The sequence below is a fragment of the Bufo bufo genome, chromosome 10 (genome assembly GCF_905171765.1).
Source record: "Bufo bufo chromosome 10, aBufBuf1.1, whole genome shotgun sequence".
Lineage (NCBI taxonomy): Eukaryota > Metazoa > Chordata > Amphibia > Anura > Bufonidae > Bufo > Bufo bufo.
In genome coordinates, this window is record NC_053398.1 from 47,783,102 (window position 1) to 47,927,280 (window position 144,179).

The window sequence follows — 144,179 nt, forward strand, 5'->3', positions numbered from 1 at the left end:
AATTGCATAAAATTGCAGATTTCACTGTTGATTCCAATGCTAAATTCCCATGTAATATATATAGGCTTGAGGAAGGCTCATGTTTGGAGCCGAAACGTTGCACCACCTGGGTGAATAAAGGGTGCACTTGCTTTTACTTACCGGAGTGCCGCTCTTTTTTCTGGATACATTTATTGGGGTTACAAGTCCATTCCCCTTGAAACGTGCACCCGTACCTCTCCTCTGGAGCCAGTGCCGCCATTTTTATATATATATATATATATATATATATATATCTCTATCTATCTATCTATCTGGAGCGTCCACTACTCAATACCCTTTTGCAAACCTGAACCCACTTCACGCTTGCCAATACGCCTCTTTCTGTAGCAGAGTAGTAGAACGGGAAGAGGGGTATTAAGTAGTGGACTGTAGCAACCAATCAATTATTTCTTAACCACCTCCGGACCGCCTAACGCAGGATCGCGTTCCGGAGGTGGCAGCCCTGCGCAGAGTCACGCATATATGCGTCATCTCGCGATGGGCGAGATTTCCTGTGAACGCGCGCACACAGGCGCGCGCGCTCACAGGAACGGAAGGTAAGAGAGTTGATCTCCAGCCTGCCAGCGGCGATCGTTCGCTGGCAGGCTGGAGATGTGTTTTTTTTAACCCCTAACAGGTATATTAGACGCTGTTTTGATAACAGCGTCTAATATACCTGCTACCTGGTCCTCTGGTGGTCCCCTTTGTTTGGATCGACCACCAGAGGACACAGGTAGCTCAGTAAAGTCCCACCAAGCACCACTACACTACACTACACCCCCCCCCCGTCACTTATTAACCCCTTATTAGCCCCTGATCACCCCTGATCACCCCATATAGACTCCCTGATCACCCCCCTGTCATTGATCACCCCCCTGTCATTGATTACCCCCCTGTAAAGCTCCATTCAGATGTCCGCATGATTTTTACGGATCCACTGATAGATGGATCAGATCCGCAAAACGCATCCGGACGTCTGAATGAAGCCTTACAGGGGCGTGATCAATGACTGTGGTTATCACCCCATATAGACTCCCTGATCACCCCCCCTGTCATTGATTACACCCCTGTCATTGATCAACCCCCTGTAAAGCTCCATTCAGACGTCCGCATGATTTTTACGGATGCACTGATAGATGGATCCGATCCTCAAAACGCATCCGGACGTCTGAATGAAGCCTTACAGGGGCATGATCAATGACTGTGGTGATCACCCCATATAGACTCCCTGATCACCCCCCTGTAAAGCTCCATTCAGATGTCCGCATGATTTTTACGGATGCACTGATAGATGGATCCGATCCGCAAAACGCATCCGGACGTCTGAATGAAGCCTTACAGGGGCATGATCAATGACTGTGGTGATCACCCCATATAGACTCCCTGATCACCCCCCTGTAAAGCTCCATTCAGATGTCCGCATGATTTTTACGGATGCACTGATAGATGGATCCGATCCTCAAAACGCATCCGGACGTCTGAATGAAGCCTTACAGGGGCATGATCAATGACTGTGGTGATCACCCCATATAGACTCCCTGATCACCCCCCTGTAAAGCTCCATTCAGATGTCCGCATGATTTTTACGGATGCACTGATAGATGGATCCGATCCGCAAAACGCATCCGGACGTCTGAATGAAGCCTTACAGGGGCATGATCAATGACTGTGGTGATCACCCCATATAGACTCCCTGATCACCCCCCTGTCATTGATCACCCCGCTGTAAAGCTCCATTCAGATGTCCGCATGATTTTTACGGATGCACTGATAGATGGATCCGCAAAACGCATCCGGACGTCTGAATGAAGCCTTACAGGGGCATGATCAATGACTGTGGTGATCACCCCATATAGACTCCCTGATCACCCCCCTGTAAAGCTCCATTCAGATGTCCGCATGATTTTTACGGATGCACTGATAGATGGATCCGATCCTCAAAACGCATCCGGACGTCTGAATGAAGCCTTACAGGGGCATGATCAATGACTGTGGTGATCACCCCATATAGACTCCCTGATCACCCCCCTGTAAAGCTCCATTCAGATGTCCGCATGATTTTTACGGATGCACTGATAGATGGATCCGATCCGCAAAACGCATCCGGACGTCTGAATGAAGCCTTACAGGGGCATGATCAATGACTGTGGTGATCACCCCATATAGACTCCCTGATCACCCCCCTGTCATTGATCACCCCCCTGTAAAGCTCCATTCAGATGTCCGCATGATTTTTACGGATGCACTGATAGATGGATCGGATCCGCAAAACGCATCCGGACGTCTGAATGAAGCCTTACAGGGGCATGATCAATGACTGTGGTGATCACCCCATATAGACTCCCTGATCACCCCCCTGTCATTGATCAACCCCCCTGTCATTGATCAACCCCCCTGTCATTGATCACCCCCCCTGTCATTGATCACCCCCCCTGTCATTGATCCCCCCCTCTGTAAGGCTCCATTCAGATATTTTTTTGGCCCAAGTTAGCAGAATTTTTTTTTTTTTTTCTTACAAAGTCTCATATTCCACTAACTTGTGTCAAAAAATAAAATCTCACATGAACTCACCATACCCCTCACGGAATCCAAATGCGTAAAATTTTTTAGACATTTATATTTCAGACTTCTTCTCACGCTTTAGGGCCCCTAGAATGCCAGGGCAGTATAAATACCCCACATGTGACCCCATTTCGGAAAGAAGACACCCCCAGGTATTCCGTGAGGGGCATATTGAGTCCATGAAAGATTGAATTTTTTGTCCCAAGTTAGCGGAACGGGAGACTTTGTGAGAAAAAAATTAAAAATATCAATTTCCGCTAACTTGTGCCAAAAAAAAAAAATTTCTATGAACTCGCCATGCCCCTCATTGAATACCTTGGGGTGTCTTCTTTCCAAAATGGGGTCACATGTGGGGTATTTATACTGCTCTGGCATTCTAGGGGCCCCAAAGCGTGAGAAGAAGTCTGGTATCCAAATGTCTAAAAATGCCCTCCTAAAAGGAATTTGGGCACCTTTGCGCATCTAGGCTGCAAAAAAGTGTCACACATCTGGTATCGCCGTACTCAGGAGAAGTTGGGGAATGTGTTTTGGGGTGTCATTTTACATATACCCATGCTGGGTGAGAGAAATATCTTGGTCAAATGCCAACTTTGTATAAAAAAATGGGAAAAGTTGTCTTTTGCCAAGATATTTCTCTCACCCAGCATGGGTATATGTAAAATGACACCCCAAAACACATTCCCCAACTTCTCCTGAATACGGCGATACCACATGTGTGACACTTTTTTGCAGCCTAGGTGGGCAAAGGGGCCCATATTCCAAAGAGCACCTTTAGGATTTCACAGGTCATTTACCTACTTACCACACATTAGGGCCCCTGGAAAATGCCAGGGCAGTATAACTACCCCACAAGTGACCCCATTTTGGAAAGAAGACACCCCAAGGTATTCCGTGAGGGGCATGGCGAGTTCCTAGAATTTTTTATTTTTTGTCACAAGTTAGTGGAAAATGCTTATTTTTTTATTTATTTTTTTTTTCATACAAAGTCTCATATTCCACTAACTTGTGACAAAAAATAAAAAGTTCCATGAACTCACTATGCCCATCAGCGAATACCTTGGGGTCTCTTCTTTCCAAAATGGGGTCACTTGTGGGGTAGTTATACTGCCCTGGCATTCTAGGGGCCCAAATGTGTGGTAAGGAGTTTGAAATCAAATTCTGTAAAAAATGACCTGTGAAATCCGAAAGGTGCTCTTTTGAATATGGGCCCCTTTGCCCACCTAGGCTGCAAAAAAGTGTCACACATCTGGTATCTCCGTAATCGGGAGAAGTTGGGGAATGTGTTTTGGGGTGTCATTTTACATATACCCATGCTGGGTGAGAGAAATATCTTGGCAAAAGACAACTTTTCCCATTTTTTTTATACAAAGTTGGCATTTGACCAAGATATTTATCTCACCCAGCATGGGTATATGTAAAAAGACACCCCAAAACACATTCCTCAACTTCTCCTGAATACAGAGATACCAGATGTGTGACACTTTTTTGCAGCCTAGGTGGGCAAAGGGGCCCACATTCCAAAGAGCACCTTTCGGATTTCACAGGTCATTTACCTACTTACCACACATTTGGGCCCCTAGAATGCCAGGGCAGTATAACTACCCCACAAGTGACCCCATTTTGGAAAGAAGAGACCCCAAGGTATTCGCTGATGGGCATAGTGAGTTCATGGAAGTTTTTATTTTTTGTCACAAGTTTGTGGAATATGAGACTTTGTATGAAAAAAAAAATTAAAAAACAAATCATCATTTTCCACTAACTTGTGACAAAAAATAAAAAATTCTAGGAACTCGCCATGCCCCTCACGGAATACCTTGGGGTGTCTTCTTTCCAAAATGGGGTCACTTGTGGGGTAGTTATACTGCCCTGGTATTCTAGGGGCCCAAATGTGTGGTAAGGAGTTTGAAATCAAATTCAGGAAAAAATGAGGAGTGAAATCCGAAAGGTGCTCTTTGGAATATGGGCCCCTTTGCCCACCTAGGCTGCAAAAAAGTGTCACACATCTGGTATCCCCGTACTCAGGAGAAGTTGAGGAATGTGTTTTGGGGTGTCTTTTTACATATACCCATGCTGGGTGAGATAAATATCTTGGTCAAATGACAACTTTGTATAAAAAAATGGGAAAAGTTGTCTTTTGCCAAGATATTTCTCTCACCCAGCATGGGTATATATAAAATGACACCCCAAAACACATTCCCCACCTTCTCCTGAGTACGGAGATACCAGATGTGTGACACTTTTTTGCAGCCTAGGTGGGCAAAGGGGCCCATATTCCAAAGAGCACCTTTCGGATTTCACAGGTCATTTTTTACAGAATTTGATTTCAAACTCCTTACCACACATTTGGGCCCCTAGAATGCCAGGGCAGTATAACTACCCCACAAGTGACCCCATTTTGGAAAGAAGAGACCCCAAGGTATTCGCTGATGGGCATAGTGAGTTCATAAAACTTTTTATTTTTTGTCACAAGTTAGTGGAATATGAGACTTTGTAAGAAAAAAAAAAAAAAAAAAAAAAATCATAATTTTCCGCTAACTTGTGACAAAAAATAAAAAGTTCTATGAACTCACTATGCCCATCAGCGAATACCTTAGGGTGTGTACTTTCAGAAATGGGGTCATTTGTGGGGTGTTTGTACTGTCTGGGCATTGTAGAACCTCAGGAAACATGACAGGTGCTCAGAAAGTCAGAGCTGCTTCAAAAAGCGGAAATTCACATTTTTGTACCATAGTTTGTAAACGCTATAACTTTTACCCAAACCATTTTTTTTTTACCCAAACATTTTTTTTTTATCAAAGACATGTAGAACTATAAATTTAGAGCAAAATTTCTATATGGATGTCGTTTTTTTTGCAAAATTTTACTACTGAAAGTGAAAAATGTCATTTTTTTGCAAAAAAATCGTTAAATTTCGATTAATAACAAAAAAAGTAAAAATGTCAGCAGCAATGAAATACCACCAAATGAAAGCTCTATTAGTGAGAAGAAAAGGAGGTAAAATTCATTTGGGTGGTAAGTTGCATGACCGAGCAATAAACGGTGAAAGTAGTGTAGGTCAGAAGTGTAAAAAGTGGCCTGGTCTTTCAGGGTGTTTAAGCACTGGGGGCTGAGGTGGTTAAACTGCTCTGGTGAAATTAAAGCCACTGCTCTCAACATTTCAACATCTAGGTTTGACACAAGTCATGTGACCGCTGCAGCAGTGACGTGTCCTCCATGTGACACATGATCCAAGGACATGATGCGCAGAGGACATGTCACCACGTGGGGCCTAGTCATTGCCTGCAGTAGTTCCATGACCTGTGTCAAACCAGATGTTGATATGGGGAACAGGAGGCAGCGGAGGGGGAGTAGGCAAGTATGCTTCTGTCTGCAGGTCTGGCCATATACGCAGATCTGCCCGAAAGGCCCTCGGGGGTGAATAATTCCTTTAAGGGCACAATCTCATTTGGGCCTCAGGGACTTTTTCATCACTGCATCTAAAATGCCATAACTTTTCTATAGATGAAAGTGAAATACACCTCTTCCACACACTTCTGGAGGCAGCTGTTCTCCCCTAGGACTAATTTCAGTCATGAAATTTCGACCATGCTCTGTGCAGCGGCACGATTTCCTGTAGAAAACTCTGCTCCTGTTACAGGACCGCATGGCATTAAAATGATTTATGACGGCATTATGTCAGTACAATTCATTGCAGCTGATGTCAGGCAGAAACAAAATGCCATTATAATGCCGTGTGGTCTTGTCGTAGGAGCAGTGTTCACCACGGGAAATCATGCTCCCACACGGAGCGCGTTTCCTGCAGTGGACACACTCATCTGAAACTGCTCTTAAGGACAAAGAATCGAGCATCTAATACACATAAGATGTTTGTTTGTTCCTGATGAGATTTGCAAGTACAACCAATATTAGTCTCATGTGTTTGGTCACCTTTAGAGAATATTTAGTCTAAGGCTAGTTTCACACTAGCGTTTACAGATCCGGCAAGTTGTTCCATTGGGGAACAGCCTGCTGGATCCGTCACTGCCGGCATGCCGTCTGGCCCCATTAAAGGGGTTATCCAAATTCTAAAATGCCCCCCCATATGCCCGGGCCCCTCACAGAGGTTGTACTTCGCTCACTCCCCGGCGCCCACGTCACCGGGGGGCAGGCACAAACAGGCCACGACGGGAACGATCCTCTCTAGCATCACCCACGATGCTAGGGAGGCTCATCCCTGTTGCAGCGTGCTACTGGCTGCTGTCCCCCCGACACTGGATATATTTTATCCGCGCGACGGGGAGTTACAGCGGCGGCCTGCTGCTATGAGAAGTGATGCAGGTGCCGGGGAGAGAGGCAAGTACAACCTCTGTGAGGGGCCAGGGCGTATGGGGGGGGGGGGGGGGGGGAATATAGAACTTGGATAACCCCTTTAACTATAATGGGGTCTGGTGGAGATACGGTAAATATGGTGAGAATTGGTCGGGCAAATACCGCTGCGGGCAATGGTTTTTGTCCAGCTGATTCCTGGCAGAAGAGCTCAAATCAAATTGACTTTACTACTTGGATTAGATAAAATTATGATGAACTTTATGTACAATAATAAAATAGAAAAAAGGAAAGTAACAGTTATTGGAAATCATTTTTATTACTTATAGATATCATGGGGGGGGGATCACTTGTATTTCACAGCAGCTGAGCCCCTTTTCAAGCACCAACTAACATGTCATACACAAGACACTGAATACTTAAATTGTGATTTTACTTTTTCTGAATAGTTCAAATGTCATCAGAATTTTTTTTTTTTCTTTTACCACTTGAAATTGTAATACACATTAATCATGAAGTTTGAAAGCAGAAGTGTCATAGTAAAATGCTTTACTCTGGGGCATGACATATGGATTCTCGTAGTCAATGACATGACATCTTAGTATAAGGTTCCTTCTGCAACATATGTAGGACTAGGTTGCTCATCCAAAGATCCATTTTACCTTGAAATATTGATACTGATGATGGTACCATAATGACCAAAGAAAATTAAATCCACCGAGATGCCAACAACAGTCGTGTCATTAACCCTTTTGTTGGCATTAATGCTACCTGTGGTATACACTCAGCACATCCAGAAGACAATACATTCCTGGATATGGAAATATAATACCCAGGTTAATCATATTCAAGTCTTTACAAACGTCTCTACAGAAGGCTTGGTGTCTTCTAATCTCTTCTAATACTTATCCAACTGGGAATCTGGCACTTGGCCGGAGTAGCAGAACAGGGGAACACCTTCAGGTCAGGCCATGACCTGCGATCCTAGCAAGAGAGAAAAAAATTTAGGGGTAATCATCTTCAAACAAGCAAAAATAAAACAACAATCGTACACTAGGACTCAAACGCACATTTAAATGTGGTACAAGAGTTAAAATACTTTTTTTTAAGCCTAATAGTCCCCACAGAAGGTCCACATTTACTACTTATTTTTATTATCTGGGCACACTTTGGTCCTTACAAAAAAACTGGTACACTATTGATATTCACGGGATCGTGAAAAGTCCTTGTGGCAGAGGAAAAGAGATTCAGATGTCATAATAGGAAAGGGTTCATTACAAATACAGCAGGTAAGCTGTAAAATGCAGCACTGTGCAGTGCCCCAGAGGACCACTGCAAATGGTTAAAGGGGTTGTCTAGATTCAGCTCGGAACCCAGACATATCCCCTTCTTCACCCAGGAACCCCTCTGAGTGGAGCATCGGAGCATGTCATGCTCCGATGCTCTGCCTTGCCCTGTGCTGCATCGTGCAGGGCAAGGACTTGTTTGTTTATATTTGTACACTGCTAGGCGGAGGCTTACGCCTAGCAGTATTCCCGGTGAAAACAGCACTGCCCTAGCTTGCGCTTCCGGGTTTTTCACACTTTAACCTCTTTAGGACGCAGGGCTTACAGGTACGCCCTGATGTCCTGGTACTTAAGGACACAGGGCGTACCTGTACTCCCTGTGAATTTCCGATCACCGCCGCGCGGAACCCGGTGCCTGCTCAAATCATTGAGCAGGCACCCAGGGCAAATGCGCCGGGGGAAGGTCCTGTGACCCCCCTGTGTAGGCGATCGCAGCAAACCGCAGGTCAATTCAGACCTGCGGTTTGCTGCGTTTCCGGGCTATTCGGGTCTCTGAGGACCCGATAACCCGGAACAGGATGGTAATCGGTGGTGTGATAATACACCACCAATCACCATCCTGCAATCCTGAGAGCTGATGGTGACATCACCTCTCAGGATCGCCTCTGATTGGTAGGTGGGCGGGTGGCGGGGGGTTCAAATCATAGCAGTGCTCCTCTCCTCCTCCTTTTGTGTCCGGGGAGCAGAGGAGAGAGGAGCGCTGCCGCTGCAAGTCGTCGCATCTCAGCACCCCCCATCTGTCCAGGCATCACCCCATCTGTGCCCAGCACCCGATCTATGCCCCAGCACCCCCAATCTGTTCAATCAGGTACATAGGGAAAGGCTAGGGAAAGGTTGGGTTAGGCAGGGATAATAAAGGGAAAGTTAGCGGAAGTCAAAAAAAATAATAATTTGTGATTGCATCACCCTAAATCGGGTGTCTGGGGTCCACAGAACAGCTGTGTGACCCTAGACCCCCCAGGGGTGCTGCAGCTTGCCCCCACAACTTTTTTGGGGAGCAGGCTTTTTTTTATTTTTTTTTGTGCGTACGCTGACTGTGGCTAGCACTCTTAGCGTCCGGCCACAGCGGTTGATCAGCGTTTTTTTTTTTCCACATTTTTTGCCCTGTTTTAGTTAGTCTTTTTTTTTTTTTTTGTCTGTTAGGTTTAGGGTGAGTTCGCGAACACCCGTGCCCCCACACACACGCACACAGAATAAAGATTTACACGCACGCACACACACACGCAGACCCACACTACCCTAAGGCCCGCCGGATGTTCTCGGCCGAGGAGGCATACGCCCAGCTTGCCTCCGAGTCAGAGAGTCCTAGTGAGGACGAGGATGATCCCACTTTCCTGCTGTCATCCGCGTCCTCCTCATCATCTAGCGATGATGATGAGCCCCCAAGGCGGCGGAGCAAGGGGACCGCCATGCTAGGGACCCTGTGGCCCACCCTAGTACGAGCAGCTCTGGGGCTCGTACTAGTTTTCCGTCCCACCAGTTAAATCCACCGGAGCCCCCTGCCGGTGAACTTGTCTGGTGTACCCCAGAGCGTTTGGAGCCCGTGATTCCTGATATTGTAGGCCAACCAGGAATCCAGATTTCCACAGTGGGCTTCACTGAATAGGACTATTTTAGTCTTTTTTTCAGTGACCACTTTGTAAATCTAATGGTGGAACAAACAAACCTGTACGCCCAACAGTTTGTTACTCAACACCCAGGCTCCTTTTTGGCTAGGCCCGGTGGCTGGACCCCGGTCAGTGCAGCCGAGATGAGGACATTTTGGGGCCTCGTGCTGCACATGGGCCTAGTCAAGAAACCTAATGTCAGGCATTACTGGAGTGTGGACATCCTCTACCAGACCCCACTTTACAGTACGGCCACGACACGTACCCGGTTTGAGGCCATCCGGAAATGCCTGCATTATTCAGATAATGCAGCATGTCTCCCCCAAGGTTATCCTGCCTATGACCGCCTGTACAAAATCAGGCCAGTCATCGATCACTTTGGGGACAAATTTGTACAGGCCTATGTACCTGGAAGGGAGGTCGCGGTTGATGAGTCTCTCATTGCGTTCAAGGGGAGACTCATTTTCCGCCAGTATGTTCCCTCAAAGCGGGCGAGGTATGGCGTGAAGCTGTACAAACTTTGTGAGAATACCTCAGGCTACACTTACAAGTTTCGTGTGTACGAGGGGCGAGATTCCCGTATTCAACCCCCAGAATGTCTCCTCACTCTGGGTGTTAGCGGAAAACTTGTGTGGGACCTTATGCACCCACTGCTAGATAAAGGTTATCAATTGTACATGGATAACTTTTATACTAGTATCCCCTTGTTCCAGTCCCTTGCCGCCAGATCCACGTCCGCTTGTGGGACCGTGCGGAAAAATCAACGCGGCCTCCCTGCCCACCCCCTCCAGGTACCTATCCCCAGGGGTGAGACCCGTGCCCTTACCTGTGAAAACCTGTTGCTGGTAATATATAAGGACAAGATGGATGTCCTTGTACTGTCCACAATTATCCTTGTACTGTCCACAATTATATGTACGGCGCTGATAGCGAAAGGGATAAATAATAATTAATTTGCATTTTATTTCATCAAATAAGTATTTGATCACCTACCAACCAGCAAGAATTCTGGCTCTCACAGACCTGTTAGTTTTCTTTAAGAAGTCCTCCTACTCTGCACTCATTACCTGTATTAATTGCAACTGTTTTAGCTTGTTACCTGTATAAAAAGACACCAGCCCACACACACACACACAATCAATCACACTCCAACCTCTCCACCATGGCCAAAACCAAAGAGCTGACTAAGGACACAAGGGACAAAATTGTAGAACTGCACAAGGCTGGGATGGGCTACAGGACACTAGGGAAACAGCTTGGTGAGAAGGCAATAACTGTTGGTGCAATTATTAGAAAATGGAAGAAACACAAGATGACTGTCTTACTCGTTCTGGGGTTCCATACACGATCTCGCCTTGTGGGGTAAGGATGATCCTGAGAAAGGTCAGAAATCTGCCCAGAACTACACAGGAGGACTTGGTCAATGACCTGAAGAAAGCTGGGACAACAGTCTCAAAGATTACCGTTAGTAACACACTATGCAGTCATGGATTAAAATCCTGCAGGGCATGCAAGGTTCCCCTGCTCACGCTAGTGTAACATCCCAGAGTTATGTTACAAAACTCTTTTACCCCGCTACAATCTCTTAAGTGTATTCACATTGTCATATTGTGTAATCTCATGTAATTTCCTCACAAATGTGCATTCTAAGCCTTGTAAATGTATATTGCTGTAATTTCTATGTTCACCAGCAGGTGGCAGCAATGTGTTTAGCAGGGACTTAGTTCAGTTTAGCATGTCTGAACTGGAATAGTACATTCCAGTTTAGCTCCCCCCTCTGTGAGGAGGTGTGGAATGTTCCCATATTCTGCCTCATGTGTGGGGAAGGAAGTTAGGTTAGTGTGCCAGCCACCCCGGCTAGGGGAAGGCTGTGTGTGTAGGAGCTCCCAGATATAGGGATCCAAAGCCAGGATCTTGTCTCGGCTGAGACAATTGATCATCATCCACAGCCTGAGCCTTGTAGCCTCAGCTGGTAGAAGCAAGCAGACACCTCCACTATTCCAGGAAGAAGCATACCCTGAGAGAATAATGATGAGTATCGTCCAGAGACCACAGGAGAAGCCAAATTCCTGCCACATTACAGAGCTACAAGCAGACCACTTATCCTTCAAAGAGCTCCAGGCACATGATAGAGCAGAAGATATATATTCCTGCCACACATTGCCAATACCTGCTGGGACCCGAGACTAATGCTGTATCTCGCATGGATGAAAGCTGCATCTAGTAAAGACAAGTTTGAACTCTACTCAAAGGTCTGGATCTCAATTACTGCTGCAAATTCCTCTATTACTCCTACTAGCAACACACTTATTTTATTGCAAGTGAGCCAGGATCCAGGAGTCCAGCCATACCCAGGTAGGAGACACCGTTGACACCATTGCTATTACCATACAGAGACATTACACCACTCTGGCATTCCTAACCTAGTACGCGAGTTACAAGTTACAACACCCTTAAAGGGCCCTGTACTCGGTCTGGGGTTCCATACACGATCTCGCCTTGTGGGGTAAGGATGATCCTGAGATCATTTCCTGTGCACGCTGCAATTGGCGTCACAAACAAAACTATTAACTATCATTTACACCTGACCCAGCCATTGCATATTATTGGCGTCAGAGTGCATACCCCGGTCCAGCTCACCACATTTTTGGCATAACGAACAGGATCGAGCTGTGTGCCAACAGGCTACGAATTGAATTGTGTGCCAACAGAACCGGATCCAACTGTGTGCTTAACTGGATCAAGTTACATGTTTCACAGTACTGCAAGATCTGAGGATTGTGCCAAAATTATTGCAAATAATTACAAAGACATTGTAAAGACAGCTGGCCCCTGCACGTTCGGAGCGTCCCCAGCGCATGCTGCCACCAGAGAAGAGGACATCGCGTCTATCGTCCGGACCTCGGAGGCAGTGGATCCCTCCGCCACTGTCGACTCAGCAAACCAAACTACTGCCAGCGCCGATGACCAGACATCCTCCAAGATGGCCGCCGACACTAAGCCTGCTCCTGCGGAAGATGCTGCTGACACAGACGCCCAGGCCTTGGACCAGTCTGCACCGCAGACGGCACCTGAACCCCACAATGATCACCAGGAGGCACCGGAATCGGCCGCGACATCAGGTAGGAGCAGACGCGCTCCCTGAGGCCCAGGCCCAGTCCGTAGCTGCCCCTGCACCACTTCCTGTGGGTCCCGATACCCCAAACAGGTCTAGGCCTGCTCCGCTAAGGACACCTACAGGTGCGGCGGAGGCGGCCGGAACTTCCACTCCGCTGCCCAGTGCTACTACTGCCAAAGCGGGATGCCTTAACCCCAAAGTCCCCTGGGAGATCACTGCTTATGCCCAGACGGCCTGGGAATACAAATAAGCCGTTGAAGAGTGGGTGAAGCAAGTGGTAGATGACCCCCAGCCAGGAGACCCCAAATTGACCAGACGCACTGGGACTGTGCTCTGGTTCTCTGTGGAAAGAGGAGTGAGATTCCTCCAGGACAGCCATTGTGGGTCAGAAGTATTTGTGGGCCGCCGCTTTGCCAAACGTCATTATCTACCACAGGCCCGTCACAACCTGTACGCAGGGGATCAAGTGGAGTACACTCCTATGCGCTCCATCCAAGGCCCCTTTGCTGCCGGTGTGACCCTGCTGGCCAAACTGTTAATCCCTGCAGTTACCCCAGAGACCTGGCAGGAGGACCCAGGCTCTGCAAGGAGAGTCCGTTGTCTACAGGAGACCCCAGACGACAGGTTGAGGTTCAGAGAACAGCCCCAGCCAGAACCTGAGCCACTAATCCCTGACCTGGCCGCACTACCAACACTGCGGGTGGGCCAGATAAACAACTCAGTGCTGACATTCAACCCCAAGGTGCAGACATATGTGTTTCCTTGGAAACAGCCCCAGGCACCCTCAAGTTTCCTTCCAGAACCCCTTCAGCCGGAGGTATTAACCGCCTCTGCACCGGCTAGGAATCCCGGCTTGCAGCATGTCACTACTGCTTTCAACAGGCTGTCTGCTCAGCCAGTACCTACAGCCACCACTAGAGGGCAGTGGCGCACTAAAACAGCTGCGACTATGAGCTACCAGAGAAAAGAGTGCCCCCTGATGCGCTTTAGCAGCTCTAGCAGCGAGGAGGACATGGATGTCCTTCTCTAAAAATGCATCCTCTTAAAAAATAAGGACTAATGGGAGCCACGTCATGGACTGTTCCTGGCGGGTGAGGACCTGTTGGCATTGTTTTTAATGTTTTCTCTTTCCAGGTTGCCCTATTTTGTCCTCACCCTGATGGTCATGTATTGTAAGGACTCCTCCATCATCATTTAACCCCTTGCATCCATTCGCATTGTTTTACCCCCTTTCTCAGGTTACTTGATAACCTCATGGAGCTACGGTTTCTAAAATATGCTGCTTTTATATGACATTTAATATTTCCCTTGGATTACAATTAACTTTTATTCCTGTGGATTACAATTGACTTTTGCCCTGTTTCCAGAGGATTCAACATTAAGCACTTCAAGCAAAAGGACTCAAGCTATATTTGAGCACATTATTGCATCAATAAAATTGCACTATTTTAGTAAAATTGGTTTATTGCAACGTAAAAAGCTGCACCCAAAGAAAAGACTCAAACGTATACCTGAGCTCTTTGTGATTTCTATGTGATAATTTTGCACTAATTGTACCAGTTTACAAGTTATGTACCGTTCAAAAATAACATGCCCATTGTGTGTATTCTCTTCTAGGTGCCGCAATCTGACCTTCCTGCACTATTTGTGACAATTGCACTTAACATTGCACTTAACCAGAAATGTAGCACCTTACTCCAGTATGGATTATTTTACAGCTCATGTTCTCTCATCCCTTTATACGGACTGCCTTTATGCGGATGCTTAATACTAATGGCCTACATCTGGAGTCATATATCCCGGGTACCCAGGGTAGGACCAAGTGGTAAGTCCCTGTCAGGTCCAGTAACTACAGGGGTAACACCGCTGCATCGGGAATGGTTAGAAGTCATAGACCCCCTCCTTCCCATTTGTTATATGTTCAGGATTGCTCCCATCCTGAGGTGTTACTTCCAGGAGTTCCATGGGATTATACTACCCTCCTCCTGTGACATTGCCAGAAGTGCATGGAGACGCTAAATACCTCCCCTTCTGAGCCTTTGCCTAAGGTATGGGCCCTCAAACCTTAGAGACACATTTAGCTACCCATAGTCACCATAGTGATTCGTGCTATAAGCCATATTTTTCAGACTTTGGTGCAGGGAAGGGAATACAGGATAAAGCCACCCTTTCATTTGCGGACATTCCATTACATAATTGTGGGATTACGGAGTAAAGACAGCCCCATGCTTTCTTTGGTGTCTAGAGGCCAGGACACTACAAAGTCAGTCAGTAATGTTTGCTTAGTGTAGTACTTGGTTCACTGGTTATACCGAGAGAGGGAAACTGTTAGGACACCCTACTTATGCGGGCAGGAACCTTGGGATAGCCGTTAAATGTTTTGTCTTTGTATGTCATTATGTGTAATTCATGCAGCACTTTGTACTTATTTGGGTACCCCAGAGCTGGTTCTTCTCCCTCCTAAACATAAGCCAAGGGCAGCTTAACTCGAAGTAAGGGGGAATGTAACATCCCAGAGTTATGTTACGAAACTCTTTTACCCCGCTACAATCTCTTAAGTGTATTCACATTGTCATCTTGTGTAATCTCATGTAATTTCCTCACAAATGTGCATTCTAAGCCTTGTAAATGTATATTGCTGTAATTTCTATGTTCACCAGCAGGTGGCAGCAATCTGTTTAGCAGGGACTTAATTCAGTTTAGTATGTCTGAACTGGAATAGTACATTTCAGTTTAGCTCCCCCCTCTGTGAGGAGGTGTGGAATGTTCCCATATTCTGCCTCATGGGTGGGGAAGGAAGTTAGGTTAGTGTGCCAGCCACCCCGGCTAGGGGAAGGCTGTGTGTGTAGGAACTCCCAGATGTAGGGATCCAAAGCCAGGATATTGTCTCGGCTGAGACAATTGATCATCATCTCCAGCCTGAGCCTTGCAGCCTCAGCTGGTAAAAGCAAGCAGACACCTCCAGTATTCCAGGAAGAAGCATACCCTGAGACAATAACTGTGAGTACCGTCCAGAGACCCCAGGAGAAGCCAAATTCCTCCTCAGCTAGTCAGTCCCCAAGACAGCAGAAGATAGTCAGTGCAGAAGATAAATTCCTGCCACATTACAGAGCCACAAGCAGACTACTTATCCTGCAAAGAGCTCCAGGCACATGATAGAGCAGAAGATATATATTCCTGCCACACATTGCCAATACCTGCTGGGACCCGAGACTAATGCTGTATCTCGCATAGATGAAAGCTGCATCTAGTAAAGACAAATTTGAACTCTACTCAAAGGTCTGGATCTCAATTACTGCTGAAAATTCCTCTATTACTCCTACTAGCAACACACTCATTTTATTGCAAGTGAGCCAGGATCCAGGAGTCCAGCCTTACCAAGGTAAGAGACACCGTTGACACTATTGCTATTACCATACAGAGACATTACACCACTCTGGCATTCCTAACCTGGTACGTGAGTTACAACACCCTTTAAGGGCCCTGTATTAGTACCCTGCGCACGCTGCAATTGGCGTCACAAACAAACAATAGACTATTAAACCCATATCCTGACCCACTGCATAATTTGGCATCCGTGTAACCGTAACACGGTCCTGCACATGTCCAGGCCCGTTTGAAGTTCGCCAATGACCATTTGGATGATCCAGAGGAGGCATGGGAGAAGGTCATGTGGTCAAATGAGACCAAGGTAGAACTTTTTGGTATCAACTTCACTCGTCGTGTTTGAAGGAAGAAAGATGAGTACAACCCCAAGAACACCGTCCCAACAATGAAGCATGGGGGTGGAAAGATCATACTTTGGGGGTGCTTTTCTGCAAAGGGGACAGGACGACTGCACCGTATTGAAAGGAGGATGGATGGGGCCATGTATTACGAGATTTGGGCCAACAACCTCCTACCCTCAGTAAGAGCATTGAAGATGGGTCGTGGCTGGGTCTTCCAGCATAACAATGACCCGAAACACACAGCCAGGGCAACTAAGGAGTGGCTTCGTAAGAAGCATTTCAAGGTCCTGGAGTGGCCTAGCCAGTCTCCAGACCTGAACCCAATTGAAAATCTTTGGAATAGGGTTGTTTCGATACCAAAATTTTGATTCAGTTTCAATACCACAAAAAAGTATTGCGATTCTCGATACCATTCGAAAAAAATAAAACACCAAAAAAAGCTGCGTGCATTCCGCATTTTATGGAACATCCGGCCGATAATAGAAAAGTCCGATCCTATTTTTTTGGGGGACAAGGTGACTAAAAAAAAATGGCGAATCGCGCATTTTTTTTTCTTTTACGGCGTTCACCACAATGGACATTTTTTTTATATTTTAATAGTTTGTACTTTTTGGGCGTGGCAATATGTCATATGCTTATTTATTTATTGCTTATATATTTTATATGTAAAATTGGGAAAGGGGGTGATTTATACTAAATATTTTGGTGTTTTCTTTTATATACTATTTCCCCCTTAGTAGCTAGAACCTAGGATCTTTTAATCCCTTGTCCTATTCACCCTAATAGAGCTCTATTAGGGTGAATATGACTTCACACTCTCCCTGTTGCCCTGTGCATAGTACACACAACAGCAGGGAGATTACCATGGCAGCCAGGGCTTCAGTAGCGTCCTGGCTGCCATGGTAACTGATCGGAGCCCCAGGATTACACTGATGGGTCTCTGATCAGAAGCTGCCACTGCACCACCAATGAGGAGGAGGGGAGGGAACCTGTGTCCACTGCCACCAATTATTTCAATACTGGGGGGTGGGGGGCGCACTGCGCCACCAATGATTTTAATACTGGGGGGTTGAAGGGAGGGGGTGCACTGTGCCACCAATGATTTTAATACTGGGGAGGATGCGGGGAGGGCGCACTGCGCTACCAATGATAATTGACATTTAATACAGGAGGCGGGTGCGGCTCCTGGATTTGTATTAAACGTTTACTTTCATTGGTGGCGCAATGCGCCCGCCCCTCTCTCCTCCTTGGTGACAGTGGCAGCAGCGGGAAGGGAGAGAGTGCTTCCTTCTCCCCTGTGCTGCTGAGGAGAACACGGAGCGCGCTGAGAGCAGCGCGCTCCTTGTTCTTTGATACTACACTGAGCAGCGGCGAAGCCTAGTATCGAAAAAAGGCAAATCCCGGTATCGAGGTCGATACCAGACAAAAGTATTGATTGGGTATCGAAAATTCGATACCCGAAACAACCCTACTTCGGAGGGAGCTGAAACTGGTGCAAAGAACAGATAGCAAGTGCAATCTATCTTTAATGGCAACAGGCCTTACTGCTAGAGGAAAGGGTATATGGCTTGCGTGCCCACCACGCTTCTACCACAGATTAGCTACCCATTGGAGGATCTACACTCATCTATAGGAACTGTATTACGTATTGTGAATGTGCACTCCTTTGGTTGGAGTTAATAGAGAGACTCAGAATCAGCCATTTTGCAGCTTGCTACTCCATATTAAGCCTTGGAAAGATTTTGTACTGAATGATACTGGTGTTTTTGTTTATGACCCACCTAAACTAGTTCAGTAACGAACACTGGATTTGTTACCCCCTACACTAGCCTGCTTATTGCCCACCACCATTGTACCGCTGCTATTATCAGGCCCTGCACCTACCTTCCTGCCTTGCATCCCGCCAACTGTTTACCACCAAGGTGTGCCGTAAGAGAAGAAAGGGTGTGCCCTCCATTCACCAGGGAGTGCCAAAGTTAAGGCATCCATCATGAACCATTGCTACTCCTATCAGTGTGATCACTTAACTGGAGTTGTAACCAGTCAAACCAATAGTAATATATATGGCACCCATAAATATTGAAAATGTAATTGATAAGTGGGGTTGCCTTAAAAAATAACTTTTAATAGTCAATGGTTAAAATAGTAGGCCCAATAGTTTGATTCGAGACTACATGCATTAGTAGTCATGCACCACCAAATGAAAAAAGGTAGAGAAGAGAGGCAAGTGCGAGGTGTAAACACTTGCTGAGAGGGTGAGTTTACGAAACATAGGGATACAGATAAAGAGGGAGACAGAGGCTGGATCTCTTCCCCTAATATATCCCTAGGTTCTAACTCAAGATGAAACCCTCACTATATGTCCCTTAGTGTCCCTTGCAGGCAATGACAGTGACTGCCCAGCTTCGTCGGAATACAAAGGTATCACTCATCCAAGGACATACAGATCATATAGTACTAAAAACAGTCCCAACGCGTTTCACTGGCAGTCAGCCAGGTCATCAGGGGACCCATATATATAACAAGACAAAGTACACGCATGTGCACAATAGAGAAGTATCCAGTCCACGGCGCTTCCAAATGTGTTGGGGCCAGCCAGGAAAGAAACAGTATTGTAAAAAAACTGATATTTAGCTCCTCTATGTGCAGCAGTTCATGGTCCGCTCCTCCTGCATATGGCAGTGATGGCAGTGAGTGCCCATGCTGGCGTTCTTTTAAGCCAGCGCGGGCCTAGGTAGATCCGCCCCCAAGATCACATGCTCCAATCACGCGGGCTGTGACATCACTGGTCACGAGTGCGCCGCGTCACGGAGTGGAGTCACATGATCGGGACACACACTGAAGGTGTGTCAGTGTGGCCCAATGTCCGTCCCCTACACTTAGGGGGCGGTGAATCGGACAGCATTAAGGGGCGGGGATATGGAGATTAGGGGTATGAAAGATGGGCTAGCTCAGCCACCCCCAATCAACCATACATAGTGGCATAGATGGCCAAACAAAGTGCGTCGCTCCTATAGAATCATAGAAGGCGCTACCAAGGTACTTAAATAGCAGGTTCACTGGACAGGTTAGATTTGAAGAAATAAACAGGTTATATTTCCCAATGGTATCTGGTGCGGCAGAATAAACTTATTAGCAGAAAATTAATTAAGGGGGACCTAATATAGCCCCATTACAGGAAGTAAGACAGACAGATGGGTTCCTATATGTAGTATGAACATATAGTACAGATTGGGCATCCAACCCAAAAATGGAGGGTGGATTGCCTCACTCCATATATGAACACCCGATGAGGGTTATTGTGAGTATCAAAGATACCCCAATTGATGATCAAAGATGTATGTTTGTTTAATCTGATTTAATGGACTCATCTTTCTCGTTCCTCTTGGAGGAGGCAACTGGGCAGCTGCCACTAGTCAACGAGATGACCTGGTCTCCTCGATGTAACACCCAAAGGAAAGTTGCTCATTTATGCCATTTGGTTGTGAGGTCCTCAATTCAAATATCCACCAGGTCTCCCTTTGCAGTATTTTCCTCTTTTCAACGGAGAAACGAGTTTAATGGCCATGAATGTCATGCCCTTGGCGTTGCCATTATGGCTAGCTTCTACATGTTTGGCCAGGGGGGTGTCCCTACCGTTTCTGATGTCACCTAGATGTTCTCCCACCCGTCTTCGAAATTCCTGGGTGGTTTTGCCTATATATTCTAGGCCGCAGTGACATGTTACCTTGTAGATGACTCCCCTTGATCTACAATTGAGAAAGCACTTGATTGAATACATTTTGCCTGTTACATTACTGCAGAAATCCCTGCCCATCATGATAAAGGGGCAGGCAACGCAGTCACTGCAGCGAAAGCAGCCACATAGTGGTTTTAGCCATGTAGCCACATTTACACCGGTTTGCTAAAATGACTGTGCACTAAGCAATCCCGGAGACTGCGACCCTTACGATACTTAATTTGCGCATTTGGTGCAACAATTTGTTTGATGTCGAGATCCAGGAGAAGGATACCCCAATGTTTTGAAATAACACTTCTCACTTTCCCTGCGGCACCATCATATCCCTAGTGTCGGCTGCTTGATAATGAAATGTTTTCAAGTGGGGATGAAAAGAATTTCCGAGCTGTCCCCCCCCCCCCCTCCCCCAGGCCCCATAGTGGTCGCAATGTCTGCCCACATTGCAGGTACACTCATGGTATATATGTCCTCCGTTTTATGGCTGCTGTACATTACCGGTATGTTGATACTTCTGGCTAAAGGTTTTTCAACAGTAAGAAAAGTTCTCCACATAGAATAGTTATATAGCTCCCTCATGTGGCCAAATGAAAGTAATACATCAAAGTGTACTTTTTGGTTAACTTTTTAAAGCAAAATTAAAGAGACCCTCCAGGCTCCCCTTACTAAGGCTTATTTGCATAAGGACATCACAACGCAGGAGGCAGTTGAAACTGAGCATGTGCAACCATCTCAGTGAGCCGGACAAAGAAATAAACAGATACACCTTTATACTTATAGGGACTAGTAAATAGTTTAAAAAAAAAAAGTTTTAAAAAATCCAAGTTAATAAATACACATTTTTTCTATTGAATAAAAAAAAAAGGAAAAAATTGCTAAAATAAAATCTCCACATATTTGATATGTAATGACCCACACTACACAATTATCATGCAACTTATTCCGTACGATGACCCCGCTGTAAAAAAAAAAAATGGAGATCAAAAAGTGTTATGTGGCCCAATACTAATGAAAACTACAAGTCATCTCACACAAAAAAATCAAGCTTTCTGACAACTCCATAGAAAGTAAATGTAAAAAGATATGGCAATAAAAAGGCATATATTGTGCAAAAGTAGTAAAACATAAAAAAAAAAAAAATCATGTAATTGTTATCACTGTAATCATACTGATCCAGAGAATAAAAATGGTATTTATGGCAGAAAATGAACGACGCAAAAAGTATAATGTGGCAGTACTGCTGTCCCCCCCCCCGCCCACACACCCACACACACCAGAAACAGTTAATAAAAGTTATTCAGTAAGTTATGCGTATTCCAAAATGGTCCCATACATACTACAACTTATCCTGCAAAAAACAAGACCTCATACAGCTACATTGACAAAAAATAAAAAAGTTATTAGACTACTGGAATGCGAAGATGAAAAAAAAAATATATATTTTGCTTGGTCACTAAGGCCCCAAAACAGGCTGATCACTAAGCGGTAAAAGATGGTACGTTATTACCATTTTTGTCGTCCTATAAGACATGGGGGAAAAATGGCATGCATCTTATAGGGCGAACTTTTTTTTTTTTTATCTGGTCTAATTACGGTAACATTAAGGGTCTGATCTGAGGTCTGATAAACATTGGGGGTAGAGATGAGCTAAAAGATTCTACAGAATCATTTTGTCCAATCAGCAGGACTGTTTGAATCATTTTGTCCAATCAGCTGGACTTCTTCATCTGCATAAGCCTGCTGATTGGACAAAATTATTCTAACAGTCCTGTTGATTGGATAAAATTATTCTAACAGTCCTGCTGATTGGACAAAATAATTCTGTAGAATCTTTTAGTCAATCTTTTAATCGTCTCTAATTGGGGGTCTGATCTTGGGATTTGATAAACATTGGGGGTCTGAGCTGAGATCTGATGAAAAAATATTTTTCTTATTTTCTTACTCTAAAATCTAGGTGCATCTTATAGGGTGAAAAATATGCCAAGTATCATTTTCGAGCTCCTGACTGGACAATCTCTTCTAATGTGACGCTAGTAGCTATCACTTTTGTTTATGTATTAATGAAGGACGGTGAATAGTTATGAACATTTTGTTAGAAAACATAAATGAGTTCCTTACCATGGTCAGGACACAACGCACTTGCAGTTCAGACATCCTTTCTCACTCTCATCAGGAGGATTGAGCTTCCGTAACTTATGCTGCCGGATCTCTCTCACTAACGTGTAAAAGGCATCTTCTACTCCCTGTGAGACACAAGGTTACGGTATATGACTGCTTACTATCTAGTGCGCCAGGTAGAAGGCGATATACACAATCCTCAGCAATGACCACTATTAAGCATGGTAACTGATCATTAATAGCTTCCTGCTACAAACGAGGGGAAATCCAAAGGCAGTGTAATTTTACTCCAAGGCAATGACTGCAGTCCTACTGTGCATGGGCCGCTACTGCAAGCAATGAACAATGAACAAATAGAGCAAAGTAGGAACGAATCCCCAGCTGTGATATAACATTTGCTAAAGGCTCTACTCTGTGCGATACAATGACAATTGGACAAAATACTGGAAATTAATGTCTTTCAAACATTTCCCCAAGCTGAGGCATATTGTATTTCATCTAAATGATAAAATCATACAGTTCTTACCTATAACAACATCTGATGCAACAATCATTGCTATAAACAGCATTTATTGCATGGGTCCTGACTGGAAGCAAATTTAAAGGGTGTCTGTTAGGGGCTGGGGAGAACAGGAAAAACATGGAGCTTTTATTATCAGGAGTAGCGTGAATATTAACTTTTATTCTGCTGGGCACTGCTCCTGTATTGAGTGCTTTACAGCCCCTCCCCTCTGCTGTGAATGACAGCTGGCGTGGGGTCCTACAGCATCACTCAGAGTAGAGGAGTTGTGCAGTAGCTCACTACAGGGAGCACTTCACAGTAAATCACCGCCTCCTATCCACTTGCAGAAGCAGAGCCTGGCAGAATAAAAGTTCATATTCCTACTACTTATAATAAAAGCTCCATAATATGCATGTTTGTCCTGGTATCTCTAGCACCTACATACTGACAGACTCTCTTTAAAGGCCATGCACAAAGAAGGGCGTTATGCATTGTGCCTATACGGCAGCGCACAGAGTATGAAGTCTCCTTGTGCTGGCATACAGGACCTGTCAGGCAAAAAATATATATATAAAATATTGAGGCCCCTATTATTAAATGGGAACCCTATTACGGGTCTGTACAAAACAGACCGTTTCCGTTTTTTTTGCAGACCGTATACGGAACCATTCATTTCAATGGGTCCACAAAAAAAAATACGAAAGATACTGCATGTGCATTCTGTTTCGATATGTCCATTCCACAAAAGAATAGAACAGCAAAATACATATGGTCGTGTGCATGAGACCTAACTCTGTGTTCCTTTACACTACTCCCTGCTTTACAATATTTCTTCCCGCTGAATCCAGAGAAAGGCCTCATGCACACGGCCGTGTTCCGCGGCCGAGAGCGGTCCGTGGTAACAGCACCGGCGGCATGAAGCGCACAGCGTCATAGCAACCAATGACGCCATGCGCTCCTGCTGTCAGAAGGAATCCCGGCCGGGTTACCACGGACCGCTCTCGGCCGCGGAACACGGCTGTGTGCATGAGGCCAAAGCAGCATAAAATTGAGTAGACTTGATGCTATAAAGTTAATCTCATACAAGCGTGCCCTGTGCGTAAATCAGGCTCTGTGTGTAAGCATGATTTCCTGTTATGGAGCACACAGCATTATAATAGTTTATAATGCTGTGTGTCTCTACTTGACCTTACTACTACAGATTTATACCGATATAATGCTAGTTAGCATAATTCTGCAGAAGTAAGGTCCCGCAGAGACACACAGCATTATAAATCAGTATAATGCCATGTGCTCCTGAGAAACGAGCAGTGTCCATAACGGGAAATCACGTTCACACATGGAGCGCGATTTCCGCACAGGACATGCTCTTCTGAAAGACGCCCAAGTAAGCTCTACTTGATTTCATTTTAGATGAAATAAATATGCTGCATGCATTTATCTTGGCCAAGTCCCAAGAATCCCTCCAATCCTAGATCAGAAATGTCATACCAGCTGCAAATAACTACAAAATTTGAAATCTGCTTTCGGTTCAAAGTCTGTGTTTTGTCATCTGTTATTTGTTCACTGGTACATGATGGTGTCAGCCAATTGTGACCTATGAAAAGCAGAAGTACACTGCAGGGATCTCAAGTCTCCCTGACACCCGCATGTGAGACAATATATCCTGGAAAGGTTTACTGATAGCAGAACAGAGAGATAAGAGAAGTGGGACAGAGTTTACATTAAAGGTTGAATTAACCCTTTAGGGTCAAATTGGCTTCTCAAGGAGATATATATGTTAAAGGCATCCCTCCTTCTGTCTCATTCAGTAGCTATATAACTATTGAGAGAGATGTATTTTTTTTAAATACATTTACCCATTTAACCCTCCATTTTAATTATATTATTTACCCCAGTGTTAAATACCCCCCCCCCCCCCCCGATGCTTGTTTTTTTCCTACAGTGGGGTAGATAATTACACACAGGGTTCACTTGCTTCTTGTCAGCTCAGCAAATGAACCGATTCATGTAAAAGATCCGAACTTCCCATCTCTAGTTTACTCGCAATAAAGCTTTCCGACAAACTGTAGCAGTGTCCCCTTCTCGGCGCGTGCGCACAGTGCAAGAAGAAGCCGATGCCAGCAGTCCGCAACGGCGCATCAGGCTGAGCCTGTGCGCACGCGCGGGATCTCAAAGCGGGAGGAGGGGAGGGAGAGGCGGCACTGAGGAGTAGAAGGCGGCGCTGGGCACGAACGGTGATGCGTGCGGCCGGGCACCATGCATCCACAGACCTCCCCTGCTTGGGCACCCTAATTCAATGATTGACAGGTTAGTAAAAGCTGTTTTTCCACAGAATAAAGCCACAAATAGCTTTTATAAGGCCACCTTAGAAATCAGAATGCTACCCTGGACATGAGCAGATGTTTAGCTCACAGGACTTATAGGTGGTGACAGAATCCCTTTAATCATATACATAAATATGATAAATTTGGGGCAGGGTAATGAGCCCAGTCCTCCACACCATAGAGCAAAGTGTGCAGATACTGCATATGTTTGGAAAATGTAATAAAAAGTTCGTGGAAAAAAAAATAAAAAAAACTCCCTGAAATGAGTTTTTGCAGGTTCGGATGTCTGACACTGTAAAGCCAAATGCATTGTTGGGGTTAATTTATCGAACTGGTGTAAAGCAGACCTGGCTTAGTTGCGCATAGCAACCAATCAGATTCCACCTTTCATTTTCCAAAGGAGCCATCAAAAATGAAAGGTGGAATCTGATTGGTTGCTATGCGCAACTAAGCCAGGTCTGCTTTACACCAGTTCGATAAATGACCCCATGTGTACTTACCTGCCTGGTTTTAGCAGATGTTTCAATGTAAGGAATGCCGTAACTTCTAGCCAGGTCCTGAGCTTGTCGGGTCTCCACAGTTCTGGCTGGGAGGTCACACTTGTTCCCCACCAAAACCATTGGAACGTCATCAGAGTCCTTGACCCTTTTTATTTGTTCCCTATGTAAAATATTGCAAAGGATGTATAAAAACTATAAATCACTGATTTTGTTTAGCTATAACATAAAAAACAAACCCAACAAAGAAACTACATATATAAAGATACAATAGCATCAACTAAACATTTACTAGCCCATACCATTTTATGGCAAAGAAAGGTATTCCCAAAACTTTGCGCGAATATATTTCATTAATGGTGATGAGCGAAGCGAGCTTCAGATGTTACACCCAACGTTGCTTCGTTCAAAACTTCGGATTAATGCTGTACAGAGATCCGTCTCCGTACAGTATTAGAACGTATGGGCTCCGATGAGCCGAAGTTAGGTATTCGCGAAGTCGCACGTGACTTCGTTAAATAACTTAGGTAATTAATTTTTTAAAGTGGAAAACCATGTTGAAACTTGAAACTGAACTCTGCTTCGGTTCTGAGGTACCAGTCAATCACGACTTCGCGAATTCACGGATCTCCGTACAGTATTAATCCGAAGTTTTGAACCAAGCGACTTCGGATGTAACATTCGAAACTCGCTTTGCTCAGCACTAATTAGTACAATGAAAGCTTCTACAGAATGATAGAACAAGATTGCTGCGAGTACTGTACGTTAGACACGGTCAGACAGGAAGTCACAGAATCATCAATTAATATTATGCCGTGTGTTCCATCCGAGTAGCAGTGTTCAGTCAGCAAAAATGTGACCCTTACATGGATTTTCTAAAGTGAGGGAACCCCTTTAAGGAGTTTTTAGCCGGGATGATTGTACAAATTGCTCATTCAATTGCTTCTCCAATCATTGCCCACTAGAATAGTGATCGGCCTACAAGTGTGCAAATGCTGCTTTGTTAGCTGATAGCATCTTCTATTGCAGACCGCTTGTCAGCAGCGGTGCCAACATGCTGTACTGTGTATGAGCCATTGCATTAACACATTTAGGGCTCATGCACACCAATGTATTTCCTTTCCGTGTCCGTTTCTTTTCTTTTTTTTTTGCGGGACCATTCATTTCAATGGGTCCGCAAAAAAACGGAAGTTACTTTGTGTGCATTTTGTTTCCGTATGTCCGTAATTCCATTCCGCCAAAAAATTGAAAATGTCCTATTATTGTCCGCATTACAGACAAGGATAGGACTGTTCTATTAGAGGCCAGCTGTTTTGTTCCGCAAAATACGGAATGCACACGGACGTCATCCGTATTTTTTGCAGACATAAAAAGACATATGGTCGTGTGCATGAGCCCTAAAGTGAAGGTAATAACGTGCACTAAATGACTTGCATATTGTTGACTGTGCGGAAAAACTGAAACACTGAGCGCAATGACAGACAAGGCGTCTTAAATGTGCATGCAAAGCCCAGATTCATTCCATATCGTACGTGTGAAATAAGCCTTAGCGGCATTCACATGACCGTATTTTTTTTTTTTCGCTGTCCGGAACTGCAAGATATGGATGACGTCTGTGTTTCATGTGTTTTTTTGCAGACTTATTGACTTCAATAGATCTGTGGTTTGCATTTGCGTCCAAGAATAGGACATGTTCTATATTTTGCGTAACGGACATACAGATAAGGAAAGCAAACAGAAGACATCCATGTGCGCAGACCAATACAAGTGAATGGGTCTAAATGCAATCCGCAAAAAAAAATGCAGATCGGACACGGACCAAAAATACAGTAGTGTGCATGAGGCCTTACTGTGTTGTAAATGCATGATAACTCCAATATAACCGCATCACAGCGGCACCGTGTGCCCGCACCCTCAGCGTGCGGCTGGCTGGGAGCAGGCGAGTTACGGCCACCTACAGCAACCAATGTCTGCATGAGTTTGCCACAATTATTTGCTGCACTGGGGCTTGCCCGCCAGCATCCGCACTATGAGATGGCATCCTTAGTGCAAGAAATGGAAAAGATACTATTTTAGGTTTGAGCTCAGCAGTTCTTTGCCCGATGTGAACACATCGAAACCCTGAGAATGCCACCTACTCAGGCAGTGGTGTTCAGTACCAAAGCTCAAAGATCCGTGCAAAGACTTTTTGATATTTTTGTGTGCCTTGATGTACCCATGTGGTCCTACGCTTTGTGTACAATAGTGGCCCCTGAAAAACTATGGGGCACATTTACTAAGACCAGCGTCTTAAGACCAGCTGGTGGTGGTTTGCCGAAGTTTCGTAGAGGTGCCGGTCTCTTCATAACTTCGGCACATCCAGCACCGATTCTAAATGTGAGACAGCTCCCTTGCTGGCTTACATTTAGACCATTTTCTATGTCTAAACCAGGCGTAGAAGATGATGAATGAGATGGGCCTGCTGGCCCGTCCCCTTCTTCACCCACACTATGCACTCTTTTTTAGACATGGCGTGAGCGCGGGAAGGAGTTGCAGATTCTGCCACAACATGGCATGCGCCAGAATCTGCGCCAGATATACGACACAAAACTGGCGTATATCTGGTCATAAATGACCCCCTATGTTCCTCTGCAAATGTTCAATGATATTAATGTCACACACCTGTATTGGTGAATATCCTCAAAAGACTTGGTGTTGTTAATGGCAAAAACACATAAAAACCCTTCTCCTGTTCTCATGTACTGGTCCCTCATCGCACTGTATTCCTCTTGACCTGCTGTGTCCAAGATGTCCAGCAAGCAAGTTTCTCCATCTATGACGACCTGTTTTCTGTAGGAATCCTGAAAAATGAAATGGACAAAGCACAGGTAAGTTAGAAAGTAAACATGCACTTAGGTGGGGTTCACATCACGTTTTTTTCCCCAGCAGTTTAACGTATACAAAAAAACATATACGTTAAACGGATGCCTCCGACTGATGCCATACAGTGACATCCGTTCACCATATCGTTGCATTGTAAAAAAATAAAATAAAGAATACTTTTTTTTTTTTAAGTATATGTTGTTGTTTTTTTTTTTACTAGACTGTGCAGGATACAAGAACGTGGCGTGCTGCGTTTTTGTATATATATATTTTTTAACGTAAATGTCAAACTGAAGCATGAAACGTGATGTGAACCCCCCCTTATATATATGTTCCTCATACGACCACATATAGGATTTCATGACCAACCCACCAGGACTGGCAAGTATATACAAAGTGCCCCACGTTGATATCTAGAGTGTATCTATGTATGGACTCAATAGTTGCGTTCAGAGACATATACTCTAATTATTACTTCTGCCATCTTGAAGGCACTACACCCCAAGAAAAATAATTTATTGGGGATAATATTCAGTAACTTTAACACCTAACCGTTGTGGTAAAGTACTACAAGTGGGAAGAATGGAACGAAGCTGGCCCTAAAAAACATCACCAGAGAACAGATAGTATTTTTGTGGTACACAGAGACATCATGTGGTCATTTGTGGCATTGCAGTAATGTGGCAATGAAGCACACTTACTAAAGAAACACTCACCATGGTGCATCACTAACTCAAAAACAGTCCTTGAAAGAGGTTTTCTGACTTTATGCAGCTAAAACTTATTTGTTGTATCATTTTAATATCACATCATTTCTATAGATTTTTATTTAACTCTCTTATAGATGGTACTTTGTGCATTAAAATGCATAATATTGTAAAACTTTGCTTGGACATAAAGAATGGAAAAAAATACTGCATACATTTAGACAATTGTCCTAATCTGAAAATGTCTGCTAAGGCTAAGTTCACACTTACACCTGAGGCTCCATTCAGGGACCCGTCTCGGATTTTGCCAAAATATCAAACAAAAAAGTCCTGCATGCAGGAATACTTTGTCTGGTAACATAACACTCCCTAATGTTAACCCGACGGACCACAGTATAGTCAATGCAGTCCGTCTGGCACTATTACTTTCAAGTTATGTGCCGGATATATGGCACGTCCGCTATTTTCACTGTTCTGCTCCAATAACAGAGCAGAAGCGCTCATGTGAGAGCAATCTTAGGCCGTGTTCACATTTCTGTCGGGAGAATCAGTTACATTTGGCAGAACAAATTGCACTGCATTCAGTAAAATATTGTACGGAATAACAGAACCCCGAAGGACCCCATTATAGGTCAGTGGGAACCTTTGGCTGCTGATGGGGTCTGTTATATGCCAAATTTGGCATTCAGTTATTTTCGTATAATTGAAATCTTGACAGAGGTGTCAAGATACAGATACATGCCATGTTACAATGTGTCAGCGCTCTGCCTTCTAAAAAGCAATGCATCTGTATGAACAGGTCAGCAGAAAAAACGGAAGGGGGGCTCATTTACTAAAGATTGGCGTTTCTCACACCATGCAGTAAATTTAATATGCGGTGCATGCCTTTTAATAAATTTGTCAAGTCTTCTGCTGTCTGCTAGGAACTTGTGTAGATTTAATTTATCATTTTTAACTGATTGTTTATTAAAGTGTTGGGCTACGGTGACCCCGACTCCTTCCTCTAAGCTCTACCCACTTTTAAAAAGGGAGGCCCAAATTTTTCAGTGACTGCTAGGGATATTGAAAATTTGAGTAATTGACACTCAGATTATAAAAAAATAAAGTTTAATTATTCCTCTTTGTTTACATAAAACTCCATCAGACATTTAATGCATTCATAATCAGAAACGTTTGTAATGGTTAAAATACTAACCTGGTTGATTTCAGAGGCCGCAAATTGCTGCAGATTCCGCACCAAAAATCTGCTGCATTTACAGTACAAAACATGTGAATGAGGTTTTGAAAAACCCATCCACATATAAAATTAGAAATTCAGCTGAAAGGATGAAACACTGCTGTGACCCCCAAGTCAGACTCACATACAGGGACCAGGAGATTGATCACAATGTATATATGCCAGGGATAGTGGTGTGCAGCATGAAAGACTGTTGGCACTGCTCACGTGCAGGGACAGTGGTGCATGACATACCGAATAAAAGGTGGATTTACACAGGCGCGATTGTCGTGAATGAACGTTCCTGCAAACACTCATTCCCGACAATCTGCCCCTCTAGTTGGGCAGCCGATCACCCGATGAACGAGCGCAATGCTCGTTCATTGGGTGAAATGATTGTTAGTTCAGCACATAAATTATAATTTCTGCGCAGCGGATTGTGCTGTCTAAACTGCAATCTGCTGCCCAGAAACAAGGCAGCTGTATGAGGACAAGTGATAGCAATAGCATGCAAATGCAGCACTTCACCCCCACTGAATGAGCAGGTGACTGCCAGGAAGAAACCTCTTGATCAAGTTGAGCTTCCTTCTAGACTATCTGCTCGTCATCTGCCAGTGTAAATCCACTTTACAGTGCAGTAAGGATTCTAATCTGCACCATATTCGGGTCAAAGGGAGCCCTCTTTCTTTAACTGCTATCAATCACAGGATCTAGGGGATACAATGGGCAGAATAGGAATTATTTTTTATACCAGCTGTTACAGCGGGCTCCCCCGGTAATTGTGCTGGTATAACGGAGTCGATCAGCAGGACTGACCATGCTAAACTGTGGAGGGGATCTGGGCACTTCTACATCAGAATCCCTCACCATAGCTGCCGACTAACATTATCACACTTCTAGGATGTGTAAGGGATCGCCTCTTATTCGGGGGTCATTCTCACAATGCTATTCATCGACCACGGGGTTATGGGCCAAACATTGCTTTTATTTGGCACCTCAGCAAAATCAAAACAAACAATACAAATAAAACACCTGCCCGGCTGGGCTCTAACTAAACATGAGGACTCCCTATCTCACTGAAAGCCCCGTTCACACACGGGAAGAACATGCGGCTTTTCCAAGCCTAACAATCCAGCACTTCCAGGCTGTAACAAAGTCCAGTACCTTTTGGGGGATTATGGCCCAGAAGTCCTCCTGACTCTGGCCTAGAGACCGTCGATTCCAAGACCTCGCGGAGTCCCCCAAAGTTCAGGCTAACACCTAGCCCCGTGGCCCCTCAGCCAGTTTGGCTGATCCCACTTGTACAGAGCCTTCCCAGGCCTCTGCTGCACACAGACTCTTCCCCCTCCTAACAGTCTGGACTGGGCTCTTATAACAGACTGATTGTTCCACCTGGTGCGGCCTCTGACCTGCTGATTGACAGCGAAGAAATGGAAACTCCTGCCATATCTCTCCCCTAGCAGCCGTGAGGCCTGTCACTGCCTCACATATCCCCCCCCCCCTTTGTTCAAGCCCGTAGGGGTGAACACTAGCACCAAACCCAGATGCTTGTGAGAGGGCATCTACCTGGCCTACAGTCTTCCCTTTATTCTGCCAGACCCAGGACAACAGCGCTTGGTTTGTCACAAACACGAGTTTATTATGGAGTAGATCATATCTATGGGACTTTCTTCCCCATCTCCTGAGCAGGTACTCTCTTTCACGAGCGAGGATGTTACGCCTTCGCACCCATGGCCTCTCTCTTTTTTGATTCTCCGTCTTCTGTACATGCTCCTCATGTCCTTTCTTGAACTGCTGCAACTCTTGACTGAACGGTTCCAGTTCATGGTTGTGTCTCGACCCTTTCTCCTTCAGCAGAGCAGGCTTGTCCCTGCACTCTTTTTTAAAGTGCCTCCGGTGCAGATCTTCCATCTTCCCAGCTGTGGTTTCCCCCACTTTGGCAGCAGTTTCAGAGACCTCTGCTTCTTTAGTGGCTTTTTCCACATCAGTAGCCACTCCTTCGGTCTCTGCAGCACCTGAGGACTTCACGTCCCCCAACATCTCGGCCTTAACTTCTTCAGCCTTTGTTTCCTTGGACCCGGCATCATATGCTTGCCCTTTTAAGTCCTTCTCCTCTTTCTCCAGAGGCTCATCCAGGACACTGTTCTCCTTTTGGGAGGAATTCAGGAGAGCCAGCCCACAGCAGTAGACAGGATCTGCATACTGGTCGTCCATCTCCTCATATTTCTTCCCCAGCAGGCTGCTGGCTACTTGGAAGACCTTGTAGGGGGAGGGGACGTTTTTTGCGACCTGGTCCTGGTTACACACTGTCATGAGACTCTTGGCCTCTGCATCCACATCAGCCCCATCAACGGGTTCAGCAGAAAGACCTTCCATCTTCTCTGCCTCGGGCGGTACTACAGCGCCATCATCTCCAGACCGCCTCCAAACAGGCTCTGTGACTTAGACCTCTTGACATCCTTCAGAGGACTCTCCTCTTCAGGTTTCTCATTTTCCACCTGCTGCTCGAGAGCACGCTTAGACTTCTCCAACTCATAGACGTTCTTCCCGACGTCATCTTTTGAGCTCATGAGATCTTCCATCTCTGCTCTGAGTTGCCTGTTCAGCCTCTCAAATTCATCTCGCTCCTCAAGTACTTCTTCAAGAGCTCTGGCCAAGGAGAGGGCCTTGGTCGCCTTCTCTCGAGCATCAGTCTCCGCTTGGTCACGTTCTTCGGCATATCTGGTGGTTTTCTCTTCAGCCAGGAGCTTGTCCAACATCTTCTGTTTCTTCTCCAATTTAAACACAATTAGTTTCTGGTGGTCCAGGTCTACCATCCGATCACGCAACTCTTGATCAAGTTGAGCCATCCTGGCTTCCATATGTCTTTTCTCCTCCAAGAGGGCAGATTTTTCTGAGGCGCTGTTTAGAACCTCATCAGCCAGCTCATCTCTTTCCTGCTCTGCATGAAGTCTGTATCGCTCAGAAGCTGCAAGTCCCTTTTGAAGTTGGAGAATTTCCGCTTCTATTAGTGACTCTAGTTCCTTCAGTTCATTCATCTCTTTCTGTGACTCCTCTGGAGATTCCTGCAGTTGCTCTGCGAGAACCGCTAGCCCAATCTCTAGTGTATCTAGGGACTGTGCAGAGCGAGCGAAAACATCTTCAAGTTTGTAGCTGTACTGTCCTGTCAGGTCATCTACAACTGTCTGGATATGAGCTTCAGACACTAGGCTGTCATCCGACTGAACTCTCGTCTCGTCAGATATAACTGTCATCTGGTCGCTACTAGTAATCACTTTAGGTTTGCTGGGTCTTGACATGGTAGCCTCACTCTCGGAGTTGCTAACTGTCACGGCACATACGCCACTTATACTGCTCCTGTCATTATTAACCCTGACCTCTAGGGGCACCCATGAGTCAATCCCCACCTGGGACATTTTATTAATCATAGAAACCTGTGGAGACTGCACATCCACCTCTGGTACGTGTGGTACACCCTCTAGCCCCGCCACATTGTCTACAATGGGGTCTCCTAGTGGTGTTTCTTCAACATTTATCAACACTTTTATATCAGACAGATGTTTACCAACAGGGGGAGCTTTTTCCCCAATCACAGCCTGCAAAGAAAAAGGCCTGTCATTATTATCACATATTTCACATGACCTCACATTTCCATCATGCATTTCGGCAAACATGGTACCATTACTTTGCACCTTATCTGCACCCTTGTTCTCAATGTACAGCTCCTTCACATTATCATTTAAAGGGACAGGTACAGGTTCTGCGGGAGTTTTGTCACTCTGCAGAAGTGTCTCCATTACTTAAAACCTCCAAGCATAAGGGGAAATTACGGCCCACCATTCCCTCAGGTATGAGCGTATTTGTAACATCAGGTTCACAAGTCCCAGTTCTCACCGGAGACTCTCCCTCAGTGAGAACCACCTGAGAGTCCGTATTATCCACATAATTGTCCCGAACATGTAACACTCTATCAGTCTCTGGGGCGGCCATCATGCTACCTCTTACCTGGGCTAGCATGGGATCTCTGACTTTCACCACCTCAAATCTAGCTTTGATCACAGGCTCTTTGGGCGACCCAGAAACCTTCTCCCCTGTAGGTTCCTGTGAGGCAGTAACCGCAACAGGCTTACCCGCCTGTTCAGACACTGTTTTTCCCAATGTCATACACTTCCGAGACGGTTTTTCGCCTCAGTGATTTTTTCGTCACTGACCCAGCCGGTTTCCACTGCGGCCGGCTCACGGTCACTGGATCTGCCACACAACTATTAACAGGAACAGTCTTACCGCCTGACGTCGTGGATTCGGGAGACGACGATATTCCCAGGACATCTCTACCAAGATCACCAGCCTTCTCTTGGTTCCTGGTATTCGCAGACTCCTTACTGCAAACGTTGCCACCGGAAACAGCATGGCCTGGAGTCCTGACTTTTCCTGGACGGTAACTCCAGCCGCACTCTTTAGGACTTTGCGCACACGTGCAGGAAACATAGGATCTCCTGAGAATCGCACCGCTCTCCACCTCCTTTTCTTCCCGACGGTTGCCCTTGGCAACGGCACACATCTTTTCCACTGGAACTCCAGCCGCACAACTCGAAGCCTTTTTTCCGCGCCATAGCTGCCAGAAGAACGGAAAGTCTTTGCCAAGCACAAACTCCACTTCCAGGGTCTCACATTTTAAGAGCTCCCATTGCACAGGGCCATAGTCCGTGATAAAGGTCAGAGACACGGTGACATCTGTCTCTGGCCCCCTCTTTAGAAAGTCCAGTACCTCGGGCTTAACCCAGGACACGCGTTGGCGGAAATCTAAAGTGACCCACAGCGGGATTCCCCCAATCACCAACTCGCAGGATCTTTCTGTATCAGATCTTCTGACCTCGCAATCATCCATTGCATAGTCCTGCTGCAGGTGGGTCTGCACAGACCTCATAGTGACAACAACAAAAAAAAAATATTATTATTATTTTTTTTTTCCAGTCAGTCTCTTATCTGGGCTTCTGGCCCTTTAAATCTCTGTACCACAGCAAAAATAGTCCACAATAGCACGAGCAGCACATGCTCCAACGAACAAATAGGCTTCCGGCCCTTTAACTCCACACACTGCAAAACAGCTTTCAACAGCACCTGCTGTCTCGTCGTTGCCCCTAGCAACCGACCATTGCCCTTCTCTCATGGACAACTTGCCCGCATCCTCCACCAATTGTAAGGGATCGCCTCCTATTCGGGGGTCATTCTCACAATGATCTTCATCGACCACAGGGTTAGGGGCCAAACATTGCTTTTATTTGGCACCTCAGCAAAACCAAAACAAACAATACAAATAAAACACCTGCCCGGCTGGGCTCTAACTAGACATGAGGACTCCCTACCTCACTGAAAGCCCCGTTCACACACGGGAAGAACATGCGGCTTTTCCCAGCCTAACAATCCAGCACTTCCAGGCTGTAACAAAGTCCAGTACCTTTTGGGGGATTGTGGCCCAGAAGTCCTCCTGACTCTGGCCAAGCGACCGTCGATTCCAAGACGTCGCGGAGTCCCCCAAAGTTCAGGCTAACACCTAGCCCCGTGGCCCCTCAGCCAGCTCGGCTGAGCCCACTTGTACAGAGCCTTCCCAGGCATCTGCTGCACACAGACTTTTCCCCCTCCTAAGGGTCAGTTCACACATCCGTGTGTGTTTTGCGGATCCACAAAACACGGACAGCGGCAATGTGCGTTCCGCATTTTGTGGACCGCACATTGCTGGCACTAAGAGAATATGCCTATTCTTGTCCGCTATTGCGGACAAGAATAGGACATGTTCTATTTTTTTCAGGATCGGAATTGCGGACCCGGAAATGTATGGGTCCGCAATTCCGTTCTGCAAAATGCGGAATGGAATTGCGGATGTGTGAATGGAGCCTTACAGTCTGGACTGGGCTCTTCTAACATACTGATTGTTCCACCTGGTGCGGCCTCTGACCTGCTGATTGACAGCGAAGAAATGGAAACTCCTGCCATATCTCTCCCCTAGCAGCCGTGAGGCCTGTCACTGCCTCACAGATGGAACTCGGGATCACATACAGAGACAAGAGTTGTGTATAAAACATTTGCAAATTATGGCATAACTTGTGATTTTTCACTTCTCACTAGTGGCAAGAAAAGTGGGCCAGGCTTTGTGGGAAAGACCGGCGAAACTGGAATAAATGAAGTTCATTTAGTTTATTTTTTTTATTTAGAATATACACACAAAAGAGTTTTACTAAGCTTCTATATTATAAGTCAAGTTGTATTCCATCATTTCACTTTGCCCTGACCACCCTTTATCTCCGTTTAATACAAACCACTATTACTCCATTTTCTTACAGATTTTTTCTTTGTTGGATTCTTTATAAATTTAGCAAAAAAATTAATTATAATAATCAATATCATTTTATAATGCTTTGGCATACTCCGTATACTAAAACATTATTGGCTGTTAGTGTAAAATTGTTAGGCAATCTATTACGCATGGCTTAGTAGGCATACAACCAATGAGGCCTGGACAACTGTATGGCACCCCACAATTGCATCTGCAGGAAGGGCCAAGAAGGAATAAAGGGAGCCCTCTTTCTTTAACTGTTATCAATCACTGGATCTAGGGCAGGGTTTCTCAACTCCGGTCCTTCGGGACCCACCTACCAGTCATGTTTTCAGGATTTCCTTAGTATTGAGCAGGTGATATAATTAGTGTCCATGAATCAGGACTTACCACAGGAATTCATTCTGTGGGATATTCTCAAATCCTGACCGGTAGGTGGGTCCCGAGGACCGGAGTTGAGAAACCCTGATGTAGGAGATAAAATGGGCAGAATAGGAATTATTTTTAATATCAGTTGTCACAGCGGGCTTCCACGGTAATTGCGCAGGACTGACCATGCTAAACTATTGACAACACTAGGTAGAGGCCAAGGGGAGCAGTACAACATTCATCTTGTAGAATGTTTCTCATCAAAAGTAGTGAGAATATGAAGTTTTATTCTGCCAGATTCTGCTCTTGCAAGTGCCCTGCAGAATGAGATTCACTGTGAAGTGCTCTCTGCAATGAGCCATTTAACAGACCATCTTCTCTGATCTGAGTGGTAGTGAGTGGTAGTGGTTGGATGCTGCAGCTGTCATTTAAAGTAGAGGGAAAGGACTGTGAAGCAGCTCAATGCAGAGAGCACTTTTCAGTGAAGCATCTCCTCCAGGGCACTTGCAGGAGCAGAATCTAGCAGAATAAAATTTCATATTCACACTACTTCGTATGAGAAAAAAATCCACAAAAAGTATTTGTGTACTGCTCTCAGCACAGTCAAATAAGCTGACAGACCCCCATTAATACAAGCTAATCCAAAACATATAGTTAGGATATAGAATGACTGAGAGTGACACGCAGGTGTACCTAATGCTTTCACTGCGGTTTATAAATAAGCAAGGGTAAGAGGACTGGAATGGCAGCCCAGAGAATGGCACTGGAGAAAGTATAGCATCATTTTTTTAAATTATTTTTTTTATTTAAGACCATTCATGGGTTTGTGTGAGATTTTTTATTGTCTCAGATAACTTCTTTAAGTCTACAGAGCCAAACTGACATGTGAGCTGCATGAAAAAAAAATATATATTTTTGCATATTAATAGATAAAATGACCATCAATGAAAATGTAAAAAAATTATGTTCATAAAAACCATTAAGTAATTCTCTAACATTTTGATAACATTTGCCAAATATTTAAAGGGATTCTGTCACCAGGTTTCACCCCTGTCAGCTGAACATATGCTGATGTTCAGGGCCTCATCACGATTCCTAATGTGGGCTTATAAATGTGATCTGTAGCCTTATTTTGCTAAAAAACAGCTTTTACTAACCGGTCAGTCAAAAAAATAAGGTGCCCAAGGGGATGTGAAGTGATGCAAGGTGCCGGGCGCACCCGCCGCCGTTCCTGCCCAGCGCCGCCTTTCCAGACTTCTGCGCCGCCTCCTAATCCTCTGTGCCGCCTCTCGCTCTCCCTCCCCCTCCTGCTGTAAGATCTCGCGCGTGCGCACAGGGCTCTGAGAGGCTGGCGCCAGAGTGCAGGTCATACAGGGGGTTGAGCGAAGTGCTGGCGCATGCGCACTTCGCTCTAAGAAGCCAAATGGAGAAGTCTGCACGGGCGCATCAGGCAGAGCCCTGTGCGCACGCGCAAGATCTTACAGCAGGAGGAGGGGAAAGGGAGGGAGAGCGAGAGGCGGCACAGAGGATTAGGAGGCGGCGCAGAAGTCTGGAAAGGCGGCGCTGGGCACGAACGGCGGCGGGTGCGGCCGGCACCTTGCATCACTTCACATCCCCTTGGGCACCTTATTTCTTTGAGTGACAGGTTAGTAAAAGCTGTTTTTTAGCAAAATAAGGCTACAGATCACATTTATAAGCCCACATTAGGAATCGTGATGAGGCCCTGAACATCAGCATATGTTTAGCTGACAGGGGTAAAACCTGGTGACAGAATCCCTTTAAGCAAAGACTGAACTGCTATTGCAGCATTTGAAGGTTTATCTGGCAAATGACTGATCTCTGCTTTCTTCATCAGCCTGTTCCTGCATCATCATAAACCCTTCTGCTGACAGAGAACAGTCCCTGTATTTTCACTTACATGCTCGCTTTCCTTTTTAGAACCTCCAGTGCTGTGTTATTTGCAGAACATGTAGGTTATAATAAACAGTAAAAGAAAAAATAAATGGAGATAACCTTTAAGAAAACAGCAAAAAAAATGTAATTAAAAAGTTTATTCCCATTACAGTCATTATTGGCATAGCCTCATGATATACAGTGAAACAGGCTATGGGGACAGGGAAGTGACAACCTGATTACACCTTAAGAGATAAATTCTCTTTAGGGACTACCTAATAGGGACTATCACCATGATTGACCCTATTAAACCAGGCAGGCGAGTTCAACGACCCATCTCATGCTGCAATTGGATGTTCCGTTGTAGAGTTACGATTTGAGAGCACTGAGAGGCAGGTATAGCCACTCCCTTTTATTCCACTGATTGACAGGGTTAGGCATCCACACCATTCCAATGCCTGACCCTAAAGTCTTTAGCAGGTGACAGCCAGAGTATAATTGGCGCATGTGCAGTACCCCAGACCAGGGGGTAACTGCAGTGGTTTCTAATGTAATGCTTTTGTGATGTTCATGTTATGTCACACTTCATGCTATACACTTTGTACACCAGAAGATGGGGTATGGTTGGCAGTGGTTGGTAACAGGCATGGTACTTGCAATCCCATTCTTCCCCTCTTGGCAGGAGTGGGCTGGTGTGATTTCCTACCAATGGAGGGGCAGAGCTAGTTAGAGAAGAGTGTGAAACAGTTAGGAGTGAAGGATCCTGTGATCCAGCTCCTGCTGCTCCAAACCATGAGGATCTCAGAGTCAGCTCATCTGGGAGGAACACTACTCCAGAGAGCCATCAGGGTCCCAGGTCACAGGAAAATCTGTAAACTATGGCATAGTTTTGTCAGCAGAGTAATCAAGCTATACAGACTCCGCAGCAAGGTGGGGGAAAACACGTTAAGACGCCACCACCACATTTCAGAACAGGCATAGATAGAAGCCTGTATCATACAGTGGACACTTATAGCCACAGGTCCTAGAGTACAGCTGTAGGGAAGGGAATCAGGAGAGAGACATTGTCAGTTAGCAAACTTCTGAGTGTCATTTTCTGCCACATTGCCAGACACCATACCCCATTTTCTGTTTGTGTGTACGAACTGCTGGGTGTGCTGCTATTTGTTTTTTTGCATTCAGTAATTAAAAATGTTCTTTGTTCAATCATCTCTGCCTGGTTCCTTCACATAACATATTTACTGCACCGAACCCCAGGGAGTGAAGGACTGAGGGAGTACACCATGACGCAACATCTGGGTCAGATGCACCCGTTCGAGGTAGATGCAGGTCTCATAGGTGAGACCTACAACCTACATATATTAGCAATTTATGGTATATCCTGTGCATATGACACAAATGTCCAAGACTGAATTACCCCTTTAGGTTTTTGATCTTATGGTTCTCAGTAACTGTCAGCTTTCTGCAGAATGGTAGAAGAAATGAGTGGAGTAGAGAGAACATAGCACATTATAGAGTCTTACCTCAATGGTTGGGTCATACTCATCAACAAAGTGGTTCTGTATAAGCTGAATGGTTAAGGCACTTTTCCCAACGCCTCCTGCTCCCACCACCACCAGCTTGTACTCAGTCATTGTCCAGAACCCCCTGTAGAAGAATACACAAAACATATTGAAACATTGCAAAGAATATAACTTTTGCACACTGGCCCCACTTTTTCAGTACCAGGCTGCAATAGTTAATAAAAACTACATTTGAGTCTACAGATCAAGCCAAAATCTCATTACACTGAACTGTCTTTAGTTCCAAGAGTTACAGTAAATACAGGACATTTCAATTCTGTTCATAGGAATGCAATTAAGTGGCCGATCCATAACTGAAGATTAATGGATAACGCACATTTATAAGGGTACTTTCACACTAGCGTTTTTCTTTTCCGTTATTGAGTTCCGTCCTAGGGGCTCAATACCAGAAAAAACTGATCAGTTTTATCCTAATGCATTCTGAATGGAGAGCAGTCCGTTCAGGATGCATCAGTTCAGTCCCTCTTACGTTTTTTGGCCGGAGAAAATACCGCAGCATGCTGTATTTTTCTCTACTGCCAAAAATCCTGAACATTTGCCGGAATACCGGATCCGGCATTAATTTCCATTGAAATGTATTACTGCCGGATCCGACATTAACCACTTAAGGACCACAGGTTTATACCCCCCTAAAGACCAGGCCCTTTTTTACAAATCGGCACTCCACAACTTTAGCGGTTTATTGCTCGGTCATGCAACTTACCACCCAAATGAATTTTACCTCCTTTTCTTCTCACTAATAGAGCTTTCATTTGGTGGTATTTCATTGCTGCTGACATTTTTACTTTTTTTGTTATTAATCGAAATTTAACGATTTTTTTGCAAAAAAATGACATTTTTCACTTTCAGTTGTAAAATTTTGCAAAAAAAACGAGATCCATATATAAATTTTGCTCTAAATTTATTGTTCTACATGTCTTTGATAAAAAAAAAATGTTTGGGTAAAAAAAAAAAATGGTTTGGGTAAAAGTTATAGCGTTTACAAACTATGGTACAAAAATGTGAATTTCCGCTTTTTGAAGCAGCTCTGACTTTCTGAGCACCTGTCATGTTTCCTGAGGTTCTACAATGCCCAGACAGTACAAACACCCCACAAATGACCCCATTTCGGAAAGTAGACACCCTAAGGTATTCGCTGATGGGCATAGTGAGTTCATAGAACTTTTTTTTTTTTTGTCACAAGTTAGCGGAAAATGATGATTTTTTTTTTCTTACAAAGTCTCATATTCCACTAACTTCTGACAAAAAATAAAAGCTTCCATGAACTCACTATGCCCATCAGCAAATACCTTGGGATGTCTTCTTTCCAAAATGGGGTCACTTGTGGGGTAGTTATACTGCCCTGGCATTCTAGGGGCCCAAATGTGTGGTAAGGAGTTTGAAATCAAATTCTGTAAAAAATGGCTGGTGAAATCCGAAAGGTGCTCTTTGGAATGTGGGCCCCTTTGCCCACCTAGGCTGCAAAAAAGTGTCACTCATCTGGTATCTCCGTACTCAGGAGAAGTTGGGGAATGTGTTTTGGGGTGTCATTTTACATATACCCATGCTGGGTGAGAGAAATATCTTGGCAAAAGACAACTTTGTATAAAAAAATGGTAAAAGTTGTCTTTTGCCAAGATATTTCTCTCACCCAGCATGGGTATATGTAAAATGACACCCCAAAACACATTCCCCAACTTCTCCTGAATATGGAGATACCACATGTGTGACACTTTTTTGCAGCCTAGGTGGGCAAAGGGGCCCATATTCCAAAGAGCACCTTTCGGATTTCAATGGTCATTTTTTACAGAATTTGATTTCAAACTCCTTACCACACATTTGGGCCCCTAGAATGCCAGGGCAGTATAACTACCCCACAAGTGACCCCATTTTGGAAAGAAGACACCCCAAGGTATTCGCTGATGGGCATAGTGAGTTCATGGAAGTTTTTATTTTTTGTCACAAGTTAGTGGAATATGAGACTTTGTAAGAAAAAAAATAAAATAAATAAAATCATCATTTTCCACTAACTTGTGACAAAAAATAAAAACTTCCATGAACTCACTATGCCCATCAGCGAATACCTTGGGATGTCTTCTTTCCAAAATGGGGTCACTTGTGGGGTAGTTATACTGCCCTGGCATTTTCCAGGGGCCCTAATGTGTGGTAAGTAGGTAAATGACCTGTGAAATCCTAAAGGTGCTCTTTGGAATATGGGCCCCTTTGCCCACCTAGGCTGCAAAAAAGTGTCACACATGTGGTATCGCCGTATTCAGGAGAAGTTGGGGAATGTGTTTTGGGGTGTCATTTTACATATACCCATGCTGGGTGAGAGAAATATCTTGGCAAAAGACAACTTTTCCCATTTTTTTATACAAAGTTGGCATTTGACCAAGATATTTCTCTCACCCAGCATGGGTATATGTAAAATGACACCCCAAAACACATTCCCCAACTTCTCCTGAGTACGGCGATACCAGATGTGTGACACTTTTTTTGCAGCCTAGATGCGCAAAGGTGCCCAAATTCCTTTTAGGAGGGCATTTTTAGACATTTGGATACCAGACTTCTTCTCACGCTTTGGGGCCCCTAGAATGCCAGGGCAGTATAAATACCCCACATGTGACCCCATTTTGGAAAGAAGACACCCCGAAGTATTCAATGAGGGGCATGGCGAGTTCATAGAAATTTTATTTTTTTGGCACAAGTTAGCGGAAATTGATATTTTTTATTTTTTTCTCACAAAGTCTCCCTTTCCGCTAACTTGGGACAAAAATTTCAATCTTTCATGGACTCAATATGCCCCTCACGGAATACCTGGGGGTGTCTTCTTTCCGAAATGGGGTCACATGTGGGGTATTTATACTGCCCTGGCATTCTAGGGGCCCTAAAGCGTGAGAAGAAGTCTGGAATATAAATGTCTAAAAAATTTTACGCATTTGGATTCCGTGAGGGGTATGGTGAGTTCATGTGAGATTTAATTTTTTGACACAAGTTAGTGGAATATGAGACTTTGTAAGAAAAAAAATATATATATATTTCCGCTAACTTGGGCCAAAAAAATGTCTGAATGGAGCCTGACAGGGGGGGTGATCAATGACAGGGGGGGTGATCAATGACAGGGGGGGGTGATCAATGACAGGGGGGGTGATCAGGGAGTCTATATGGGGTGATCACCCCCCTGTCATTGATCACCCCCCTATAAGGCTCCATTCAGATGTCCGTATGTGTTTTGCGGATCCGATCCATCTATCAGTGGATCCGTCAAAATCATGCGGACGTCTGAATGGAGCTTTACAGGGGTGTGATCAATGACAGGGGGGTAATCAATGACAGGGGGGTGATCAGGGAGTCTATATGGGGTGATCACCACAGTCATTGATCACGCCCCTGTAAGGCTCTATTCAGACGTCCGTGTGCGTTTTGCGGATCCGATCCATCTATCAGTGGATCCGTAAAAATCATGCGGACGTCTGAATGGAACTTTACAGGGGTGTGATCAATGACAGGGGGGTGATGAGGGAGTCTATATAGGGTGATCACCACAGTCATTGATCACGCCCCTGTAAGGCTCCATTCAGACGTCCGTATGCGTTTTGCGGATCCGATCCATCTATCAGTGGATCCGTAAAAATCATGCGGACGTCTGAATGGAGCTTTACAGGGGTGTGATCAATGACAGGGGGGTAATCAATGACAGGGGGGTGATCAGGGAGTCTATATGGGGTGATCAGGGGCTAATAAGGGGTTAATAAGTGACGGGGGGGGTGTAGTGTAGTGTAGTGGTGCTTGGTGCTACTTTGCTGAGCTACCTGTGTCCTCTGGTGGTCGATCCAAACAAAGGGGACCACCAGAGGACCAGGTAGCAGGTATATTAGACGCTGTTATCAAAACAGCGTCTGATATACCTTTCAGGGGTTAAAAAAAACACATCTCCAGCCTGCCAGCGAACGATCGCCGCTGGCAGGCTGGAGATCCACTCTCTTACCTTCCGTTCCTGTGAGCGCGCGCGCCTGTGTGCGCGCGTTCACAGGAAATCTCGGCTCACGCGAGATGACGCCTATTGGTGTTAGCGTAGCCTCGGGGAGCCGCCGCAATGACGCCTTTCGGCGTTACAGTTGCGGCAAGAGGTTAAAATTGCCGCATTGACAGATCAATCCTTCTGGTCTGCGCATGCGCAGACCTTTAAAAATGCAAAAATAAATAAATACCGGATCCGTTTTTCCGGATGACACCGGAGAGACGGATCCGGTATTTTAATGCATTTGCCTGCCAGAATCCTCTGCCACAAGTGTGAAAGTACCCTTACTTCTCATCAATGTGGATACATTGCTTTAAGGCGGTTGGTTTCTATTTACAAAACGCTATTGTACAAGTAGTAAACAGAGGAGTCACCACAAACATGAACACAATGGATGCGATTTCATTTAAGGCCCCTTTCACATGAGCGAGTTTTCCGTGCGGGTGCAATGCATAAAGTGAATGCATAGCACCCGCACTGTATCCTGACCCATTCATTTCAATGAGTCTGTGTACATGAGTGTTGTTTTTCATTTTTGTGTTGCAGGAGAAGCATGTTCTATAGTCTGTGTTTTTCACGCAGCCCTGGCCCCATAGAAGTGAATGGGGCTTCAGTGAAAAACACATTGCATCCGGATCCGCATCAAAACTGATTGCACCCGCGCAGTAAAAACGGAAACACTGAACGCAATTGCAGACAAAACTGACTGAACTTGCTTGCGAAATGGTGCAAGCTTTACTGAACGCACCCTGATACATTTAGGCCTCACCAATGATACGGATTGTAAATCCATCTTTAGCATTCAACACTTCTATGTAAAATTACATAAATAGTAATGATACATTTATTCTTATTACCTAAATTACTTCCTTTGTGTGCATGTTTGAAATGCTATACATGATTGTCTACTTAAATCTAAATAGGTCCAAAAATTCTGTTTTTATTAACTCGAGCACAGAAACTCCTTAAAGAGGACCTTTCATTACAATAAAAAATCTAAACTAAGTATACAGACATGGAGAGCGGCGCCCAGGGATCTCCCTGCACTTACTATTATCCCTGGGCGCCGCTCCGTTCTCCCGGTATAGGCTCCGGTATCCTCCGATTTTCGGCTCAACTGGGAGGAGTCTGCTCTTGTTCTCCTGGGCGTCTCCTTCTCCCAGGCTGTAGCGCTGGCCAATCGCAGCACTCAGCTCATAGCCTGAGAGTTTTTTTTCTCCCAGGAGAACAAGAGCAGACTCCTCCCAGTTGAGGCGAAAATCTGAAGATACCGGAGCCTATACCGGGAGAACAGAGCGGCGCCCAGGGATAATAGTAAGTGCAGGGAGATCCCTGGGCGCCGCTCTCCATGTCAGCATACTTAGTTTAGATTTTTTAATCCAAGGCCTATAATGCCCCCACCCCATATGCCCGGGCCCCTCACACAGGTACTTACCTCACTCCCAGGCACCTGCGTCACTTCTGATGCTGGCACGGCTGCCGCATCACCCGCGATGCTAGGGAGGCTCATTCCCGTTACCCCCTGCTATTGGCTAGCCCCCCCCCCCCATGCGGGAAGTGGAGATGCAGTGGCGCAGTGCCGGCATCAGAAGCAGCGCAGGTGCCGGGGAGCGAGATAAGTGCTATCTGTGTGAGGGGCCTGATCATTATAGTTAGGGATGAGCGAATCGACTTCGGATGAAACATCCGAAGTCGATTCGCATAAAACTTTGTTTCAATACTGTACGGAGCGAGCACGCCGTACAGTATTAGAATGTATTGGCTCCGATGAGCTGAAGTTACTACTTCACAAAGTCTCGCTTTCGCATAATAACTTCAGAAATTGATTTATACTGTAAAAGAACCATTTCCCGAACTCGTACCACTTGGAACCAAACCCGAGTTTTGGAAATGGTTTTTTACAGTATAAATCAATTTCTGAAGTTTTTATGCGAAGTCTCATGAGACTTCGCAAAGTAATAACTTTTCCTCCTCTGAGCCAATACATTCCAATACTGTACGGAGCACTCGCTCCGTACAGTATTGAAACAAAGTTTTATGCGAATCGACTTCGGATGTTTTATCCGAAGTCAATTCACTCTTCCCTAACTATAATCCTGAAAACATAGTGTTTTAAGGGTTAATGAATGCTCTCACTTGGAAGCAGATCCTGAATTCCCTATGGCAATTCCATTTTGTTCCTACAAGTTTAACATTCCTAATGTATTGTAGAAAAAAGAAAACAGACAAGTCTTTCTTTGTATTCCGCCTCTGTCTTGTGAATGCTGAAAAATGTTACAGTAAAGATGAAGGATTCTAGGGATGTTAAGAAAAGTGGAAGTAAAAGGAACACTTTCCTTGTCACTGTGTTCAGGGGAGGATTGGGAACTTAAAGTGGCCCCGGAAAAAAAAAACTAAAAGTTGCCCCATGTCTTAGGCGGGTCCAAAAGAGAATACAGGACAAAACAATTAGGCAGGGACAAGAGAAGTATGCAGGGCCTGCAATACCATTGTGCAGCAGAACCAAATACCACAGGACAGCAAAAAAGACTGCCACCCCAACAGTGGCTAGTTACTAGAGTGTTATGGGCCCCAGTGAAAACTTTGGATCGCCCCCCCCCCCCCCCATTTTTTACAAAGAGGTGGCAGATTTTCTTTACACTAAGCCCAATGCATGGCTACACTCACCTAGTCCTAACTAATAAAATCTGGTCCTACCTCATCCAGGGTGTCGCAGGCGTCGGCGTGATGTCCACTGGATCCAGAACAAGGTCCCTGTGGTGAGAAAAAAAAAGAATAATCACATAAGGAAGGGATGGTGACTGCCCCTGTGAAATCACCAGCAGAGGGTGCTGTGCTGGCCTGTAAGACTTAGCCATGCCAATGTATAGCAGGGTAATCTAGGACATTTCACCTAAGTGCTACCACACAGTACTAATGCCCACATTGTGAGCCCTCACAGTAATTAAGCCCACCTTGTGGTCCCTTCAAAATAGTTCTGTCCACCTTTGTTCCTGTCACAGTAGTTATGCCCACTTTTGTGCCCCCTCACTGTAGTTATGCCCAGATATGTGCCTCCCACACAGTAGTTATGCCAGATTAAGTGCCCCTTCACAGTAGTTATGCCAGATTATGTGCCACCTCACTGTAGTTATGAACAGATATGTGCCCCCTCACAGTAGTTATGCCAGATATGTGCCCCCTCACAGTGGTTATGGCCAGATATATGCCCCCTCACAGTAGTTATGCCTACATATGTGCCCCCCACAGTAGTTATGCCCACATATGTGCCCCCTAACAGTAGTTATGCCAGATTAGGTGCCCCCCTTTACTCAAAGTAGTTAAGCCAGATTAGGTGCCCCCTCACTCAAATTAGTTATGCCAGATTAGGTGCCCCCTCACAGTAGCTATTCCAGATTAGGCGCCCCCTCAGTAAAGATGACCACTTTTGTGCCCCCTCACTCTAGTTGTTGCCCCCCCCCCCCTCCTTTTCATCCAGTCTGCAGATTTATGGGGAAAAAAAACACATACTTACCTTTTTCCCTGATGATGTGCTCCCACACTCACATGGCGCTGCTGGCTGTGCTGAAGGCCGGTTCCTGGGCTTTCAGCGCTCCACCCACAGCCAGCAGCGTGATGTACAAAACTGCAGAGGGCGCGCCGGAGCCCAGAAGAACAGTGAAGCAGTGAGCGGAGAGGGCTCCCTGCTTCACTATGGACAAAGAAGAGTAATTAAAACTTGGTAGTCAGGAGGAAGGCGTCACAAAGGGCGCCTACCAACTAGCCAAAAAAAGAGAGACAGTGCCACTCTCACGCACACAGAGGAGAGGAATTTGTGGTGGCCCAAGGGACAGGGTAAACGATAAATCGGGTGGAGTAGTAAATCCCCGAAAAGAGATACAGTAATGGTGGTGGTAAAAGTAAATAAATTGGGGGTGCCAAATGTTCAGATTATGAACCACAATAATAATAATATAAAAAGAACATAAGACACATACACAATTAAAATCTAAATAAAAGCAAATCCAGAGTAAAACTCCATTTAACTCACTTCGCTGGGGGGTTGCCACCAGGATAAAGCTCAAGACACCTGGGGCAAGACCCCCCTCCAGTTAACTGGAGTTTTACTCTGGATTTGCTTTTATTTAGATTTTAATTGTGTATGTGTCTTATGTTCTTTTTATATTATTATTATTGTGGTTTGTTAACCTCCTCCTCTCTTTTTTTCCCCTCTCTCACTATGGACACAACAGCCTGGCAGTGACACTGCCGGGTGAGTGTGCACGCCTTCCCCCCCCCCCCCCCCTTCCTTCCTTGCCTCTGTGCCCCCTCTTGTCTATGTGAGGACGGTAATACAGTCGAGTTCAGGAGGGCACTTATGGCCATTGAGCATCAGATCATTATGTAACCGGCCTGCGGCCATCAAGAGGGCTTGAGTGGCCTCCTGGGCATCAGCCCACCGGGAAATTTCCCTATAGGGTCTATGGTCAATCTGTTCCTGACTGTGTTCCAGTAGTGCAGATTAGAAGGGATACTCAATGCTGTAGATATACGCATGAGCAACAGAATCCCAGGAATGAAATAAGACAATTGGGAAAAAGGTCTATTATAAATAATTTTCATAACCCAGGTCAACAAGGTGTACAGAAAGAGACTGAAGAAAGGGCATGGCAAGATGGGAAAAGGGGCCTGCTGGTAAAGACATGGTATGCCATGGAATTTTTTGTGAAGAGACTCCTACTTAGGAGGTATTCCCATCTCAGACATTGATGGCTTATCGCTAGGATATGCCATCATTGTCAGATAGGAGCAAGTCCCAGATGGGGGGCCTACACCTATGTCCAGAACGGGTCCCCCGAAGTGAAGGAAAGTGCACTATGCATGTGCCGCCACCCTCCATTCACTGATATGGGGGTGCTGGCTCAGCTATTTCTGACAGTCCTTTAGCAGTGAATGGAAAGCATGCCAGCCATGTGCGAAGTGCTCTTTTTCACTTCGCGGGTCCCATTCTGGAGACAGGACCTGCTCCTGTCTGACAGTAAAGGCCTATCCCAGTGATATGCCATCAAAGTCTGAGATGGATAAAACCCTGAGCTGACCCTACTGACTTATATTGAATTCTAAGCATGCATTTTCTTCACAGCCAGTGAATAGCGGGCATCAAAATGTAGGACATGTCCTATTTTTGTCAGTTTTCGCTGCCAGACGCAACCCGTTGAAATCAATGCGACTATTTTTAATGGACATCTAGAAAAGAGTGTACCCATCTAACAGCCGTTAAAAATGGGTGTACTATAATATAAATAAAGGGACTTTCAAGGGTTAAAATAAAAAATATAACAATAATATTACCTCAGCCACTCACCAGAACACTCTTTCGTCTCTTGAGGCAGCAGGACTCCCAGCGTGATGACGTCACATGGTCACATTGGGAGAGCAGGTCCTGCTGCATGCATTAAGGTGCACGTATTCTGGATCGCACAAGTGGTTGAGGCAAGTTTTTTTTTGTCTGAGCTAAGGAGGGCAACTTATAATACTAGGGCCACAAAGGGGGCCATTATCTTTACTGGGGGGGCACAAAAGGGGCCATTATCTATACTGAGGGGCACTATGAGAGCCTTTATATACTGAGGGCATTGCAGGGGTTGGGATAAAAAAAAAAAGTTTATGATATTATTCAGTTTTTAACGGTCATTTTTAACAGCTATTAAAATGGATGCAAAATGGCAGTTAAAAACATAAATGGCCAGAAAACGGACGCACTAGTGCAAAATGGCCATGAAAAACTATCAGTTTATCTGTTTTAAAGAAGTTGTGTGTGTATGTACCCCAATTCTTAAATGGCCGCCACAACAAACTAAGTAATCAGCGGAGAAGGGCCTTGGTTAGAGAGGTGACCAAAAACACTGGCTGAGCTCCAAAAGATCCTATGTGCATATAGGAGAAATTTCAGAAGGTCAACCATCATTTCCGTACTCCACCAATCTGGGCTTTATGGCAGAGTGGCCAGAAAGAAGCCTCTCTTCAGTAAAATACACATGAAAGCTTACATGAAGTTTGCAAAAAAAGCACCTGAAGGACTCTCGGACTGTGAGAAACACGATTCTCTGGTCTGATAAAACCAAGATTGAGCTTTTTGGCCTCAGCTTCATGTTTGGAGGAAACCACTGCTCATCTCTTGCCCAATACAATCCCTACAGAGAGACTGGTTAGGGTTGAGGAAAAGCTGAGTGGAGTAAAGTACAGAGATATTCTTAATAAAAACCTGATTCAGAGTGTTCTGGACCTTAGATTGCGCCGAATGTTCACCTTCCAATAAGACAAGTAAACGTCCTTGAGTAGCCTGGATAATGGCTGTCCACTAACTGTCCCCATCCAACTTCACAGAGCTTAAAGGGTTTGTCTAATTATGGTTTGTCTTATAGGTGCGGATCCCAGCGGTGGGATCCGCACCTATAAGACAATGGAGGCATATCCTAGCGATATGCCCCCATTGTCTATAATGAGACAACCCCTTTAAAGGAAATCTGTCACCACATAGTTCGCTATGAAACCATCTTACATGCCAGATGCTTGTCAATTCTAATGGTGTTAGTTCTAATTCATTCAATGGCCCCACTGTGGAGAACTTGGGTTTTGGATGTGATGCTAATTAGCCCCGGTGTGTAATGAGGGTGATGCCATTGCACCTTGCTGCACCTAAGGCTCGGCTACTTTTCCTTCCTAGCTGTGAACCAAAACTTTGACTGACAGGGCTAGGCAGCGAAGACATACTCACGACTAACCCTAAAGTCTCACGATTGCTTATTCCATTCACTGTTTAGCACAGGCCCCATACAGAATCCATCAGCCAGCGAGCTTCTGTACTGTAGCCCCCTCATTGCACCCAGGGGCTAATTTAGCATAAAATAAAAAGCCTAATTTTTCCACAATTTGGCCACTGATGGAAATAGGACCATTAGAATGTATTGACAAGTGTGCATCTGGCATGCAAGTAGAGTTGTTGTGATACCAAATTTTTGATTCGGTTTCGATACCATGAAAAAGTATTGCGATACTCGATACCACGTGAAAAAAATATAATATTATTGCTAAGCAATGACATCCCAGATGTGCTCAATGGGAGACAAGTCCGGAGATGGTTTAGGCCATGGTAGCATGTTTAGACCATGCAGGCTGCGCACAGTAGCACGGACAACATGCGGCCTGGCATTGCCTTGCTGAAAAACTTCTCCTGGGACAAGGACAAATGGTGGTACCATTCGTTTCACAACCAAATTAATGTAAGGCCTCATGCACACGGCCATTGTTCGGGTCCACATCCGAGCCGCCATTTTGGCGGCTCGGATGCGGACCCATTCACTTCAATGGGGCCGCAAAAGATGCGGACAGCACTTTGTGCGCTGTCCGCATCCGTTGCTCCGTTCCGTGGCCCCGCAAAAAAAATAGAACATGTCCTATTCTTGTCCGTTTGGCGGACAAGAATAAGCATTTCTAAAATGGGACGCCGTTCCGTTCCGCAAATTGCCGAAGGCACACGGGCGGCTTCATGATGCCTAATGCAGAGTTGTTAGTGCACCTGAAATGAAGACTAGACGGGTCCAGCTACCGTACATTCCGCCACCTACACCATAATCCTGGGAATAGGACCAGTGAGATGTTCTCTTGCAAAGGCCTATTCATGGCATTGTCCATGGAGTCTCAAGATCCACCACCGGCTCTCATTGCAAAAGAGGGACTCATTGGCGGGGATGATAGACTTACATTCCAGCCTCCATTGCCATTTTGTTGTGCACCATGATAGCTTTAAAAAACAGTAGCATGAACTCAATGGAACACCTGGTGTTCGACTTCTGGCTCATAGACCTAAGTCCTGCAAACACCTTCTCATGATTTGTGTGGAGACTGTTTGTCGGTCATCCTCTTCTTGGGATATGACATTGAACTTCACTTTGAATAAAGATTGTATCACGACGCACCATTCTTCTAATCAGATGATCAGTCCGTGTAGAGGTTTGCCTCTGTGCATCTCTTGCTGTCATTCCAGTTTTTTGATGTTCTCCAAACCAAGGGACATGCAACTTTGAACAGTACTAACATCTCGGCCTAGGAGCATAGTGATCTACCAGTGATAATCCAAGGTCTCTCAGTTCAAGGATTCTGTCCCTCTCAGTTTGTGACAAGTGGTGATAACTGGCACTTGACAAACAGGAGGCATCGCACAGTCATGCCACACAACTTCTTAAAGAGGACCTTTCACCACACCTGACATGTCTGTTTTAATAGCTTCATGCATTCCCCATGTAACAACAATTCTGAAGCATCTGTTGTTATGACTCTATGTTGTGCCATTCCTTTTGCTACTAGAAATGGTGAATTAATTGGAAGCAGTCTGCAGTAAGGGTACAGAGGGGCGGTAACAAGTTGGTTGGTCAAGTTGCACTGTGGGCCATGATATGTTCTACTAAGTGTTGCCATCAGAAAGTAAAAATCGTCCTTCAAATACAAGCCTATTTTTTTATTTTATTATTATTTTGGTCATTTATTTATTTTAGAACATTTTTATTAAAGCACTTCAATGTTACATATTACAATGTAAGTTTTGGTACAGTTTAAGTCAAGTGCCAATTTAGGCTACTTTCACACTGGCGTTTTGGCTTTCCGTTTGAGAGATCCGTTCAGGGCTCTCACAAGCGGTCCAGAACGGATCAGTTTTGCCCTAATGCATTCTGAATGGAAAAGGATCCGCTCAGAATGCATCAGTTTACCTCCGTTCAGTCTCCATTCCGCCTTGGAGGCGGACACCAAAACGCTGCTTGTCTGCCTGACGAAACTGAGCCAAACTGATCCACAATGTAAGTCAATGGGGACGGATCCGTTTTCTATGACACAATAGAAAACAGATCCGTCCTCCATTGACTTTCAATGGTGTTCAAGACGGATCCGTCTTGGCCATGTTAAAGATAATATAAACGAATCCGTTCTGAACGGATGCAGACATTTGTATTATCTGAATGGATCCGTCTGTGCAGATCCGTGACGGATCTGCACCAAACGCAAGTGTGAAAGTAGCCTTAAACAGATAGTGTCAAGCATTGTTGGTTGAAAGGAAGGAAATCCGGCACTCAAAATTGATGAAGTCGTAGGTTCTTTTATTTGGTCATGCGATATATCAGGTATAGAGGTACAGAATGATTCATAACCAGTGATGCCCTTGTCAGTCTACGCGTTTCAAACGACAACGTTCTTATTCATGACTGAGGAGTGTTCTAGAGTTACCACTTAAGTAAGAAAAAATGAAAAGGAGAAACCTCCCACCTCCTCCTCTGGCCACTCCCCTGGGAGTGGGTCAGCAGGTGCGGGGGCGATTTCAAATCATTACTAGTGGTAGCAGACTGAAAACTCCCAGGTCCTAATTTTAACCCCATACATCACAAAATTTATTTTTTGATATGGATAAAAAACAAAGAAAAATTTATTTATTTGACTGTTATAGTAAAAATCCAGATTAAAAAAAAAATTGCTTGAAGTGTCAAGTGTCAAGCATTGTTGTAGTAATAGAAACCAACATATATAAAAAAAAGGGAGGGGGAGGGGGGTTCTGAAAGAAGTATTCCCATCCTGCAGAGAAAAAGTATATTATCTGATAAAGACACAAATGCAATAGCACTATGCAACCAGCATTCTGCCCTGCCTCCATGCTGGATGAGGCATTGGTGTACATTTTGGCCAAAGTGTAATAAGCCACTCACCACGTCAAGGTCGCCTCTATGGAGTGGTCCCTAACACTAGTTCCTACCTGTTTGTGGGCCATGACAGCCACACAAAGTCCAGGGAATGCAGGTCAGCGTGCACGCCAAGCACACTCTGCTTTTAACCCCGTCCGGTGACATTACAGCTTTCATCGGATCCAGGGATGCAAGTACCAACATGCATGCTGAGCCCACTATATACTTCTCCTGGAGCCAAATGGCTACTGGTAGGTGCTATATAAGCAGACTCAGTTTTATACTGACTTTAAAACCAGCCTCCAGGACAGATTGACTGGTCAGGTGTGCATGACTGCATGGAGATTGCCACGCCTGTGTGTGTGCTTGGTGTGCATGCTGCACCTGCATTCCCTGGACTTTGTGTGGCTGTCATGGCCCATGAACAGGTAGGAACTGGTGTTAGGGACCACTCATAGAGGCGACCTTGACGTGGTGAGTGGCTTATTACGCTTTGGCCAAAATGTACACCAATGCCTCATCCAGCATGGAGGCAGGGCAGAATGCTGGTTGCAGAGTGCTATTGCATTTGTGTCTTTTTCTTTGTATATGTATTTCGCCATAGCGATGTGCACCTGCATATAGGGTTGTGCTGATTGAATCCCCCACATATTATCTGATACTTCAAGAAGAGAAACCACATAAACTCACTCCATGGTCTCCAAATCTTAGTAAATGTGGATGTTCGTCTGTTCTCCCATCCCGCTATTTTTTCCATCCTATAGATATCATCACATTTCGCAATCCAGTTATCTATTAAAGGAGCTGCATCTTTCCGCCAGTGAGGATTCTTGCTGCTGCTAGGAGTTGTGTTAATAAAGTTCTGGTGTGAACCTGGCTTTGGATCTGATCTAGTAGGTTTAATAGGCATACTTGTGGAAAGGGGGTAATATTGGTCTTGCAGATACTGGAAAGAACTCGGCATATTTCACTTCAGTAGGGGAGGATCACCTGACAGTCCCACCATATGTGTAGGTATGACCCCAGTTCTATCCTGCATCTCCAACACAACCTGCTGACTTCTGGGTATATCTTATGTAATGTTTCAGGGGTGTAATACCAGCGCATGAGGATTTTGTAGTAGTTTTCTTGTAATTTAACACACGATGACATTTGGGGGGTCAAAGTGAGACACTTTTGAGTATTTCGATTAGATTGTATTTGTAGGTCCTCTTCCTATTTTTCAACAAAGTTGAAAGCTGACGGTCTAGTCTGGTTCACCAAGCAAGCATATATATTAGTGATTTTCTTGATAGGTTCTCTAGTAAGGAGAATTTCTTTTTCAAACTTAGTGGGTTATTGTCGTGGGATAGGGAGGTAGTTATTTAGGTAATGTTTGATATGAAAACGGTGGATTATGGACAATAAAGATATCTTGTCCTGAGACTCACCATCGTCTCTCAACCCACCGTGAGGATCAGTCAAATCTATCAATGGGATTGTGATATTCTTAATTGTTTCTGTAAGGGTGTGCCTGAAGTGTGTGGACGAGCCCCAAAGAATGTCTCTAAACTGTATTAAAGGATAGAAGGGGGTAGATAATAATAAAGGGCCCAGGCTGGATTTCCACAGCTTAATCGTGTTTCGTGTGATCGGATTGGAGATGTCCACCTGGACATTTTTACCTTCTAAGAGCAATAAAGTTCTTAGGGGAATTTGTGAAAAGGAAGATTCCGCTAGTATATCTAAGCGATCAGTATGTGGCCTAAGCCATTCCATGCATCTCACACCCTGTATGTCTTTGTAGTACAAGAAGAAGTCTGGCAGTCCCATGCCGCCATGCTTTTGCAAGTCTAAAGTCACGTTTAACACCTGTGATTTAGAGGGATTAATTAGAAAGTTGGACATCTGTCCGAAATGGTTAAATATCACTTTAATCGCTGGGAAGGCATTGTGAGGGTTCGTAATGATCACCAATAGGTCATCTGCAAAGGCAGCTAGTTGATGTTGGACCCCTTGGAGATGTACCCCCTGAATTCTGTCATCTTGTCTGATGGCTTGAAATAGGCACTCCACCGCCAAAACAAAAAGCAAGGGGGAGAGGGGACATCCCTGCTGAGTTCCGTTGGTGATTTTAAAGGGAGGTGAGAAGGAACCATTTACCATGACTTTAGCAGAAGGGTCTTTATACATTGCCATAATAGATAAAATAAATTGTTCTGGGACCCCAAATCTATGTAGAGCCCGTTGCATGAAAGTCCAATCTACGCGATCAAACGTATTTTCGGCATCCGTGCCCAATAAGAGTAGAGGAACAGATCGTCAAGAGGCGTGTCTTATGATATGTAGCAAACGGGTGGTATTCATTCTTCCCTCCCTTCCGGTGACAAAGCCTACTTGTTCACTATTTATTATATAGGGAAGAAGATTTTTCAGTCGTACTGCCATGAACTTGGCAAACAATTTTAAATCAGTGTTTAATAGCGAGATGGGTCTAGCTAGCGCAATACCGTATTGTCTTTCCCTTCTTTGGGTATGATAGTTATGTGGCCCATCAGCATCTGGGATGGTAAATCTTCTCTTTTCAATACCATGTTGCATAAGTAGGAATCTAGGGAGAAGAGAAGATTGGAAGGTGCAGTAATATAGTAAGGAAAGTCCATCTGGGCCAGGACTTTTATGTAGAGGGGAAGATTTGAGTATTGATTCTAATTCTTTTAAGGTGGATCAAGGATTTTGCTTGTTTCAGAAAGAGAAGGTAGTCTCAATAAAGATAGCTATGAGTCTATTTCCTGTGTTCTGTCTTCTTCTATTTGCTGAAGGGGGGATTGTCTAATATTGTAAAGGTTTTCATAAAATTCCCTAAAACGGAGAGCTATCTCCTCTGTTGTCATGAGAAGAGAAGAAAACGCTGTTTTAATCGAGTGTATATACTGTAAGCATGGGATTTCCTCTTTTTAATTTGAGATAGCATAAATTTAGAAGCTTTATTACCGTGGGCATTATATTTAAATCTTGCCGAGAGATATAGTTTGGCTGTCTTTGAATTCAATATATTTTTGAGTGTGGATCTTAAGTGATTTAAATGCTATAATGTGGTGTCCGAGAGGTGTTTTTTATGTAAAGATTCCAGTTCTTGAATTTGTTTATATAGTTCTACCACTTTTAGTTCTTTTTTCTTTTTTAGATAAGCTCCTAGTGATAATAAATGACCTCTGCTTACAGCCTTGTGGGCCTCCCAGACCAGACCAGCTTTTGCTTCCGGTGTAGAGTTTAAAGTGAAATACTCCTCAATCAAGCCTGATAATTTTTTAGTATGTTCTGGATCATCTAATAGCGTCTCATTCAACCTCCAGTTGTCATGATCAGTGTGGGGGAGAAACTCCACACTGAACACAGGAGGGAAGGGAAGCAGTAACTGGGCCTGGAAACTAGGGAAGAAACAAGTCACTGCCTAGACAACCCTAATCCGGGCCCTGACTACCTATCAATATGAATAGACCTTAAAGGTAGGAATATTCATAAGCAGGATACCTAGGGCCTGATTTCCCTATAAGGCCCTGGAATAAGTACAGGACCTGAGACAACCCATTCCTCCCCAGATGGACGAATGGAAGTCTCTGGCTCAGGTTCAGATACAACAAAAGGGAATATAACAAATACAAACAAACGCAACTCTTCTGTAGAGATGGAAGAACAGCAACACCAGAGAGGATCTCACACCAGCTCAGCCAAACCCAAATCAAGCTATCAACTGCATAGTCAGAAGGGTGGGGTGAGACTATAAAGGGTGGAAGTGATGACCACTGAGCTGACAGCTGAGAAAAGGGAAGTGGTCATTAACCCTATCAACACTAAATCAAGAGAAATCAAGGAGGCTGTTAGATTCCTCCACGCTCAGCCAATCTGCTTGATTTCCTGACATCAGTCACACGAGTACCCCCCTTCTACGGGTGACCTCCGGGCACCCAGGACCGACCTTATCAGGATGGGCTCTGCGAAAGGCCTTCACCAGACGATTCGCATTAACATCAGCCGCTGGAAGCCACATCCTCTCCTCTTGTCCGTAACCCTTCCAGTGGACAAGATACTTGAGGGATCTACGAAGAACTCAGGAGTCCACAATCCTGCCGATTTGAAATTTTAAATTACTGTCCACCATGACAGGAGCGGGAGGCAAGGAGGACGGCTCAACAGGATCGACACATTTCAACAGCGACTTATGAAATACATTGGGTCAATCCCAGTCCAACACCGCACTGACTTTCTCGGGATCCATACGAAAAGTCAGGGTGAGAGCAGGTAACCCAGGAATTTCACTTCCTGAACAGCAAAAACACATTTTTCCATCTTCGCATACAATTTATTCTCTCTTAGGATCTGTAACACCTGTCTCACATGATCCTAATGAGTCTCCATGTCTGGAGAATAAATTAGTATGTCATCCAGATATACAACTACAAATCTCCCCACCAGATGATGAAAGATGTCATTGATAAAAAGTGTTGAAAAACCGCTAGAGCGTTGTTTAACCCGAAGAGCAACCACACAGACATGTGCGTCTAGCTCCGCAGCCAAACTCCACCTCCTAATATAGCTATTTGAGCGGAAAAGGGAAGGGGTTAAATGCACCCACTCCTGCTCTTTTGGTTATCCGGATGAGTAACGTTTTGACCTGTGTACAGTATATCGTAAATGAAAATTAAAAGAAACAAGGATTTTATCTCAGAAATATTACTTAGAAATACCAGGAGGGTGACAAGCAGTTTCCTCCAAGGTCAGCGGGAGCTGAGGCTGGTTGTATATCACATGCCATCAAACCGCAGCCCTGTCAGCAGTCGCTGTGCTCTGATTTCTCTAAACCGATCGAAGTATTTTCAATTAGAGGAGGCAGAGAAAATAGGGCCACTGCAGCTAAAAATAACAGGCATGGGCTTATTAAATCTCTTTGCCTGCCAAAGAGCATATTGATTTGGAGAAAGGCTTCCATTAGCGATGTCAGGGAAAATGCATTTGATGTTCTCATGTCTTTATTGTTCCAGTGCTCCTGAAACCAAAGTGACGCACTGGCCAAATGGCAGAAAGCAACCCCCTGGCACAGGCTTGCTATACACATAAGATAACGGTCGATCAAACACTTGTTCAGGTGACAGCAATCCCTCCGATTCTCCCATACATATGCATGCTCAGCTCGGCAATCAGTTGGAGAATAACACTCAGCATCTCCAAGCAACCATCAGTAATAAACGCATTGGGGGTCATTTATTATCCAGAAATACGCCTATATTAGGCGTATTTATGGCGCAGATTGGGGGCCTATTGCCGCATGCCTCAGAGGATCAGGAGGAGAGGATGGGAGTGATAGTGTATGTGACTGCAATAATTAATTATTCACAGAGTTGTAGAAAATTAACAAGTCACTCTTTACTAAAGTGCATAATGAGAGCTGTAGTACATCCAACAATATGAAGGCACAGTTCCAAATAATTGACAGTGAAGTCGCTCCCCAATAGTTGAATTTAGGCAAATAGCAACAATCATAATAATAGGAGTAGTAGTCCATAAGCTCCTTATAAACACTTTGCAACCTTCCCAAGATAACCACAGCTGTGCAAAACTCTCAAAAATAAGTTCCCACAGCGGGGTGTGAATGCTACAAATGGTCGGCCAATTCTTTATACAAATATGAAAGGTGCCCATAACTGTTATTCCATCCCACAAGCAGCAAAGTCTATAGTCTATAGCAACAACTAGCAAATACCTTGCTAACACACATGGCCTTGCGCTCCTAGACAGGCTTTGGATATCTGTTCCTCCTCCCCCAGGGATTTTCTACTTACCAGGAATGATGTTCCTCCTGCCTACAGCTTCACCCAAACTCCTAGGCATCTGCTTTTCTCACAAGCAAATCCCAGATCAAACTAGCATCTGCCCCGGGAGGCAGAGTTAAACTGAGGTGGCTGATTCAATACTAACTAGAAAGCTCCTCCCTCAGAGGGGAAAGCTAGTTATCTCTGCTGAGTGAGGGCCTAATTAATTAAACAGTGGTACGTATAGACAGCTTTTAGGAATACATACAAAGCATAATTTTTTTTTGTAATGTACTAAATGAACATTTTGTTGAGCCCCGGTTCTGGGGTACTGCACAATTATGACTATTTAAAGGAATGTCATAACTTACAATGGAGATGAGGCCTCCTTCTAGCTACAGGTCCTCCTTGCTTGCACACAATATTCAGAGTCATAACATTTAATTCATTGGATGAGGATAACAACAAGTTAATTAAAGGTGTTGTATAGGATTTGAAATACTGTACATGGCCTCTTTCTTCAAAAAACTGTGCTTCTTCGTCCATAAGTTATGTCTGGAATTGCAACTCCACTCTATTAAAATGAATGAGACCAAGACAATACCACACAACTTATGGACAGGTGTGGTATTTTATTTGGGGGGAAAAAATTGCATGTTTCTCCAACCCCTTTACCATAAATGCCAGATTAGAGGTTTTACAATTGGACAGAGTAACTAAACCTTTGAATGAAATTTTAATATGATGTCCCCAATACCCTAAAAATACTTTTTCCAATATACTTTATTAATTTTGTATTTTTCTTACTGCTTTTCCTACCTAAAGCGCACCATTCACCGTGCGCTTAAAACTCAGTTCTCCATACACCGCTGACAGTACGGAGTGTGAAATTTATGAATGGGGCCGCCGCAGCGCTGTGAGTACGGGCAGGAGCAGTAATGTGCTCCCTAGAGGATTTCTAACTCCTGGCATAGTACATGGGTACCCTGTACCCGTGTACTATGCCAGGATTAGCTGAGCAGAGCGGGCTCCTGCTTCTGCCTGCTCCGCTAAACTAAGAGAACTGCATGTCAGCATTTAGCTTAGCAGAGCAGACAGAAGCAGGAGCCCGCTCTGCTCAGCTAATCCTGGCATAGTACATGGGTACTATTCCAGGCAGTTATTGCCCTTGGTTACATTCAAACATCTGGACACAGCGAAAAATATCTGAATGCTGCTCAGCCAATAAGCCCAAAGGCCAGGACAGGGGCAGGAAGTGGAGCGCAGCGGTGACCCTCACACCATTGGAACAGTAACAAACAGGGGGATAGGGGAGAGATTGGAGAGGTGAATATAGCAATAGGATATATTTTAATTTTGTTGGAATACCCCTTTAACTTACAATCATTTGTCCAGTGACATTATTAGTTCAGGACCAACCAAAATCTCTATTATACAAAAATTCTTAAACCAAGTTCTGGTACTCACCCTTCCCTAGGTGCTGATTATGTCTTTCTACAGGTACACAATTGAATCACCTAAAATAGAAAAAAAATACATATATAACATTTGCAAGCAGTTTCAATGTGATCAACTCTATGCAACGGAGATGTGTTGCACTTAGTGAGGCAAATGGAGGCCACACCAGATAATGACTGGCTTTCTGACCCCCCCTCCAGTAAGGCAAAATTGTACACATTTCAGAGTGGCCTTTTATTGTGGGCAGTCTAAGGCACACCTGTGCAATATTCCTGCTGTCTAATCAGCACCTTGATATGCCACACCTGTGAGGTGGGATGGATTATCTCGGCAAAGGAGAAGTGCTCATTAACACAGATTTAGACAGATTTGTGAACAATATTTGAGAGTAATGGGTCTTTTGTGTATGTAGAAAATGTTTCAGATCTTTGAGTTCAGCTCATGCAAAATGGGAGCAAAACCAAAAGTGTTGTATTTATATTTTTGTTCAGTGTAGTTTTAAAAAGGATAATTTTAGATCAGTGTCTAGAATGTAAAAAAAAACAGGACTAAGATATTTCTCTTTATATGAAATTAATCCTACTTACGGTAAAGGAAGTCCCCTCCCTGTGTATGTGTGTTTATGGATACTTGTGTGAATACATGACGCTGTATATATATAGAACACGCGTGTGTATTTGTGTACATGCCACACGTGTATCAGTGTCTCCGGGGTGTGAGATGGGAAGTGTAGTTGGGAAGCCCATTCCTTCCTCCCAGCCCCTCCTGTTATTCCCTAGTGACTTCTTGTGCTTCCTGAGGTGGGCAGCTTTAACCCTTTCCTTTTAAGTGGGGGCAGTAAACAACAGTTAAAGAAGCGTAGGGTTGGATATTGAGAGGCGAGCTCGGAAGATAATCCTGCTATTAAATTAGGAACAGTAAAGAACAAGGTCAATACACAGATAGCATTATATACTGCAATATATTGTACATTATCACAAATGCGGACAACGTTTTGCTCACTTCAATGCTTGCTTACCTCCTTTATGGATATACATCATGAAAACATGTATGCATACCTCCCAGCTGTCCCAGATCCAGCAGGACAGTCGGGGTCCCGGGACAGCTGAGGTATGTCCCGATTTCAACTGCATCTGCATCCTGAGGAACAGCAAATGCAGTAGTGAGGCAGGTTGCTATTACCTCCAGCCTGTGCTCTCTCAAGCAGCAGGTGCGATCTGGTGACGTCATCAAACCAGCTGAGCTGTGGGGCAGAGGGCATAGGCTGGGGAATCAGTCTGTGCCCTCTACTGTCCAGCTCAGCAGGTGCGATGACATCACCACATTGCACCTGCTGCTGGAGAGAGTAGGATGTGCTCCGGTCATTGGGGGAAATAGTGCTTGGTATTAGGGTACTTTCACACTAGCGTTTTTATTTTCCGGCATAGAGTTCCGTCACAGGGGCTCTATACCGGAAAATAACTGATCAGGCATATCCCCATGCATTCTGAATGGAGAGTAATCCATTCAGGATGCATCAGGATGTCTTCAGTTCAGTCGTTTTGACTGATCAGGCAAAAGATAAAACCGTAGCATGCTAGGGTTTTATCTCTGGCGAAAAAACTGAAGACTTGCCTGAATGCCGGATCCGGCATTTTTCCCCATAGGAATGTATTAGTGTCGGATCCGGCATTCAAAATACCGGAATGCCGGATCCGTCCTTCCGGCCTGCGCATGCGCAGACCGGTAAAAATGTGAAAAAAGATACAAGACGGATCCGTCTGTCCGCATGACAAGCGGAGAGACGGATCCGTTCTTGCAATGCATTTGTGAGACGGATCCGGATCCGTCTCACAAATGCTTTCAGTCACCTCAAAGACGGCGTATCGGCTATCGCAATAAAGAAAGAAATGAAGACGCCCTGCAGCTGGTGAGTGCCGCTGATTTTATTTCTATTTTTGTGGACAGAATAAATATAGAATTGTGTGAATAGTTAATACTGTGTGTTAGAAACAGAAGAAACCCGGTGGCTATGGAGCCCGCCATGTTTAAAGACGCGACTTCCGCCGTACATGTCGCAAAGGGATTAAGGGTGTATTATACTGGCAGATAGTCTGCCAAATCATCGCTAACGAGCGTTGGTAGTAACGCCTATTACGAATGATCTGGCAGTGTAATACTGCCACCAATTATCTGACGAACTAGCAAACGCTCGTTCATCGGGCAAGCCCAAACTTTCAACGGGTTTAAGAATCATCGTTTGCCGGCGGCAGACCGTGCTGTCTAATCACAATCTGCTGCCGGTAAATAATGATTCAGTATCAGGAAGAGCAATGGCGTAACGATCGCTTCTCCCCATACTCTGCTTCCTTCCCGACAATCGCCTGCATAATGTGCCTGTACCGGCTTTAGGGTATATTCCATAACAGCGCAAAATGCGGTGGAAAAATCCACATGAATTCCATGCAGATTTTGCCACAGAAACGACTGTGGGTCTCATTCTGCATTGCGAACGGTGAAATATGTGTTGTGGCTCCACAGCATAAATCAATGTGCCGGAGATTTCAAATCTGCCCAACGGTTTAAATTATGGCGCAGATTTGATTTCAGCATGTGGAAGAGATCTTAAAAGCTCGATGCACAAAAATCCACAGCTTTATACCACATGTGAACATACTCTTATGAAACTGGTATTTTCATCCTCTTTGGCCTTATCATTTATACAGTACACTGCCATATGATTATTTATGCATTGAATTGTTTTTATCTTTTTCTGTGCTGGTATGAGTACCATATGGCAGTATTCTGTTAGTGCCATAAAGAGGACAAGAACTGTATATTCCAAATGCTAGCTATATATTTAAAGACTGATCTTGGCCCTCCATACTTCTGCACAGGCATCTCTTTATAATGCTGGCCTATGTTGTATCACATGAACACGGCCAAGCACAGCTGGTAATGGACTATTCAAAGAGCCATGGCATGATTAACCACGTGACCCTACCAACCAATACCCAACCCATCCAGGTCAATGGCCAGCATAGCAGGTCACATCAGCTGAGGGCGAGGGCACTGTTTAGAAAAGAGAGTGCACTATATATGGAATATACCTGTTGCAGGTAAGTAATTGGGTTTCCCTACTTTCGACCAAATAATATTTGCTGCATTACATCCAGAATGATCACAACGAGAGCTCAGGAGCTGACTACAACCTATTCACTACACTCAATCAGAACCAGTATAGGAAGGACAAAATAGGCAACTGACAGGGCTTCCACCATTTAGCGGCTTGAGGCAGAGCTTGTTAAGAGCTCATCTGCATCCCTTTCTTCCCAGAATTCCAGAGGAGCACGTATGGCCTGAAAGTCTCCTCACGCCGATTAAGGCGCTCTCTCTCCCCAAGGAGAGATAATACCCCCCCCCCCCCCCAAATCGGGGCTTTAAAAGGAAATGTGTCACCAAAAATTGTATCTACCCGTTAAAACCAGATAGCATCAGATCCTTTTTTCTAATCTGTTTTTACTTTCTGATTGCATATTTATTTATTCAATTTCCTGAACATGATTATGGGGCAGCCATCTTGCCTGAGCTTTTCTTAACAGCACTTAGAAAGCATTAAGAAAATTGCTTTACGGCAGCCCCATGGTCCATAGACACAATGATCAGAAGGGGACCTCATTGACTTCTATGGAAGAGTTTTCTAGGCATGCTTTGTGACCTATGCAGTGGTCATTGTACGGGGAAAGAATAGATAAACTCTTACAATCGCCTGTTGTGAATGGTGGACCCAGTCTTATCTGTTCACAGAGGTGATATCATTACATTCAGGATTACAGGATGACAGATAAGCAGATAACTGCAGTAAAGTGATCTGTACAGACCAAGAAGTGGCACCTATTATGAGACTTAGTGGCTAGTGCGAAAACTGCAGGATTTTATGGTTTTTGTTTAACTATAGACATGGAAAATTAAAAATAACATCATGAAAAATTCTTGAATAATATGTTAAACATAAAAACGTGATTTAAACAATAGGTCTTTTTCTAATGAGACATTCCCATTAACACCCCTATTCTCCCATATAAGTGAATTGACGGTGCAATGGCCGCCTCTTCGTTCATTCACCACCTGGATGTAGAGACTGAGAACCCTTGTTCTGGAGATAAGTGTATGTCCCAGAAGTGGGAGCCACATCAATAAGACATTTATGGCCATTCCGTTGAACCAGACTTTCTTTGTTCAAGAAAGACTTCTTTAGATTTAGATTCTTTAGCTTTATTTAGATATACTGACCCAACAACTTGTGCCTATACTGACACCTTCTCCGTTGTCTCCTACTCAGAGTTGGCACCTTTCATAAATGATTATTGTAAAGGATTATTGTAAATAATTATTGTAAAGCCCTTTTTTACATGGGCCAAGGATCGAAGCAAATATCAGGGGGTCATCACTTCCGATAATTGCCCCGTCTAAAAGTGCCACTGATCACCAGACAAACAATCAAAATGCTTCTCATTGATTACCGTATTTTTCGCCCCATAAGACGCAGTCGCCCTGAGTCTTATGGGGCAAATACTAATGTGCGTTTCTATTATGGAAGAGCTCATTAGTACCGGAGGACCAGGAAGCGGTGAAGGTTCTGTACTCACTGCTTCCTGGTCCTCGGCTGCCGGCTGTGCTGTGGCTGCGCACAGCGTGAGGGCGCTCTGTGACCTCACGCTGTGCGCACTGGTTCACAGCACAGCCGGTGGAGGAGAAGGAAGAAGCTCGCGGGCGGTCAGGAGCAGTGGCGCCCGGAGCAGGAGAGGTAAGTGATTTTTTTATTTTATGTCATCTGAGGCATGGGGCACATCTGAGGCAATGGGGGCTGATCAAAATACGCATGTGGGCTGATCAAAAACGGCAAGGGGCTGATCAAAAGAGGCTTGGGGGCTAATATGAGACTGGGGCTAGTCAACAGAGGCATGGGGGCTAATATGAGACTGGGGGTGATCAAAAGAGGCATGGGGCTGATACGAGGCTGGGGACTGATCAAATGAGGCATTGGGGCTGATCAAATGAGGCATGGGGGGCTGATTTGAGACTGGGGGTCTGATCTGAGGTCTGAATGGGGTCTTATTAATATTGGGGCTCATATCTGAGGTCTGATTGGGGGTCATTCACTTTTGGGTGTGAGCTGAGGTCTGATTGTGGGTCTGATCTGAGGTCTTATTGGGGTCTTATTAACATTGGGGATATGATTGGGGCTGTGATCTGAGGTCTGAATAACACTGGGGGTCTGATTGCTGGTCTGACCTGAGGTCTAATGAAAAATATTTTTTTCTTATTATCCTCCTCTAAAACCTAAATGCGTTTTATGGGCCGGTGCGTCTTATAGGTCAAAAAATACGGTACATCTTTTATGTGGCATATTAAATAATTTGCCAGCAGCACATCGCCCCCGGGTAAACAGGGATCTGCAGCCTGCAATGAATACTTATGGAGACGAACGATCGCATGCTGGAACGCAAACCGGAACTAATTTCAATTCATGCCAGCTTCAATGCGTTCCACTTTGGAACGCAGAACGGAAATGACATCACTTCCTCCTGTTTTGGTGCACTTTTCAACTTGTATAAATACTTGCTAATGTGTTTATGCTCCTGATGAAGGGGATCCCAGTGACCCCGAAACGCGTTGAGCCTGCTTTTACCCCTACCCTGTGCTAATTAAAAAAGGAAAATAACCAGATGTACTATTTGTGACTGCCGTTACTTCCAGACGATCCTACAGGCGACCCAGGCGCAGGAGGAAGCAGAGTGGGTGTCATGTGCTTTATCCCACCCTGCCCCTCCTGGGTGAAGTGAGTTTTTACTTGAAATTTTTATTTGTATTCTCACTGTGTTTATACTCCCTTATTGAGTTTTAAAAAAAAGGGTAACTCAGCTTTTTTATACAAACATTGTGGATTTTAAAGATAGCTATAGTAGAGCTACCCCACAATTAGCCATTAACTACAAGTGGGCTATTACTTCTGAGGCTTTTTTTTTTCTCTCTGTTGTGTCTTTATCTTTTCACCTATACAGAGCCAGGTTCACACACTGTCTCTGGTGCGGCTTTCTCAGTAGTCCACCAGCCCCCAGGCTGTAGCACGGACAGTCCAGACTATCTCCCAGCCTCATGGTCTCTCAGCCTTGTCCAGCTGAGACCACACTCACAGAGCCTCCAGCAGGACTGGGTTTCACAAAAACTCTGTCTCCTTCCCCAGACTGGGAGCCACACCCAAGTCCAGCAACACGATTAAATAGCATCCCTGGACATGGGCATATTCCAAAATCCCGGACTGGAGCATGGGGAACAGGCACCCACCCAACACATTGCCTGTTCCCAGTAAAAGCCCGCCCCGGACTAGCTGTCTTGGTGTCCACCAACGAACTTGGAGGCCACCAATATCTAGGGCCTTTACTCCACCAAGGTCGGGCCCCTTGATGACACGCTCCTGGTGCAAACAACACCCCTTTTTCATGCTTCCCCGGGACTTTACTGCACCCATCTCTATTCACATTGCCACAAGTAGAAGGAGAGAAAAGTCTGTAAACTAGACGAACCGCAACTAACCTGACTGGATTGTAAACTAGTTACGTGAGGCAGTTTGCAAACACAAGGAGTTGGCGAGGCAGAGGGTAGAGCTTCCTCTGCCAGCTTCCTTTTAGTTTGATGTCAAAAGACTTTGGATATGTAACAGGGACACCAGTAAAGACATAGATTGCTTAACACTTCCCCTTATAGCAGTCCTTGAAGTAATTTCTCATAAACAGCACCGCGCTGTTAGATGAGAGCACTATGTGGAAGCCTGTGCCATCCTTTATACAGTAACGCCTCCCATACACCTTCAATGCCCGTCATTAGAACGAGCTCTCTCTCCCGTCTCCCCAAACACATAAATGCTCGTCCAAGAGTATCAGTGTTTTTAATGGGGGGGAATGGAGAAAGCCGCTGCCACAAACCTCTGACTTCCTTACACAGGCTGACAATGTCTACAATACACTTTAGATACCGTAGCTGTCGGCTGAACGCTCATTCAGTCCACAGCTATGGCTCCTGAAAATGCCACGTTTGGCTGACATAAATCGAATGTGTATAACCACCATCAATAAGGTGGACAAGGGTAACAAGCAGTTGTCAATTTAGTCATACATTTCCAGAAGGAATAACAGAGGAAAACATAATGCAAAAGTTCTTTAAAAAAAAAAGTGCTCCAGAATCATTATTCTATGTATTTTCCAAGATAGACAGGAGAGAAGACAGGTCCTACATAAAAGGGTAATTCAAAGGAACACCTTTCACTTAGTGATCTGTTGCTTCATTGTGGAGAAAAAGACTTTTAGGGCATGTCCACATTAAGGATTTTGCTAGCATTTTTCGGTATTCAGTACCTGCGTTTCTTGTGGTAAAAACACCAGCTCCAGATGTTAGCTGAACATCTACAGGAAATATGTTGGCAAATACACAGTTGGCAAAAAAGAAATGCCCGAAAAAGCCACAAAAAAATAAACTCATGCACTTTATTTGGAGTTTTTTTTTTGGTAAAAAAATTTTTTTTTTAAATACAGACAGCTCTATACAGTGCACCGAGGGTGGACCCAGGTCTCTCTGTGTGTTCTTGCTCCTCCTGCTTCCTGTGCCAGCCCCTCGCTCTGCTTCCTGGTTGACCAGGTGAGATGACCATGCAGAAACATGGCCCTCAAACTGGACCCCACATATGGAAATACGTTGTTAGTGCATTTCAGTGGGATCATGCATATCACAGTACTACATATGCAGAATAAACCACAAAATAAAAAACATAAAAAAAGCAGCATGTTCCTCCTCATCTAGTTGGATTTCAAATTTACAACCCTTTTGTACTCAAGGAGATAAGCCGCTGCTAGGATGTGTCTTCAAGACACATGCCTACTTAGTCAGGCCTCATGCACACGACCGTTTTTTTTTGCGGTCCGCAAAACGGATTTCCGTTGTTCCGTGATCTGTGACCGTTTTTTCTTCCGTGGGTCTTCCTTGATTTTTGGAGGATCCACGGACATGAAAAGTGAAAAAAAAAACTAAGTCAAGTTTGCATTGAAAATGATAGGAAAAACGGACACGGATCACGGACACGGATGACTATCTTGTGTGCATCCGTGATTTTTCACGGACCCATTGAGTTGAATGGGTCCGTGAACCGTTGTCAGTGAAAAAAATAGGACAGGTCATATTTTTTTCACGGACTGGAAAAACGGATCACGGACGCGGAAGCCAAACGGTGCATTTTCCGATTTTTCCACGGACCCATTGAAAGTCAATGGGTCCGCGAAAAAAAACGGAAAACGGAACAACGGCCGCGGATGCACACAACGGTCGTGTGCATGAGGCCTCAAACCGACTGTTCACATATATGGAGGGGTCATCACCTGAACAAGCATTCAGCCGACAGTTACCTATATAATGTGTACGGCCACCCTTAGGGAGGTATTAGGGCTGTTGCACAGGAGCGAGTCCATTACGGGATTCACGCTCAATGTGTGACTGTGATCCTCCGTTCTGGACTTGCAGGAGAGCAGGACATTATACTGATATATAATGCTATGTGTCTCTGCTTGACCTTAAGGCCTATTGCACACGACCATATGGCTTTATCAGTATTTTGCGGTCCGCAAAAAATACGGATGACGTCCGTGTGCATTCCGTTTTTTAGCGGAACGGAACAGCTGGCCCCTGATAGAACAGTACTATCCTTGTCCGTTATAAGGACAAGAATAGGACATGTTCTATCTTTGAACGGAATGGAAATACGGAAACGGAATGCATACGGAGTACATTCCGGGTTTTTTGCGGACCCATTGAAATGAATGGTTCCATACACGGACCGTATACGGAACGTAAGCGGAAAAAAAAACATTTGTGTGCATGAGGCCTAAAGCTGTCAGTATGATCCTGTAGAAGTAAGGTCATGCAGAGACATACAGCAATTTAAATCATGATAAAGCCGTGCGTTCTTGCAAGTCCAGAACAGAGGATCAGGCTCACTCTTGGAGCGCGATTCCCACAATGGACTCGTTCCTGTGCAACAGCCCTTACACTGACGGAGGGAAAGCGAGTGCAAAACATTGTAATGCGTTTTGCACTCGCGTGAGAAAAATTGCGCATGTTTGGTACCCAAATCCACAGAAGTTCGGGCTTGGGATCGGTGTTCTGTAGATTGTATTATTTTCCCTTATAACATTATAAGGGAAAATAATAGCATTCTGAAAACAGAATGCATGGTACAATAGCGCTGGAGGGGTTAAAAAATTTTTTTAAAATAATTTAACTCACCTTAATCCACTTGCTCGCGCTGCCCGGCATCTCTTCTGTCTTCATCTTAGCTGTGTGCAGGAAAAGGACCTGTGGTGACGTCACTCCGGTCATCACATGGTCCGTCACATGATCTTTTACCATGGTGATGGATCATGTGATGACCGGAGTGACGTCACCACAGGTCCTTTTCCTGCACACAGCAAAGAAAAAGACAGAAGAGATGCCGGGCAGCGCGAGCAAGTGGATTAAGGTGAGTTAATTTTATTTTTATTTTTTTTTAACCCCTCCAGCGCTATTGTATTATGCATTCTGTATTCAGAATGCTATTATTTTCCCTTATAACCATGTTATAAGGGAAAATAATAATGATCGGGTCTCCGTCTCCTAGCAACCGTGCGTGAAAATTGCACGGCATCCGCACTTGCTTGCGGATGCTTGCGATTTTCACGCAGCCCCATTCACTTCTATGGGGCCTGCGTTGCATGGAAAACGCACAATATAGAGCATGCTGCGATTTTCACGCAACGCATAAGTGATGCGTGAAAATCACAGCTCATGTGCACAGCCCCATAGAAATGAATGGGTCCAGATTCAGTGCGGGTGCAATGCGTTCACCTCCCGCATTGCACCTGCGCGGAATACTCGCCCGTGTGAACTCAGCCTAAAGGTGACGCTGATTACCTGATCACAAAAATCATTGTTTGCCGGCAGCAGATCGTGCCGTTCAATCATGCACTGCTGCCGGCAAATAATGATTCTGTATGGGAATGAGCGATGGCATTAGTGATCATTCCTCCCCATAATGTGGAGGAGATCACTGCATGTAATAGCAACTGTATCCTTCACTTACAAGCAGGCGATTGCATTGGAAGGAACGCTTCCTGCCCAACAGTCGTCTGCTTAATCTCTCAGTCTAACACAGCCCTAAGGCCCCTTTCACACGAGCGAGTATTGCGCGCGGATGCGATGCGGGAGGTGAACGCATTGCACCCGCACTGAATACCGACCCATTCATTTCTATAGGGCTGTGCACACGAGCGGTGATTTTCACGCATCACTTGTGAGTTGCGTGAAAATCGCAGCATGCTCCTCTTTGTGCGTTTTTCACATAACGCAGGCCCCATAGAAATGAATGGGGTTGCGTGAAAATCGCAAGCATCCGCAAGCAAGTGCGGATGCAGTGCGATTTTCACGCACGGTTGCTAGGAGAAGATCGGGATGGAGACCCGATCATTATTATTTTCCCTTATAACATGGTTATAAGGGAAAATAATAGCATTCTGAATACAGAATGCATAGTAAAACATCGCTGGAGGGGTTAAAAAAAATATAAAAAAATTTAACTCACCTTAATCCACTTGTTCGCGTAGCCCGGCATCTCCTTCTGGCTTCATCTGATCTCTGTGCAGCAACAGGACCTTTGGTGACGTCATTCTGGTCATCACATGATCCATCACCATGGTAAAAGATCATGTGACGTACCATGTGATGACCGGAGTGACGTCATCAAAGGTCCTGTTCCTGTAATTAATGCTCACCACAGGTCCTATTCAACAAAGGAGACAGAAGGAGATGCCGGGCCACGAACAAGTGGATTAAGGTGAGTTAAATTATTATTATTTTTTTTTTAACCCCTCCAGCGATGTTTTACTTATAATCTACAGAACACTGATCCCAAGCCCAAACTTCTGTGAAGAAGTTTGGGTACCAAACACGCACGATTTTTCTCACGCGAGTGCAAAACGCATTACAATGTTTTGCACTCGTGCGGAAAAATCGCGGGTGTTCCCGCAACGCACCCGCACATTTTACCGCAACGCCTGTGTGAAAGAGGCCTTAGAGTGGATAGTACAATGTAGGCCAAGTTTTGCGTCTGGAATAAAGATATTAAAATATGGCTGTATTACAGCCTCCTGAAATTGAAGTGGTGTTCCCAAAGCTCTACAGCACAGAAGCCTTGGTTGTTTTTCATCCAATGCTGATGAGAGATAACAAGCCTTTCTGTAAAAGCCCCTTTATACTTATCAATTCAGCAGATGCTTGTCAGGAGGGAGGCGTTCCTTCCCGACAATTGCCTGCTCGTCAGTGAAGGAGACCACTGCTATTACATGCAGCGATCTCCTCCACAGTATTGGAAGGAGCAATCACTACCGCCATCGCTGGCTGATTGGTCAGTCCAAGCCATTTCCTGTGTGTCAAGACCAGGACCAGGAGGTAGCAACCGGGACCAAAGCAGCGCTGAAATGGCAGTGGCTGGGGATTGGTATTCGGAGTAGTGAGAATACTACATACAATCTTTAAAGGGAGTCTGTCACCACATTTCAGCATATTAGACCGATCAAATAGGGTTATATGATCCACCCAGAACTTAAAAACTGTACGTTTGTTGTAGAAAACGGACTTTTCTTTTAGCCGAAAATGAACTTATAAAGTTATGTTAATGAGCCCTCTCAAGTGCCCAGGGCAGTCTCTCAATCCTCGGAGCCCCAGGCAGCACCTCCTAAACGGCTCATAACCCCGCCCTCCGTGCGCCTCTGCCCGCCCGTTTACTCCCCTCCCCTGTCCTTTTCCACTGCGGCTGTGCGGTCCAAATCGTAGCGGGCGCATGCGCAGTAGGTATTGCGATGCCCTGCCAGGAGCGGGCATCGCATTGAGCATGCGCCCGCTACGATTTGGACCGCACAGCCGCAGTGGAAAAGGACAGGGGAGGGGAGTAAACGGGCGGGCAGAGGCGCACGGAGGGCGGGGTTATGAGCCGTTTAGGAGGTGCTGCCTGGGGCTCCGAGGATTGAGAGACTGCCCTGGGCACTTGAGAGGGCTCATTAACATAACTTTATAAGTTCATTTTCGGCTAAAAGAAAAGTCCGTTTTCTACAACAAACGTACAGTTTTTAAGTTCTGGGTGGATCATATAACCCTATTTGATCGGTCTAATATGCTGAAATGTGGTGACAGACTCCCTTTAATACAAGGCTAAAATCTTGAACATAAGTCTGGAATTTAATATTTATATTGAGTATATTTTAACACTTTTTCTACCAAGTAATTACTTGGTAGAACAAGTCTTATGAATATAAAGAAAAATTTAAGAAATACATATTTCATTATATGATATGACAAATAATATATTATTATTGTCACCTACATTTTTTTTTTTTGCCAGTCAAAACCACATAGGAACACTATTGTAATCAGTTTTTATTTTATGATTATAGATCTTTTGTTAGCTTTATATACAGTACAGGTGTTATCTTTCATTCTAATGCTGCCTCTGTTAAGCCTCATTCACACGTCAGTGTTTCATGGACCTGTGCTGTACGTGTTCTCCGCGGACAGCACACGTCCCCATTCATTTTAATGTGTGTATTCACACATCAGTGTTTTAGCACGGTCCATGGGTCAGTGTTTTTAGCAAGGATGCATGCTCTATTTTGTCCATGTTCACGGATCCATTACGTCCATTATAGTCTATGGGTCCGTGAAAACCATGGATGCCATCCGTGTTTCACGGATCATTAAGAAGAGATGCTTTGAAAATAATTTTTCAGCTGTTCAGTGTCGGTGAAACACGGATGCAACACGGACAGCAAAAAACAGACACACGGATCCTTCACGGATGCATCACTGACCAGCTTCTCATGAATTTGAGCACGGACGTGTGAATGAGGCTTTAATGGGATGACTGCCGAGAAGTGATCTGAACAGACCAAGAAATGGCACCTATTAATAGGCTTAGTGGCCAGTGCAAAAACTGCAGGATTTAGGATTTTTTTATATCCATAGTTACATGAAAAATATCACACAAAAAAAAGTTTAAAAATTATGTTTAACATAGTTAACATTTTGTGAGCTGTGACCTATGGTTCTATTTGACTGGTTCCTCACACTAAGTGGCCACAGAGGTTGTCCCACAAAAAATATTCCACAGTTTTCAAACCAGCACCTGGATCTGAATACTTTTGTAATTGCATGAAATTAAAACTTTAACATAGCCACCGAGTTATTCAATAAAATATATGTGTATAGCGCCACCTGCTGTTTGTTTTTTCTTATTTCTTTCCATGGCTCACTGAGAAGGCCGCACATGCTCAGTTTCATCCTTCAACTGTCTCCTGAGCTGTGATAGGGAGAGCATGGACACGACCCCCGAGCTATGATAGGGAGAGCATGGACACGACCCCCGAGCTGTGATAGGGAGAGCATGGACACGCCCCCTGAGCTGTGATAGGGAGAGCATGGACACGACCCCCGAGCTGTGATAGGGAGAGCATGGACACCACTCCCGAGCTGCGGCAGAAAAGACACTCCCCTTGAGCTGACAACTTGCTATAAATCTAGCAGAGCAATGAATGAGGAGATCTGTGGATCAATGTGAGGTTCAGGGACGGCTCTAGCTTTGTTAGAAAGAGGTTGTCATGTACTATATGATGTTTGATTTTCATTTTTTACAGTAGTCTATATTCAGTTATAGACATGATAATCTTTATCATTCATTATGGTTTTCCAATTTGTCCGTAAAAAACTTTGGCAGTCTGTGATTTTGGGATAAATTGCCCAGAAAAAAAAGAAAAAAAAAAATCGGGTTGGCAACCCTGGTCAAGGGATAACCCCTTTAAAGGACATCTGTCAGCAGATTTGTACCTATGAGACTGGCTGACCTGTTACATGTGCACTTGGCAGCTGAAGAGTGAAGACATCTGTGTTGGTCCCATGTGCCCGCATTGCTGAGAAACATGATGTTTAACCACTTCAGCCCCCCTAGCTTAAACCCCCTTTTGACCAGACCACTTTTTACAATTCTGCACTACACTACTTTCACGGTTTATTGCTCGGTCATACAATTTACCACCCAAATGAATTTTACCTCCTTTTCTTCTCACTAATAGAGCTTTCATTTGGTGGTATTTCATTGCTGCTGACATTTTTACATTTTTTGATATTAATCGAAATTGACCGAAATTTTTGCAAAAAAAATGACATTTTTCACTTTCGGTTGTAAAATTTTTCAAATAAAACTACATTTCTATATAAATTTTTCTCAAAATTTATTGTTCTACATGTCTTTGATAAAAAAAAAATGCAATAAGTGTATATTTATTGTTTTGGGTAAAAGTTATAGCGTTTACAAACTATGGTACAAAAATGTGAATTTCCGCATTTTGAAGCAGCTCTGACTTTCTGAGCACCTGTCATGTTTCCTGAGATTCTACAATGCCCAGACAGTAGAAACACCCCACAAATGACCCAATTTCGGAAAGTAGACACCCTAAGGTATTCGCTGATGGGCATAGTGAGTTCATGGAAGTTTTTATTTTTTGTCACAAGTTAGCGGAAAATGATTTTTTTCTTTTTTTTTTCTTTGTTACAAAGTCTCATATTCCACTAACTTGTGACAAAAAATAAAATTTTACATGAACTCACCATACCCCTCACGGAATACCTTGGGGTGTCTTCTTTCCAAAATGGGGTCACTTGTGGGGTATTTATACTGCCCTGGCATTTTAGGGGCCCTAAAGCGTGAGAAGAAGTCTGGAATCCAAATGCGTAAAAAATGCCCTGTGAAATCGTAAAGATACTCTTTGGAATTTGGGCCCCTTTGCGCACCTAGGCTGCAAAAAAGTTTCACACATGTGGTATCGCCGTACTCAGGAGAAGTAGGGCAATGTGTTTTGGTGTGTATTTTTACATATACCCATGCTGGGTGAGAGAAATATATCTCTGTAAAAGTCTACTTTTCCAATTTTTTTATACAAAGTTGTCATTTTAGAGAGATATTTCTCTCACCCAGCATGGGTATATGTAAAAAGACACCCCAAAACACATTGCCCTACTTCTCCTGAGTACGGCGATACCACATGTGTGACACTTTTTTGCAGCCTAGGTGCACAAAGGGGCCCAAATTCCTTTTAGGAGGGCATTTTTAGACATTTGGATTCCAGATTCTTCTCACACTTTAGGGCCCCTAAAATGCCAGGGCAGTATAAATACCCCACATGTGACCCCATTTTGGAAAGAATGGCAAGTTCGTAGAAGTTTTGTTTTTTTGGCACAAGTTAGCGGAAATAGATTTTTTTTTGTTTTTTCTCACAAAGTCTCCCTTTCCGCTAACTTGTGACAAAAAGTTCAATCTTTCATGGACTCAATATGCCCCTCAGCGAATACCTTAGGGTGTCTACTTTCCAAAATGGGGTCACATGTGGGGTATTTATACTGCCCTGGCATTTTAGGGGCCCTAAAGCGTGAGAAGAAGTCTGGAATATAAATGTCTAAAAAATTTTACGCATTTTGATTCCGTGAGGGGTATGGTGAGTTTTTATTTTTTGTCACAAGTTAGTGGAATATGAGACTTTGTAAGAAAAAACAAAAAAACAAAAAAAATAATCTATTTCCGCTAACTTGTGCCAAAAAAAAAAAAATCTTCTATGAACTCGCCATGCCCCTCAAAAGTGATCTTTTTATAACGCTGCAGCGATTTTACGGTGTTTTTGCAGTGATCAGAAAAAAAAAATTCTTTCACTGCGGCGGGGCGGACTGAACGCAAGTGTGTGCACAAGCAATTGCAGAAAAGAAAAGGCATTTTCTATATAGTTCTGGCAATGTGCGGATCCGCAAAATGCGGAAAGCACATTGCCGGTGTCCGTGTTTTGCGGATCCGCGGTGTCCGTGTTTTGCGGATCCGCAAAACACATACGTACGTCTGAATGGAGCCTTACAGGGGGGTGATCAATGACAGGGGGGTGATCAGGGAGTCTATATGGGGTGATCACCCCCCTGTAAAGGCTCCATTCAGACGTCCGTATGTGTTTTGCGGATCCGTAAAACACATACGGACGTCTGAATGGAGCCTTACAGGGGGGTGATCAATGACAGGGGGGTGATCAGGGAGTCTATATGGGGTGATCACCCCCCTGTCATTGATCACCCCCTGTAAGGCTCCATTCAGACGTCCGTATGTGTTTTGCGGATGGAGCCTTACATGGGGGTGATCAAGGAGTCTATATGGGGTGATCAGGGGTTAATAAGGGGTTAATAAGTGACAGGGGGGGGTGTAGTGTAGCAGTGTTTGGTGCTACTTACAGAGCTGCCTGTGTCCTCTGGTGGTCGATCCAAGCAAAAGGGACCACCAGAGGACCAGGTAGCAGGTATATTAGACGCTGTTATCAAAACAGCGTCTAATATACCTTTTTGGGGTTAAAAAAATCGCATATAAAGCCTGCCAGCGAATGATCGCCGCTGGTAGGCTGTAGATCCACTCGTTTACCTCCAGTTCCTGTGAGCGCACGCTCCTGTGTGCGTGCGTTCACAGGAAATTTCGCCTCTCGCGAGATGACGCGCCGGCGCGTCTAGGAGGAATAACACCGCTGCCGCGAGGACGCAATCCTGCGTTAGGCAGTCCTGGGGTGGTTAATATATGCAAATGAGCCCCTAGGAGCAATAGGGGTGTTGTCATTACACCTAGAGGGTCTGCTCTCTCTGCAACTGCTGCACCCTCTGCACTTTAGGAGACGTTAGGGCCAGGTGTGATGACATTTATTTATACTCATATATCTGGGTTCACTCCATCATCATGATGGACTTTTGTATCATGCACTGTCACTTTAAATGTTGTGTTTGCACTTATTTGATTTTCATATGCACTGTCAATTTAATATTGTATTGTAATTGTGTTGCTTCACAATTATGTATTATAATAAATGAGGCTTTTTACATAATGATTTATATTATAATTATGTTATGCTATATATATATATATATATATATATATTTTTTTTTTTTTATCTCTTAGTCTACTTTCACACTGGCGTTTTGTCTTTCCGTTTGTGAGATCCGTTCAGGGCTCTCACAAGCGGTCCAGAACGGATCAGTTTTGCCCTAATGCATTCTGAATAGAAAAGGATCTGCTCAGAATCCATCAGTTTGCCTCTGTTCATTCTCCATTCTGCTTTAGAGGCGGACACCAAACGCTGCCTGCAGCGTTTTGGTGTCCGTCTGATGAAACTTAGCCAAACTGATCCGTCCTGGCACACAATGTAAGTCAATGGGGACGGATCCGTTTTCTATGACACAATCTGGCACAATAGAAAACGGATCCGTCCTCCATTGACTTTCAATGGTGTTCAAGACGGATCCGTCATGGCTATGTTACAGATAATACAAACGGATCCATTCTGAACAGATGCAGACGGTCGTATTATCTGAACGGATCCGTCCATGATGGATCCGCACAAAATGCAAGTGTGAAAGTAGCCTTAGGGTCCATTCACACGTCCGCAAGTGGGTCCGCATCCGTTCCGCAATATCGGGAACGGGTGCGGACCCATTCATTCTCAATGGGGCAGGAAAGGATGCAGAGAGCACACTATGTGCTCTTCGCATTTCCTGAGCGCTGCCCCGAACTTCCGGGACGCGGCTCCGCAAAAAAATAGAACATGTCCCATTCTAGTCCGCAATTGCCTTATACCTCCTCTTATAATGTACTCTGATATTACATAATAACTGCTTGGACATGCTGAGAGTTGTAGTCTTCTCTTATACCTCCTTTTGTAATGTATTATATTACATAATGACGGCTTGGACATGCTGGGAGTTGTAGTCCCATCCTCTTATACGTCCCCCTGTAATGTGCTCTAATATTAAATAATGGCTAAGACATGCTGGGAGTTATAGTCCTCTCCTGTTGTACCTCCTGCTGTAATATGTTCTCAATTAAGGCCAGGACGATAAATAGGCGAGGGTAGTCATCCGCCTAGGGCGCCACTTCGCTACCCATAAAGGGAGGAGCACTCATGGCCGTCCAACTTCACAAGCCTGTGAGGCATTAGAACAGCGCAATAAAACGCAATGACATCAACGCAATGATGATCATGTGAGACTGGGAGCAGGAGTGGTGATGTCATTGGGACCGCATGCATCAGGAAGCAGCAACACAAGCCACAGATAAAACTATGGTCTGCATCGCAGTCAGCCGTGGAGGAACGGGATGGAGGCGGGTGGGCACCAGGGAACGAGATCATTATATATACAGGGCACTACTGGGGAGGAATAGAGGAGCATTATATACTGGCACTACGGGGTACATTATATATATACTGGCACTATGGGGGGAGCATTATATATTGGAACTAGTGGGGGCACTACAGGGGGACATTAGAGCCACTGGGAGCATTATGGTTATATTATTACCGTACTACTAGATTACTGTAGGAGCATTATTGTTATATGACGCAATATGGAGGGCATTGCTACTAATGAGGGCTATCTTGGGGAGTATTATCACTATTGGGGCACTATTACTAATGAGGGTAATCTGGGTGTATAGTATAGTGTTTGTGGACATGGGGGGGGGAAGCACAGCAGGCACAGTATTAGGGCTAACTTCAAAAAGGTTCTCCGGGTTTTTTCATATTGATGACCTGTCCTCAGGTATCGGACGTCGGACTGTGTTTTTAGCACATTAGTACAAGATTCAAGCCCCACTTTTTTTGCCCAGGGCCACCTTTTGTCTAGAACCAGCCCTGCATAAATGTACCTTTTTCACTTCTCAATACTCAATGCTATTGAATATAGACACTTTTTATACATATTCCTCGAGACACTAAGTGTTGGTTGCACCGCCAAGGTGCACTCTATATTAGGGCTCATGCACACGAACGTATTTTCTTTCCGTGTCCGTTCTTTTTTTTTTGCGGACCGTATGCTGAACTACTCATTTCAATGGGTCCGCAAAAAAAACTGAAGTTACTCCGTGTGCATTCCGTTTCCGTATGTCCGTATTAACGTTCCCGCAAAAAAATAGAACATGTCCTATTATTGTCGCAATAACGGACAAGGATAGCACTGTTCTATTAGCGGCCAGCTTTTCCATTCTGCAAAATACAGAATGCACACGGACGTCATCCGTATTTTTTGCAGATCCTTTTTTTGCGGAACGCAAAATACATACGCTCGTGTGCATGAGGCCATATTTGTATTCTGTGTCATCATGGATTAAATTAATTATGTTATATTTTTACTTTGGGCCAGATTTTTTTTCATTTTTTTGTGTGGCTGATGATGCCTGGTCTTGTCAATCAAAGTGGACAGGATGCGGCCGTTGCAGAGAGAGCACAGCCTCTAGGTGTAATGACAACGCCCCCGTTGCGCCTAGAGGCTCATTTGCATATGTTAAAACATCATATTTCTCTGCAATGCGGGCACATATGAACATGGGACCAACACAGATGTCTTCAGCTGCCAAGTGCACATGTAACAGGTCAGCCAGTGTCATAGGGACAAAACTGCTGACAGATGCCCTTTAACTGCTCCCATGGTTCCACTTGTTTAACATGACCACCTTGTTTCCGTCATGTCAGGGCAGAGAGTATGAAAGGGTTGCAAACAGTATCCTAAATTTCATAACATCTGCTAACATCTATGAACATAACTAAAATATCTGGATACTACAAAATCATCTAGAGGGTCCATGCACCATACAGGCTACCCTAACCCTGTAAAACTGGAGGCAGTAATTATTAAGTACCGTCCCATGGTTTACTTATGGATTGCAGAGAGCTAACAGGGTCGGGAGTGACAATGAGCATTTTCCTCTTTACCGATTGGGTGGTGGAGCCTTGGAGGCCAACATACTGTAAAGGGGGCCAATGCTGTCCATCTCCGCTTTGGGTTTGAGATATGGAATTTAGATAGCGAGCCCCCATCGTGGAGAGGAATGGCAGTCTGTATACAGAGATGTAAAATATGTTGGTGCTATATAAGCAACAGGAAACAAATATAGCAATACACAACAGCAATGAGATTTTGTGATGGTTACAAGAAAAACATTACAGAGCTCCAGCCTTACAACGAATGCACCGCATAAACCAGGAGACTTGGAGAGGTCACATCGTGATACCACCTACTGTATATAGATTAGTGTTCGTTGGTCTTGCAAATGTGACAGTGAGTCAATATAATTCATTCAAAAAGGGAAAACTGTCTACAGCTGTTCAACCTAGTAACGTATGCAACACAGAAATAGTTGAATGGTTGCAGATTACTCTTTTGATAGACAATCTGTATTCCTTTCCAGCATGAGGAGATGATATCAGCAATCGACCAGCTAGAAAACAAAAGTCTACAGTAAGGCTGGGTTCACACGGGCGAGATTTACGCGCGGGTGCAATGCGTGAGGTGAGCGCATTGCACCCGCACTGAATCCGGACCCATTCATTTCTATGGGGCTGTGCACATGAGCGGTGATTTTCACGCATCACTTGTGCGTTGCGTGAAAATCGCAGCATGCTCTATATTGTGCGTTTTCCACGCAACGCAGGCCCCATAGAAGTGAATGGGGGTGCGTGAAAATTTTTCTATGCGATTGTGTCACGTTATGGCGTTTTTCCCGCGCGGGCGACATGCAGATTGCATGCGTTTTTCACGCGCATGAAAAAAAAACTGATCCATCCTATACATTCACCTATTACTGCAAACACATATATATACCCCAGCATGCCTTGGTTGTTTGGACAGCTCCATTTATTCGGGGAGTTTTTGTCATGTGGTTGGTTTGTGTGTTTGTTATTGGATTTTCCTTTGCAGGATGTCCACTTTCCCCTTATCATCCACTGACCATGTTTTTTGCACTGGCTGGTCTTCCGCTGTTTTGGAGAGCAGCCAGAAATGATTAAGGAGGAACCGCGGAGGAAGTGTATGTCAATGCATCCTATTATTTCGCAGCGGGCCAGCAAAGGTCATTTTGCTGGTTTGTACTCTGACCTCCGTGCGCACCCTCAGAAGTTCTTTAATTATTGCCGCATGTCGGTGGCTACCTTTGATCGGCTGTTGGGGGAGTGGAGGCCTGCCTTGACTTTCCAGGACACCAACATGCAGCGGAGTGTGTCACCTGAAGAACGTCTCATTATTACTTTAAAGGGCAATGGGGGCATATCGCTAGGATATGCCCCCATTGTCTGATAGGTGCGGGTCCCACAGCTGGGACCCGCACCTATATCGAGAATGAAGCGGGGAGCGCTGTGGCTGCAGGACCCCAGATTTCCCGGGGTCCGTCCACCACCAAGAGCTAATCCCCGCCTCTCCCATAGAAGTGAATGGGAGCATGCCAAGCATGCGCGGCCCATGCTCCCATTCATTTCTATGGGGCAGACGGCAATAGCAGAGCCAGCGCTCGGCTATTTTCAGCGGCCCATAGAAATGAAGAAATGAATAGAGAGCGGCTGCGCATGCGCAGTGCGCTCTCCTTCACTTTCGGGGCTCCGTTCACGATATAGGTGCGGGTCCCAGCACCTATAAGACATTGGGGGCATATCCTAGCGATATGCCCCCATCGTCTGAGATGAGAAAACCCCTTTAAGGTAAGGCTGTATTATCAGACTCATACATGAATGACCCACTGTTTGCCAACACATAGCTGTTTTGTCTATGGCCTGCGTATTCATAACTTTACCTGTTTTATGTCGAAGTACTTAATAGTAGTAAACATGTATTGTATATACCGTAGTTCTTTTTTATTCATTAATTGTGTGTTCTTTTGGGCCAGCCACTTTGTATAAAGTCACTTGGTGTACTAACAAGTAATTGATTAGTCACACCAGATTCCAGTTCCGCGGGGGTTAATTATTCAAATCCTGACTGTAATGATGAGGATACGTCACCTGTGTGTATATCGTAATGGTCTGGAAGTTGATTTAGTCTACTTTCACACTAGCGGCACGGACCTCAGGCAGGCTGTTCCGTCGGATCCATCCTTGCCGCTAGTGACCATGTGCCTCCGGACTGCCTGTCCGTCCCCACTGACTTTAATGGGGGCGGGGGCGGTGTTCCGGCGAGAGGCTGCCAGAATAAAACTACGACATGTCCGACATTTATTCCGGCAGCCTCTCGCTGTGCCTCGCCGGAACTCCGCCCCCGTCCCCATTATAGTCAATAGGGACAGAGCGGCAGTCCGGAGGCACACGGTCACTAGCGGCAAGACAGATCAGACAGGCTGTTCACCCGACGGAACAGCCTGCCGAAGGTCCGTGCCGCTAGAGTCAAAGTAGCCTTATCTAAATGCTCTTCCTTTCTTTAATGTACGGTATCTATGAATATAAAGTATTGAGTTCCAATTTTGGAGTATGGCCTATTTTCCTTTCAACTTGCCAGACATATTGCCATTAAATAATGTAAAGTAATGTACTAGATTTTTAAACTTGTGCTAAGTTTATTAATATTTGTATTTTTTTGCTTCATTTCAGATATCTTACGACAGGAAATTCTTTTTCGTCGTTACATTTTGATTTTAGAATGGGGACCTCCACAATTGCTGGCGTGGTACAGGCTACATGTGCCACCATTTGGTTGAGACTGAAGGCTTCAGTGCTGCCACATCCAACCAGGCGGCAGTGGCTTGATATAGCCCAGGGCTTCCTGGAGAGGGCGCAATTCCCAAATTGTATAGGTGCCCTTGACGGGAAGGGGTTAAGAAGCCACCAAACTCAGGGTCCCAATACTATAATTATAAGCAGTTTTTCTCTGTAGTTTTGTTGGCCTTGGCTGACACAAACTACAGGTTTATAATTGTAGATATTGGGTCCTATGGAAGTACTGCAGATGCTCGCACCCGATCTCTTACAGGTTAATTGTGCTGATCACAGCCCCCTGTAAGAGATCGGGTGCTGCCAGGCAGCAGGGGGCAGTCATGTACACAGTTCAAAGTATATTCTGACTTGAAGCGTCCCCATCACTATGGGAACGCCTCTGTGTTAGAATATACTGTCGGATATGAGTTTTCACGATCTAACTCAAATCCGATGGTATATTCTAACACAGAGGCGTTCCCATGGTGATAGGGACGCTTCAAGTTAAAATATACCATCGGATTGGAGAAAACTCCGATCCGATGGTATAATAGGGACTCCTGACTTTACATTGAAAGTCAATGGGGGACGGATCCGTTTGCAATTGCACCATATTGTGTCAACGTCAAACGGATCCGTCCCCATTGACTTGTATTGTAATTCAGGACGGATCCGTTTGGCTCCGCACGGCCAGGCGGACACCAAAACGACTTTTTTTTCATGTCCGTGGATCCTCCAAAAATCAAGGAAGACCCACGGACGAAAAAACGGTCACGGACCTACGGACCCCGTTTTTGCGGACCTTAAAAAAAAAACGGTAGTGTGCATGAGGCTTAAAGGACATCATCTTTTTTTTAACATGTAATGTATATATGTATTATAAAGGTATTTATTTAAAAAGCAGTTTGTAATTTTTTGCATATTGGTGAAAAGCACACTGACATTATTAAGGTGTGTAAGTGATAGAGAGTCAAAGTGAAAATATTAATTGTATTTGGGTCATATTAATGTTTACTAAAAGTGTACAATTATTAATGTCGTGTATGTGTTGGTGCGACAAAGATCATGATGCACTGAATATAATAAAGGGAACTAACAATAAAAAATGGAAAATAAAACTGTTTATTCGCATATGAAATAGTCAAATTGACTTGAATGTTTTTCAGGGAAGAACATAAAATAAAATCACTAAAACAAAAACAAAAAATGTAAAAATATTTTAAAACATTTTTTTTATTTTTATAAATTAACATAACGCCCAGATGGCGAGGGGGAGCCCTGATACTGAGGCCCAGGGTAGGGTATTTGGGACTGTTGGGAGGGGGGCTCGGAGTACTGGGATGGCCCAGCTTGGGAGGAGCAGGGGACATGCTGGCCATGCATAGATTGCCCCTGATACTGTGGCCCATATGGGCGCATAAGTGGCCCATAAAAATCCCTTTGAGGAGGGAATTGTGGGAGACCCTGTGAGCCCTGTGAAAGTGGCATTGGGTGGGGGCCAAACATGTGCCAATGGAGGCTCCAGTTTTCAAGGGCGTAAAACATTTCTCTAGGGTCATGGGGAAGGGGGGCAGTGGCTGCCTCCAGAACGATTTCGAGAGCTCGTCTGATTCTCAATAATCATTCTGGAGGCAGCTGGCGCATACAGGGAGTGCAGAATTATTAGGCAAGTTGTATTTTTGAGGATTAATTTTATTATTGAACAACAACCATGTTCTCAATGAACCCAAAAAACTCATTAATATCAAAGCTGAATATTTTTGGAAGTAGTTTTTAGTTTGTTTTTAGTTTTAGCTATTTTAGGGGGATATCTGTGTGTGCAGGTGACTATTACTGTGCATAATTATTAGGCAACTTAACAAAAAACAAATATATACCCATTTCAATTATTTATTTTTACCAGTGAAACCAATATAACATCTCAACATTCACAAATATACATTTCTGACATTCAAAAACAAAACAAAAACAAATCAGTGACCAATATAGCCACCTTTCTTTGCAAGGACACTCAAAAGCCTGCCATCCATGGATTCTGTCAGTGTTTTGATCTGTTCACTATCAACATTGCGTGCAGCAGCAACCACAGCCTCCCAGACACTGTTCAGAGAGGTGTACTGTTTTCCCTCCTTGTAAATCTCACATTTGATGATGGACCACAGGTTCTCAATGGGGTTCAGATCAGGTGAACAAGGAGGCCATGTCATTAGATTTTCTTCTTTTATACCCTTTCTTGCCAGCCACGCTGTGGAGTACTTGGACGCGTGTGATGGAGCATTGTCCTGCATGAAAATCATGTTTTTCTTGAAGGATGCAGACTTCTTCCTGTACCACTGCTTGAAGAAGGTGTCTTCCAGAAACTGGCAGTAGGACTGGGAGTTGAGCTTGACTCCATCCTCAACCCGAAAAGGCCCCACAAGCTCATCTTTGATGATACTAGCCCAAACCAGTACTCCACCTTGCTGGCGTCTGAGTCGGACTGGAGCTCTCTGCCCTTTACCAATCCAGCCACGGGCCCATCCATCTGGCCCATCAAGACTCACTCTCATTTCATCAGTCCATAAAACCTTAGAAAAATCAGTCTTGAGATATTTCTTGGCCCAGTCTTGACGTTTCAGCTTCTGTGTCTTGTTCAGTGGTGGTCGTCTTTCAGCCTTTCTTACCTTGGCCATGTCTTTTGGGCACTCCAGTGATGTTGCAGCTCTGAAATATGGCCAAACTGGTGGCAAGTGGCATCTTGGCAGCTGCACGCTTGACTTTTCTCAGTTCATGGGCAGTTATTTTGCGCCTTGGTTTTTCCACACGCTTCTTGCGACCCTGTTCACTATTTTGAATGAAACGCTTGATTGTTCGATGATCACGTTTCAGAAGCTTTGCAATTTTAAGAGTGCTGCATCCCTCTGCAAGATATCTCACTATTTTTGACTTTTCTGAGCCTGTCAAGTCCTTCTTTTGACCCATTTTGCCAAAGGAAAGGAAGTTGCCTAATAATTATGCACACCTAATATAGGGTGTTGATGTCATTAGACCACACCCCTTCTCATTACAGAGATGCACATCACCTAATATGCTTAATTGGTAGTAGGCTTTCGAGCCTATACAGCTTGGAGTAAGACAACATGAATAAAGAGGATGATGTGGTCAAAATACTCATTTGCCTAATAATTCTGCACGCAGTGTATAATGGGACAGACTCCAGCCAAATAGATCGTGATGATCCTCCTGCCGAGCTCGAGATAAATAATCAAGAACCTGCGTGTTCACATGAGTCTCGGCAGGAGGCACTGGCCGTCATCTGGGCCGGATGAGTCTAGCCAAAGGGGAGGGGGGAAATCAACTCCGATGCAGGTAGAGGCCTGGCTTCTTCCGTGCTGGCTCCTGCCACACTCTCCATCTGCCCGGCCCCAGAGGTAGCATCTTCTTCGCAGGCGCTTGATAGCTGTGGAGCTGACTCTTCCCCTTCCTCCTCTAGGTTATCCTCCGTTCTATAAAAACATACTACATAACTATATGAACACTATTTAGGATTCAAAATATTAATTTCACATATTCCTATCATGAGCAAAATATATTTGTCACATAGTACTACATGACCTAAACTACATATGACATATGTGGTCATTTAGCTACATTGGGCAAATTATAAGTGTCATAGGTGGCCATACCAACAATTCCTATTCCACTTGTCATGTTGTTCACCTACTTTTGCTAAAGAAAGGAGGAATAGGAATGGTTGCTATCAGCAACTATGACATTTCACATTTAACAATTGTTACCAATCACAGTATCTAACTAGTCTACATACAGTGTGTATTGCTTAACATGTAGTGGTCAGTGTGTAGAATGTACTTACGGGCGCAGCTCCATGACATCACGGAGGAACATGAGCTGCTCCTTGAATATATAGGGCCTTTTCTTGGGTGGCCCGGAACCACTCTGCCCATGGTCCTTGATTTATTTTCTGAATTGGTCCCGGCAGCTTCGCCAACGATTCTTGACCTCTTCAACGTGTAATAAAAAGACAAGAAAGGAAAATGTAGGCAAATATACAATTACAGAGGATAATGTATGACATGGCCTATATACTAGGAAGGATAACGTATGACATGGCCTATATACTAGGAAGGATAACATATGACATGGCCTATATACTAGGGAGGATAATGTATGACATGGCCTATATACTAGGGAGGACATCAAGGATCAAACATGTATACATTGTCTACTTACTCAAATTCTTCCGACTTTGGCCTTGGGTTTTCTCACCGGATGGTGGCAAATAGATCCTTGGTTACCTCCATCCAGGCCGCATCTTTCTTATAGTGGTCCTGGTACTCCCCAGAACGAAGATCCCAGAGGCAGGGCCTGTCCTGCACGAGGACAATGAGCCTCTCCACGTTCATTGCCCATGGGGTCTTTGGCATTTTTGATTTTTTGGGCTCCTCAAGGGCTGTAAAATGGTGCAGCACACTTCTGGCTCATGTGCTGCCTCAAGCCAGGCGCAGAGAAACTCCTATTTCCTGTCTGATATCCCTTGAGTGTTGCTAAGTTACTTGCGTGAAAAACGCAACACAGTGCATCCGGATCCAATGCGTTTTTCACGCAGCCCCATTCACTTCTATGGGGTCGGCATTGCGTTAAAAACATTGCTCATGTACACAGCCCCATTGAAATGAATGGGTCAGGATTCAGTGCGGGTGCAATGCGTTCACGTCACGCATTGCACCCACGCGGAAAACTCACCCGTGTGAAAGGGAACTTAGAGTTCTGGAATGTATTGTATAACACTGATATAAAGATGTCATGCAAGAAAGGTCATGCAAAGGCACACAGCCTTATCAATCATGATAATGCCCTGAGCTTCTATAGGTCCAGAACGCAGGATCCCTTTCTCATACGGAGCACGATTCCCACAAGGGACACGCTCATGTGATAGAGCGCTAACCCAATCAGGTATCCAGGCAGATGTTGCTTCTCTTCACATCCTCTATAGGATTTCCTCACTGCTTCTGTGCTTCAAATAAAAGTTGCAAGTCATTATTCGGTGTCCCAATCAAGAGAACATTGAATATAGGATGAAACAACTGATTAGTAGCAAACAGAATATACCTTTCTTTGGATATTATGATTTTAACAGGGTAAAACAGGCCCACTGAAGGATCCTCCGAGTATTGAAGGACCCAGGCTCTGATACAGTCCTGATCAAAAGTTTAAGACCACTTGAAAAATGGCAAAAAATCATATTTTACATTGTTGGATCTTAACAAAGGTTCCAAGTAGAGCTTCAACATGCAACAAGAAGAAATGAGAGAGTGAGACAAATTTTTTTTGAGCATTCAATTAATTGAAAATAACAATTAAACTGAAACAGGCTGTTTTTCAGCTGATCAAAAGTTTAGGACCACATGCCTTTAAAAGGCCAAATCTGTGAAAAGATGTGGATTCATTGTCATTTTCTGTCAGGTAGTCACACGTTGTGATGGCAAAGGCAAAAAAACTCTCCCTTTTTGAACGTGGTCGGGTTGTTGAACTGCATAAGCAGGGTCTCTCACAGCGCGCCATCGCTGCTGAGGTGGGACGCAGTAAGACAGTCATTTGGAATTTCTTAAATGATCCTGAGGGTTATGGAACAAAAAAGTCAAGTGGAAGACCCAAAAAAATTTCATCAGCACTGAGCAGGAGGATCCAATTGGCTGTCCGTCAAGACACTGAACGATCCTCGACCCAAATTAAGGCCCTTACTGGTGCTGACTGCAGCCCCATAACCATCAGACGGCATCTGAGACTGAAGGGCTTCAAAAACAAAAAACGTCTTCAAAGACCTCGTCTCCTTGAACGCCACAGAACTGCTCGTTTGGACTTTGCAAGAGAGCAACAAACATGGGACATTCAAAAGGTGGAAGAAAGTTTTATTCTCTGATGAGAATTTTTTTTACCTTGATGGTCCTGATGGTTTCCAACGTTACTGGCATGACAAGCAGATCCCACCTGAGATGTTTTCTACATGCCACAGTGGAGCGGGGGCCATAATGGTCTGGGGTGCTTTTTCCTTCAGTGGAACAATGGAGCTTCAGGAAGTGCAGGGGCGTCAAACTGCCGCTGGCTATGTCCAGATGTTGCAGAGAGCATTCCTCATGACTGAGGGCCCTCGTCTGTGTGGTAACGACTGGGTTTTTCAACAGGACAACGCTACAGTACACAATGCCCGCAGGACAAGGGACTTCTTCCAGGAGAATAACATCACTCTTTTGGCCCATCCTGCGTGTTCCCCTGATCTAAATCCAATTGAGAACCTTTGGGGATGGATGGCAAGGGAAGTTTACAAAAATGGACAACAGTTCCAGACAGTAGATGGCCTTCGTGCGGCCGACTTCACCACTTGGAGAAATGTTCCCACTCACCTCATGGAAACGCTTGCATCAAGCATGCCGAAACGAATTTTGGAAGTGATAAACAATAACAGCGAAGCTACTCATTACTGAGTTCATGTTTGGAAGTTCGCTTTCTGTTTTGGGGGCATTAGTATTTTTTTGGAGGTGTGGTCCTAAACTTTTGATCAGCTGAAAAACAGCCTGTTTCAGTTTATTCGTTGTTTTCAATTAATTGAATGCTCAAAAAATGTTTTGTCTCACTCTCATTTCTTCTTGTTGCATGTTGAAGCTCTACTTGGAACCTTGTTAAGATCAAACAATGTAAAATATGATTTTTTGCAATTTTTCAAGTGGTCTTAAACTTTTTATCAGGACTGTATATTTGTGTCCGCATCTATTCTGCAATTTTGCGGAACGGGTGTGGACCCATTCATTTCAACAGGGCCACCAAAGATACACTGTGTGCTGTTCGGATCCATACTTCCGTTCCATGGGCCCCAAAAAAATGAGCATGTCCTATTTTTGTCAGCAATTGCGGATACGGCCGGTATCAGTGTTTTTCCGGATCTGCACTTTGCGGACCGCAAAATATATACAGTCGTCTGAATGAGCCCATCAGGCTTGGATCAGCCGTACCTGACAATTTCAGTAGGACCGACCAACCATCTAAGGCTACTTTCACACTCGCATTTTGGCTTTCCGTTTGTGAGATCCGTTTTGGACCGCTTGTGAGAGCCCTGAACGGATCAGTTTTGCCCTAATGCATTCTGAATGGAAAAGGATACGCTCAGAATGCATTAGTTTGCCTCCGATCAGTCTCCATTCCGCTCTGGAGGCGAACACCTCTCCGCTTGACGAAACTGAGCCTGATCTGTCCTGGCACACAATGTAAGTCAGTGGGGACGAATGCGTTTTCTGTGACACAATAGAAAACGGATCTGTCTCCCATTGACTTTCAATGGAGTTCATGATGGATCCGTCTTGGCTATGTTACAGATAATACAAATGGATCCGTTCATGACGGATGCATGCGGTTGTATTATTGTAACAGATCCGTTTTTGCAGATCCATGACGGATCCGCCCAAAACACAAGTGTGAAAGTAGCCTAAAATGTATGAAATACTTGGCAGCATGCGTGGCAACCATGTTAGATTGGCAGATCCCAGGGAAAGAAAGGATCGGTAATGCTGAATATCAATATGCCATACCCTTTGTTTTTAATGGTGTTTTCTTTTGCCATGATGTAAAACATGAAAACCAGACATCATCTAGTACATGACAATCTTTATCTAACAAATCTAGAACCAGCCCTGTACCTCACATGGATCCAGAGATCTCCCCATTCATTTCACCAGTTGTTCTGCTAGGTCTATTTCAGGCTGGCAGCTCAGGGCTGTGTCCTTTCTGCTGGGGCTCTTTCCCTGTAACTGCCATAGCTTCTAACAGAAGACCCCTATCTACTCATAGATTGTAAGCTCTTGCGAGCAGGGCCCTCATTCCTCTTGTTCTAATTATTGACTTGTCTGTTGCTATGCTAGTTATGACTGTTTGTACATAAACCCCTGAACTGTAAAGCGCTGTGGAATATGTTGGCGCTATATAAATAAAGATTATTATTATAACTAGGGCTGCAGCTAATGATTATTTAAATAATCGATTAGTTGTCGATAATTTCATCGATTAATCGGGAAAAAACACCAAAATGACAAAAAAAAGGGGTTTATATGATCTTACTTGAATAATTATGTTCATAGGCCATATTAAAACAAACTGTGGATGGCACTGTTATGGGAGATCTGTGGATGGACACTGTTATGGGGGGGATCTGTGGATGGACACTGTTATGGGGGGGATCTGTGGATCGACACTGTTATGGGGGGGATCTGTGGATCGACACTGTTATGGGGGGGATCTGTGGATCGACACTGTTATGGGGGGGATCTGTGGATCGACACTGTTATGGGGGGATCTGTGGATCGACACTGTTATGGGGGGATCTGTGGATCGACACTGTTATGGGGGGGATCTGTGGATCGACACTGTTATGGGGGGGATCTGTGGATCGACACTGTTATGGGGGGGGATCTGTGGATCGACACTGTTATGGGGGGGATCTGTGGATCGACACTGTTATGGGGGGGATCTGTGGATAGACACTGTTATGGGGGGGATCTGTGGATCGACACTGTTATGGGGAGGGGGATCTGTGGATGGCACTGTTATGGGGAGGGGGATCTGTGGATCGACACTGTTATGGGGAGGGGGATCTGTGGATGGCACTGTTATGGGGAGGAGGATCTGTGGATGGCACTGGTATGGGGAGGAGGATCTGTGGATGGCACTGTTATGGGGAGGGGGATCTGTGGATGGCACTGTTATGGGGAGGGGGATCTATGGATGGCACTGTTATGGGGAGGGGGATCTGTGGATGGCGCTGTTATGGGGAGGGGGATCTGTGGATGGCACTGTTATGGGGAGGGGGATCTATGGATGGCACTGTTATGGGGAGGGGGATCTGTGGATGGCGCTGTTATGGGGAGGGGGATCTGTGAATGGCACTGTTATGGGAGGGGGATCTGTGCACTGTTATGGGGAGGGGGATCTGTGGATGGCACTGTTATGGGGAGGGGCATCTATGGATGACACTATATAGCATCTTATGCTATATGTGTCATCCACAGATTTCCCCCATAACAGGGTCATCCACAGATCCCCCTCCCCATAACAGCCCCAACCCGCCACTCACAGCAGTAGACTAACTTAACTGGCAGTAACTTTTACATGAACTCTAAATCAGCCCATCTTTATTACCTTACAATGAAGCTCCGGTAACAGGCAGAGCGAGCGGCGGCGTAACGTCACTAACTCACGGGACGCGCCTGCTCCGTCCACTTTATGAATGAAGCAGGCGGAGCAGGCGCATCACGTGAGTAAGTGACGGTACGCCGCCGCCCGCTCTGCCTGTTACTGGAGCTTCATTGTAAGGTAATAAAGATACGCTGATTTAAAGTTCAGGGACCCGCAGGCATAACGCCTGACCGCCCGCATAGCAACGAATTGGCCGATTATTCGATAACGGGATTCGTCGACAACGAATCCCGTTATCGAATATTATCGATAACTTCGATTAATCATTGCAGCCCTAATTATAACATTTAAACTGAGCTTGGGCAGTGATGAGCAGCAGGGGCAATATTCTAATTTGCGATATTTTGCGAATATTCGTCATATATTTGCAAATTCGAGAATTCGTAATCTCCAGTCATTATTTTCTTGATTGTGAAAATAGGCAAATCAGAAAATTTGCGATAAAAATTTGCGATCAACACTACTCCTAAAGTCAAAGATATTGCAGCCTTCGCATTTGCCCACAAGCAAGAAACAGTGAGGGATCATGGGTACTGCTGAAAAAAAATCTAGAATATTCCCGATTACGAAGATATAGCGCTATATTCTAGATATTCGCGAATTCTCGAAGTGCCAATATTCACGATAAAAATTCATGATTAGAATATTAGCGATCAACACTATGGGCAACCCACCCCCTCAGTGAGGTGAATGGAGAAATAAGGAAAAGAACAGACAGCAGGTGGCGCTATACAGATACATTTTATTGAATAGCTTAGTGGCTATACCTAATTTTTTATTACATGCAATTAGAAAAGTATTCAGATCAAGGTGCTGGTTTGGAAAATGTAGATTTTTCATGGAACAACCCCTTTAAGGGAGAGAAGCCATTGCCAGAGGCCACCTGCAAATGTGCTCTATAGATGAGTGGACCGTAAAAATTATTTCCTCTGGTGAGCATAAGGAGCCTTACCCCGATATCGTGCTTCACAATGTAAAATACAGAAAACCCTTTCTTTCCAACCAAAGATCAATTAATCACAACTAAACATAAATCAATGATAACTTTCACACTAGCTTTTTCTTTTCCGGTATTGAGTTCCATCACAGGGGCTTAATACCGGAAAAAAACTGATCAGTTTTATCCTAATGCATTCTGAATGGAGAGCATTCAGGATGCATCTGTCACGGCCTTTGCTGTGTGCGCCTTGGCACTGGTGCCATGCTTGCAATTGCCGGTGGCAACGTGTTGCTGTTATGGCATGTGGTGGCAGTGTCTCGGCTTTGGCTGTGTGCGCCGTGACATGGTTGCCACGCATGCTGTTGCCGGTGGCAACGTGGTGGCTGGTGTGTGCACTTCCCCTTTAAGTTGTAGCCTTCCCCTGTCTGGTGCTGTGAGGGTTAACCCCGATTGGGTGTGGTTGCTTTGGGCTATTTAGCTTCTGCTGGATGCCAGCAGCTCAGTGTTCCTCCAGGCTTGGTGTATGCTGGTGGTTCATGGCTTTACCATCTGTCCAGTGAGGGCCACCCTTGTGATCATCAAGGTCTTCCCAGTTTCTCCCTTGTATCCAACCTCACTTGTATGTTTGGTATGGGTTTCTGTTCATGGTTGTTACATGTCTGGGCTGTTGTTGGTGTTTGTCCCTACATGTATGTTGGACGTTTGCCCTGTATGTTGAAGCCTGTATGCAGCGCTGCTTGTGGCTGCCATGCACTGTGTGAGCATAGGGGGCGCTGGCAGAGTTGGCATGCTGGATTCCTGTGTGGTTGTTTGTACTGTGACCTGCTGTGTGTTCGGGCTCCTGTACTGATGCACGGGTTCCAGTTGTGGCGGCTTCGGCAGGTAAGTGTGTTGTCTTGTTGTTCTTACCTGCCGATCCTCTAGCTGTGTATGGGCTTCCCTTTTCCCATGCTGCTAGGCCATTTGAGACTCCTGTTTATCCATGTCTGGGAAGAACAGGTCGTCTTTCCCCTGCTCCTATGTGAGGGATTATCAGGGCGACTCGGGGCCATAGGTATCCTGGTATGAGCCGTCCAACCATCAGAGTCCACTCATACGGTTAGGAGTTAGGGAGGAGATTAGGGACGCAATAGGAGGTGACCTGATCCCGGCGTCCTGGCCTAGTTGCTACCACTATCCCTTTACATTGTACGGTGGAGGGGTTTCCCCCACTCCCCACTGACCGCATTAGTTCAGTTCCTCTTGTGTTTTTTGGGTGGAGAAAATACCGCAAAATGCTGCATTTCTCTCTCCGGCCAAAAATCCTGAACACTTGCCGGAATTTCCATTGAAATGTATTCGTGCCAGATCCGGCATTAAAATTGCCGCATTGATGGATCCATTCTTCTGGTCTGCGCATTTGCAGACCTTTAAAAACGTGAAGAGAAAAAAGAAATACTGGAACCAGAAAGACGGATCCGGTATTGCAATGCATTTGTGAGACGGATGCGCATCAGTCTCACAAATGCATCCGTTTGCGTCCGGATTGCCGGATACGGCAGGCAGTTCTGGCGACGGAACTGCCTGCCGGAATCCTCTGCCGCAAGGGTGAAAGTAGCCTTACAATAAAAGGGTTTTCTGAGACTTTTATACTAATGATAACCTCTAAGTATTTATTTTCTTTATATGCGTCTGAAAAAGCTGGGTAATAGACAATCTATACATGACGGCACACACTGCTTTCCTCATCTCCTGAATACTTATGTAGTTATATGGTATTGCACATTTAGGCTGGATTTGGATAGTTGTAATGCAGTCTCACTTTAACATGGTTATAACTAGAGATAGCGACGTTTTGGAAAATTCAATTTGGCTGCTTTGCTGAATTTTACAAAAATTTGCTGCAATAGCGCAGCTCCCAATCATTGTATCCCTCAGATGCCACATTCATACATGATCGTGGCATCTGAGTAATAATAGTGTAAAATTAACAGAATATTTTTTTTTTAAATCATACTAACCGCCTCTATTTGATCACGATGGGCCGGCCGCCGCCATCTTGCTTGAAGATCTTACGCGGGATGACACCAGCCAGCATCACATCATACATCACCACGCACGGGATTTCAGCTGAGATCTTCAGTCAAGATGGCGGCGCCCATTGCGAGCAAATGGAGAAGGCAAGTATGATTATTTTTTTACGCTATTTCAGGTTAAATTAATTCACTACCACGAAGCATGAGGAAGTTTGGTTTTGCGGCGAATTGAATTTATCCTGAAATTCGGATCAAATTCCACTTCGTTGTGTTCGATTCGCTCTTGTTATAACCGTCAAGACCCTAGACTAAAAGACTCTAGTCTTGGGCCTCATGCACACGGCCGTTCTGTGCATTGGGGACCGTGATTTGCAGTCCCCAATGCACAGGCAATGTCTGTGTGGCGGGCGGGACGGATGGAGACCCATTCAACTTGAATGGGTCTGTAATCCGTCCGCATTGCAAAAAATAGAACATGTACTATTTTTTTTTTACGGGGTGGAGGCACGGACAGAAACACATTGCAGCTCCGGGTAGCATCCGTGATGCGGGGAGCACACTGCCGGTGCCCACATATTGTGGACCTGCTGTTTGCAGGCCGCAATACAGCCACGTGCATAAGGCCTTACAGAAATATGAACTTCAAAATGGAGCCAACAGTCCTCTGATACTGGCCTTAGGGCAGACTTGCCTTTCAGAAAAATGCGAAAGCTGGACAATTGTTAAAAAAAAAAAAAAAAAAAAATTCCCAGCAATAGACATATCTCTTGGATGGTACAGATTTTCCTTGCAGAGAATCCAGCTAGAAGGAAGCCTCTATGCAACGCATGTAAAAAAAGACAAAGTATAAAAGAAGAGGACTCAGCCCTCCTATTTACTGGTCATTTGTTTGCAAAGTAACAAAGTTCAGGTAGTGGCAGAAGTACTTTTGATTCTGCCAATAGGACATACAGGTTGGCAAAAAAGCAGATTTCAAATGCACCATTCAGTAGCTGCTATCAATATAAGGCTCCATTCACACATCCGCAAATGGGTCCGCATCCGGTTATAAGGGAAAATAATAGAATTCTGAATACAGAATGCATAGTAAAACATCGCTGGAGGGGTTAAAAAAATAATAATAATAATTTAACTCCCCTTAATCCACTTGATCGCGATGCCGGCATCTGCTTCTGTCTTCATCTGATCTCTGTGCAGCAACAGGACTAGGGGTGCACCGAAATTCCGGCAGCCGAAAATATCGGCCGAAAATGTACCTAATCCATTTCGGCCGATATTGTTACATATCGGCCGAAAATATGGGGTGTGGGATTTGTCACCCAACATCTGTGGGCGGGCGGTTTACTGCATCTTTATTTTACCTTACAATCGTGACGCTCCAGTAAGAACTCTGCAGGCAGAGCGGAGGGCGGCGTAACGTCACTTACTCACGTGACGCGCCTGCTCCGCCTCCTTCATTCATAAAGTGGGCGGAGCAGGTGCGTCTGTGAGTAAGTGACGTTACGCCGCCCTCCGTTCTGCCTGCAGAGTTGTTACTGGAGCGTCACGATTGTAAGGTAAAATAAAGATGCAGTGAGTGATGCTGTGAGCAGCAGGGCCGGGGCTGTTATGGGTAGGGGGATCGGTCTATGGCACTGCTATGGGGAGGGGGATCTGTGCACTGTAATGGGGAAAGGGATCTGTGCACTGTTATGCCCATAACAGTGCACATATCCCCCCCCCCTCCATAACGGCGCCACCCACAGATCCCCCTCTCCATAACGGCGCCACCCACAGATCCCCCTCTCCATAACGGCGCCACCCACAGATCCCCCTCTCCATAACGGCGCCACCCACAGATCCCCCTCTCCATAACGGCGCCACCCACAGATCCCCCTCTCCATAACGGCGCCACCCACAGATCCCCCTCTCCATAACGGCGCCACCCACAGATCCCCCTCTCCATAACGGCGCCAATCATTAAAAAAAAAAGTTATTTTAAAAGTATTTGGGCAAAAAGGCGGTTTCGGTTTTCGGTCAAGGGCATCCTGAATTTTCGGTTTCGGACCAGAATTTTCATTTCGGTGCACCCCTAAACAGGACCTTTGATGACGTCACTCCGGTCATCACATGGTATGTCACATGATCTTTTACCATGGTGATGGATCATGTGATGACCAGAATGACGTCACCAAAGGTCCTGTTGCTGCACAGAGATCAGATGAAGCCAGAAGGAGATGCCGGGCTACGCGAACAAGTGGATTAAGGTGAGTTAAATTATTTTATTTTTTTAACCCCTCCAGCGATGTTTTACATTGCACCCGCACTGAATACCGACCCATTCATTTCTATGGGGCTGTGCACACGAGCGGTGATTTTCACGCATCACTTTTGCGTTGCGTGAAAATCGCAGCATGCTCCTTTGTGCGTTTTTCACGCAACGCAGGCCCCATAGAAGTGAATGGGGATGCGTGAAAATCGCAAGCATCCACAAGCAAGTGCGGATGCGGGGCGATTTTCACGCACTGTTTCTACGAGACTATCGGGATGGAGACCCGATCATTATTATTTTCCCTTATAACATGGTTATAAGGGAAAATAATAGCATTCTGAATACAGAATGCATAGTAAAACATCGCTGGAGGGGTTAAAAAATAAATAAATAATAATTTAACTCCCCTTAATCCACTTGATTGCGGAGCCCGGCATCTGCTTCTGTCTCCTTTGTTGAATAGGACCTGTGGTGAGCATTAAGTACAGTTACAGGACCTTTGATGACGTCACTCCGGTCATCACATGGTACGTCACATGATCTTTTACCATGGTGATGGATCATGTGATGACCGGAGTGACGTCATCAAAGGTCCTGGAATGAATGCTCAGCACAGAAGGAGACAGATGAGATGCTGGCAGCGCCAGCAAGTGGATTAAGGTGAGTTAAAAATTGTATTTTTTTTTTAACCCCTCCAGCGCTAGTTTACTATGCATTCTGTATTCAGAATACTATTATTTTCCCTTATAACCATGTTCTAAGGGAAAATAATTCAATCTACAGAACACCGATCCCAAGCCCGAATTTCTGTGAAGAAGTTCGGGTTTGGGTACCAAACACGCGCGATTTTTCTCATGCGAGTGCAAAACGCATTACAATGTTTTGCACTCGTGCGGAAAAATCGCGGGTGTTCCCGCAACGCACCCGCACATTTTCCCGCAACGCCGTGTGAAAGAGGCCTAAGTGTGTCTAGAAATGTCAAAAATATGATACATATAGCTCATATACATAGAAGCTGGGCATCTTAAACAAGGGCTGTCAGCATGTTATAGAGCAGGAGGAGCTGAGCAGACTGATATATATAATTTATGGAAAATGATTGAGCAAAACAAGAGCAGTTCTATCAGTGCTTGCTGGATATCTGTGTATACAATTATACAAGGGAGGCTGTCAGTCACTGATCAGACCACCCGCATGACTATGGAACTCTGATTCTGCACATCTTGTAATGCTCTGCTCTTTCAATCTGCTCAGCTCCTCCTGCTCTATAACATGCTGCCTGCAGACTGAACCGCATTTTCATGATGACGGGATCCTGCTGAAAAGCGGACAATGTGGTTTGTAAAAGGTTTCTTCTACACAACATCATAAGATAAGCAACTGAAGAACATACAGCATAAGAAGGGATGAACTAATGGAAGGCAGTTTCATAGAGGCCCCACACACACGTCAACCAAACCTGGTGGGACTGGCTGACTATCTAATGTGTATGGGAAGCTCCCAACTCAGATCGGGCCTGCTGAATTTCAATGCTCTTTCTTTATATTTGCCTAGAACAGCGGTGCTCAACTGGTGGACCACGGTCCGGACCGCTGCATGTCCCGCATTCAACTGTATCTGCGTTCTGAGGACACCGCTACAGTTGAATACAATGGTGAAGCATGGAACCTTTACCACTCCTGTGCTGTCAGTGCAAGCAGGCACAACATAGTAACGTCAATGCGAGTGCTCCGCTCGTTGGCAGAATGTGGAGTAGGTATTTAAACTGAAGGCACTTAAAGGAGGACCTGTCACCAAAAAATGCAATGCAATCTGAAAGCACCATGCTACAGAGCAGGATAGGCTGAGCAGATTGATATATATTTTTGTAGGAAAAGGTTAAGTAAAACTTATAATTTTTACATTTACATCTGTAGCCCTGTGAAGTGCTATCGGTATAGGGAGGAGGTATTATCAGTGACTGATAGCATTGTGTACATGGAGAGATGGCGGTCAATCACTGATAACACCTCCCTCCTGTACCGATGCTACTCACAGAAGGTAGAAAAATGCAGAGATATAAAATGTCATTTGTTGGGCTATCTAAGGGAGCATAACTGTGAGGGGAGCCACTAAAGGGGGCATCTTTGAATGTGCTGGACCACTTAAAGGGAACCTGTCATCAACTTTATGCTGTCCATACTAACGGCAGAATAAAGGAAAGTAGAGACAGGCGAGTTGATTTCAGCGGACTGTCATTTATCAGTTAAAAGTGGTGGCCGAGAACCAACATCGCAGACTGGGCCTGGAAAAGAGTCATGGCCACCTGAGAAGAGTCCTGGGTATTCATGAAGTCCTGTCTACCTGCTGATGACTGACAGGCCAGGGTCACACATGACTGAATAGCTGCTAGGTTTCCTGGCGTGGATGTGGATGCAACAAATCCATGGCGTTGTACAGCACCAGCAAAATGAATGAGAATTTCTGAATTCTTATCCACGCACGGTGTTAAAGGGAACCCGTCAGTGACAAAACCCATCCCACACCGCCAGCATTAGCTTCAAGTAGCCGGCAGTCAGTTTCTAATGATGATTTTCTTACTGCATTCTGATGAGGCAGAAGTATGAAAAACGTTCTTTTATCCTCCGTCCGCGCTATTTTCCAGTCAGGCTTGAAGTCAAGGGGGCAGCGGCCTCTTTGCTTCAAGTCAAGGTAACTGCGCCTCCTTCTCCTGTGATTGACAGCCGGCTGTTCGGCAAAGCCAGCCAGCTGTCGGGCATAAGCGCGGTCAGTCACAGCGAAGGGGCCGGGAAGGGCTCACGGTTACCTTGACTTGAAGCAAAGAGGCCGCTGCCCCCTTGACTTCAAGCATGACTGGAAAATAGCGCGGACGGAGGATAAAAAAGTGTTTTTCATACTTCTGCCTCATCAGAATGCAGTAAGAAAATCATCATTAGAAACTGACTGCCGGCTACTTGAAGGTACTGCTGGCGGTTTGGGGTGGGTTTTGTCACTGACAGGTTCCCTTTAAAAAACCGCAGTGGAAAACAATGTAGATTTGAAATCCACGGGATGTCCATTTATACAGCGGATTCTTTTTGCAGATTTCACCCTTTGCAATGTAGAGGGTAAAATCTGATGGCTTTTCAGTCCTAAAAACACACGTAATACATACGGTTTTTCTGCCGGATTTTCAGTCTCTTGTGAACACAGCCTTTAGGCCTCATGCACATGTGTGGTTCAGGTCCACATCCGAGCCGCATTTTTTGCGGGTCAGAGGCGGACCCGTTCACTTCAACGGGGCCGCAAAAGATGCGGACAGCACTCCGTGTCCTGTCCTCATCGACGTGGCTGTTCTGCATCATATCATAGGACTGCTCTAACGAGGGCCGGAGGTTCCATTCCGCAAAATGCGGAACACACACAGCTGGCATCCATGTTTTGGCGGATCGCAAAACGGACACGATCATGTGAAAAGGCCTTACTGTGTGGTCAGCAAAATGGGGATTTGGTGGGATTACAGGTGTGGCTTAAAATAAAAATGTAATTGCCAATGCTGTTTTTTTTTTTTTTGTGGCTCAGGTATGTGGACCTTTACAAAAAGTACTTGTTCTAGGAGATAAGCCACTGGTAAAGGCCTCTCGAAGCAGAAGCAACGTCTATGTGTATTGGGGGTCAGAAGAGAGAGACATCAGACAGCGGCTATTAATGGTGTATGGAATAAATCCATCCACTTACAGTCCACATGGTGCAGGGATAATATCATGGATAGTCACAACCAGCATGACATTATTACAGCTCCAACAGCGGCTGTCACTCCGCTTCCTGAATGGTAAATCCATTTAATGACACTGTGATACGTCCCCCCACTCCCACCCACATACCTAGGCAATTTTGCATTTCATGAGCCTAGGAGACAATCCACGTGGGAGTTGTAAGGGTGGCAATACTGATCGTCACTCAGCTTCTCCAGAAAACCTTGACAGGAGAGGATAAGGCGAGATATTATTATTTTTTAATCTAGGTGAAGTGTTTTTAGCATTTTACTTAGGTTATATTAATCTGTATATATTTTTTTTAGGACATTGATATTTACAATCACTGGCGTTCTCATAATCCAGAATCCACTTTGGAACCCCATCAACAGAACCCTTGGCTTTCAGAGGGCCAGGAAATAAGGTGCATTCATATATAAAACCAGTGACGTCAGCGGACGAGACAGCCGAGCATCTATAGGTAAGGCACCGTATGCACATTACTGTCTGAGCACATTCCATAGCAGTAGCGGATCAAGTAAAAATCATGGACCGACCCCCCCCCCCCCCCCCCCCCCCTTTCCCCCGCATTATTTATTTTACTTAATTTTTTTGCACCTGCCAATATTTTCAGTGATATTTAATGAGTAATGTACATAGTTTATCGCCTTAAGAAATGTTGCAAAATAAATGAAAATGAATAATTCGGGGAGATGTAATGTGCAGTAAATATAGATTGTACAGGGGGGGGGCTAACACATGGGATCTCTTTGAAAGCCCCACAACGCCCATGCACTTTCATTATCAGAGGCAGCTAGTAAGGTCACACTAGGACTGGATGAGCTCATTCATGCAGATCTGCTGTTTGGAGGTGCACTACAACTACCCCCCACCCCCCAATATCACATATTGTTATCAAATACACACATGTCATTCATCAGCACCTCCTGGCCCCCACAGCAGCCCCAGATGTCAGGCACTCACCAGAGGTTTCCAGCAGGGAACCCACCACAACAGAGAAGCATCCAGCTCCTGGCAGTGATGGGGGGGGGGGGGCAAGCCTTGAAAAGTTTCAGCAATGCAAAAGTCCTATGTCCAGAGCAGTGTGCAGGGTCTTATCCCACCCTGTGAGATCCCATAGGAAGGGGCTGCAGTGTGCAGATGAATGGGGAAGCTGGGCGTTGCTGTCTATGCAGCTGCTGCATTGACTGCTCTCTGCTCTGGAACAATGTGTGCAGCCCACGCCCAGGGAGCTGCTGCTGCTGCTGGGGAGACGCCCATCGGGGGGAGGCAATCATCAGGTGCATGAGAACTGGTATTGGGTGAGGGGCCGGAGAAGTCCAGGAAGACCCCGCCTGGTGAACGTGAGGCTGCTGCATCCTGGAGACAACTGCAGGGTGTTGGACAGGCTGTAGGGGGCAGTCATCAGGTTGTGAGCAGAGATGGAGACATGGAGCAGGGTTCCTTCACATCAAGTAAGAACAAGTTAAATGGGTCCTGCTGCTTTAATATAGAATATAGAGCACGCTGCGACTTTCACGCAACGCACAAGTGATGCGTGAAAATCACCGCTCGTGTGCAGAGCCCCATAGAAATGAATGGGTCGGTATTCAGTGCGGGTGCAATGCGTTCAACTCGCGCATCGCAACCGCGCGGAATACTCGCCCGTGTGAAAGGGGCCTAAGGGCTTGTTCGCACGGCCATTGCCCCCTCCATTGCAATACGGCAGGTCCGCAATACAAGGGGCACCGGCCGCGTGCATTCCGCATCAGGTATGCGGACCCATTCACTTGAATGGGTCCGCAAATCCGGAGATGCGGCGCAGAACGGAACCCTACAGAAGCACCACGGAGTGTTTTCGTGGGGTTCCGTCCCATGCCTCCGCACCGCAAAAAGATAGAACTTGCTCTATCTTTTTGCGGTCCGCCATATGCGGGGAAGCCATATGCGGATCGCAAAAAGATAGAGCAAGTTCTATCTTTTTGCGCTGCAGCACACGGCCCTGTGACCAAGCCCTAAGGGCTCCTGCACACAACCATATGGCTTTTTCAGTATTTTGCGGTCCGTTTTTCACTGATCCATTGTTCTGTTTTTTTGTTTCCGTTTTTCCGTAAGGCATATACAAAAACGGGCATAACATTTTCAATAGACGGTTCCACAAAAAACGGAAGGGATACGGAAGACATATGGAGTACATTCCGTATGTGTTCCGTGTTTTTTTTTTTTTGACGGAACATGATTTGCGGGCAATAATGGGACATGTTCTATCTTTCAACGGAAAGGAAAAACAGAAATCCGGAAACGGAATGCATACAGAGTACTTTAAAAAAAAATAATTTGCTGAACCATTGAAATGAATTGTTTCGTATACGGAACGCAAAAAACGGCCCATCAGCGGGAAAAAAAAACCCGGTCGTGTGCAGGAGGCCTAACACTCATGCACACGAACGTATTTTTCTTCCGTTCCATTTTTTTACAGGTCCGTATACGGAACCAGTCATTTCAATGGGGCTTTAAAAAAAAATGGAAATTAGGCCTCATGCACACGACCGTTGTTGTGTCCGTTGTTCCGTTTTCCGTGATTTTCTGTGGACCCATTGACTTTCAATGGGTCAGTTGAAAACTCGAAAAATGCACCGTTTGTCATCCGCGTCCGTGATCAGTGTTTCCAGTCCGTGAAAAAAATATGACCTGTCCAATTTTTTTTCACAAACAACGGTTCGCGGACCCATCCAAGTCAATGGGTCCGTGAAAAAACACGGAGGCACACAAGACTGTCATCCGCGTCCGTGATCCTTGTCTGTTTTTTTTCCTATCATTTTCAAGGCAAACCTGACTTAGATTTTTTTTTTTCACTTTTCATGTCTGGTGATCCTCCAAAAATCAAGGAAGACACACGGAAAAAAAAAACTGAAACGGAACAGCGGAAACCCGTTTTGCGGACCGTGAAAAAATACTGTCGTGTGCATGAGGCCTTAGTCCGTGTGCATTCAGTGACCGTACATCATGACATCATTAAAAAAAAATTGCGGATCCAGGTTTTGTGGACCGCAAAATATATACAGTCATGTGGGCTAAGGGCTCATGCACACAAACCTATTTTTTTTTACAGGTCCATATACAGAACCATTCACTTCAATGGGTACGCAAAAAAAACGGAAATGACTCCGTGTGCGTTCCATATGTCCGTTCCTCCCAAAAAATAGAGCATGTGTAGTGTTGAGCGAACTTGTGGTTTCAAGTTCGGCGTACAGGGTTTGGGTTATCTAAGAATTCCGTTATGGATTCCGCTACCACTGACCTATGGTCCGTGGTGGCGGAATCCTTAACGGAATTGTTAGATAACCCGAACCTTGTACGCCAAACTTGAAACCACAAGTTTGCTCAACACTACACATGCCCTATTCTTGTCTGTTTTGCGGATAAGAACAGGCATTGTTACATTGGTTCCACAAAAAAAAAGGTTTCAACAAGGACGTCATGTAATGTCGTCGTTTTTTTTGTTGCAGATCCGCGTTTTGCGGACCTCAAAATACATACGGTCGTGTGCATGAGCCCTTAAAGGGCATTTCCATCTCAAACATTTTAGGGCATATCCACATAAATGTCCAATAGATGCCGGTCCTAGCTCTGAGAGAGACCCCCCCACCTATCTCTAGTACCGTGGTGATGGACCCTGTGATTGGAGCATGTGATCTGACGTCACCAAAGGTCCTTTAGCCCATAGTTCATCTTTTTAAAGAACTGAAGACCGGGAGAACTACGCGAACAAACGGAGAAGGTGAGTTAATTATTTTTATTTTTTTTACCCCTCAACTGATCACCTACTATGCATTCTGTAATCAGAATGCTATTATTTTCCCTTATAACCATGTTATAAGGGAAAATAATAACATCTACACAACACCGAACCCAAACCTGAACTTCTGTGAAGAAGTTCGGGTCTGGGTACCACAGTCGGTTTTTTATCACGCGCGTGCAAAACACATTGCACACGCGCGATAAAAACTGAACATCGGAACGCAATCGCAGTCAAAACTGACTGCAATTGCATTCCTACTCGCGCGGGTTTGCCGCAACACACCGGGACGCATCCGGAACTAATCCGGACACGCTCGTGTGAACCCAGCCTAAGGGAAACTGGTTTAGTTGTCCATAGAGCAACCAATCAGATTCCACCTTTCATTTTCCAAAGAAGCTCTGAAAAATGAAAGGTGGAATCTGATTGGTTGCTATGGGCAACCAAGCCAGTTTTCCTTTACACTAGTTTTAAATCTACCATAGTAAGCCCATGTATGGGTACATTTACTGATCCTATAGATGGTGTACCTCCCAACTTTTTCTATGGTCAAAGAGGGACACTTATGGGACTAGGGACACTAGGGACAGTATGTGAAAGTAAAAATTTTCATGCATATTTATACATGCAAAATTGCATCAAATAATGAAATATACTAGGCAGTGTCTAATATATAGATAGGGACCAGATAAGCACTTTCTGGATCAATATTGTACATGAAATAATGCAATTCTATACCTCAGATCAAAAAGAGGGACATTTAAGAAGCACAGAGGGAATTTATCACGGGCCAATGGTGTATGATAAATTTGGTGTATGGCTAGACACTTTTGTCTAACTCTATGCCACCCATTGGTACTCTTACTTTTCAACAGAATTTTAAAGGGGTTATCCAAAACCTATAATGCCCCCCCATATGCCCGGGCTTCTCACACAGGTTTTACTTACCTGCTCCCTGGCACCCGCGTCGCCATACACCAAATTTATCATACACCATTGGCCCGTGATAAATTTGGTGTCTGTCTAGACAACCTTGCACACGACAGTATGCCCCCGAAACGTAAGCTCCGTGAGCGGGCCATATGTCCCAGAGCGGCATTGATCGTGCGCAAGGGAGTACACAGCATCATAGATTACAATGATAGTGTGGACGTCGGGCCGCCCGCGGGGCTATTGTCGTGCGCTCATATGATCATATAAGTGCAGGGCAATAGTCCCGCGGGCGGCCCGACGTGCACAGCATCATTGTAATCTATGATAATGTGTGCTCCCATGCGCACCATCAATGCCGCTCCATGACATATGGCCCGGCCCGCTCACGGACTGTGTCTCGGAGGGCATACAGTCGTGTGCAAAGGCCCTAAGGCAGAATCATGGAGCAATTTTGACACAAGATGTCCTGTTTTAAGCCACACCCTTTCCACTAAGCCACACCCACTGAGCTGGGCACTGTTGAATTCTGTAAAGGTAAATGTTCCAAATTAAGCCAACAATGCGTCAAATTACTTCCAGTTTTGGTACAATTTACAACCATGTCTAGGTGCACTCACATTAGTAAGTGTGGGCCATAGCGTTTTCATATAGTGCCATATGGTGTAACCTGAATGTCATTTTAGTGCTCAAAGAATGCTATAAAAAAAAACTAAGCAAATACAACTATGGTGAATTTGTATTTTTGGCACTCTCCTCCCCGAAGATTTTTTTTTTTTTTATGGAAGTTAAATGCAAATATAAGTATAATCACCCTAAGGGTCCATTCACACGTCCGTGTGTGTGGATCCGCAAAACACTGACATCGGCGATGTGCGTTCCGTATTTTGTGGACCGCACATCGCCGGCACTTAATAGAAAATGCCTATTCTTGTCCGCAATTGAGGACAAGAATAGGACATTTTCTATATTTTTCAGGATCGGAATTGCGGACCCGGAAGTGCGGATCCGCAATTCCGGATCCGGGCAGCACATCGTGCTGCCCCATAGAAATGAATGGGTCCGCAATTCCGTTCCACAAAATGCAGACCGAAATTGCGGTCCGCTCCGAACGCTAGTGTGAAAGTAGCCTTACATGGGCAGACCTTAGGCCGTCCACCTAGTAATACACATATAGCAACCACCACAATTGTGACACATACACATAATGCAACAACAAACAAAAATAGATAAAGGGGAAGGTCATTCCATGTTGAGGTAAGGCGGCTAGTGTCTTTCTATGCGGGGAACCTTTCTCTAGTACAATCCTACTCTAGCCTTTGCCCAGGGACCACCCCTGATGGTGGGGTTTCCCGGTCCTCGTGCCTCCCTTACTTTCCCTATATCACCGTAACAGTGGAGGTGAATAAAAGGTGAAACAAGAAAAAGTACATACATATAGCAATGATACTGCCTCAACATAGATGTAAGTTGGAGAAATAAAGTGGTAACAAAATACCCCATAACCAAATACTCCAACGTGTTTTGCCCACTCAGGGGCTCCTCAGGGGGTCTAAATTCACATGATAAATTCAAATGATAACACAAAATGCAGTGTTTACTTCAATATAGTCACCATAAAGTACATTCTATTGTTATAACTGTTGTCCTGAATAATGCTGCGGACATCACAATTAATGAGACAGACCTTATATGCTGGAATCTGGATACATCACTAGCTCCTGCTAGATGGCGGAGAGGCTGCCTGTAATCCAAAGAAAAATATAAGTCCCAGATACTAAAGTCCTTCACTACAAGGACCTAATATTGGCTTCTACATACATGGATACTCGGCAACTTACGAGTAGGAGATAGGGTTGGGCGATATCAAAAATATTCAGACGATATCGATACTAAGAAATGTATCGCGATAACGATATATATCGCGATAAATACCTGTTTAAAGAAAAAACACAAGTAGACGTTATACTGTATGGGGGGCAGCCACAAGTAGACGTTATACTGTATGGGGGGCAGCCACAAGTAGACGTTATACTGTATGGGGGGCAGCCACAAGTAGACGTTATACTGTATGGGGGCAGCCCCAAGGAGACGTTATACTGTATGGGGGCAGCCCCAAGGAGACGTTATACTGTATGGGGGCAGCCCCAAGGAGACGTTATACTGTATGGGGGGCAGCCACAAGTAGACGTTATACTGTATGGGGGCAGCCCCAAGGAGACGTTATACTGTATGGGGGCAGCCCCAAGGAGACGTTATACTGTATGGGGGCAGCCACAAGGAGACGTTATACTGTATGGGGGGCAGCCACAAGGAGACGTTATACTGTATGGGGGCAGCCACAAGGAGACGTTATACTGTATGGGGGGCAGCCACAAGTAGACGTTATACTGTATGGGGGGCAGCCACAAGTAGACGTTATACTGTATGGGGGGCAGCCACAAGGAGACGTTATACTGTATGGGGGGCAGCCACAAGGAGACGTTATACTGTATGGGGGCAGCCACAAGGAGACGTTATACTGTATGGGGGCAGCCACAAGGAGACGTTATACTGTATGGGGGCAGCCACAAGGAGACGTTATACTGTATGGGGGGCAGCCACAAGGAGACGTTATACTGTATGGGGGCAGCCACAAGGAGACGTTATACTGTATGGGGGGCAGCCACAAGGAGACGTTATACTGTATGGGGGCAGCCACAAGGAGACGTTATACTGTATGGGGGCAGCCACAAGGAGACGTTACACTGTATGGGGGGCAGCTACAAGGAGACGTTACACTGTATGGGGGGCAGCCACAAGGAGACGTTACACTGTATGGGGGGCAGCCACAAGGAGACGTTACACTGTATGGGGGCAGCCACAAGGAGACGTTACACTGTATGGGGGCAGCCACAAGGAGACGTTATACTGTATGGGGCTTATACTGGTGGGACTCATGACCTGTATATTCCCCTTGGGTCTAGTACATCCCCATCTATGTGCACTGTACAAAGTACACTGTATACATGGGTGGCCTGGTGCTGTACACTGTATATGGGGAGGGGTCGGGCGTTCATGTGTATATGGGGGGCAGTAAATGGTAAAGTGGTATATTTTTGTTTTGGGTGCTATTTCTCAACGCTAGAGCTGGCACTGCCTTATGCAGGGGCTGCTGCAGAAACCGATGAGCCTTACCTAGTAGACATGTTTATTCATTACCCTAGTCCGCATGTGTTTTCCCCCGCTGTGGACAATGGTACAGGCCTGGCTCGCAGCTAGCCTGTGAGGATGCCATTGTCTTTTCTCCTCTCTCATTGGCTGCTAAAGTTTGGGCCTTCAGGGTGGCCGTACATGGCCTATGAGTGCCAGTTCTCGGGTCAGTGGGTGGAGTCCCGGTATAGTAGGAACGAGGAGGGGGCGGTTGCAGTGAGAACTGGCAGGCAATGTGCACAGGCGGCCGGACGCAGACGTTTTAGAAGCGGTCAGTGCAAGTGCGATCGCTCCTATGACGTCACTAATTAAGGAACAGTGATATCGCCATTTCTTAATACCGCGGTATATCGTTAACACCAGTATATTGCCCAACCCTAGTAGGAGATCCCCGTTCCTGTCATGACTGCCTCCTCCCAAGGGCTCGATGTGGCAGTGACATGATTGGGGAAAATGCGTTCTTTAAAAATGCGCGCTCCGCATACCTTTCCGGTCCGTGGAAAGCACGCCGCAATATCACTTCCGGTGTGTTGGAACGCACGCGTCACTTCCGGTTTCGCGTGCCGCTCATATGCCGGCATCCAGTGATTTTCTCTATGGATAGGTAGGGACGCTTGCACTCTAGGAAGCCGCACAGCAGCCGGAATTAACCCCTTGCATGCCTCTTTAATATGGGAGGAAGTGGGGGCAATATAATGCAATACTAAACTCTAAAAAAAAAAGGGGGGAAAGAAACTCTGGTACCTTCTATATTTAAAAAAACTCACTGAAAAAAGTGGCCTAAACGGGTGAAAATGCTTCAAACCCAGACACTGTGGTGCGTCTATATCTGGGTGAGCAATTCCTCCGCATGCAGTCCGCCGACAACGGCAATCCCCAGCAAAAAATGCGTACAATGGAGGATGCCGGGGCGGACCGCATGCACCACAAGAACATCTTACACAAAATGATACATTGTGTAGATGAAAAAATATACATACAAAAATCACTGCAAAAAATGCACCAAAATGATACGCAACTGACAATACTAGCTAATTCCTCAGGCCGATGTTAAAAGCTGAGAACTTTGCCAATATCTTCCAGTCAGGAACATATCGGAGCCCTCATGCACCACGTCACGGGGTCCTAGCACTAAACTGCCCGTGGTGTGTGAACAGGGTCTGAACAGAGCTAGAAACCAACTCACAGCCCGGCTCTCACATGCCTCCATAGTGGTATCACCAATGCACTGTGAGGTAGGATAAAGCTGTGAGCCGCACCCACAACAGACCATGTGACACAGAAGCCGCACCCACAACAGACCACGTGACACAGAAGCTACCAGGTGCAAAAGCACGTTACCAGCAAAATAAAGTGGCACATTCCATACACATAAAGACAAAATCTCACAAAAAAAAGTGAGGGTGAAAATGCTTCAAACCCAGACACTGTAGCGCGTCTATAACCGGGGTAGCAATTCCTCCGCATATGGTCCGCAGACAACGGCAATCCCCAGCAAAAATTGCATACAATGGAAGATGCCGGGGCGGACCGCATGCACCACAAGAACATCTTACACAAAATTATACATTGTGCAGATGAAAAAATATATACATACACAAATCACTGCAAACATTGCACCAAAATGATACGCAACTGACAATACTAGCTAATTACTGGCTGTGAGTTGATTTTTAGTACTGATTCAGACCCTGTTCACACACCACGGGCAATTTAGTGGTAGGACCCCATGCGTGCTGAGCATGGGCGTAGCTAAAGGCTCATGGGCCCTGCTGCAAGAGTTTAGCTTGGGGCCTCCCCTTCCCTTAGTGCTTGTTGGCAAGGGGTAGGGGAGCACATAGCCTTCCTGCTGCCTGAGGCAAACATTGAAAGGGCACCCCCTCATGCCAAATTCTTGACCTAACTCCAAGCCTTTGAGTCTGCGCCTGGTCGGCTGGCTGGATGCCTTTTGAGTCTTTACCTGTCTGGCTGGCTGACTTGAGCCTTTGCGTGTCTGGGTGGCTGCCTTTCCTAGCTGACTGCCTTTGAGTCTCTGTTTAGCAGGCTGGCTGACTGCCTTTGAGTATATGGCTGGCTGGTTACCCCTTGGGTCCATGCTTAAAAAATGATGGCTGCCTGGGACTTTCTGGTTCTCTGCCTTGAGCCTGTGAAAAAAAAAAGTCAGTCTTTGTGGCAGGGTGGCTTTTTTTCAGGGCCTCATATTCCTATAGAGCTGATTGCTTCAATGTTATGTTGCCTGGGATGACTGTTCCTCCAGCTTTGCGTTGTAGCTGGCTGCTTCTGCTTATTTAGTGCCACTGTGTTTGTTCAGCTGCTTATTTTGCATGGGCCGTGTCTGCATGGTTGGTGGCTTGTGCCACAGTGCCTTGATAACTGTCGGTTTTTGCAACAGTATCTGGATGATAGTACCTGGCTCTGAGTGGGTGTTTATGCGACCAGCTGTGGAGAGTCGGCGGTTGTCTGCTGGGTCCTTCGTGCGGTAGTTTCCGTCTGGTGGGCACCCTAGGAGGTCTGAATGGTCCAGGGGGCTCTTTGGACCTCTTGCAGCAGATCCGTGTGCTCCTCCAGATAAAGGATTGATGCCACGGTAGGTTTCCATCTTGTATGCCAGATTGCGACAATATTTGGAGATTTTGGCATCTGAAGTTCTTCTGGTCCTCCAGTGGATCTTTGATCATTGGGTGGGGAGCGTGTTGGGTGAGTTCCCCGCTATGCGCTCCCTGAAGATTCAACGGTGCAGGTGGCGTGCCTTGTAGGGATCGACCGATATAGATTTTTTAGGGCCGATAACGATAATTTGTGAACTTTCAGGCCGTAGCCGATAATTTATACCAATATTCTGTGAAATTTCATTTTTGAAAAAAAAAATTTCCTACACACCATTTTATTATTTTTTTTGTAAATCTTTCTTTTTTATTTATACTTAATATTTTGGTGTTTGTTTTTTACTAGCTTTTAACCCCCTTAGGGACTAGAACCCTTGTCCTATTCACCCGGATAGATCTCTATCAGGGTGAATAGGACCTCACACTGTCCCTGCTGCTCTGTGCTTTGTGCACACAGCAGCATGGAGCTTACCATGGCAGCCAGGGCTTCAATAGCGTCCTGGCTGCCATGGTAACCGATCGGAGCCCCAGGCTTACACAGCTGGGGCTCCGATCGGAGGAGGAGGAGGGGAGAGGGGACCCTGTGGCCACTGCCACCAATGATTAAAACTTGGGGGGCTTGGGTGGGGGGCGCACTGCGCCACCAATGTTTTTGATACGGGGGTGGGGGCGCACTGCGCCACCAATGATTAATACTGGGGGGCCACACTGCGCCACCAATGAAGATAAATCTCTCATTAATTCATATACAGGAGGCGGGAGCTCGCTGCAGAATCACATAGCCGGCTCCCGACCTCTATGAGCGGTAGCTGCGATCCGCGGCACCTAAGGGGTTAACTACCGCGGATCGCAGCTACCGCTCATAGAGGTCTGGAGCCGGCTATGTGATTCTGCAGCCAGCTCCCGCCTCCTGTTCAATTTGAATGAATAAGTCAGCATCATTGGTGGCGCAGTGGCCACGGCCCCTCCCCTCCTCTTGTCTTCTCTCCTCTCATTGGCGGCAGCGGCAGCACAGGGGGAGGGAGACACTGCTTCCTTCTCCCCTGTGCTGCGGAGGGAACACAGAGAGCGCTGAGAGCAGCGCGTTCTGTGTTCCCAATACGTTATCGGTATATCGGCAAAATAGATGCCGATACCGATAACGTTCAAAATCCTCAATATCGGCCGATAATATCGATAAAACCGATAATCGGTCGATCCCTAGTGCCTTGGAAGGGCCTCTCCTGGGAACTTTTGGGGAGGCAGGAAGAAACATCTGTCTCAGAATATATTTTGCACCAAAGAAATCGGTGTTCAGCAATCATCTTTAATTGGATCATTCTGCGTCAAGAGATGTACTTCTCTAAGATGTGTTGTTAAATCTGTTATGATTTATGTTAACACTTAGTAACATAGTACATAAGGCCGAAAAAATACATTTGTCCATCCAGTTCGGCCTATTATCCTGCAAGTTGATCCAGAGGAAAAAAAAAAACTGAGGTAGAAGCCAATTTTCCTCACTTTAGGGGAATAAAAAATTCCTTCCCGACTCCAATCAGACTAACTCCCTGGATCAACGACCCCTCTCTAGTAGCTATAGCCTGTAATATTATTACGCTCCAGAAATACATCCAGGCCCCTCTTGAATTCCTTTATTGTACTCACCATCACCACCTCCTCAGGCAGAGAGTTCCATAGTCTCACTGCTCTTACCGTACGCAGAGGATGTCCCCTCGTCACAGTCCTGGGGATAAATAGATGATGGGATAGATCTCTGTACTGACCCCTCATATATTTATACATATTAATTAGATCTCCCCTCAGTCGTCTTTTTTCTAAAGTGAATAACCCTGATTTTGATAATCTTTCAGGGTACTGTTGTTGCCCCATTCCAGTTATTACTTTAGTTGCCCTCCTCTGGACCCTCTCCAGCTCTGCTATGTCTGCCTTGTTTACAGGAGCCCAGAACTGTACACAGTACTCCATGTGTGGTCTGACTAGTGATTTGTAAAGTGGTAGGACTATGTTCTTATCACGGGCATCTGTGCCCCTTCTGATGCAACCCATTATCTTATTGGCCTTGGCAGCAGCTGCCTGACACTGGTTTTTGCTGCTTAGTTTGCTGTTTATTAAAATTCCTAGATCCTTTTCCATGTCAGTGTTACCGAGTGTTTTACCATTTAGTATGTACGGGTGACTTGCATTATTCCTTCCCATGTGCATAACTTTACATTTGTCAGTGTTAAACCTCATCTGCCACTTATCTGCCCAAGCCTCCAATCTATCCAGATCCCTCTGTAGTAGTATACTGTCCTCTTCCGTGTCAATTACTTTACAAAGTTTAGTGTCATCTGCGAAAATTGATACTTTACTATGCAAGCCTTCTACAAGATCATTAATACATATATTGAAGAGAATAGGGCCCAATACTGACCCCTGAGGTACTCCACTAGTGACAGTGACCCAATCTGAGTGTGTACCGTTAATAACCACCCTCTGTTTTCTATCATTGAGCCAGTTACTTGCCCACATACAGACGTTTTCTCCCAGACCGAGCATTCTCATTTCATATACTAACCTTTTATGCGGTACAGTGTCAAATGCTTTGGAGAAGTCCAGATACACGACATCCATTGATTCACCGCTGTCAAGTCTAGAACTTACCTCCTCATAGAAACTGATTAAATTAGTTTGGCATGACCGATCTCTCACGAAGCCATGCTGATATGGCGTTCTTTGCTTATTTCCGTTGAGATGCTCTAAGATAGCATCTCTCAGAAAACCTTCAACCATTTACCCACAACAGATGTTAAACTTACCGGCCTATAGTTTCCAGGCTCTGTTTTTGGACTCTTTTTGAATATTGGAACCACATTTGCCATGCGCCAATCCTGTGGGACATTCCCTGTCAATATAGAGTCCGCAAATATCAGAAATAAGGGTCTGGCTATGACATTACTTAATTCCCTTAGGATACGGGGGTGTATTCCATCCGATCCTGGCGATTTGTCTATTTTAATCTTTTTAAGTCGCTGATGTACTTCTTCCTGGGTGAGACAGGACACTTTTAATGGGGAATTCATTTTTACATTCTGCATGTCAACTGACAGTTTATTTTCCTCAGTGAATACATTGGAGAAAAAAATATTTAACAGCTTTGCTTTCTCCTCGTCTCTCTCTGCGACTCCCCCCTCATTACTCTTTAAAGGGCCGACACCTTCAGATTTATACTTTTTAACATTTATATAATTGAAGAACATTTTAGGGTTATTTTTAATCTCTCTGTCTCTAGTATGGCCGCTTTTATTTGTTTTTTACATGTTCTATTTTTTTTTCCTTATAGTGTTTCTTTTATAAGATTATCCTGGGTTTAAGGTATAATGTTGAAATTCCTAGGTTAGGATGTTTATTGTTCCCACTTTTTTAGTTGGACCTCTTGTTAGCTTTTGGGGTCTTGATAGCTTTAGATTACTTTTCAAGCACGTCCCTCCCGAGGGGTGTTTTTTTTTCTCTGGTAGTCGATCTCTCTATGGTGCTGTCATGGGTGAAGGGAAAAATAATAATTACACTTACCGGTAATTGGATTTTCCAGAACCCATGACAGCACCCATCTAATTCCCTCCCTGGTGCTTATGGTTGAAGAAAATTATTTGTGTTTTCAGTAAAAAGAAAAAGAAAGAATGAGGTTATAAGAATTATATTTTGTACGGCTCCTACTGATCTACTCTGGAATCAACACTGAGGGAGGAAATGGGTGTTCCCTTTTTGATTGCTCTGGGGCTTCCTGTCCAGTTGTGGGGGCAGATCCATCTCTCTATGGTGCTGTCATGGGAAATTAAATTACCGGTAAGTGTAATTATCATTTTTTTGCGGTGTGGACGGATCACAGACCCATTCAAGTTGAATGGCTCTTGATCCGTCCCGGCCGCTGCACAGACGTTGCCGGTGCATTGGGGACCGCAAATTGCATTCGTGTGCAAGAGGCCTTAAGGAAACCTTGTCTGAATGGAGTATATGTTATTCTGAAACCTCTATATTACTAGGTACTAATTAGGGGTGCACCGAAATACCGGCGGCCGAAAATGGGCCTAATCCATTTCGGCCGATATTGGTACATATCGGCAGAAAATATGGGGTTTGGGATTTGTGGGATTTGTCACCCACCAAGTAGCTCACCATCCGCGGCGGCGCCCCTCATGCTGTGCCTCCTAAACGCCTGCCGCTCTAAAGAATCTCCGGCTCAGTGCTGCGCAGCCTGCTGTGTCTGCTCTGTGCTACTGCTGTTGTTAGTGTAGCGTGGCCGAGCTCTGTTCGTTCCGCGGTACAGGAGCTTTTGTTTCCTGTACCCGGCCGGACTGACAGGTAGTGCTCACTTAGTGTGCACTTCCTTTCAGTCCGGCCGGGTACAAGAAACAAATGCTCCTGTACCGCGGACCGAACAGAGCTCGGCCACGCTACACAGGCTACACTAGAGGTTACAAGGGAGGGGGAGGGGGGGGTGTAAAATGAGAATGACAAGGGGGGGGGGTGTAAAATGAGAGTGACAAGGGGGGGTGTAAAATGAGAGTGACAAGGGGGGGTGTAAAATGAGAGTGACAAGGGGGGGGGGTGTAAAATGAGTGACAAGGGAGGGGGGGGGAGTAGAATGAGAGTGACCAGGGAGGGGGGGGGGAGTAGAATGAGTGACAAGGGAGGGGGGGGGAGTAGAATGAGTGACAAGGGAGGGGGGGGAGTAGAATGAGAGTGACAAGGGGGAGTAGAATGAGAGTGACAAGAATTATTAATAAAATCATTAAAAAAAAAGTATTTTAAAAGTATTTGGGCAAAAAGGCGGTTTCGGTTTTCGGTCAAGGGCATCCTGAAGTTTCGGTTTCGGACCAGAATTTTCATTTCGGTGCACCCCTAGTACTAATGTCACACCATACTGTCAGAGATGTAGGCTTTTGAACTGTGGACTGATTACGTGCTGGATGCTCTACTCTTGAGTCTGTAAGATTTTCAAAGTTTGATTGATCTAACCACTGTACAGTTTACCGTTTTGCCTCAGTCCACAATAAATGAGCTATGGTCCAGAGAAGATGAGTGTTTCTGGATTGTGTTGACATATGGCTTCTTCTTTGAATGATACAGCTCTAACTAGCATTTGTGGATTGTTTGGTGAAATGTGTTCACAGACAATGGGGCACATTTATTAAGCTCGCCTTTTTTTTAGGAGTAAAAAAAGACTGATGTAATTAAATTGGCTCAAAATTATGATCCCTTAAAGGGTTTGTCTTATCATAGACAATGGGGGCATATCGCTAGAATATGCCCTATGCCCTCATTGTGTTAGAGGTGTGAGTCCCACTGCTGGGACCCGCACCTATACAGAGAACGGAGCCCCGAAAGTGAAGGAGGACGCACTGCGCATGCGGTCTCCATTAATTTTCTATGGGGCCGGCGGAAATAGCCGAGCACTGGCTCGGCTATTTCCTTCGAGCCCAATGAAGTGAATGGGAGCTGTGGCCGGTCATGCGCGGTGCGCTCCCATTCACTTCTATGGGAAGCCAGCTTGGTGGTGGCCGGACCGGAGTCCAGCCACCATCTTGAGGGGCTCTGTTCCCGATATAGGTGGGGGTCCCAGAGGTGGGTCCCGCACCTATAAGACAATGGGGGCATATCCTAGCGATGTGCCCCCATTGTCTATGAGGAGACAACCCCTTAAACTAAATACGATTAAGCTGATTTATTAAAGTCTGAACTCTAGTAGTTTGTTAGAAGAAACTTCTATGTTCATTCAGCAGGACCTGCGCTGACGTCACTGTGCTCACCACGTGGTGAGCGCAATGACATCACCAAAGGTCCTTTTCCAGCCAGGTCCTGCAAGAAGAAGAAAGAAGACGAGCCCAGCTGCGCGATCAAGTGGATGAGGTGAGTTCCATTTTTATTTTTTTAACCCCACAATGGACCTTTTACTTAGCATTCTGAATTAAAGAATGCTATTATTTTCCATTATAACTATGTTATAATGGAAAATAATAAAATATACAGAACACTGATCCCAAACCCGAACTTCAGTGAAGAAGTCTGGGTACCACAGTCAGTTTTTATCACGCGTGTGCAAAACGCATTGCACCCGTGCGATAAAAACTGAACATCAGAACGCAATCGCAGTCAAACCTGACTGCAATTGCGTACCTACTCGCACAATTTTCCCGCGACACACCCGCATCCTATCCGGCCCTCACACGCAATGCCTGTGTGAAAGAGGCCTAAAACAGCCGTAGAAAATAAATGAGGAGCCTGATGGTCCACCCCATTCCCTGCCCACGCCACATCCCCTTTTTTAGACCTGGCCTGAGTGGGGAAAAGAAAACTGGCGTATATCAGTTAGTAAGTGACCCCTGTAGTTATTTACAGATTGGTGAACCTCTGCCCATCTTTGCTTGCGCAACTCTGCCTCTCTAACATGCTCTTTTTATATCTGTGGCGTTTCGAAAGTCAGCTATATACAGGGTGGGCCATTTATATGGATACACCTTAATAAAATGGGAATGGTTGGTGATATTAACTTCCTGTTTGTGGCACATTAGTATATGTGAGGGGGGGAAACTTTTCAAGATGGGTGGTGACCGTGGCGGCCATTTTGAATCCAACTTTAGTTTTTTCAATAGGAAGAGGGTCATGTGACACAAACTTATTGGAAATTTCACATGAAAAACAATGGTGGGCTTGGTTTTAACGTAACTTTATTCTTTCATGAGTTATTTACAAGTTTCTCTTTGTTTACAGCCATTGACATGTCACCGAGGTTAACACGTGAGGAGTGGATAGAAATTGTGTTGATGTCTGGTTAACACAGTAACCGGGTCATTGCAGCAGATTTCAATGCAAGACACCCTTCGAGACCACCCATCTCCCATGCTAAAGTTAGCATACTGCTTGCTAAGTTTTGTGAAACTGGTTCAGTGTTGGATTTGCCAAAATGTGGACCCATGAAATCTGTCTCTAATGAAGAAACATCAGTGGCTGTCCTAGCTTCATTCAGGAAGAGCCCACAGCGTAGCACTCGCCGCATGTCACTGGAGAGTGGCATTAGTCGAACAACCCTTCTGCGGATATTAGCTACTCACAAATGGCACCCTTACAAACTCCAGCTACTGCAGCATCTCAACGAGGATGACCCAGATCGGCGCACTGAATTTGCATAATGGGCAAAACAAAAATTGGAACAGGACCCTCAGTTTACGCAGATTTTGTTCAGTGATGAGGCAAACTTTTATGTGAATGGTGAAGTTAACAAACAAAACCACCGCTATTGGTCTGACACTAACTTACATTGGATAGATCCCTCCAAGACTGTTGGAACAAAAAAATTGATGGTGTGGTATATGGGGTACAAAGATAGTGGGGCCATTCTTCATCAATGGAAACCTCAAGGCCACTGGATATGCGAAATTGCTACATGATGATGTGTTTCCCTCTTTATGCACTGAAGCTGGCAGGTTCCCTGAGTTTTTCTAGCAAGATGGTGCACCACCACATTATGGGTGTCAGGTCTGAGCATTCCTAGATGAACAGTTTCCTGGAAAGTGGATTGGTCATCGTGGGCCAGTTGAATGGCCCCCAAGGTCTCCCGATCTGACCCCCTTAGACTTTTATCTTTGGGGTCATCTGAAGGCAATTGTCTATGCTGTGAAGATACGAGATGTGCAGCACCTGAAACTACGGATACTGGAAGCCTGTGCTAGCATTTCTCCTGCGGTGTTTCTATCAGTGTGTGAAGAGTGGGAGAAGAGGGTTGCATTGACAATCCAACACAATGGGCAGCACATTGAACACATTTTATAAGTGGTCAGAAACTTGTAAATAACTCATGAAAGACTAAAGTTACGTTAAAACCAAGCACACCATTGTTTTTCTTGTGAAATTCCCAATAAGTTTGTGTCACATGACCCTCTTCCTATTGAAAAAACAAAAGTTGGATTCAAAATGGCCGCCATGGTCACCACCCATCTTGAAAAGTTTCCCCCCTCACATATACTAATGTGCCACAAACAGGAAGTTAATATCACCAACCATTCCCATTTTATTAAGGTGTATCCATATAAATGGCCCACCATGTACAATCACGCCCCTGTGTAGAGCAACCTCTATGTGCACGGAAGTGACTTGTTGAATTTGACTTTCTCCACTTACAGCTTACGCATCAGACACCCAGGCGTTAATCAAGTAACCTTTTAATCCGGAGATTGAATTACAAGATGTTGCAGGGTAATCCAGATGATAAAAGATTTATGCCAACAATAACTCCTAACTCAGAAGATTGATGCTGCTACTCAGAAAGCCGAGCACACTATGAGCAAGGAATCACTGGGAAAACGGGGAGTGGCTAGGCTAAACTAACTAGAAACCTGAAAATGGGGGAGGGGGGAGCATACCAATACACAATGCAAGATACTGGAACAGAACACTCCCCATCTGGTATCGGTAGATACCACTATATATATATATATATATATATATATATATATATATATATATATATATATATATATATATATATATATAGTGGTATGTGGAATTCTGCAGGCATGAGTAAAACAACTTCTGTAACAGGGCGGAAGAAGGTCTTGATTACTCCACCTCTCGCGGGTCTTACTTCCACCTTACAAACCTTCCCATCCGAACTGGAAACTACTTTAGTAATAAGTCCAGTAGGCCAGTCCAGACTATCAACTTGTTTGTCTGTTAACAGAACAAAATCTCCTTCCTTTAAATTAGGCCTTGGTTCTTGCCACCTTCTGCGTTCTTGCAAGAGGCAGAGGTACTCTCTTCTCCACCTTTTCCAGAACTGACTGGCGAGATGTTGTACCTGCTTCCACCGAAACTTATAAAGGTTGTGCTCTTTGAAAATGCCAGATGGCACAGGAATATTTCCTATTTTTTAGGTCAATAAGGTGGCTGGCGTTCAAATATGTGGGGATTCAGGATCAGAAGAGACGGGAGCCAGAGGTCTTGAGTTTATTATCGCTGTTACCTCTGCAAGGAAAGTAGCCAAGACTTCATGCGTCAGTTAGACAGATCTAGAGTCTATTATCATAGAATCTAAGATGTGTCTGGCGATTCCGATCATCCTTTCCCATGATCCACCCATATGTGAAGAGTGAGGCGGATTAAAACTCCATACACATCCGCTTACTTTGAGATATTCTTCAACTGATGCCTTGATGATCTCCAACTCATTACAAGCTCCGATGAAATTGGTACCACAGTCTGACCTCAGGAGTTTAACTGGCCCTCTAATAGCAAAGAATCTTCTCAAAGCATTTATGAAACTTGCGGAATCCATTGACTCAATTACCTCAATGTGTACTACACGAACAGATAGACAGGTGAACATTACTGCCCAATGTTTATTATAGGCTTGACCTGCACGAGTTTTTCGAGCAATAACTGTCCAGGGTCTGAAGACATCCAGTCCGTCATTAGTAAATGGTGGTTTCATAGACTGTTGGTAATAACAAAGGGATGAGGGAGGGGAGGGGACACCCCTACCCACACTGGCCCGTACTTAGAACCATCCCCCAAATAAGGACACTGACCACATTCTTTCCTTTAACTTCTTTATTGCTGGGTGGTAGTCGGCCACAGCTATATTTATTATTCATAAACGGCAACATTATAAAACCACGCGCTCTGCCAGCCGCTGGCCTCCCAACCGGCAGTTCCGCCAAACCCATCATTAACAACTTTTTTAGTAACAGTAAATTGCCGCCAGCTGTGACTTATAAAATTCTTTAAACAACCGCATACTGCTCCCCTTGAGGGCATACACATTGCCAAAATAAATATTAAATAACATGAAAATAAATATTAAATAACATGAAACCTTAAAATATCACCAACAAAAGGGAGGGAGGGTGGGGCACCGCGCTTCCGATCAAGAGGGAGAGAATGGGCGGGACCAGCACATAAGTACCCTCCCGCTACCCACCTCCTCTTCCTGCCACACTAGCTATTAACCCTTCCCTGACTCCTAACCCTTAAACTCCCAAACAGGGGCCAGAAAAGTGCCCTAAAGGAACTATGAAGGGAAAGGGGGGGGGGGAGAAGGGGACCCCCAGTCCCTGTCTACCCTCCTTAAACAGTCGGATAGCCACCAGTCAGTCGATCTGCTGGCAGGTCAGCCATCAATTGCTCTTGTGGCTTTCCTCTCAATTTCTGACACTTGACACATCCGTGGATCATGGTAGAGATTCACCTTTTTGCACCGACGATCCAATAGCTGCATACTCTGAGTTCACCCTCCGTGAAGTGCCTGCCTTGATGACAAACCCTTTTGTGACTGTCTGATAAGCAGGGTAGCAATATGATGGTTACCTGGTATAAGTGGATTTCTCTCCTTCCTGGCAATAAATGCTCTGTTCAGACGTCCACCTACTCTCAGCATTCCTTGATCATCTAGAATAGGGTACAAGCTAATGATAGAGCTGGATTTAGGGATTATTCCCTTTCTGCGAAGGCTCTGAACTTCTTCTGCAAAGGTCTCTTCTTGTATGCTGCGAATGATACGCAATTCAGCAACTTTTAGCTTTGTGTCTTGGTTTATATGTAGTGTATGTGCCTTTACCTGGCATTCAAACACTCTTTTGCACCTGGTAACCTCCATCACATGGTCTGATATGGGTGTGGCTTACAGTCTTGCTTTGTTCACATTGCATTAGTTGTCCTGCTATGCGGTTGTGTGGAAGCTTGGCTGTGAGCTGGATTACATCACCTTCAGACCTTGTTCACACCATAGGTAGCTTAGTGGTAGGACCCCTTGCCATGCTGAGTGACCGTGACGTGGTGCATGATGGGCTCCGATATTTTCCTGACAGGAATATATTGGCAAAAGTCTCAGCTTTTAATATCTGCATTTATGACTAGCCAGTATAGTCAGTGGCATATCCGATTGGTGCATTTTTTTCTGTGATTTATAACTTTTAGCTTTGTTATTCCAGGTGACTCTGAGCATATGTGCCATCCCTGGCAATTTGAAGGTAGTTTTGGTTCCCAATTATCCTTTAGATATATGGACAAGTCTGGCTACGGCTCTTGTAAGTCTCTTCCAACAATGAGAAGCGTTCAAACCGTTGTGTTTTGAATACATGGTTTACTGATGTATTTGTTTGTAATGAAGAAACTTCGGGACGAATCTCAGGATCGTCTTCAGGATGTATAATATTGAAGGTGTCAATGACGTCCACAACTGGTAAGGATTGAGTCGCCAAGAATCATGGTCCGGATAGGCAAAAAGTCTTACAAAGTTTGGCAGCTGCAATCGACCTTGTAGCAGTATCGGCAGGAGTAAGTCGGTTGGGACATAGTGCCACTGCTCCGGCACACTGCACTTGATGATTCGTTCAACTCTGTTAGCGACAAACATAAAACCGCTTGGTTCTGTTGTGTGTATATATAACCTAACACAACCTTGCTGTGTGTATAGAACCTCACGGCATCAATATTGGAATCTAGCTCGGCCTGTAGGAAATCTGCAACTTCAACAGCTAACGTAACTCCACATAACTCAAGTCTAGGAATTGTAGGTAAAGGCTTAGGGGCTAACTTGGCCCTACTGAACAAGAATCCTACATTGGGCTGTTTATAGGAGTCGATGACCTTGAGGTATGCTATAACAGCAATAGCTTCTGTGGAGGCATCGGAAAAGATGTGGATTTCTCTTCTTGAGGCCTTGGACATGGAAACGGGTGCATATCATCTTGGGATATCAAGCTGTTCAAGCGTCTATAGAGATTCTTTCCATGCTTCCCATTTTGGTTGTAAGTCTGCGGGAAGCGGGGCATCCCAATCTTTTCCTCCCTCGATGAGCTGCCTCAGGAAGAATTTTCCTTGAGTATTAATTGGGGTTACGAAGCCCAAAGGATCGTAGAGGCTATTCACTACGGAGAGGACCCTGTGCCTGGTGAAGGGTCTTTCCACTTCAGAGATTTTGAAGGAGAAAGTATCAAATGCGATATCCCAGTGTAGCCCAAGGCTCCTTTGTATGGTTACTTCGTCTCCTTCGAAACCTAGATCTCTTAACTCGGAAGCATAATAGGCTGGGTTGAAGGCCTTCATCACTTCGCTGTTAGAAGTGATTTTGTGAAGACGCAAATTGGCTTGAGACAAGAGTTCTTTAGTTCTCTTAAGCAAATCGATTGCTTCTTTGGCTGTAGGCAGGGATTTTAGCCCATCAACATAGAAGTCTCTCTCAACGAATTGTCTAACATCAGAACCGTAGGTGATTTCTCCTTCTTGAGCCGTTCTCCTTAAGCCATAAGTTGCTATGGCAGGGGATGGGCTATTGCCGAAAACATGGACTCTCATACGATACTCGTCGACTTCCTTGTCCAGATTGTTATCCTTATGCCACAGGAACCGTAGATAGTTGCGGTGGTCTTCTCGAACCAGGAAGCAGTGAAACATTTGCTGAATGTCTGCCATAAATGCAATGGGCTCCCTCCTAAACTGTGCCAGTACTCCTATGAGGCTGTTAGTGCAGTTTGGTCCCGTGAGCAGAACGTTGTTTAGGGAAAGTCCTTCATACTGTGCACTAGAGTCGAAGACCACCCTGATTTGTCCTGGCTTCCGTGGATCGTAAACTCCAAAGAATGGTAGGTACCATATTTCTGCTTCATGATCCAAAGGTGGTGCTAGTTCTGCATGTCGGTTGTCAAGTATCTCCTGCATAAATGCAACAAAATGTTCCTTCATTTCTGGTTTAGTCTTGAGTGATCTTTTTAGCAAGGTAAATCTGGATTCTACTTGTTTACGGTCACTCTTGGATTTCAGAAGGGCAGAGGTGCTACCCAACTTTTAGTATTATCCTTGAAGAACTCTCTGTCCATGAGGATAACAAATTCCTTATCTTCCGCTGAAGGAGCTAATGTATTATCCTCAGCAGTAACTTGGAAAACCATTTCCCCAATTCCGTTATTTAATTCTTCTTGCCTAACGAAGGGGTCTGTCTCTCTGGATGTCTTGGTTTTCAGCTTGGGGCTCTCTTGCACATAGTAGTGGTTGGGACACTGCCTGAAGTAAGAAGTTCGTCCCCCTCTTAGTACTTCGGTTCTGAAGGAGTGTACTTGGCAGGGTCTGTGGGTTCTGTCCAGACATACATCCCCCACGATAACCCAACCCACTGCAAGTTTCTGGGCGTATGGAGCATTGAAAGGGCCATTGCGAAGTTCAAGGACCTTATGAGTCTCGAGAATGTCTCTACCTAGCAGGAGTAAGATCTCGGCATGGTTATCAAGGGGAGGAATCTCTCTGGCTATGTTCCTGAGATTGAGGGTGATGCTGTGCGGCTTCAGGTGTGGGAATCTCATCCCTTGCGTCCGGCAATTCGTCACACTCAATAAGGGTTGGAAGAGAAGGTTTCTTATCTCCTTTGATGGGCTTCAAGATGAAACCATTAGCTCTTCTTCCTGATGTTGTCACAAGACCAGAGCATGTTCCTAGGGTGTAGGGTGTAGTTTCTCCCTCTATCCTAAACAGATCAAAGAACTTAGGGCTAGCTAGAGAACGATTACTTTGGTCATCTAGAATAGCGTACGGTCTTCTCTGGTTGTGCAGTAGGAAACACAGCCACGAGGCAAATCTTGGAACATCTGGGCATAATGGTAGTGGTTGGTTGGTCGGCACTCTCCCCGCCATGACTCTCCCTGCCTTGATCGGAATGGGGCTTGCGAAAGCTAACTGGTTCTAGGTTCCGCCTGATTGGTCCCGGGTGAATGGCGGACACATGTAGATCACTATTACATTCAGAACACTTGACTGGAACCTCACTGTCTCTGGCGAAATGCTCAGTGGATGCACATCATCTGAAGCAGATATTACGACTCCTTAGGTACTCCTTGTGTTCCTCAAAAGGCTTTCCTATGAAGACACGGCACTTCCTTAAAGGACGTGGTTTATCATGGATAGGGCAATGAAGATTGGGTTCCTTAAGGATTTTGTTTCCAATGAAAGCGGCTGCGTTAATAGTGGGCACAACCCCTGTCTTTTTTACGGAAAATAAACATTTAGGGTTTCTCTGTCTGGGACTGAAAGTCTCGTGTCTCTGTTTAGTAGAGCCAAAGATGTTAGTCCCCAAGGTGTTGAAGCTCGGATCGTTTTTGGCTCTAGCTAAGTCCTTGATGAACTTACAGAAGAATGAAGATGGTGGAAAAGGAATGCGATGTTGCTCCTTGTATTTTGAACCTGCTGTTGCCTATTGATTTTGAACATTGAGGGGTAATTTCTCCACGATCAGGCCCACACCATGGGAGGTATCAAGAAAGCTGAGACCTGGTAGCTGCGCGTCTTCCTTGACAATTTCAAACTCAAGAAGAAGGTCGCTTAATTCCTGAAACCCTCAGTGGTCTGTATTGGATAATTCAGGAAAGTCGTATAGTCGTTTTAAATAAGGCACGTTCAACTATTTCCAAGCCGCTGTATGTCTGCTCTAATCTTTCTCATGCGAGATGAATGCCTTTGACTCTCTTAACACAGTTTGACGACCATGGACCTAGCCATCTAATTAGTAAGGGCTCTTTCACACTTGCGTTCTTTTCTTCCGGCATAGAGTTCCGTCGTCGGGGCTCTATGCCGGAAGAATCCTGATCAGTTTTATCCTAATGCATTCTGAATGGAGAGAAATCCGTTCAGGATGTCTTCAGTTCCGGACCGGAACGTTTTTTGGCCGGAGAAAATACCGCAGCATGCTGCGCTTTTTGCTCCGGCCAAGAATCCTGAACACTTGCTGCAAGGCCGGATCCGGAATTAATGCCCATTGAAAGGCATTAATCCGGATCCGGCCTTAAGCTAAACGTCGTCGTTTCGGCGCATTGCCGCATCCGACGTTTAGCTTTTTCTGAATGGTTACCATGGCTGCCAAGACGCTAAAGTCCTGGCAGCCATGGTAAAGTGTAGTGGGGAGCAGGGGAGCAGTATACTTGCCGTCCGTGCGGCTCCCCGGGCGCTCCAGAGTGACGTCAGGGCGCCCCACGCGCATGGATGACGTGATCGCATGGACACGTCATCCATGCGCATGGGGCGCTCTGATGTCATTCTGGAGCGCCCCGGGAGCCGCACGGACAGCAAGTATACTGCTCCCCCGCTCCCCACTACTACTATGGCAACCAGGACTTTAATAGCGTCCTGGCTGCCATAGTAACACTGAACGCATTTTGAAGACGGATCCGTCTTCAAATGCTTTCAGTTCACTTGCGTTTTTCCGGATCCGGCGTGTAATTCCGGCAAATGGAGTACACGCCGGATCCGGACAACACAAGTGTGAAAGGGCCCTAAGTCAAGTTCTTGCCTAGACAGAACACCAAGGGTTTGAACTGTTGTCTTGAAGGTGGCCTTCCAACTTCTATAATTCTCTGGGCAATCATCAAAGTTCGTAAGGCTAGTACTGATGAAGTCCCTGAGGGTGAGTACTTAGCGATTTCTGATGAGTCATTTCTTTCCTGCATCATGGCGACGGGAACTTCTCCCTCGCTGGTGTTATTGGTACCATCTGATACCCTATGTTTGGGGGTTGGAAGATGGAATGGAGTGGCAGCTGGGTTGAGCGTAAGTGAAGGCTTCACATCTGGTAATCTTGGTGCCAGCGTCTTGGTCGCTATGCGACTAGTCTCAGGAGGGTTTAATGTGATTTGATGAGCTTGAAGCGGCTTGGTCTCTAACGGCGCCTGAAATACTGTGTAAGGTGCCAGAGGTTTGAAAGAAAGAGAAATGTCCACTGGACTGGGGTCAACGGTAAAGTTATCAGCTGCCTCTTTTTCTACTCTCATGAGTTCAGCAGGCTGGTGTGCAGAGGCCGAATCTTTTGGTGCACATGCATTGACTTTGCTTTGGTTTAGGACGAATTGCAGGGTACGCCTTTCTGAGTCATTAGATATCTTGGACATAGGATGATAAGCTTCTTCTTCTAGAACTCTGAGTTCAGCCATGGCTACTGCTTCTTCCCTTTCTTTCTTTCTGAAGGACCTCCAACTCAGCTTCGGCTTTGGTTGCTTGCGCTTGATTAGCTTGAGATTGGGCTTGTGTCTCTGCGACTTGTGCCTTAATGGCTGCTTCCACTTTTGCACGTGGTAACACCAGTGAGTTACTCAGCGAAGAGTACTGTGAGTGAGACCTTAGCGATGAGAACTGAGCAATAGATTTCGAAGAACGGGATGAAGTCTTGGAGTGCCTTGAAAGATTAGAATGGCGGGACATAGTTTCATATTGTTGTGATATCTTGTCCTCTAGCATTGACTTGACTGCCACAAATCTGCTATATCTTTCATCATTAAGTGCAGTGTGGGTCTTTAATTCTAGGATGAATTCCTTGAGTTGAGACTTGATAACAGAGAAGAATATTTTTTTAGACAGTCTCTTATAACTTACATAGGTCTTATTCAATTTGTACACATGGCCTTTAATTGATCTTCATTATAGCCTGATCCATATGTTGCATCCATACATTGTTTAATAACTTATCCAGTGTGTGGGAAAATACTAAATATCTAAATTGTTAGTTAGGAGGACCTCTTTCATTCTTAATGAGGCTTGGAAATCCTTAGCTGTGTCTTCCATTTCCATTTGTTACACAGCAGCTACCTCTAGTGGTAGTTCAGTCTTTTAGTAGCTTACAATGTTGGCCGGGTGCCAGAAAGGCAGTCACATGGGTGTTGTTTTGAATTAAGCCTTGCAATGTATCAATATGATGGGCTCTGCCCAGTACCTTGATAGCAGACAGATGATATTTGCCTCAGAAAAACAGGGCTGAATGCAGGTCCTTGCCTGTATGAAAACTGCAATTGCTAGAAGCTTCTGCGATCCTCAGTGAATGCAGTACAGTTCAGGATATGATGAAAAAGTCTTACACAAGCAGTGCAATTACCCTCCACTGCAGCAAGCAGGAGACTAATGATGTCTTATTACTTGGAGGAGGAGAATATTCTATTCTTAGCAAGAGAAGGAGAGTACTAAGCCAATTCTTTTACTGTGGCTTTCAAAAGTCAGCTATATACAATCACGCACCTGTGTAGAGCAACCTCTATGCGCACGGAAGTGACTTGTTTGACTTTCTCCACTTACAGCTTACGCATCAGACACCCAGGCGTTAATCAAGTAGCCTTTTAATCTGAAGATTGTATTACAAGATGTTGCAGGGTAATCCAGATGATAAAAGAATTATCCCAACAATAACTCCTAACTCAGAAGATTGATGCTGCTACTCAGAAAGCTGAGCACACTATGAGCAAGGCATCACTGGGAAAATAGGGAGTGGCGAGGCTAAACTAACTAGAAATCTGAAAACGGGGGCGGGGGGGGGAGGAAGCATACCAATACACAATGCAAGATACTGGAACAGAACAATGTCCATAGATGGAAATTGCTCCTCAGTGTTTTTTTTTTTTTTTTTAGCACCACTTACTTTTCCAGCCTTTTGTTGCCTCTGCCCCAACTTTTTTGTAGATGTGTGGCTGCCATTTTTCTCATGAAATGGTAAAATGTCTTACACAACATCTGATATGTGTTCTATGTTCCATTGTGAATAAAATATGGGTCTATGAGATTTGCAAATAATTGCATTGTTTTTATTTACATTCATTTGCATTTTATACAGCAAGCCAACAAGTTCCTGGCAAGCCAGCAAAGAGTAAAGACATAAATGCTGCTGTTGGTGTGTAAAGGCCCCTTTACACTGCTCAACTGAGCAGACAATTGTCGGTAAGAAAAAAATACAAGAATCTCTAATTTACTTAATAAGCACTTTATTTGGTTTGCAGTGCTGTTGCATTGTATTTTTTCTTTGTGTTTTCAGCCATAGCAACGTGCACCTGCGCATTGGGATGTGCTGACTGACCCCTTTTTTTCTTTGCAATTGTCTGTCAGGAAGAAATGCTTCCTTACCATCACCTGCTTGTCAGTGGAAGTGACCAGTGAATTTACATGCAGCAATCTCCTCCACAGTATGGGGATTGTTATTGCCATCACTCGTCCCTATCCAGAATTATTGTTTGCCAGCAGCAGAGTGCTCTTTAGACATAATGATCTGCTGCTGGCAAACGAGGTGTACACACAAGTCATCCTATTCTTCGGCGGCACTATTGCACTCAAACATCAGGTAATCTAAAGCCAGACAAGCTAAAGTAGCAGAAAGGAATACTTATCCAGGAAGACCCCATTCCTGTGGATGAAAGCTGACAGGCAACTTTGCTAAGAACCAACCTCTTAGGGAAAGTAGTATTGGGTTATTGCAGATGGTTGAGGACCATTTTAGAGACAGTAAAGGTAACGCACAAATACAGCTGTAGACTTTACTACACATGGTTTGGGTTATATTGCTTCTGGAGCCCTCCAGACTTCTGAGACGAACTGGCCATGTGATCTAGGACTGCACCCCGCAGTTCAGCATTGCAGAGAAGTATTGAGGAATCACACACCTTTGGTCAATTGGGATTATTGCTAGTGTCTATGGAGAGAGAGGAAGCACTAACACCACCTATACACAGCCTTTTGGAAAAGTCTACTTGGTGAAATACTTGAGAACTGTGCCTAATGCTTGTGTTTGTACTGTGACACCCATCTATTTAGCAAAAGAAAAATACTTTGGTTGAAAATTTATTAGTACCCCCATGCCAGTTTTCTGGTGTAAAAAAAGTTGCAAACCTAATGTTTAGGTGCAAGTGGCATTTGTATGCTGCCCAAGAAAGGGGCATGGTGGGGAAGCCATTGTCCCCAGCATATTTATCTTCCTTTACACAGGTTTTCATCTCCTACCTGGTGTAGATTTAATTTATGATTGGGCATGCATGTATGATAAATCCCCCCTTTATTTTTTACTGTAACCAAGCTGGCCTATTAATTGGTCTCCATTCCCAGTCTGAACCACCATCCCCACCTCCTGTTCTCCTGCCTTGCACCACACTGCTCACCTAGCATCAAGGGCACCCCAGCCACCATCAGGCAGTCCAGGGTGTGTCCGAGGGAAGAAGGGTTGTGCCCATTCCATTCACTGCCTGGGGGAATGGTGGAACAGAGATTAGCCACAGTGAGGACTAAGACAATCCTCATTGCCGCCACCAACCAGTCCTCTCCTCTCATGGTGTCATATGAGCATAGTTCTTATCTAACACTTTTAAAGACCAATCCCAAATATGGTGCAAAATGGCCGCGGTCCTTTATTAAGGGTTAAAATACATAATAAACCAAATTTTATAAATAATTAATTCATAAATTAATCAAACACCATTAAAACATCAGTAAAAACCACAAATGTCCCCCCAGCGAAGCTGGGTGACTAACCCACAAGCAGGGGCGGACTGAGAACCCTCGGGGCCCCCGGGCAAAATAAATCAAGGGCCCCCTTACAGGCCCCACCCATGTTCTGCTGCAAGCCCCACACTTGTCCTGCCTCCATGCCCCACCTCCAGCCACACCCTACACAATCTTTAATAAGATTTCAAAGTTAAAGCGACACAAAAGGCACCCAGACCACTTCAGCTCATTGAAGTGGTCTGGGTACAGTGTCCCTTTTGCAAATCGAGCTGCAATGTTCTAGAGAAACTGCATTGTTTGCGTTCCAGCAATAAGTCAGCCTCTAGTGGCCGGCAGCCAACTGAGGGCTTCCTGGAGTAAAACAGACCTTTGGTCCGGTATCTGACGCTGGACGTCCTCACACTCTGCATGATGACCTCCAGGGTCAGATTTTTTCCCCATAGGAAAGCATTGATTCAATGCTTTCGTATGGGGTGATCTAATCTCAGCGTCCATTAGTGAGCCTCTGTTAGAAACAGTCCCCTCCACCTTGTACTTGTTCCACTGATCTGCTACTTTCGGGCTACGTGGGCATGAGTTCAGTCACTTTTGGCGCGTGATCCCGCGAGACCCGTGACCTACAGCGGCGGGTCTCACGGGATCACGCGCTGCAGGACGGGATTGCGCACCGAAGTGACTGAACTCATGCCCGCACAGCCCACAAGTAGCGGAACAATTACAAGAGGGGTGGGGAATAGCCAGATTAAAAAATATTTTGAACCAAAAGGTGTGCTTTTGGTGGGTTTTGAACTAATGGTGGTCTGTGGATGGCACTGTCGTGGGGGCTCTGTGGATGGCACTGTCGTGGGGGCTCTGTGGATGGCACTGTCGTGGGGGCTCTGTGGATGGCACTGTCGTGGGGGCTCTGTGGATGGCACTGTCGTGGGGGCTCTGTGGGTGACACATATATAGCACCTTATGCTATATATGTGTCATCCACAGATCCCCCCCCATAACAGTGTCCCTGTGAGTGAATGACCCCCAATACAGGGTCTGGGGGCCGGCATCTGGTGTTGAAATGGCAGCGGGGCCCGGTGCAGTCACTGTATTCTATTACACCGGGCCCCGCTCACTGTAATACTAATTTTCATATGTGAACAAGAACAAGAGAAATCCTCTGCGATCCTCTCCCTCTCAGTACTCACAAACTCAGTAACAGCCTGGCAGGCCGGACGGCAGCGCAACTCACTGACGTCACTCGCCTGCTCCTCGCACTTTATGAATGAAGCAGGCGGAGCAAGCGCGTGACGTCAGTGAGTTGCGCTGCCGCCTGGCCTGCCAGGCTGTTACTGAGTTTGTGAGTACAGAGAGGGAGAGGATCGCAGAGGATTTCTCTTGTTCTTGTTCACATATGAAAATTAGTATTACAGTGAGCGGGGCCTGGTGCGATAGAATACAGTGAGTGCACCGGGGCCCGCTGCCGTTACCACCATTACCAGGCCAGCATACAGTGAGTGCGGCGGGCCCCCATCCTGGCCGGGCCCTCGGACCATGTCCGAAGTGCCCGAACGGTCAGTCCGCCCCTGCCCACAAGACATGCGGCTATTAACCCGCATGTCCCCCCCCCCCCCTTAAAACCACGGCCTTATCAATCATGTCTTGAACATCAGAATTGAAAATGTCCAAACCAATATCAGACAAATGCACTAAATCGTCTCGCTTTAAGCCCCGAATAAAACCTTCCAATTCCGTATGCCTAAATGACCACCCATTGAGGCTTGGAAGATATTTCTCTGTTTCTATTTACTCTTTTCCTAACTTTGTCTAAGAAACTAAATTGATCACTCTTCCAAACCATACGAGGAATAATTTCTGAAAAAATCAACGTAACTTCGGGCAATAAAGATTTAGAGCGGATTGATCAAATGAGATTAGATTTTAAATCTATTAAAGTCTTAATTTTACTTAAATCGTTCCCCCCAGCATGAATAATTAAACATCAGGCCGGGGTAACGACTGTAGCTCTCCTCTCAAAATTGGAAGGATTTGTTTCCATCTAAGGCCCCTAAAACCTAACCAAAAAATTGTAGTAAATAATGAACCAATACCCATACTTAAAGAATAATTACGCTCTGCAGTCCTTCTTTCAGCCCAAAAGACAAAAGAATGACCCAGAATCCAAACGATCAACTGGCTTGGACCTAAAAAAGATTGATAACAATTATAAAACTAAATTAGGCCGAACGTAACTTTTATATCTATTTGATTCCCAACGCCCAATTCTCTTGATTATTGCCTCATTTAACCCCAGATTGGCTGCGACAGTAGCCGCCCCAATACGAAATGAATGGGATGAGTACTGATCTACAGGCAAATATAAGCACACTAAACATTTCTACAGTATTGCATTAAATTGGTAAATTGTCATTGCTGACCCATTTTCTTGAATCCGGAAGGACACACCCACTTTTGGTCTAACTTCCAAAAATTCTTTCACTGTCCTAACCGGGCACAAAACTGATTCTGCAAACACTGCTAACTTAACCCATGCCATGACCCTTTAGCCAACTGATCTGTTTTAGATTTCCTAATAAAAATTAAAACTGCCTTATTGATCAACTAAACGTCCTCAAACCTCAAAGGTGAAATTGACCTCCTATTGGCTGCTACCAATTCAACTATGCGTAGGGCTCCGAAAAAGGCAAAAACAAAAGCCACTTTAACCACCTCAGCCCCCCTAGCTTAAACACCCTTAATGACCAGGCCACTTTTTACACTTCTGCACTACACTACTTTCACCGTTTATTGCTCGGTCATGCAACTTACCACCCAAATTAATTTTACCTCCTTTTCTTCTCACTAATAGAGCTTTCATTTGGTGGTATTTCATTGCTGCTGACATTTTTACTTTTTTTGTTATTAATCGAAATTTAACAAAATTTTTGCAAACAAATGACATTTTTCACTTTCAGTTGTAAAATTTTTCTAAAAAAACGACATCCATATATAAATTTTTCTCTAAATTTATTGTTCTACATGTCTTTGATAAAAAAAAAATGTTTGGGTAAAAAAAAATGGTTTGGGGTACAAAAATGTGAATTTCCGCTTTTTTGAAGCAGCTCTGACTTTCTGAGCACCTGTCATGTTTCCTGAGGTTCTACAAAACCCACAAATGACCCCATTTCGGAAAGTAGACACCCTAAGGTATTTGCTGATGGGCATAGTGAGTTCATATAACTTTTTTTATTTTTTGCCACAAGTTAGCGGAAAATTAAGATTTTTTTTTTTCCTTACAAAGTCTCATATTCCACTAACTTTTGACAAAAAATAAAAACTTCCATGAACTCACTATGCCCATAAAGAAATACCTTGAGGTGTCTTCTTTCCAAAATGGGGTCACTTGTGGGGTAGTTATACTGCCCTGGCATTCTAGGGGCCCTAATATGTGAGAAGTAGTTTGAAATCAAAATGTGTAAAAAATGCCCTGTGAAATCCGAAAGGTGCTCTTTGGAATGTGGGCCCCACCTAGGCTGCAAAAAAGTGTCAGACATCTGGTATCGCCGTACTCAGAAGAAGTAGGGCAATGTGTTTTGGAGTGTCTTTTTACATATACCCATGCTGGGTGAGAGAAATATCTCGGCAAAAGATAACTTTTCTCATTTTTTTTTTTTTATACAAAGTTGGCATTTGACCAAGATATTTATCTCGCCCAGTATGGGTATATGTAAAATGACACCCCAAAACACATTGCCCAACTTCTCCTGAGTACGGAGATACCACATGTGACACTTTTTTGCAGCCTAGATGCGCAAAGGGGCCCACATTCCTTTTATGAGGGCATTTTTAGACATTTGGATCCCAGACTTCTTCTCACGCTTTAGGGCCCCTAAAATGCCAGGGCAGTATAAATACCCCACGTGACCCCATTTTGGAAAGAAGACACCCCAAGGTATTCAATGAGCGGCATGGCGAGTTCATCTAAAAAAAAAAATTGTGGCACAAGTTAGCGGAAATTGATTTTTTTGTTTGTTTTTTCTCACAAAGTCTCCCTTTCCGCTAACTTGGGACAAAAATTTCAATCTTTCATGGACTCAATATGCCCCTCACGGAATACCTTGGGGTGTCTTCTTTCTGAAATGGGGTCACATGTGGGGTATTTATACTGCCCTGGCATTTTAGGGGCCCTAAAGCGTGAGAAGAAGTCTGGAATATAAATGTCTAAAAAGTTTTACGCATTTGGATTCCGTGAGGGGTATGGGGAGTTCATGTGAGATTTTATTTTTTGACACAAGTTAGTAGAATATGAGACTTTGTAAGAAAAAAAAAATAAAAATTTCTGCTAACTTGTGCCAAAAAAATGTCTGAATGGAGCCTTACAGGGGGGGTGATCAATGACAGGGGGGTGATCAGGGAGTCTATATGGGGTGATCACCCCCCTGTCATTGATCACCCCCCTGTAAGGCTCCATTCAGACGTCCGTATGTGTTTTGCGGATCCTATCCGTGGATCCGTAAAAAACATACGGACGTCTGAAAGGAGCCTTACAGGGGGGTGATCAATGACAGGGGGGTGATCAGGGAGTCTATATGGGGTGATCAGGGGTTCATAAGGGGTTAATAAGTGACGGGGGTGGGTAGTGTAGTCTGGTGCTTGGTGCTACTTATTACAGAGCTGCCTGTGTCCTCTGGTGGTCGATCCAAGCAAAAGGGACCACCAGAGGACCAGGTAGCAGGTATATTAGACGCTGTTATCAAAACAGCGTCTAATATACCTGTTAGGGGTTAAAAAAAATCGCATCTACAGCCTGCCAGCGAACGATCGCCACTGGCAGGCTGCAGATCCACTCTCTTACCTTCCGATCCTGTGAACGCGCGTGCCTGTGTGCGCGCGTTCACAGGAAATCTCGCGTCTCGCGAGATGACGCACGGATGCGTCCAGGAGGAATGAATCGACCGCCTCCAGGACGCATCCGTGCATTAGGCGGTCCGGAGGCGGTTAAATAACATTGCTTCAAATACTGTAAAATGTTGAAAATCTTAAAACTGACACTATGCTGCCCAACAGCTCAAACGTAATTGGCCGTCTCTTATCCGCCTGGCTAAGCGATCTTCTAACGCCCTTCAAAAAATTGTTTTACTACAAACTGATTCGAAAAAGATTGATAACCTGCTAATTTAAAAAAGAAGGAAACACCTGAAACCGTTTTAGCCAACACCGAATAACCCAACCCTAACTCTAACAGTGAACACAAGAACTGAAAAAACAAATTTAAATCAAACAAAAAACAAGAAACATTCCTAACAATACAAAATTGATACCACCTCTTCCATGCTAACAAATATCCATCCCATGTTCGATGAACAACAGACCTCTGAATGAACCAGCTGATTACTCCCGGATGAGATTCAAAACCTGTTCCATACATGGAATTCCTACTTTCTCCGCTTGAGGCACTAAGAAAAAGAATCTTTCCCACTGAGCGCGGGAAAGAATCGGCTATATCATTGTCCTCACTGGCAATATACTTAGCTTTAATCCAAACATTCAAACCTAAACAACAATGCACTAAATACCGTAATAATCTAACTACTATTTCACTATGTGATGACAAACAGTTAACAGCGAAAAGAACTCCTTTATTGTCCGAAAAAATCAGAACTCTCTTATTCTTAAAAACGTCACCCCAAATTATCAACGAAACCACTACAGGGAATAATTCTAGAAGAACCAAGTTTTTGTTCAACCCTTGCTCCTTCCACCAATCAGGCCATGCTTCTGCTGACCATTGACCGTTTAAAAAAGCTCCACAACCCCATGCACCTGAAGCATCCGTATGTAAACCCAGGGCACCAGCTTCAACAAAATCTTCCTGCCAAGCACTGCGGCCATTAAAATTTAATAAAAATTCCTCCCATACTGCTAAGTCATCTTTCAAACTCTTTGTTATTCTAACATGCGCGTAAGGAGACTTCCATCCTTTTGTCGCCATGTATAACCTTCTGGAAAAAACTCGGCCAACTGGTATTATTCTAGAAGCAAATGCTAATAAATATGTGTATATCTTTTAACTATCTTCTACACTTTTGTCAATAGCAAGTCTAAATTCCATGTTAACAGAATCAATAATAACACCTAAAAATTCAAAACATTTCTTGACAAAGCCAAACTGTTTTCTTCCACGCTAAAGGAACACCAAAATACTGACAAATCTTAATAAAACCATCTAACAAATGTGAACAATCCACAAATGATCCTATAAACAAAAAATCGTCCAAATAATGTAAAATACTACCTAAACCTAACTCTTTAGTCACAACCCAATTTAAAAAGGAGGAGAATGTTTCAAAATAGAAGCAAGACCAAGATAAACCTATTGGCATACATTTATCAAAGAAAAACTGACCATTAGGGTCCATTCACACGTCCGTAATTTGGGTTCGCATTCGTTCCGCAATTTGCGGACCCATTCACTTTCAATGGGGCTGGAACGGATGCAAATCCACATTTCCTGGATCCGCATCCGTTTTTTCAGGATCCGCAATTTCGTTCCTGGAAAAAATAGAACATGTCCTATTCTTGTCCGCAATTGCGGACCAGAAAAGGCATTTTCTATTAGTGTCTGTGGTGTGCGGATCCGCAAATTGCGGATCGCACATAGCAGGTGTCTGTGTTTTGCGGATTCGCAATTTGCGGATCCGCAAAACACTTACGGACGTGTGAATGGACCCTTAAACTGTGAACCTAGAGAATTGAAACCATCTGGGTGTACTGGTAACAAGCGAAAAGCCGCCTTCATGTCGGCTTTTGCCATAAAGCACCCTTTACCTGCTGAACGCAATAAAGGAACGGCATCAAACGATGCATATGAAACTGATGCCGTTTTCGTTAGGATTCTTCTTAGGTACTAAGCCTAAGGCCTCATGCACACGACCGTTTTTTTTAAGGTCCGCAAAAACGGGGTCCGTAGATCCGTGACCGTTTTTTCATCCGTGGGTCTTCCTTGATTTTTGGAGGATCCACAGACATGAAAAAAAAGTCGTTTTGGTGTCCGCCTGGCCGTGCGGAGCCAAACGGATCCGTCCTGAATTACAATGCAAGTCAATGGGGACGGATCCGTTTGACGTTGACACAATATGGTGCAATTTCAAACAGATCTGTCCCCCATTGACTTTTAATATAAAGTCAGGAGTCCCTATTATACCATCGGATCGGAGTTTTCTCCAATCCGATGGTATATTTTAACTTGAAGCGTCCCCATCACCATGGGAACGCCTCTGTTAGAATATACTGTCGGATATGAGTTAGATTGTGAAACTCCGATCCGACAGTATATTCTAACACAGAGGCGTTCCCATGGTGATGGGGACGCTTCAAGTTAGAATATACTAAGAACTGTGTACATGACTGCCCCCTGCTGCGTGGCAGCACCCGATCTCTTACAGGGGGCTGTGATCCGCACAATTAACCCCTCAGGTGCTGCACCTGAGGGGGGTTAATTGTGCGTATCATAGTCCCCTGTAAGAGATCAGGGGCTGCCAGGCAGCAGGGGGCAGACCCCCCTCGACCCCCCTCCCTCTATTGCAGCGGTTCTCAACCTAGGGGTCGCGACCCCTTTGGGGGTCGATCGTCCCTTTCCGGGGGGTCGCCTGAGGCTTCCTATTAGGGCTGCACGATTGTAGCGTTACATTACCCTACTTCGTGAGATTTCCCTACCTCCTGACTTCCCGTCGCACTGCTAATGACGTGAGGAGGTGTTCCTGAGTTTTGACGATCAGCGCATGCGCAAACCGACAGTTTATGGAAAATCTCAGCTTCACACCGGGACACTGCGCATGCGCCGGCCGGAGTTAGCCGCGCTTGCGCACTGGGCCGTAATATTTCCCTACTAAGGCTCTCCTGCGCATGCACAGTGTCCCGGTGTAAAGCTGAACTCCGCTGAGATTTTCCATGACAGACCCAAGTGATGGCCTCTCCAGATTCCCAGATCACCATGTGCTGGAATACAAGTCCGATCCATGGAGGCCGCACTGAGCAGCTTACCGGATCCGCTACCAGATAACGCAGGACTCCTCACAGGTTTTGCGGAGTCCATGCCTTGCCGGGCAGCACAAGGTGAGGGGAAGGGTCCTGCTAAATAGGAGGCAGCTGGTTGAAATGCTTGGCTTTTAGGATTGACCCATTACAAGTGTAAACTTTTCCTACTTCTCACTGCTGGGAGCTCGTTACAATGTATTCAGTCTAGACCAGCGGTTCTCAACCTCCACAGATCGCCCACAACACAGCGCCCTCCACAGATCGCCCACAACACAGCGCCCTCCACAGATCGCCCACAACACAGCGCCCTCCACAGATCGCCCACAACACAGCGCCCTCCACAGATCGCCCACAACACAGCGCCCTCCACAGATCGCCCACAACACAGCGCCCTCCACAGATCGCCCACAACACAGCGCCCTCCACAGATCGCCCACAACACAGCGCCCTCCACAGATCGCCCACAACACAGCGCCCTCCACAGATCGCCCACAACACAGCGCCCTCCACAGATCGCCCACAACACAGCGCCCTCCACAGATCGCCCACAACACAGCGCCCTCCACAGATCGCCCACAACACAGCGCCCTCCACAGATCGCCCACAACACAGCGCCCTCCACAGATCGCCCACAACACAGCGCCCTCCACAGATCGCCCACAACACAGCGCCCTCCACAGATCGCCCACAACACAGCGCCCTCCACAGATCGCCCACAACACAGCGCCCTCCACAGATCGCCCACAACACAGCGCCCTCCACAGATCGCCCACAACACAGCGCCCTCCACAGATCGCCCACAACACAGCGCCCTCCACAGATCGCCCACAACACAGCGCCCTCCACAGATCGCCCACAACACAGCGCCCTCCACAGATCGCCCACAACACAGCGCCCTCCACAGATCGCCCACAACACAGCGCCCTCCACAGATCGCCCACAACACAGCGCCCTCCACAGATCGCCCACAACACAGCGCCCTCCACAGATCGCCCACAACACAGCGCCCTCCACAGATCGCCCACAACACAGCGCCCTCCACAGATCGCCCACAACACAGCGCCCTCCACAGATCGCCCACAACACAGCGCCCTCCACAGATCGCCCACAACACAGCGCCCTCCACAGATCGCCCACAACACAGCGCCCTCCACAGATCGCCCACAACACAGCGCCCTCCACAGATCGCCCACAACACAGCGCCCTCCACAGATCGCCCACAACACAGCGCCCTCCACAGATCGCCCACAACACAGCGCCCTCCACAGATCGCCCACAACACAGCGCCCTCCACAGATCGCCCACAACACAGCGCCCTCCACAGATCGCCCACAACACAGCGCCCTCCACAGATCGCCCACAACACAGCGCCCTCCACAGATCGCCCACAACACAGCGCCCTCCACAGATCGCCCACAACACAGCGCCCTCCACAGATCGCCCACAACACAGCGCCCTCCACAGATCCGCCCACAACACAGCGCCCTCCACAGATCCGCCCACAACACAGCGCCCTCCACAGATCCGCCCACAACACAGCGCCCTCCACAGATCCGCCCACAACACAGCGCCCTCCACAGATCCGCCCACAACACAGCGCCCTCCACAGATCCGCCCACAACACAGCGCCCTCCACAGATCCCCCATAACTGTCATACCCAGCCGCGTCAGCGGCTCATATGGGAAAATTTAATGGTTGGGTGTCACCACAACATGAGGAACTGTATTAAGGGGTCGCGGCTTTAGAAAGGTTGAGAACCACTGCTCTATTGTATAAATTTCATTGGTGGCCACTGTGCGGCTCCCCCCCCCGGCCCCCCCTCCCTCCATTGTATTATTTTCATTGGCACAGTGTGCAGCCCCCCCTCTCCTCCCCCCCCCCCCCCCCCGATCATTGGTGGCAGCGGAGAGTTCCGATCGGAGTCCCAGTTTAATCGCTGGGGCTCCGATCGGTAACCATGGCAACCAGGACGCTACTGCAGTCCTCATTGCCATGGTTACTTAGCAATATTAGAAGCATAATACTTACCTGCTGCGCTGTCTGTGACCGGCCGGAAGCTCCTCCTACTGGTAAGTGACAGGTCTGTGCGGCGCATTGCTTAATGATCTGTCACTTACCAGTAGGAGGAGCTCCCGGCCGGTCACAGACAGCGCAGCAGGTAAGTATGATGCTTCTAATATTGCTAAGTAAGGGGAGGCCGCACACTGTGCCACCAATGAAAATAATACAATAGAGGGGGGGGCCGGGGGGGCGCACACTAAGTGAAAACTCATCTCTGAAAAAGCTTTTATGCAGACGGATCTTCGGATCTGTCTGTATGAAAGTAACCTACGGCCACGGATCACGGACGCGGATGCCAATCTTGTGTGCATCCGTGTTCTTTCACGGACCCATTGACTTGAATGGGTCCGTGAACCGTTGTCCGTCAAAAAAATTGGACAGGTCATATTTTTTTGACGGACAGGAAACACTGATGCGGCTGCAAAACGGTGCATTTTCAGTTTTTTTTTTTTTTTTTTTTCCACGGACCCATTGAAAGTCAATGGGTCCGCGAAAAAAAAAACGGAAAATGGCACAACGGCCACGGATGCACACAATGGTCGTATGCATGAGGCCTAAAGGAGATATCCTAAAGTCAGCAAAAGGTGGAATATCAAAAGGGCCTGCAATTCTACCTTCTCTTAATTCTTTGGCAATTTTTTCTTCAACTATAACTAAATGTCTTCTGACTGACGGTAAATTATCAAATAACTTACAGCCTATACCTGTAAATCTAGGTACATAAAAAAATCTTCCTTAAAACCTTTAAGAATTATTTCCGCCATCTGACGATCTGGAAACAATTCTAGCCAAGGTAGCATTCTTTCCCATTTCACCGGCGTCTGTGCCTTTTGAAAATTCCCTACTATTCTGGCTTTCGACGGGTGACTGATTAGCTTTTTTAAAACATCGAAAATTTGGATGCGCTCCTGCACAAAAGGAACATTCATGACGATATTTCCAATTACTCAGCCATTTGCAAGCTGATTTATTATACGCAAAACAAATCCCTCTCTTTAAGTTTGCGCCAGACGCCGGTGAAAAATTTGGCTTAGCCTGAAAACTCGCTCGTTGTGGCAACATCAAGCTAAGCCAAAGGCTAACATCCTTAGATCCCCATTTCATATTAGCATGAACTGCTAATTTCTGGCGGAAAGTCTCATTATATGAAAACCATGCGAGGCCTCCGAAATTACGATAAGCCTCTAGGATGGAATCCACATGTTGAAACAAACCAACGCAAAATTGTGTATGTTTTGCGCATAAAACTGAGGAGTAGATACAGAAGGCCTGCAGCCAATTATTGAAAGACCGCGGTGCAGACCTTCTCCTCTCTACCTCTTTATCATCTACTTTTTTATCATTCTTAAAAGATTCTTTGGTAGAAAGGAGAAGAGACAAAATATCTACATATTCCTTTCTCCAAATTTTCTCTTTAACTGCTGCAGGCTGATTAACCTGTAATGGCAAAGACGCTGAAGCCCATTGGGTGAATAGCTTAGCAAGGCTAATGTCACGGATGATGTTGCAGATAGCTGGAACTTATGAATAAACATCCGACTGGCTTGATCCCAAACTAAGGAGCATATAGGTGAGCCCTATAAAACCCTAAGAGCTCTCCCTGACTGCTATGCCCATTCTCAATGGTAGACGATTGCATGCCCACGTACCTAAGACTGTGTGACACCTGAAAACCCTATAATAGTGAGGGGACACGACCACCAGCTCCCTGCACTTAATAC

At 45.2% G+C, this 144,179-nt stretch overlaps 1 protein-coding gene across 2 annotated transcripts; it reads right to left on the reverse strand.

The window, feature by feature from the left end:
• Positions 1 to 7,188: 7,188 nt before the first annotated feature.
• HRAS (HRas proto-oncogene, GTPase) lies at positions 7,189 to 103,796 on the reverse strand. Of its 2 annotated transcripts, XM_040410516.1 has the most exons (8): positions 103,578 to 103,796; positions 61,795 to 61,844; positions 47,529 to 47,585; positions 40,772 to 40,895; positions 28,529 to 28,707; positions 25,871 to 26,030; positions 22,542 to 22,666; positions 7,189 to 7,872 (listed from the first exon to the last, which is right to left on the reverse strand). In XM_040410516.1, the coding sequence occupies exons 3-7, from the start codon at positions 47,531 to 47,533 to the stop codon at positions 22,547 to 22,549; spliced, it is 588 nt and encodes a 195-aa protein (XP_040266450.1). In that variant the 5' UTR covers positions 47,534 to 47,585; positions 61,795 to 61,844; positions 103,578 to 103,796; the 3' UTR covers positions 7,189 to 7,872; positions 22,542 to 22,546. The 2 variants fall into 2 exon arrangements, with proteins under 2 accessions (XP_040266450.1, XP_040266451.1); XM_040410517.1 differs by lacking the exon at positions 47,529 to 47,585.
• Between the last annotated feature and the right edge of the window lie 40,383 nt (positions 103,797 to 144,179).

Coding starts and splice junctions, on each gene's coding strand:
- HRAS (XM_040410516.1), bottom strand. Junction 28,708..40,771: donor AGTATGACCCAACCATTGAG/GTAAGACTCTAT, acceptor TTCATTTTTCAG/GATTCCTACAGAAAACAGGT. Junction 22,667..25,870: donor CATCTGCTAAAACCAGGCAG/GTAAGTACACAT, acceptor TGTGTCTCACAG/GGAGTAGAAGATGCCTTTTA.